The sequence below is a fragment of the Thalassophryne amazonica genome, chromosome 14, assembly GCF_902500255.1.
Source record: "Thalassophryne amazonica chromosome 14, fThaAma1.1, whole genome shotgun sequence".
In the NCBI taxonomy this organism is placed as follows: Eukaryota; Metazoa; Chordata; class Actinopteri; order Batrachoidiformes; family Batrachoididae; genus Thalassophryne; species Thalassophryne amazonica.
The window spans coordinates 55,596,710-55,740,888 of record NC_047116.1 but is presented as its reverse complement, the minus strand read 5'-3'; the positions used below and the strand labels follow the sequence as shown (position 1 = coordinate 55,740,888).

Here is a 144,179-nt window from a genome sequence, read left to right as displayed (position 1 = left end):
AGTGATCTCGGGAGAGTCATTGAAGATGTGTCCAGGTTGCACCACTAGGTGGTATTGCAGGTCTTAAAAAAAAAAAAACATACATTGTGATTTCCGGATTTTTTTTTTTTTTTAGATTATGTCTCTCACAGTGGACATGCACCTACAATGAAAATTTCAGACCCCTCCATGATTTCTAAGTGGGAGAACTTGCAAAACCACAGGGTGTGCAAATACTTATTTTCCTCACTGTAAATAAAATAATCTTCACGGACGATTCTTCGCATGCACACGTGAAAAAAAAAAAACTGAGGAGAGAGTAGCAGCAGCAGCAGCGGCGGCAAACTCTGCCCAGAGAGGAAGAGTCTGACACAACAGAGGCGGAGTTTAAGGTTGATATAAGACTGACTTTTGGTTGTGCAAGTAACTTTTTTTAGTGCAAGTAATTTTTTTGTTACTAGCACCAGTGCAATAGGTTAAAAAATGTATTTACATGCTCCCCATCCAACCTGATGGAGGTGAGAGGTGCTGCAAAGAGGAATGGACTAAACTGCCCACAGATAGGTGCACCAAACTTGTAGCATCATATTTAAGAAGACTTGAGGCTGTAATTGCTGGCAAAGGTGCATCAACAAAGTATTGAGCAAAGGGTGTGAAAGGGTGCACATGTCATTTCTTAGTTTATTGTAATCAAAACTTGCAAAAATAAACTTTCTTGTCCTTATAAGATGTTGCAAGTAGAATTCTGAGGGGAAAAAAATTTATTATTCAATTTTGGAATAAGGCTGTAACATAAAATGTGAAAAAAAAGTGAAGCTCTGTGAATACTTTCCAGATGCACTGTACATGCCATGTAGGGATGGCTATAGGATAAACCCTAACCCAATCACTATGGAATAATTAACAGGCCTGTGTATGGACATAATTATGTGTGGGTTTTATCAATACGCTATGCATGGACAGCATAGCAAATTATATCAATATGGCTAATATGTTTAGCCACAATGTTTATTTTTTTCTGAAATGTATAAATAGTTTTGGAATTGGGTGTACATGATGGAACTACTTCACCATCCAGACCATAGCACGGGAGCTACTATTCACCAGGGAACTGTAAGCGGAACAGAAACAGAACTGGTAACTGGCGGATGGATGACCATCAGTGGAATAGGTTATTTTTGATTATATTTACCCAAAACAAGTATTGATGAGATGATCAGGTCTCACCATTAAAATAATAAAGTTAATTTATCCACTATATAAAGCTTTAGGTCAGCAGTAGAATCCCCAAACTCTTGGACAGAACAGTGACGGAATGGCAGAACGGGAGCTTGCATAGTGCCATCTAGTGTTAGTGAGGGTAAATTTTCAAATATGGTGAGCTACTATTCTGACGATTTTAAAAAAAGATAAGTTTGTGCTTTGAACATGAAAGGGGGACTTTATGCTTTGTATGAAAGCATTTTATTACATATCTTGAGATTGGTTATCAATATATGGAGCTTGGAAGGTAGGGGGCCATAAGGTGCTGTTCTGTCAATCATTCCATCAATAGCCTTTTCATTTTTCATTTATCTTGATGTCTTTTAGTAGAATGCAATGGGCCCCAAACCTGGGGTCTAAAGTTGCACCCTAGGCTCTATAGTTATCCTAACCAGATCTGGCATTGTATCCAAGGGCTCTCTTCAAGATGGTGATCATTCCCTTAATTGCAGACAGCTGCACCTCATGTGCACTTGGGTGACCGGGGATTGCCTCAAGGTATTTCTTCAGGTTCTTCTTCATCAGGCCTGTTGCTCCCATCACAACTGGGATGATATCGATGTCTTTCAATGACCATGTTGTTCAGAGGTCATTTTTCAGGTCTTGGTATTTCGAGATCTTTCCCCTTCAGCTCGCTTCAGACCGTAGTCATTGGGGACTGTCACATCGATGATTTTGGCTGTTTTCTCTTGTTTGTTCCAGATGACAATATCAGGTTTGATTGCACCTCCTTCAATGTGTCTTCCTGCTGGGATCTCTTTTGTCGTAGAAGATCGTTACTTTTCCATTGGCTGAGGACGGTGCTGGTCGTGCTCCCAGACATGTTCTTTGACTTCCATCTCAGTTCCTTGCAGATCTTCCAGTGGAGATATTGACAGATCTTGTTGTGTCGGATGTATAATGCCCATCTGACATGAGGATCTGGCATGCTGAAGTTAGATGGTTTACACTCTCAACAGCTCTATGACAGAATCGGCATTTATCATTCTGTGAGCTCCCTGCCATTTTTTTGAAGCCATTTGTTAGAAGTCCCTGATCTGTGCTCCAATCAGAATTCTTTCTTCATCAAAACCAAGTTTCCATTTTAGCCACTGCATTGATCCAGCCTTTGTGATGTATTCCTTTACGAGTTCTTCTGGAAACGGTCCGGCTCTTTCTGTGCCACTTTCCATTCCCCTTTTTTTTCACTCGATGTTTTCTTTCTCTTTTGTTGTATTGTTTCTTGGTTTGTCTTGCAAGTTTTGTTGCAGCATGAGCCTGTTGCTTTTTTCTCTCCTTGTAGAAGTTCTCCGCCAAAGTTTTTTGCCAGTTTAGTGATTGAGGTCCGTTCAGTTATGGCCTCGTGGTGTTGTGTGACCGTTTTTATGATTTCTTCTTCAGAGCTCTTTAAGTACTGTCCAATACTTATTATCGATGCTCTGTATGCCTGGTTGATTTCAGTGAGACCCATACCGCCTTCTCTGTGAGGGAGATATATTCTGTCCATGCACTGATTTCTGTATGTGATTTTGTGGAGGGTAAGCATTTTCCTGGTTTTTGTGTCCAACTTATTAAGCTCACATTGTGGCCAGTTCACTATGCCAAACCCATAGGTCACCACTGGTATTGCAAACTGGTTATGGCTGTGATCTTATTTTTTGGTGTCAGCTGTGTTTTGCAGATCTTTTTAAGCGGTTTAGGTATTCTTTTTCTTGTTTTTGTTCTCATTTTCTTGTGCTCAATTGTATTACTTTGTTCAATTCCCAAGTATTTGTATGTGGAGTCTGCAGCCAGATCTTCAATGTAGCTCCCTTCATCCAATTGTATGTTTTCGTTTTTTGTCTTTTTACCTTTTGTCATTGTGCATTTTGAGCATTTATCCAATCCAAATTCCATGCCAATGTCTTTTGAGAACTTATGGACAGTTTCCACGAGCTGAGTGAGTCCGTTTTTTTGTGTTGGCATAGATTTTCAAATCGTCCATGAACAACAGATGGTTCACAAGTTTTTGGTTTTCCTTTCCTTTGTCTTTACTTAAGTCCTATCCGATGTCATGCTCCTTCAGGATCTTGCTGAGCGGGTCCATGATTAAGCAGAATAAGAGAGGCGAAAGGCTGTCTCCCTGAAGTATCCCTCTCTGAACTCGTATGTCTGGGATTGTTATTTGTCTCTCTGTGTGATTGAGGGTGATGGTGGTGTTCCACTTGTTCATTTGTGCTCTCAGGAAAGATCTTATTTCCTCATTGATGTTGTAGAGTTCTAAGCACCTCATGATCCAGGAGTGTGGTACACTGTCAAATGCCTTTTTGTAGTCAATCCAAGCCATGCTGAGGTTCCTCTGCCTTGTTTTGCAGTCCTCCAGGATAACTTTGTCAGTAACTGGTCTTTAGCTCCTAATCTTCTTTTGGAACATCCTTTCTGTTCATTTTCCAGGTAGCTACCAGTGTCAAGGTGTTCATAAATGGCATCAGCTATGATTCCTGTCAGCCATTTGTACTTTGTTGTTAGGCAGCAGATGGGTCTGTACTTGTTGGGAAGCTGTGTTTCCTTGGTCTTTTCACACTCTGGGAATGCGCATGCGCAACCAGGTTGGTTCAAAGGTCTGGAGGTGTAAAAATGTAAACAGGCGCTCGGTCGGTCAGTGACAGCATCAGTTAAACAACTGTCTAAACCCATAATAAACCTAATTTTACAGATGTTTATATGAAGAGTGAAAATGTAACTGTTTTACCAAGACATCAGAATATAAATATTATAATAATTACCTTTGAAATTATCCCAAATGCTTTCTCCACCCCAGGAACGCACAAGAAAATTAAGCTGCTGGAGAAAATTCCTCTGTGCTTCCGGAGTGATTAGAGATGGTTTTATGAGCCAGTCTATGAGAGCAAATGATAATCGCAACAAAATAATGATTTTATTTAGCGCAGCATCCAGCAGCACACAGTGAGGCATCCAGCAGGCGCGATGGCCCGGCGAAATGTGCAGCAGTGGTGCGGGTTAAATGCGAGCAAGTGCCATCTAGTCATGCTGCTCTTATTAGCCAGACAGCCAGACTCGAGTTCGGAGATCGGGTTGGGGAATGATTTGCCATTGTCATCTTTTAAAAGGGCAGCATAATCTGTCACCTTGCTCTGTTGTGACACAAATCAGTGCATTTTATCCCACCTGTGTTCATTATTCATTGAACCAAATCACAGGTACATGTGCCTATAAGCCTAATAATGACACAGAACATGCAGAGAAATGGGCCAGGCAGTTACCTCATGATTATTTACCAGAGACACCATTCAACTGCCATTCACCAACCAGATCCATGATTAATTTTATTTTATTATTCACAAATAATTTATTTCACACTGTCAGAAATACGAACGTAGTGCACAAGATTTATAGAGGTCCGCAAAGTGAAACAGTGATCAGCTGATTCTATGTTTACGAATAGACACTGCCTGGGTCGGCAGTGGGCCGAGTCGGGCAAAACCTGAATGTTCAGTTTGTGTGCATCATAAGTTCAGTTTTTCTTCCTTGGACACCAATACCACGTTTTCACAAAAAAATCTTTCAAGGAATCAACACTACAACAGGAAAAATAATCAAAGTCTCTGTCATTGTCACTGCCCACACAGTCAGCCATAATGCCTTGAGACTGCAGCTTACACCTCTTGCCCTTTGACCTCGTGCGTCACACCTGGAACAGAACCAGAGTGTGAAAAGGCTTATTGTTTTATCATTTCCATTCTGCCAACCGTTCCAGTTCTGCAGATTAGTACTTGCTTCTGTGCCCTTCCAGAAGTCTTACAAAGTACCAGAATCCCAATGTGGTCCAGGTCGACTTCCAGAAGATTTAGAAACATGCACAGAAGCAAGACATTTCTTTGTGACTGGAAAATTTTGTATTCTTTTAAAAGCGACAGCGTCTATAGAGGATTTTGGTTATAAACTTTAATACATTTTTAAGACCCCTGGTGACTGATACCCTAACACTACCCCTTTAAGTTTAGCTTGTTAGCAAACCACTAGAACTAGCAGTTAGCTAAGCAGAATGAGTTAGATTTCCAGTCTTAGAAGCAGGTTTTAGTCTCTGCTTATTGCACTCTCATGACAGGCATCCGCGTTAAGACATGTGGCTACTTTTACCACTAAAAGCAGAAGTTTGAGCCGTTCTCAAAGTGTCTAAGTCCCACCACCACTGTGTGCTGGATCAGCTGTGGCTGTTACCTGCTGTCTCACAGATAGCGGCTCCGAGCTACACCATAATCCTCTGCGCTCCTCGGTCCAAGTCGCCGTCTGCGCCTCCTGTAGGAGCCCACGGGAGAAAATGCCCCGCTGTCAAAAACTTTACAGTATATTTAATAGCTTGTGGTGGACACAAACAGACTGCAGAATCAGCTGTCACAACTTCGCTCTACTGCTATGGACAACGGAAGTGCAGAGAAGACCGCCCGTTATTGTGGCCCGTGTAAACCAGGAGGCATGACAAAGGTTCCGCAGGGGAGTTAGTTTGCCGCAGTTACTGCATTATTCAGCGCAACTTGCTTAGTTTGATAGAGTAATATTTGTCCAAAATTGTTGAGCACATAGGTTACTGAGAATATGTCATATTTGCAACAGCAAAGGGCACTGTTGGACATTTATTTATAACAGTGTAGTGATATATGGTCATTTATTTTATTTTATTTTTTGGCCAAGGCCGGAAAAAAAAATGAGTAGAAAGCTGAAAATTGGAATGCAATCGTTTAACCATCCTAAAAAACATACTAAAACTCACCATGTATCCTCCTTGAGCTTTTCCTGGTATGATGTCATGATGCCATCAGTGTCATGGATGTCAAAAACACATTCATCATTTATTTGCAGTGGTATATGTATCTTCACTCTTTGATAGACAAGATTGCTTCAGAATGAAACAGATTATTATAATTGATGATATATTTGATTTCCTGCGATTGCAAAAGTGGTTGGGAGCGATCGTGTGGCTGCAAAAAGTCAGGTCTGTTCTGTACAGTTCTATGTGGCCATTGGCATTAAAATTGCTGCAGCAATTCTGAAAAAAACAGACATTTGTGTACAACCCAAATTCCAATGAAGTTGGGATGTTGTGTAAAATGAAAATAAAAACAGAATACAATAATTTGCAAATCCTCTTCAACCTATGTTCAATTGAATACACCACAAAGACAAGATATTTAATGTTAAAACTGATAAACTTTATTGTTTTTGTGCAAATATTTGTTCATTTTGAAATGGATGCCTGCAACACATATCAAAAAAGTTGGTACGGGGCAACAAAAGACTGGAAAAGTTGATGAATGCTCAAAGAACACCTAATTGGAAACAGGTGAGTGGCATGATTGGGTATACAAGGAGCATCCCCAAAAGACTCAGCCATTCACAAGCAAAGATGGGGTGAGGATCACCACTTTGTGAACAACTGAATGAAAAAATAGTCCAACAGTTGAAGAACAATGTTTCTCAACGTTCAATTGCAAGGAATTTAGGGATTCCATCATCTACAGTTCATAATATAATCAGAAGCTTCAAAGAATCTGGAGAACTTTCTACACGTAAATGGCAAGGCCGAAAACTAACATTGAATGCCAGAGACCTTCGATCCCTCAGGCGGCACTGCATTAAAAACTGACATCATTGTGTAAAGGATCTTACCGCGTGGGCTCAGGAACACTTTAGAAAACCATTGTCAGTTAACACAGTTCGTCGCTACATCTACAAGTGCAAGTTAAAACTCTGCTATGCAAAGCAAAAGCCATACATCAACAACATCCAGAAACACCACCGCCTTCTCTGGGCCCGAGCTCATTTGAAATGGACAGACGCAACGTGTCCTCAGTCCCAAACGCTTATTGAGTGTTGTTAGAAGGAAAGGTGATGTAACACAGTCGTAAACATACCACTGTCCCAGCTTTTTTGAAACGTGTTGCAGGCATCCATCCATCTTGTCTTTGTGGTGTATTCAATTGAATATAGGTTGAAGAGGATTTGCAAATCATTGTATAATGTTTTTATTTACATTTTTTCACAACTTCCCAACTCCATTGGAATTGGGGTTGTATTTTACACTGATGAAGGCCATGACTTTGATAGAAAAGAGAGCAAAGATGAGTTCAATTCCAATTCACTGATACTGAAAAATGAAACATTTGATTTCCAGCTGGGTGACGAGGGTCATTTTGATGAATATGACTGAAAATACACAAAAACAAAAATCCCCTTAATAACCTTTTATGTAGGCACAGTCTGATTTGAACTGTCATATTATATTGTCAACCCAAGTCCTCACGTTTCAAGAATTGCCTAGAACACGTATCCTGGATTGTATATAACGTTTTGTGGTTCTTCAGCATTCCATGATGACAACATATTGTGAAATCATAAATGACGTCATGACATTATGAGCTCATGCTCTTTTGTTTATTTACATTTATGTCAATGTTCCAAAGCACTGTATGGCTGTTAAATAAAAAAGTAATCAAAATATACTCTTGTATACTAAATTATATGTCCAGATGAGGCCATTTCTCACGTAAAAGATAAGCTATGGCATCATAATTTACACACGAGGTGGGGTACACCCTGGACAGGACACCAGTCTGTGGCAGGGCCACATACAGACAAACATAGTCACACCCACACACACAATTCACCAAACATGCATGTCTTTGGATGTGGGGGAAAGCCGGAGCACTCAGAGGGAACCCACACAAACATGGGGACGAATATACAAACTCGATGCAGAAAGGCCACAAGTGGGAATTGATCCCATAACCTTGTTGCTGTGAGACAACAGTGCTGCCCCATAATTATGACTCATTTTTATGAAAACCAAAATAAAAATAAAAAAATGCTTGAAACATTTGATTTATATGTAATTAGTCTGGAATATATATTAATTTTCACTTTCTTAAATATTGTACCTGACAAGAAAATTGAAACTTTTCCCGATATGGTATTTTTTTTTAAACAATAGATCCATTTTTTTATGGTTTGTGTGGTCTTGATATTGATGAATTCTGTCCAAAATTGAGCCATTTTATCCTTAATTAAAATGCAACCTAACCCTTCCCTCATGTCAATCCATACTGTCTCACAAGTATTTAAATTAAACAGTCATGCCATAAAGTTTGTTCTTTTAGGGAGGGAGGTGGGAGGTGATGTCTAGTGGTTAAGCATTTGGCTTGAGACCAGAGGATCCCTGGTTCAAATCCCACCTGACTGAAAATCACTAAGGGCCTTTGGGCAAGGTCCTTAATCCCCTAGTTGCTCCTGGTGTGTAGTGAGTGCCTTGTATGGCAGCACCCTGACATCAGTGTGTTTGTGTGAATGGGTGAATGTGAGGCATAATTGTAAAGCGCTTTGAGCGTCTGATGTAGATGGAAAAGTGCTATACAAATGCTATCCATTTCTTTCAAGGTCCTCCAAGGTCAAAAGTTATGCAACCAGTACAAAGCTGACAGATGACTTCTTATTCGTGTTTAATCATAATCATAAGATTATCTTTATTTATAGTCTCTATAAATGCACTGGAACAGAAACTTTTTGCCTGTTACTTTAACTTTAAACCATTTTTTCACCAAGTCAAATCAATTTTTGACAGCTGATGCTCAGTCATTCCACCAAGTTTCTTCCAAATCCTGTCAAATATTTTGAGTTATGTGTTCTCTTTCACACACACACACACACACACACACACACACACACACACACACACACACACAACACACACACACACACACACCACACACACACACACACACACACACACACACACACACACAGAGACCCTGTGGTACTGCAGCACAGTGTAACAATTGTGTAACAGAGTGTAACAATTATTTTAATCTGCAGAAAACACACACAGATACACTTTCAGTACATGCTCATAAATACCTCCACATGCAAAGGAGCAAAATAATAAATAAATAAATAATTTTAAAAAAGAAAAATACAGTCTATTTCATAGTGCAGTTCATTTTGTTCTTGAGCCAACTCAGCTTGTCTGCAGTACGAGTATTTTGACAAAATTACAATGCACATAACTGTTTGTACACATATGGGTCACATAGAGACTGTCACAGTAACAAGAACATGCACATGGCTGACCTGCCTGGTTCAATGAAAGTAAAAAAACAGCACTCCATTGTTGTCGGAAGGGGTGATTCTACTGAATTTCATCCACATCTGTTTAGGACAGTTGCCGGCTCTGCTCATGCAGGAATGGATTTTAAACCCATTTGACCCTCTGTTCACTTGCACTTCTTTAAAGGCTGTGCTTTTGTTTTTCCATGGATCTAGTTGATAAATTTTTTAAAAAGGTGGAAACATAAAATAAAATAATATGAATAAATTCATATGATTAATGTTTGAATAAATAAGATCACAGTAACACTGCCAACAAGATCAATGTTCAAGATATTTATTCAGCTGGAAAAAATACATAACATACAAGAATTTTTTTTTTTAAGAAAACAATAGAAAACAGGTTCAAGCCCATTCAATAATCACTGTTTGTTTGTGTATTGTTATTTTAAATAAGGTGCAGTTATTTGTTTTGTTTTTTTTGTGGAAATTAAAAAAAAAAACTTTGGGCAAAAAGTAACAGGGCTTTTTTGTTTGTTTGTTTTTCCCCATGTAATCAAGAACAACATGCAAAGGTCAAAATAAATGTTTGATCATGTCATTTGAATAAAATTTCACCTGGATTTGGTTTTTAATTCAAATTTCACAAAATATCCTTCACGGGAGAAGGTTAGGGTCAAATATGGTTGGCTTGATTTTTGTTAAAAAATGGAAACCTGTGAAAGGAATTGGAGTATTGTTTTAATACAAATACAATCAATACAAACAGCGCTTAATGTTCTGTAAAATTCACTTAATTACTAACAGTATGACTTGAGGATGACTTGAGCGTGACTTACTCCCCACCTCTGATGCTTTCTACACAGTGGTGTGTACCTTTTGTGGCCATAGCAGAGTAAGTGGTCTAAGCACCTCACACACACACACCACACACACACACACACACAACACACACACACACACCACACACACACACACACACACCACAACACACACACACACACACACAACACACCACACACACACACACAAAACAAGTCCACTGCACTGTAAGCCATCTGGATGCATGAAGAGCTGTTAGGAGGAAGTTAGAATGAAACCTGGACTAATTTCAGATGTGATTTTTGTTTTGTTTTTTTTGCTGCACTGAGGAAGTACACTGTCCTTTCTTTGGAAGTACACACGTGCACAAGCAGGACGTGCTTAGCTTTAAACAAACATGGCGAAGCTTGTGTTTCCTGATGGATGATGATATACAAATAATGAATGTTTAAGAATTCAATGGTACGAATATTACATGAGATAAAGGTTTGTTCCAGCTTTCACTGAATTAAATATTTGTTCCATTGGAAAAATGTAAGAACATTCAATAGATCCTTGTCATTTTATATTATATTAATTTACAGACATCACATCAGAAATTAATCCAGCTTTGGCGCGTCATTGCTGCTTTGACATCAACAATCCAACACAAACTTTAAATAGGAGTCCAAAAATAATTCTGACGATGAAGTCCACGATGCCGTGCATCAAATCGTCATCCTTCAGCAAAACAAACTCCGCCATATTTGTTTCAAAGCTAAGCACCGTCTGGCTTATGTGAGCGTATGCGTGGTGTGCGCTCAGACAAGCCAAACGGCGCTTATGCGTCCGTGTACTACCAAAAAAAAAAAAAGACTGTGTTCTTCCTCAGTGCAGCAAAAAAAAAAATCATGCCAGACAGCTTACAGCGCAGTGGATTAATTTTGTCTGTGTGTGTGTGTGTGTGTGCATGCGTGTAAATGTGTGTGTGTGGGCGCGTGTGTCTGTGTGTGCGTAGGTGTGTGTGTAGGAGGCGTGTGTAGGTGTGTGCGTAGGTGTGTGTAAAACTGTGTGTGTGTGTGTGTGTGTGCGTGTGTGTGTGTGTGTGTGCGCGCAATGGTACCGAACGTATGGCACCAAATTTGCACTCTAAATGGAACCAAATTGCACTCTAAATGCAATGCAACACAAATGGGATGAATAATCCATGTCACGTGACATACAAAGCACCAATCAAATGACAAGGATCCACTCAGTCATTATATAACTTCTTCTAACACCACACACAACACCACACACACACACACACACACACACACACACACACACACACACACACACACACACACACACACACACACAATCCACTCTGCTGTTAGCTGTCTGCAGGCATGAAGAATGACACAATTTGGACTCATATTTAAAGTTCGTGTTGGACTTTAGCAGCAGTGGAACACAAAAAAGTAAGTCTGTTTCTGTTGTTTATAAATTAATAAAATATCAAATGACAAGGGTCTATTTTGGACAGCCGGTCTGCTCTGTGTCAGCCTGATCCCGTCAGTTCTCAGAAGCTAAGCAGAGCAGGATCTGGTTGGTACTTGGATGGGAGACCTCTTTGGAACACCAGTGGCTGTGTGTGTTTCTCCAGGTAGAACTGGGGTTGTGTCGGGAAGGGCAGGGTAAAACCTGTGCCAATTACCAATGCAGAGCTGGTTGTATCCACTGTGGTGACCCCGAACAAAACCGGGTGCAGCCGAATGGACAACAACAACAAGGGTCTATTTTATGCGTTATATAAAACAAATAATGAACATTTTTGCATTCTTTCAATGGTACAAATATTTAATTCGGTACCACTGAACTCATAAACATTCATTATTTGTATCCTGTTAAACTGAGCAGTTGTGTCATTGACATGACCCAAGTCCCATGCTCTACCGCTGTTTTTGCTCACACTACATATGAGCGCAATCGAGCATATCTCCGTCATGTCCCAGATCACCTCTGCAAGTCTGGTAAGACCCATCTCCAGAGTAGTGGACATGGGTCCAGAGTAGGACTGTCTCGAGGCACAGATCTGGGGAAGGGTACAAAACATTTCTGCTGCTTTGAAGGTCCCATCCGTAAATGGAAGAAGTTCAGATCCACCAGGACTCTTCCTAGAACTGGCTGCCCATCTAAACTGATCTCTCGGGAGAGAAGGGTTTTAGTCAGGGAGGTGACCAAGAACCTAATGGTCACTCCATCAGATCTCCAGCATTCCTCTGTGGAGAGAGGAGAAACTTCCAGAAGGATAGCCATCTCTGCAGAAATCCACCAATCAGGCCTGTATGGTAGAGTGGCCAGACAGAAGCCACTCCTTAGTAAACACCCAACATTTTTTGAAACGTTGTGCTTTGGTTTGAAATATGATGGTGACACCACATAATTATGTGGACTCCCAACTACATTGCAACAATGTTTCTACCTGACTTTGATTAGTGTTGTGTGGTGGTATAGTTCACCTATTCCCGTCCTTTTGTGAGTTAAGTTTAGTGTAGTGCACAAGATACTTGGACAATGTGCTAGGGGTCACCAGTTTGATCCTGCATGGGTGAAGTAAACGTTTTCAACTGCAAGACATCATTCATGCTAAATTGAATGTTTTTTACAACTATAAGAAAGTACACTAATGATGGTATTATCAAATGTGATAGAATTTGTTTGTATGTAGCACTAAGACAATAGAATGGCAGTGGTGGGCATACTTCTGATAATCCGATAACAGATAATTATCGAAGATAATGTTTTCATTATCGGATTATCTTTTTAGATAACTTTAAAAACCATTATCGGACCAATTATCTTCCAATTAATTTTTGTCCGATAACTTTTAGACCGATTAAAGTAAACAAAGCTGAACAGCGACAAGCATTTATAAAATTTAAAATCAGTTCAGCATCTACCTGTTAAAAGTTTTGTAACAGATGGACAGTTATACCCTCTGCTAACAGAAGAGAGCTGCTTCTGTGAAAAGCGTCTCCTCTGTAGACAAAGGAGAAATGGCCAAAAAAAAAAGCTGTTTCCTTTTTAAAACCTCAGAATTAGTGCATTATTCAACATTAAAAGATATATGCTATATTTTAACTTTGTACAAATGACAGAATTGACATTAATGGAGTTATTCTATTGATATTAATGTTATTTATAAATCAAAACCATAAGTCACCATGACTTTATTTTTCAAGACCTCCGCCTGACCGGAGCGTTGTGCTTGATAGAGAGTTGGCTTTATGACTGCTCTCAGAGTGCCTCTCTGCTGGGAGCTCTGTAGTAAACAAGCGCTTCCAGCAGGGGCAGAATGTGCAAAGACAAAAGAGTGGTGTCAGTGTTGGGGTCTGTTGTTACTTTTAATATTACTAGAAGCTAGTGTGGCATTAAAACTTAAATTAGTTTTATTAGTAGTTGTAAATGTACCAGAGACAATATTGGAATTTATCTGTTATCGGTTATCTGTAACTTCTGATACATTTTTGGGTGGTTTATTGTTTTATCTTTATCAAACATAACTTTTCAGTTATCTGATTAACTGTTATCAAAGTTAATTTTTTGGTTGTCTGTGCCCACCACTGTAGAATGGTATGAACCATGTCTGTTGTGTGGGCCACTGAAGAGGAGGTACTGCTGGCCCACTACCAAAGGGCGCCCTGCCTGAAGTGCGGGCTTCAGGCACGAGAGGGCGCTGCCGCCTCACAGGAACAGCCGGGGTGACAGCTGTCACTCATCAACTATGACAGCTGTCACCAATCACCAGGTCATCACCCACACACACAAAGCCGGACGACATCTCCACCTCGTCGCCGAGCTATCATCTACCTCTAAAGTAATACTTCAGCCGTGATTGTGCCGTGCGCACATTATTTTCTCTATTCTGTGATCTTCTTTCAGGAGTCTACTCACTGTTGTTCTGTCGGAGTACGGAGTGGTGACGAAGTGAAGGGCGTTCACTTGTCACACCGAACTACAGAGACAACCGGAGTTGAACTGTGTTGGAGGTGGAGGTGTTGTTCCCACCTGGAAAGAAAAACTTGCTGACTGTTTACTGGGTGTGTTTTCACACACTCATTACCGCTGTTCTTCTGCTTCCTGCCAGCAGTACCAGATCCGACAGTCAGAGACGGTGACCACCTGGGGACTCAGGACTTGGCGGCTCCAGTATCCTTCGGGTTCGGTGGCAGCGGAAATCGTGTGGGATCCGGTTCTACTCGGGACGGATGTCTCCTATCCTCGAGCCTACCCACACATCACCTTGTATATTTGATTGTGATACAAATTCTATGTTTGTCTGTATTCTCGTTGTGCACATTTCACAACAGTAAAGTGTTGTATTTTTGGCTCATCTATTGTCCGTTCATTTACGCCCCCTGTTGTGGGTCCGTGTCACTACACTTTCCCAACAATGTCCCTCTTGGAAAGGAAATGTGGCACAGTGGTAAATGTCAGACTCATATGGTGGGGGTTGGTGGTTCAATTCCCCCCAGGGTTTTATCATTAGAAAATTTTTCCCCATTATATCATTATCTGCATTCTTACAAAACGTAACCACATGTATGCTGATGTACTTCTGAATATTTTACAGTTATGTAAAACTGGAATGGTACAGTGAGGTTATATCTCAATGTTGCACCAACGTTGCCTGACAGTTGTTTAACAATGTTATTTTCAACATTGCTGCCACATTTTTGGAAGTCTACAAACCCACGTTGCACAACGTTGTGCCAACATTGTGACACTGTTAGTTGGGATGGTAGCCCACCTGAAGTTTGATAAAAGGCACCTGAAGGACTCTGAGAACATGAGAAACAAATTTCTTGGGTCTGATGAGACAAAGATTGAACTCTTTGGCGTGAATGCCAGGCGTCATGTTTGCAGGAAACCAGGCACCTTCCCTCCAGTGACGCGTGGTGGTGGCAGCATCATACTGTGGGGATGTTTTTCAGTGGCAGGAACTGGGAGACTAGTCAGGATTGAGGGAAAGATAAATGCAGCAATGTACAGAAACATCCTGGATGAAAACCTGATACAGAGTACCCTTGATCTCAGACTGGGGCGACAGTCATCTTTCAGCAGGACAATGACCCTAAGCACACAGCCAAGATATCAAAGGAGTGGCTTCAGCACAACTCTGTGAATGTCCTTGAGTGACACAGCCAGAGCCCAGACCTGAATCCGACCTGAACATCTCTGGAGAGATCTGAAAATGGCTGTGCAATGATGCTTTCCATCCAACCTACTGGAGCTTGAGAGGTGCTTGCAAAGAGGAATGAGCAAACTGCCCAAAGATAGGTGCACCAAGCTTGTGGCATCATATTCAAGAAGACTTGAGGCTGTAATTGCTGTCAAAGGTGCATCAACAAAGTATTGACCCAAAGGGTGTGAATAGTTACATACATGTGATTTCTAAGTTTATTTTTAATAAATTTTCAAAAATGTATATAAAACCTTTTTTAATGTTGTCATTATGGGGTGTTGTGAGTAGAATTTTGAGGGGAAAAAACCCTTAATTTATTCCATTTTAGAATAAGGCTGTAACATAAAATGTGGAAAAAGTGAATCACTGTGAATACTTTCTGGATGCACTGGATGCACGACGTGTGAAGTCTACACCTCTGAATGCAGTCTGTCTCTACTACACTTTTGGCTATGTCACACAAAAGTACAAATGGCCCCAATGGGTGTGTCTCACAAGAAGGAAAGCCTGATATGGACATATGTGACACATGTCACAAAGACTAAAACATGCCATTTCAGGATACATGTTGCATGTAGAAGTAGTGTTTGTACACACAGTCAGTTTTATGGAACCTTTAGGATGTTTAACCTGAACCCTAACATGGAGATAATTTTGTGCAATATCACTCATTTAAACGAAAGAACTTCAGAAAATTTAAATTTTGGAACATATTTTCTACATTCCTTCACAGCTCTGTGGTGAATAATTTGTGGGACTGTTGGAAAAATCAAACCCTGTTTATGAAAATCACTTCATTTAAGATCCAGCACAGTGCAGCTGTTCTTTGTGAGTGGCTTATGGCTCATATTTTTAACATAAGTGGGTAATCACAAACCACTTCTGCCATTCCAGTCAAGAAAAAAAATCATACACAAATAACAAAATACATTAGATTGAACAGTAGCTCCTGACATTTTTTCCCTTCAAGACTCCATTAGTGTTCCTCTGTTCCCTTTCATTGAGATGCAGGAATTGAATGTATGTTGTCACATCCACCTTTCAAAGCATCAGGCAAAACATTACATGGATTTTTACATAAACAGCAAAGTTTTCCAATTATACTATAAAATATCTGAACATATTTACATAAATTTATCCATTTTCCAATATATTATCATGTGGTCTGAAATGTGCCCTTGACCTCTGACCTTGATCATAACCAGTATCAAACCACTTCTTCCCATCCACCCGCCCAGTTTGATCAGTTACCTCAAAAGCTGAAGTTGCAACTTGGAATGATGTCACACCTGAGCTAAATATGTTCCAGTTTCCACACAACACCTCCAAAATGTTGGGGTACAGAGAAATATGAAAATATGTTGTCCAGCAAACAGAGCTCATGGAAGAGGACAGATGGGGCAGAAGTTAATGTTTTCATTTTCTGCATGGTTTGTGCAGTGGTGTAGCTATCCATTGTTGTTATCAACATGTGACAGGGTAGGCAATATGAGCAGCATCAGCTGATAAAACATATTACGCTGTATGCATAAAAACAGCAACTTATACACAGACAGCACTTGGACCAGCATTGTATGCCCATTTTCTTAAATTGGACACTAAAAAGACAGAAGTCCTAAAAAACTGAAAACTACAGCTTTCACGGATGCAGAATTACTCAAATGATGCTTTTATGACACAACGTCCAAACACTGCACGATGCCTTTTTGCAACCAAATGTTTGAAATTAGTGTTATTTTGTTTTGACAACAGTTGGGTTTGTGGCAGTAATGTCTCAGAATTCATTGTCAAATGGTACAAGATGCGCTCCTGACATCATCAAAACATCAAAATCCAGGATTTGACAACAAAGCACACTTCTTTGATGTATTCTCTTTGACTGTGGGAGATTTTCCAAATTATTTCAGATGATTATTTCTTTGGTTTTGTGTCTTAGAGGAGCTGTGTGGGACTTTTTTTTTTTTTTTTTTTACCTCCCATAGGTTCACAGTGTGAAACAGCATATGAAGAAGCTTCACTTCTGACAACACATGACTAATTGTCTCACTATATTTAGTTAGTGAGGTTCATATCTTATATGATAAAAATGACCAGCTCATATTGATCACATGCTTCCCTCTAGTGGTTAGTAGCTGCATAATAATCTCTCCAAATAATTTCTGAAACGTTGTGCAAAATTAAATATGGACATTTGAATAGCCAAGTCCAATAATTGGATAATCATAACGTTTGGGCAAAGAGAAAGTATTTTCAGTTCCAATATGCTGTTCAAATCCAAATGATAAATAGCAGAATCCAGTGTAATACTTTTGCACAGTCCCGGTCACAATTATTGACACCCCCCACCTGCCCCACCAAATTTAAGTTCAGCATTTAAAAATAGTCAGACATAATGGAAATTAATCAGTTTTGCAGAATCAGAATATTGAATAAAATGTCCAAATTCCTAGAATAACAACAACCAACATGATGCTATGAGTGGCGATGCAACGGACAAAATGTGACAAGGCACAATCACAATTTCCAATCACAGCCACAGAACCCTCAGTAGTTTCCTTGCTATCACTCAGTTTTTGAGAAATGCCTTTTCCAGACACGTTGTGTAAAATGTAAATAAAAACAGAATACAATGATTTGCAAATCTTCTTCAACCTATATTCAATTTAATACACCACAAAGACAAGATATTTAATGTTCAAACTGATAAACTTTATTGTTTTTGTGCAAATATTTGCTCATTTTGAAATGGATGCCTGCAACACGTTTCAAAACAGCTGGGACAGTGGTATGTTTACCCCTGTGTTACATCACCTTTCTCTCTAACAACACTCAATAAGCGTTTGGGAACTGAGGACACTAACTGTTGAAGCTTTGTAGGTGTAATTCTTTCCCATTCTTGCTTGATGTACGACTTCAGTTGTTCAACAGTCCGGGGTCTCCGTTGTCGTATTTTGTGCTTCATAATGCGCCACGCATTTCAATGGGCGACATGTCGAGACTGCAGGCAGGCCAGTCTTGTACCCACACACTTTTACTACGAAGCCACGCTGTTGTAACACGTGCAGAATGTGGCTTGGCATTGTCTTGCTGAAATAAGCAGGGAGGTCCCTGAAAAAGACGTTGCTTGGATGGCAGCATGTGTTGCTCCAAACCTGGATGTACCTTTCAGCATGATGGTGCCATCACAGATGTGTTAGTGCCCATACCATGGGCACTAACCCCATACCATCACAGTTGCTGGCTTTTGAAATTTGCACTGGTAACAATCTGGATGGTATTTTTCCTCTTTTGTCCGGAGGACACAATGTCCATGATTTCCAAAAACAGTTTGAAATGTTGACTCATCAGACCACAGCACACTTTTCCACTTTGCGTCTGTCCATTTCAAATGAGATTGGGCCCAGAGAAGGCAGCGGCATTTCTGGATGTTGTTGATGTATGGCTTTTGCTTTGCATGGTAGCGTTTTAACTTGCACTTGTAGATGTAGCAATGAACTGTGTTAACTGACAATGGTTTTCTGAAGTGTTCCTGAGCCACGCGGGTAAGATCCTTTACACAATGATGTCTGTTTTAATGCAGTGCTGCCTGAGGGATCAAGGTCACGGGCATTCAATGTTGGTTTTCAGCTTTGACGCGTCTAGAAAGTACTCCAGATTCTCTGAATCTTCTGATTATGGACTGTAGATGATGGAATCCCGACCTTCCTTGCAATTGAACATTAAGAAACATTGCTCTTAAATTGTTGGACTATTTTTTCATGCAGTTGTTCACAAAGTGGTGATCCTCACCCCATCTTTGCTTGTGAACAGCTGAGCCTTTTGGGGATGCTCCTTTTATACCCAATCATGACACTCATCTGTTTCCAATTTGGTGTTCTTTCAGCATTCATCAACTTTCCCAGTCTTTTGTTGCCCCGTCCCAACTTTTTTGAAATGTGTTGCAGGCATCCATTTCAAAATGAGCAAATATTTGCACAAAAACAAAAAAAAGTTTATCAGTTTGAACATTAATATCTTGTCTTTGTGGTGTATTCAATTGAATATAGGTTGAAGAGGATTTGCAAATCATAGTATTCTGTTTTTATTTAGATTTCACATAACACCCCAGCTTCAGTGGAATTGGGGTTGTATTTCTGAATGATTTATCTAAATTAAGTCCATATATATTCAGTTATTTGGAACTGTTCACGTATCCATCCAACTGTGTCCTCATGTGATTTTATTTTCTTTCTTTTTTTTAACTGTAAAATCATCAAAGTATGCCAATAATTGTCTCTGTGTCTTGATATTGCATGATATAAAATCAGTTGTTACTTTGTTTTCGTTGTTCAGTCCCCTTGGACATTTTATTCAATGATGTGATTGTACAAAGGTTAAATACATTTATTTCTGATCATATTCTCAATTCTGTTGATAATTGAGAGGTGCCAATAATACTGACCCGGTGTGCACATTTCTTAGTACTTCATTTGTCCAAATCAGAAGTTACATGCAATCCAACCACTAGGTGGCGTGAGTACCGTCACAATCACCATCAGGCACACAGTGTACCAGAGTCTATGCAGATATGTGCAAAATGTATTTATTAAATAGTGAAAGGACTACACAGCAGGCTGATATGGAAAGGAAATTAATTTAATCTCAAGGCCTTCTGGCTGTTCTGCAACACAATAAATCAGTGTCAGCCAGGGCTGGACTGGGGAAATTTTTCAGGCTGGGCATTTTTAACCAAGACCAGGCCACCACCAGGTATCGAAGGGGAAAAAAATTAAGTGTGTTTTTTTTTTTTTTTTTTGGTCCCTTAACCGATCAATGTGCACCAGGAGACACATACATTTTAACACTATAACAAGCATTATGAAAAGTTCTCCCGAAATACAGTTATCACAGGCTTATCAAAAGTATGATCTATTGACAGTAGGTCACATTACTTTTAGACATAATAAGCCGTCATTTCATTCAGCCTTGTTACTTAAATTTAGAAATAGAAATTATATAAAAACATTTGTTATAGAAATACTGTAGGCTATACTATAAATAATATATCATTACTTGTGTGATACAATTCATCATATAAAGCAAGAAATGACTGGATGACTGGACCAAAGACTGGATACAAAGGTTGAACTTTTGAAACTGCAATACACAAAAAGGTCAGAAGATGGAGACAGTTGTCTATCTCACTCAAGGATTTCTTTTATTACCAATTTGTGTTGCTAATCAACTTAGAGAATGACTCAATTTAAAGTAAAATGTTAGGTATGTGAAATTATGCCAGGACTTGGGAAAATACATTTTAGACAGGGACACCATTATACCATGCCACCGCACCTCAGATTGTGCAAAACAGCATACTTCGTATGACCGACGCACGACTGTCACACAAATAAAGAATAAAGAAACAACCTGGCAGCGACAGCATGGTAGCTAGCCATGCACACCATTTGCACAGGTTACATTGCTAGGCTAGGTTACGTGACTGGCAGAGTTAGCATGAACGGAAATAATATCCAACCTTAATTCATATCTGAGTGACCCAGTTAGACAGCACTTTACTTTGGACCAGAAGATCAGATTGTCTCTCTCACACACAGACGTCTGATTTATGAACAAGTTAGGTTGCTGTTCATCAATTAATAGCTGAAGTTAACCTTCACTTACCATCATGGCCGTAGTGGTCCCCGCCTCACTTTACAGTCACCCTTTCTTGACTTCAATGAAAATATATACTTGTTTTATAAAAAGTAAAATAAAGACCTCTTTCTTGACCTCATATTTAACTGTTGACAGCACTGTAACAGTAAAACTTGTAATTTCTAACCTACATTGTTAATAAATGTAACTATTAAATTCTTTCTAACATTTTTTCTAACATTTAAATTTTCTCTAAACATTTTACTTGTTGAAATTATTATTATTTTAAGTAGTATAGTAGTTGTAGTAAAAAAGGCTTCAAAACTGGACCTTTAATCTAGGGGTGTTGTGAGGGGGGGCATCCTTGCCCCACGCCCCCATTCCATCTGGATTCGCCCCTGCTTTGGCGTTTGAGCACAAAGAATGGATAACATTTATTGATGCAGAAAACATGACCAGATTTACAGGTCAGAAAGTTTTATTGCGTTTTCACATCATGCATTCCCCAGAAAGCGAGTTTAGGTGCATTTGAGTGGAAAATAGTGTTAGTTGTTGACGCGTCGCGGAGGATCAGCTGTTTTAACGTGCAGATACGGAGCGACTCAGCTCAGCTCTAAATAAAGGAGGAAAAAAAGCATAAAAATGTCTTTGTAAAGCTCAGTACGAAACGCGGATGAAAAGCTCACAGCTCACTTTACTTCGTAAAAAAAAAAAAAAAAAATCCGCAGGCCAGTAGGCCATCAGGCCACCGGGCAAATGCCCGGTGTGCAATACTATCAGTCCAGTGGTGGTGTCAGCAGAATCGGAACGTGTGTGGGGGAACAATGGATTTTAAGTACATCTCCATAAACACCCAGCCACGTGTCTCCTGTCATTTTGGAGCATTTACTATGTATATAAATATATTGGCAAAATGTCAGCAGGAACATTAACATATTTACTATGTGTTTCACTGAAAGAGATCAAAATGAAGCAGCAGCCCAGCAGTTGTCATTTATTTACTAAAGTTAAATATTTCAGTGCAATATTATAGTTAAACAAACTATTAATATAAAACAGAGAATGAGAAGAGTAGTGGTGGTTTCAGATTGTCTTGGAGATAATTTGGAGAAACACAGCATTTGTCTGTGTTTATCATTTTAAACCATAAGAGACAGACAACATATTGTGAATGTTTGCTACATGTTAAAAAGAATAACTGACAAAGTAAGTGAGAGCAGCTATCAGGTTTCCTGAGGTTTACAGGCCAGCAGGTAGAAGTACTTCACTCCGACGATGACCTCCGTCTCAGCAGAGGCCACCTTCATTTCTGACAGCAGCCTGGAGATGGGAGATTAATCTCAGTCTGTGTTTGGAACAATATGTGAATCAGGAAAAAAAAAAAAAGCTTTTTACTTAAGAATGTTCTTTTTACTTAAGAACATTTTGTTATGTTATAGCCTTATTAAAAAATGGATGAAATCCATTTATTTTCCGCAAAATTCTACACACAATACCCATAATGACAATATTTTTTTGAGATTTTAGCAAATTTATATATATAAAAAAAAGTAAGAAATCACATGTACATAAGTATTCATAGCATTTGCTATGAAGCTCAAAATTGGGCTCAGGTGCATCCTGTTTCCACTGATCAGCCTACAGATGTTTCTACAGCTTAACTGGAGTCCACCTGGAGTAAATTCAATTGATTGGACATGATTTGGAAAGGCACACACCTCTCTACATATAAGGGCCCACAGTTGACAGTGCATGTCAGAGCACAAACCAAGCATGAAGTCAAAGGTGTTGTGAAAAGTGTGATGACACGGACCCACAACAGGGGGCGTAAATGAATGGTCAATGGAAATACGAAGTAACAATTTAATGTTGTGAAACGTGCCCAACGGATACAGATACAATTCAATACTACAGTCAATTATGAAGTTGGTGTCGTGTGGGCAGGCTCGAGGATAGGAGACACCCATCCAGAGAAGAGTCGGGACCCACACGATTTCCACCGCCAACGGATCTGGAACACCCCGGAGCCGCCAAGTCCTGAGTCCCCAGGTGGCCACTGTCTCCAGCTGTCAGATCGGGTACTGCTGACAGGAAACAGAAACAGTTAATAGTGGGCGTGTGTGTGTACACACCCAGTAACACAGTCAGCAGGTAATTCCTTTTGGAGAAAACATCACCTCCTGATCTCACTACTTCCTTGAGTTATACGTGCAGACTCCACTCAACGAGTGTAATCAATCAATCAATCAATCAATTTTTTTATATAGCGCCAAATCACAACAAACAGTTGCCCCAAGGCGCTTTATATTGTAAGGCAAGGCCATACAATAATTATGTAAAACCCCAACGGTCAAAACGACCCCCTGTGAGCAAGCACTTGGCTACAGTGGGAAGGAAAAACTCCCTTTTAACAGGAAGAAACCTCCAGCAGAACCAGGCTCAGGGAGGGGCAGTCTTCTGCTGGGACTGGTTGGGGCTGAGGGAGAGAACCAAGAAAAAGACATGCTGTGGAGGGGAGCAGAGATCAATCACTAATGATTAAATGCAGAGTGGTGCATACAGCGCAAAAAGAGAAAGAAACAGTGCATCATAGGAACCCCCCAGCAGTCTACGTCTATAGCAGCATAACTAAGGGATGGTTCAGGGTCACCTGATCCAGCCCTACCTATAAGCTTTAGCAAAAAGGAATTTTTAAGCCTAATCTTAAAAGTAGAGAGGGTGTCTGTCTCCCTGATCTGAATTGGGAGCTGGTTCCACAGGAGAGGAGCCTGAAAGCTGAAGGCTCTGCCTCCCATTCTACTCTTACAAACCCTAGGAACTACAAGTAAGCCTGCAGTCTGAGAGCGAAGCGCTCTATTGGGGTGATATGGTACTACGAGGTCCCTAAGATAAGATGGGACCTGATTATTCAAAACCTTATAAGTAAGAAGAAGAATTTTAAATTCTATTCTAGAATTAACAGGAAGCCAATGAAGAGAGGCCAATATGGGTGAGATATGCTCTCTCCTTCTAGTCCCCGTCAGTACTCTAGCTGCAGCATTTTGAATTAACTGAAGGCTTTTTAGGGAACTTTTAGGACAACCTGATAATAATGAATTACAATAGTCCAGCCTAGAGGAAATAAATGCACGAATTAGTTTTTCAGCATCACTCTGAGACAAGACCTTTCTGATTTTAGAGATATTGCGTAAATGCAGTCCTACATATTTGTTTAATATGCGCTTTGAATGACATATCCTGATCAAAAATGACTCCAAGATTTCTCACAGTATTACTAGAGGTCAGGGTAATGCCATCCAGAGTAAGGATCTGGTTAGACACCATGTTTCTAAGATTTCTGGGGCCAAGTACAATAACTTCAGTTTTTTATCTGTAAGAGTGTAGAGTGGGAACGCCAACTCTTACCAACTCCCTCCAACTCGGCAGACAGTGGATAGAGCTGCAAACTCAAAAGCACAGTTCAACAGCTACCAGCTCAGATGCAGAATACGTCACAACTTAGCTTAGCTGAATTACACACAACGGCTGAGTGTCTACCTGAACGGTTTGATGATTTCTCGGCAAAGATGTGGTGTCTTCTCCAGGCTTTGATGGGTGAGGTGTGATGAGGTGATAAGTGACAGCTGTCAACTCAAGTTCCTGGTGGTGGCTGCGCCCTCTGGTGCCTGAAGCCCGCCTTCATGCAGGGCGCCCTCTGGCGTTGGGCCAGCAGTACCTCCTCTTCGGGCGACCCACACAACAGGACCCCCCCCTCAACGGGTGCCTCCTGGCGCCCGACCAGGCTTGTCGTAATGTTGTTGGTAGAAATCGGCCAGGAGGGCCGGGTCCAGGATGAAGCTCCGCTTAACCCAGGAGCATTCCTCTGGTCCGTACCCCTCCCAGTCCACCAGATATTGGAATCCCAGGCCCCATCGACGAACGTCCAGGAGCCTGCGGACGGTCCACGCAGGCTCTCCATCGATGATCCGGGCAGGAGGCAGCGCTGGTCTGGGAGTGCAGAGGGTGGAGGTGTGACAAGGCTTAATCTGGGACACGTGGAAGACTGGGTGTATCCGCAGTGAAGTTGGCAGCCTCAGCTTCACTGCGGCTGGACTGAGGACTTTGGTAATCGTGAATGGTCCGATGTATCTGTCCTTCAGTTTTTGTGATTTGACCTGCAGAGGGATGTCCTTAGTTGACAGCCATACCTCCTGCCCGGGCTGGTATGCAGGAACTGGGGTACGCCGGCGGTCTGCATGGTCCTTAGCCCTCGTCCGGGCTTTCAGAAGGGCAGAGCGGGCCGTGTGCCACACCCGACGGCACCTTCTGAGGTGGGCCTGGACCGAGGGGACCTCGACCTCTCCCTCTATGGCTGGGAACAACGGGGGCTGATAACCCAAACATGCCTTGAAGGGGGAGAGGCCAGTCGCCGAGGAGATCTGACTGTTATGGGCGTACTCGATCCAGGCCAGATGTTGACTCCAGGCCGTCGGGTGCGCGGCAGTTACACACCGCAGGGCCTGCTCCAGATCTTGATTCGCCCGCTCTGCCTGTCCATTAGTCTGAGGGTGGTACCCAGACGAGAGGCTCACGGTGGCCCCCAGTTCCCTACAGAAACTCCTCCAGACTTCCAGGGACCACTGGGGACCACAATCCAAGACTATGTTCGTGGGGATACCATGCAGACGCACGACGTGGTGGACCAGGAGGTCTGCAGTCTCCTGGGCCGTTGGGAGCTTCGGGAGGGCCACGAAGTGGGCCGCCTTGGAGAACCGGTCCACTATCGTCAGGATCGTTGTCATTCCCTGGGACGCAGGGAGACCCGTGACGAAGTCCAGGCCTATGTGGGACCAGGGGTGACGAGGCACTGGCAGTGGCTGGAGGAGTCCTTGGGCCTGCCTGTGTTCAGCCTTGCCCCTGGCGCAGGTGGTGCAGGCCTGGACGTACTCCCGGACGTCGGTTTCCAGTGACGCCCACCAGAAGCGCTGCCGGACCACTGCCACGGTTCTTCGCACCCCTGGGTGGCAGGAGAGCTTGGAACCGTGACAGAAGTCCAAGACCACAGCCCTGGCTTCTGGTGGGACGTATAGCCTGTTCTTAGGTCCATCTCCGGGGTCCGGGTATCGTGTCAGGGCCTCCCGGACGGTCTTCTCCACATCCCAGGTGAGGGTTGCGATGACAGTGGACTCGGGGATTATGGTGTCCGGTGGATCCGACAGCTCTGGCTTGACTTCCTCTTCATGCACCCGGGACAGTGCATCGGACCGTTGGTTTTTGGTCCCGGGGCAATACGTGATCTGGAAGTCAAACCGACCAAAGAACAGTGACCAACGGGCTTGCCTGGGCTTCAGACGCTTAGCGGTCCGGATGTATTCCAGGTTCCGATGGTCCGTGAAAACCGTGAAGGGGACCGTGGCTCCCTCCAGAAGGTGTCTCCACTCCTCAAGAGCCTCTTTCACTGCCAGAAGTTCCCGATTGCCGACGTCATAGTTCCTTTCAGCCGGGGTCAACCTGCGGGAGTAGTAGGCACAAGGATGGAGAACCTTATCGGACTCCCCACTCTAGGACAGCACAGCTCCTATCCCTGAGTCAGAGGCATCCACTTCGACTATAAACCGGCGATCGGGGTCAGGCTGCACCAGAACTGGTGCAGTCGAGAACCGACGTTTCAACTCCTTAAATGCGGCTTCGCACCGATCCGACCAGGTGAAAGGGACTTTAGTGGAGGTCAGGGCTGTCAGGGGGCTAACAACCTGACTGTAGCCCCTAATGAACCTCCGATAGAAATGTGCAAAACCGAGGAACTGTTGCAGTTTCCTACGGCTTGTTGGTTGGGGCCAATCTCTCACCGTCGCAACCTTGGCCGGATCAGGGGCGACGGAGTTGGAGGAGATAATGAACCCCAGGAAGGACAAAGAAGTGCGGTGAAACTCACACTTCTCGCCCTTCACAAACAGCCGGTTCTCCAACAACTGCTGCAGGACCTGACGTACATGCTTAACATGGGTCTCAGGATCCGGGGAGAAGATGAGGATATCGTCCAGGTATACGAACACGAACCAATGCAGGAAGTCCCGCAAGACGTCATTAACCAAGGCTTGGAACGTCCCGGTGAGGCCGAACGGCATGACCAGGTACTCAAAATGACCTAACGGGGTGTTAAATGCCGTCTTCCACTCGTCTCCCTTCCGGATCCGAACCAGGTGGTACGCATTCCTGAGATCCAGTTTTGTGAAGATATGGGCTCCATGCAGGGGCGTGAACACTGAATCTAACAGAGGTAACGGGTATCGGTTGCGAACCGTGATCTCGTTCAGCCCTCTGTAATCAATGCATGGACGGAGTCCGCCGTCCTTCTTGCCCACAAAAAAGAAACCAGCCACCATCGGGGATGTGGAGTTCCGGATCAACCCGGCAGCTACGGAGTCCCGGATGTAGGTCTCCATTGATTCGCGTTCCGGACGTAAGAGGTTGTACAACCTGCTGGATGGGTACTCAGCACCCGGTACCAAATCAATGGCACAATCGTACGGACGGTGCGGGGGCAGCGTGAGCGCCAGATCCTTGCTGAAGACGTCAGCAAGATCATGGTACTCAGCTGGCACCGCCGCGAGATTGGGGGGGACTTGAACCTCCTCCCTAGCTATTACACCGGGTGGAACCGAGGATCCTAAACACTCCCAGTGGCATGTTTCGCTCCACTGCATCACAACCCCAGACGGCCAATCAATCCGGGGATTGTGCTTTAACATCCAAGGATAACCCAAAATCACCCGGGAGGTAGACGGTGCTAGAAAAAACACAATCTCCTCCCTGTGATTCCCAGACACGACCAATGTCACTGGCTGTGTCTGGTGTGTGATTAATGGGAGAAGGGTGCCATCTAGTGCCCGTACCGACAAAGGTGACGGTAAGGCCACCAGAGAGAGCCCAACCTCCTTTGCCCATCTGCTATCCAGCAGATTCCCCTCCGACCCCGTGTCCACCAGTGCTGGGGCGTGAATGGTGAGATCCCCACTCAGGATCGCCACTGGGATGTGTGCGGATTTTCAGGGTTTCTCCTCGTGATTGTTATGGCCCACCCTTAGCCCAGTCTCTAAGGGCGGGCGTTGTAGTTTAACCGCTTGGGGCAATTCTTCTGTATGTGCTCACTCGAGCCACAGAAAAAGCATTCCCCGCGGGCCAGCCTCCGTTGTCTATTCTCTGATTTTACTTTAGCCCTGCTTGTGTCCATAGCTTCATCAGCAGGGGGAGCTGTTTCCACACGGAGCTCTCTGGCAGTGGAGCGGGGGGACGGTGGCACCCTTTCGGACCTGGAAGGGAGAAGGACGACTCATGCCCGGCCACGCCCTTCGCCTCGCTCCCGGCGATGTTCCTCCAATCGGTTGTCTAACTGTATAACCAGATCAATAAGCCCATCAAAATCCCGCGGTTCATCCTTCGCCAGCAGATGCTCCTTAAGGACAGACAGAGACAGTCCGTTTACAAAGGCGGCACGGAGTGCAACATTATTCCAGCCGGACCTCGCAGCCGCGATGCGGAAGTCGACTGCATATTCGGTTGCACTCTGACGCCCCTGTCACATCGACAGCAGCACGTTCGAAGCAGTCTCGCCTCTATTGGGGTGATCAAACACTTGTTTGAACTCCCGCACAAACCCAGTATATGTCATTAGGAGCCGTGAATTCTGCTCCCAGAGCGCCGTAGCCTCTCCTCGAAGCAAATTTATAACATAAGCCACACGGCTGGCATCCGATGCGTACATAACAGGACGCTGTGAAAAGACGAGTGAACACTGCATTAAAAAGTCAGCGCACGTCTCGACACAGCCTCCATACGGCTCTGGGGGGCTTATGTATGCTTCAGGGAACGGGGGGGGTTCGTTGAACAACCACTGGAATATCTGTATCTGGCACTCGGGCAGCAGGAGGAGGTGCCGCAGCAGCGCCCTGCGCGTGCGCTTCCACCTGAGCGGTGAGACCCTCCATCCTTCGATTGAGTATGACGTTCTGCTCGGTTACCAAGTCCAACCGAGCAGTGAAGGCAGTTAGCTCACCTAATACGCCTCCTGCTGGCCCCTGTGCACCCTGTGTTTCCATTGGTGGTTCACCTGATGGTTGACGCCCCTCGGGATCCATGATGTTGGCCGAGAAATCCTGTTGTGAAAAGTGTGATGACACGGACCCACAACAGGGGACGTAAATGAATGGTCAATGGAAATACGAAGTAACAATTTAATGTTGTGAAACGTGTCCAACGGATACAGATACAATTCAATACTACAGTCAATTATGAAGTTGGTGTTGTGTGGGCAGGCTCGAGGATAGGAGACGCCCGTCCAGAGAAGAGTCGGGACCCACACGATTTCCACCGCCAACGGATCTGGAACACCCCGGAGCTGCCAAGTCCTGAGTCCCCAGGTGGCCACTGTCTCCAGCTGTCAGATTGGGTACTGCTGGCAGGAAACAGAAACAGTTAATAGTGGGTGTGTGTGTACACACCCAGTAACACAGTCAGCAGGTAATTCCTTTGGAGGAAAACACCACCTCCTGATCTCACTACTTCCTTGAGTTATACGTGCAGACTCCACTCAACGAGTGTAAGAGTGTAGAGTGGGAACGCCAACTCTTACCAACTCCCTCCAACTCGGCAGACAGTGGATAGAGCTGCAAACTCAAAAGCACAGTTCAACAGCTACCAGCTCAGATGCAAAATACATCACAACTTAGCTTAGCTGAATTACACACAACGGCTGAGTGTCTACCTGAACGGTTTGACGATTTCTCTGCAAAGATGTGGTGTCTTCTCCAGGCTTTTATGGGTGAGGTGTGATGAGGTGATAAGTGACACCTGTCAACTCAAGTTCCTGGCGGTGGCTGTGCCCTCTGGTGCCTGAAGCCCGCCTTCAGGCAGGGCGCCCTCTGGCATTGGGCCAGCAGTACCTCCTCTTCGGGTGACCCACACAACAAAAGGGACTGACTGTAGACCTCTGAGACAGGATAGTCATGAGGCACCAGGCTGGAGATGGGTACAGAAACATTTTGGCTGCTTTGAAGGTACCAATGAGCACAGTGGCCTCCATCGTCCATAAATAGAAGAAGTTCGGATCCACCAGGACTCTTCCTAGAGTTTGCCATCTGTCTAAACTGAGCGACTGGGGGATAAGGGCCTTAGGAAAGTGACCAAGAACTCGATGGTCATTCTGTCAGAGCTCCAGCATTCCTCTGTGGAGAGAGGAGAATGTTCCAGAAGGACAACCATCTTTGCAGCAATCTGCCAATCAGGCCACGCGTCATGTTTGGAGGAAACCAGGTACAGCTCATTTCCAAGCCAATATAATCCCTACAGTGAAGCCTGGTGGTGGCAGCATCATGCTGTGTGGATGTTTTTCAGTGGCAGGAACTGCTGCTGAAAAATAGGATTAATATGGAATAGTTTCGACTGTGTTGAATGCTTGGTTTACAGAGTAAATGTCAAACAATGTTGATGTACATTGGATTCAATGACATGTGACATGTGTTACCCTGTAACATGACAACTAAGCATGACACATGGTGCAAACTATTCCTTTTTAAAACCCTATTAACTCAACCAATAATTTGCATCACATTTGACAAAAATTGGAGGAACTTTAACTTTTTACCCCTGTACAAACTGAAACTGACCTCTCTTACCATTCTTGCTCTTTTTACCCCATAACTCCATAACATTCAGTCATAGATAGCCCAAACTATACCTTTTCGGAATCATTGTTATCAGACACATAATGTGGTATAGCTTTCAATATGACTTGAGCATTTTTAAATTTTGACCCCTGTGTAATTCTTCATTGACCCCTACCCGGCCGTCATATTACATTTTCACGTGGCCAGCACTTTTTTGTAGAACATTCATGCCAAATCTGATGCTTGCATAACCATGTGAACAATCAACTAATTTGCTTACCACACTAGAAGAGTGGACCACTTTTTATGATGAGGGCTTACCATTTGATGTGTTATATTTTGATTTCAAAAAAGCCTTTGATTCCGTCCCTCAGGCCAGATTAATTTATAAACTTCAGACCTATGGTATTGTTGGTAAACTTTGTTATTGGGTTGAAGATTTCCTTAGAGACAGGAAACAACGGGTATGTGTTAACAATGCAAAGTCAAGATGGTTGAGTGTAACTAGTGGGGTGCCTCAGGGATCGGTCCTAGGGCCGGTCCTATTTTTACTATTTATTAACGACTTGCCTGGTGCAATATCAATTAAATGTAAACTCTTTGCAGATGACACCAAGGTGTATCATCCAATCTTGTCCCTAGTTGACTCAGAAAATTTGCAAAAAGATATCGACAATTTAATGTTATGGTCAAAACAATGGTTATTAGGTTTCAATGAAGATAAGTGTAAAGTATTACATGTAGGTCATCAAAATCCATGTCATGAGTACTTTATGAATGGTAGTATGTTAAATTCTGTAAGTGAGGAAAAAGATCTAGGGATTTTAATTACCAACAGGTGGTCTTTCTCAAAATACATAGCCAAAGCTGCCGCTAAGGCTAATAGTGTTCAAGGTATGATTAAGAGAGCATTTACATTTATTGACAAAGAGTCATTTTTAGTTTTGTATAAAAGTTATGTAGGGCCTCATCTTGAGTACTGTGTACAAGTATGGTCACTGTATTTTGAGAAAGATAAATTGTTACTGGAAAAGATTCAAAGACGTGCAACCAAATTAGTACCTAACTTTAACTTTTTACCCCTGTACAAACTGAAACTGACCTCTCTTACCATTCTTGCTCTTTTTACCCCATAACTCCATAACATTCAGTCATAGATAGCCCAAACTATACCTTTTCGGAATCATTGTTATCAGACACATAATGTGGTATAGCTTTCAATATGACTTGAGCATTTTTAAATTTTGACCCCTGTGTAATTCTTCATTGACCCCTACCCGGCCGTCATATTACATTTTCACGTGGCCAGCACTTTTTTGTAGAACATTCATGCCAAATCTGATGCTTGCATAACCATGTGAACAATCCTGGCCAAAAAGTCATACTTATCTGCTCCACTAAATATAAACCTACATTATAATGCTTGGATTTCAGCATAAACTGAATTTTGGCAGTTTTGTGAAATTTTAAAGGCTGTAAGCAGCGATAACAGTGACGAAAACAGATTTTGCACAACATAAAGCCTTTGAAGATTCTTTTAGCTTCTAAATGGTTCATTTGAACTGTTTGTAGTATGTGTTACCGCTGAGAGATGGTCTCAGAGAGTGCAGCGGCCTACTGTGGGTCGTCTCCTAGCATGGCCTGATAGCTGGTGAAAGACTCCACAAACCCCATGTAACTGGAAAATGGCATGGGCAACCTCTCACACACACACTCCTTCCTGTAACACACAGTAACAACATGCCCAGCAGGCACCATGAAAGAAAACAAATGGGTGGAACAGTCATACAAGATCACAAATAAAGACCAAACCATTGGACATAAGGTCACTCACCATTCCTTGTCGGGGTAAGGTAGGGATCTGTAGGCCTCCTGGTACAGCAAAATAGAGTCTGGCCCAAGGTGAGGACTGCGGTAAGGTTTCAAGGCCTCATAAAACTGATGAAAAGCAATATGAGTAAGATTGTCTCAAGGCTATTTTCATCAAAGTTTGAATATTGTCCAGAAATCATCCATTCAGCATTTAACTTACTTTGTGTCCCAAGTTATGTTACACTATTATAAAATGGAATACATAGTTGACTACCAAAATAACAATTTAACCATATTTGATTAAAATTGGATTAGCGTGTCTTAAAATATGTCTAGAACAGGGATGGGCAATCATGTGCCATGAAGGGCCGAGACACTGCAGGTTTTCCTTTCTAACAATCATCTCAGCAGGTGATTTCATTAATGATCAGGTGTTTATGTTCAGGGGAGAAACTCATCAGCAATCCACCTGCTGAGGTGACTGGCTGCATGGAAAACCTGCAGTGTCTCGGCCCTCATTGCCCACCCATGGTCTAGAACATCTTTTTATTTATACATGTTGATTACTAGCCAACAACTCATTCCAATTTCAGCACTGGAAACTCCGTAATCTCGAGACAAGAAGACGGTTACTCGCCAATGCAAAACAGCTGAAGCAGTTGACCACTCAATGGCACAAAAGGGTTTTTGTCAACCCAGATCTGACAAAAGCACAAAGAGACCTTGATAAATCAGCCAGAGATGAACTTAAACGCAGAAGGAATCAAGGCGAAACTAATTTAACCATCAGGAATTTTAAAGTAGTTGTTGACAGGAGAAACCACAGAGATGAACAAGGCAACGCATCAACAGCTGCCCAGGGCTCTGCATAGGACCTTGGCATACATCGTGCCACACATGTTGTCTCAGAGACCCACATGCCTCCCAGGCAACTCTTGTTGACTATAACTCTAACTGTGATACCATTGCATCTAGTAATGTGAGGTGCATGGCAACTAATTTTGAGAGTATTATGAGTAAACTTGACGAATTAAAATTCGTATTAATGAACTGCAGCCTGACATTATTTTTGGAACCGAAACTTGGATGAAACCTGATTTTAATAACTGAATTTTAAATGTGCCTGGTTTTAAAGTGTTACGTAAGGATACTCATGAAATCAGAGGTGGTGTTTTATTAATTGTGAGAGATCATATTGATGTTAAACTTTGCAATGAGCTAAATGATATGAATGTTAAAGATACGTTATGGGTTTGGTTGAAAAACAATAATTCTAATGATGATCTGTTAGGAGTTGTGTATAGAAAAGGGGATGCAAATGACAAAGTCCAAGACCACAGCCCTGGCTTCTGGTGGGACGTATAGCCTGTTCTTAGGTCCATCTCCGGGGTCCGGGTATCGTGTCAGGGCCTCCCGGACGGTCTTCTCCACATCCCAGGTGAGGGTTGCGATGACAGTGGACTCGGGGATTATGGTGTCCGGTGGATCCGACAGCTCTGGCTTGACTTCCTCTTCATGCACCCGGGACAGTGCATCGGACCATTGGTTTTTGGTCCCGGGGCAATACGTGATCTGGAAGTCAAACCGACCAAAGAACAGTGACCAACGGGCTTGCCTGGGGTTCAGACGCTTAGCGGTCCGGATGTATTCCAGGTTCCGATGGTCCGTGAAAACCGTGAAGGGGACCGTGGCTCCCTCCAGAAGGTGTCTCCACTCCTCAAGAGCCTCTTTCACTGCCAGAAGTTCCCGATTGCCGACGTCATAGTTCCTTTCAGCCGGGGTCAACCTGCGGGAGTAGTAGGCACAAGGATGGAGAACCTTATCGGACTCCCCACTCTAGGACAGCACAGCTCCTATCCCTGAGTCAGAGGCATCCACTTCGACTATAAACCGGCGATCGGGGTCAGGCTGCACCAGAACTGGTGCAGTCGAGAACCGACGTTTCAACTCCTTAAACGCGGCTTCGCACCGATCCGACAGGTGAAAGGGACTTTAATGGAGGTCAGGGCTGTCAGGGGGCTAACAACCTGACTGTAGCCCCTAATGAACCTCCGATAGAAATGTGCAAAACCGAGGAAACTGTTGCAGTTTCCTACGGCTTGTTGGTTGGGGCCAATCTCTCACCGTCGCAACCTTGGCCGGATCAGGGGCGACGGAGTTGGAGGAGATAATGAACCCCAGGAAGGACAAAGAAGTGCGGTGAAACTCACACTTCTCGCCCTTCACAAACAAGCCGGTTCTCCAACAACTGCTGCAGGACCTGACGTACATGCTTAACATGGGTCTCAGGATCCGGGGAGAAGATGAGGATATCGTCCAGGTATACGAAGACGAACCAATGCAGGAAGTCCCGCAAGACGTCATTAACCAAGGCTTGGAACGTCCCGGTGAGGCCGAACGGCATGACCAGGTACTCAAAATGACCTAACGGGGTGTTAAATGCCGTCTTCCACTCGTCTCCCTTCCGGATCCGAACCAGGTGGTACGCATTCCTGAGATCCAGTTTTGTGAAGATATGGGCTCCATGCAGGGGCGTGAACACTGAATCTAGCAGAGGTAACGGGTATCGGTTGCGAACCGTGATCTCGTTCAGCCCTCTGTAATCAATGCATGGACGGAGTCCACCGTCCTTCTTGCCCACAAAAAAGAAACCAGCCACCATCGGGGATGTGGAGTTCCGGATCAACCCGGCAGCTACGGAGTCCCGGATGTAGGTCTCCATTGATTCGCGTTCCGGACATAAGAGGTTGTACAACCTGCTGGATGGGTACTCAGCACCCGGTACCAAATCAATGGCACAATCGTACGGACGGTGCGGGGGCAGCGTGAGCACCAGATCCTTGCTGAAGACGTCAGCAAGATCATGGTACTCAGCTGGCACCGCCGCGAGATTGGGGGGGACTTGAACCTCCTCCCTAGCTATTACATCGGGTGGAACCGAGGATCCTAAACACTCCCAGTGGCATGTTTCGCTCCACTGCATCACAACCCCAGATGGCCAATCAATCCGGGGATTGTGCTTTAACATCCAAGGATAACCCAAAATCACCCGGGAGGTAGATGGTGTTAGAAAAAACACAATCTCCTCCCTGTGATTCCCAGACATGACCAATGTCACTGGCTGTGTCTGGTGTGTGATTAATGGGAGAAGGGTGCCATCTAGTGCCCGTACCGACAAAGGTGACGGTAAGGCCACCAGAGAGAGCCCAACCTCCTTTGCCCATCTGCTATCCAGCAGATTCCCCTCCGACCCCGTGTCCACCAGTGCTGGGGCGTGAAGGGTGAGATCCCCACTCAGGATCGCCACTGGGATGCGTGCGGATTTTCGGGGTTTCTCCTCGTGATTGTTATGGCCCACCCTTAGCCCAGTCTCTAAGGGCGGGCGTTGTAGTTTAACCGCTTGGGGCAATTCTTCTGTATGTGCTCACTCGAGCCACAGAAAAAGCATTCCCCGCGGGCCAGCCTCCGTTGTCTATTCTCTGATTTTACTTTAGCCCTGCTTGTGTCCATAGCTTCATCAGCAGGGGGAGCTGTTTCCACACGGAGCTCTCTGGCAGTGGAACGGGGGGATGGTGGCACCCTTTCGGACCCGGAAGGGAGAAGGACGACTCATGCCTGGCCACGCCCTTCGCCTCGCTCCCGGCGATGTTCCTCCAATCGGTTGTCTAACTGTATAACCAGATCAATAAGCCCATCAAAATCCCGCGGTTCATCCTTCGCCAGCAGATGCTCCTTAAGGACAGACAGAGACAGTCCGTTTACAAAGGCGGCACGGAGTGCAACATTATTCCAGCCGGACCTCGCAGCCGCGATGCGGAAGTCGACTGCATATTCGGTTGCACTCCGACGCCCCTGTCACATCGACAGCAGCACGTTCGAAGCAGTCTCGCCTCTATTGGGGTGATCAAACACTTGTTTGAACTCCCGCACAAACCCAGTATATGTCATTAGGAGCCGTGAATTCTGCTCCCAGAGCGCCGTAACCTCTCCTCGAAGCAAATTTATAACATAAGCCACACGGCTGGCATCCGACGCGTACATAACAGGACGCTGTGAAAAGACGAGTGAACACTGCATTAAAAAGTCAGCGCACGTCTCGACACAGCCTCCATATGGCTCTGGGGGGCTTATGTATGCTTCAGGGAACGGGGGGGGTTCATTGAACAACCACTGGAATATCTGTATCTGGCACTCGGGCAGCAGGAGGAGGTGCCGCAGCAGCGCCCTGCGCGTGCGCTTCCACCTGAGCGGTGAGACCCTCCATCCTTCGATTGAGTATGACGTTCTGCTCGGTTACCAAGTCCAACCGAGCAGTGAAGGCAGTTAAGATTTGCTGCAGCTCACCTAATACGCCTCCTGCTGGCCCCTGTGCACCCTGTGTTTCCATTGGTGGTTCACCTGATGGTTGACGCCCCTCGGGATCCATGACGTTGGCCGAGAAATCCTGTTGTGAAAAGTGTGATGATACGGACCCACAACAGGGGACGTAAATGAATGGTCAATGGAAATACGAAGTAACAATTTAATGTTGTGAAACGTGCCCAACGGATACAGATACAATTCAATACTACAGTCAATTATGAAGTTGGTGTTGTGTGGGCAGGCTCGAGGATAGGAGACGCCCGTCCAGAGAAGAGTCGGGACCCACATGATTTCCACCGCCAACGGATCTGGAACACCCCGGAGCCGCCAAGTCCTGAGTCCCCAGGTGGCCACTGTCTCCAGCTGTCAGATTGGGTACTGCTGGCAGGAAACAGAAACAGTTAATAGTGGGTGTGTGTGCACACACCCAGTAACACAGTCAGCAGGTAATTCCTTTTGGAGAAAACACCACCTCCTGATCTCACTACTTCCTTGAGTTATACGTGCAGACTCCACTCAACGAGTGTAAGAGTGTAGAGTGGGAACGCCAACTCTTACCAACTCCCTCCAACTCGGCAGACAGTGGATAGAGCTGCAAACTCAAAAGCACAGTTCAACAGCTACCAGCTCAGATGCAAAATACATCACAACTTAGCTTAGCTGAATTACACACAACGGCTGAGTGTCTACCTGAACGGTTTGACGATTTCTCGGCAAAGATGTGATGTCTTCTCCAGGCTTTTATGGGTGAGGTGTGATGAGGTGATAAGTGACACCTGTCAACTCAAGTTCCTGGCGGTGGCTGTGCCCTCTGGTGCCTGAAGCCCGCCTTCAGGCAGGGCGCCCTCTGGCGTTGGGCCAGCAGTACCTCCTCTTCGGGTGACCCACACAACAAAAGGGACTGACTGTAGACTTCTGAGACAGGATAGTCATGAGGCACCAGGCTGGAGATGGGTACAGAAACATTTTGGCTGCTTGAAGGTACCAATGAGCACAGTGGCCTCCATCGTCCATAAATAGAAGAAGTTCGGATCCACCAGGACTCTTCCTAGAGTTGGCCATCTGTCTAAACTGAGCGACTGGGGGATAAGGGCCTTAGGAAAGTGACCAAGAACTCGATGGTCATTCTGTCAGAGCTCCAGCATTCCTCTGTGGAGAGAGGAGAATGTTCCAGAAGCACATCCATCTTTGCAGCAATCTGCCAATCAGGCACGCGTCATGTTTGGAGGGAAACCAGGTACAGCTCATTTCCGAGCCAATATAATCCTACAGTGAAGCCTGGTGGTGGCAGCATCATGCTGTGTGGATGTTTTTCAGTGGCAGGAACTGCTGCTGAAAAATAGGATTAATATGGAATAGTTTCGACTGTGTTGAATGCTTGGTTTACAGAGTAATGTCAAACAATGTTGATGTACATTGGATTCAATGACATGTGACATGTGTTACCCTGTAACATGACAACTAAGCATGACACATGGTGCAAACTATTCCTTTTTAAAACCCTATTAACTCAACCAATAATTTGCATCACATTTGACAAAAATTGGAGGAACTTTAACTTTTTACCCCTGTACAAACTGAAACTGACCTCTCTTACCATTCTTGCTCTTTTTACCCCATAACTCCATAACATTCAGTCATAGATAGCCCAAACTATACCTTTTCGGAATCATTGTTATCAGACACATAATGTGGTATAGCTTTCAATATGACTTGAGCATTTTTAAATTTTGACCCCTGTGTAATTCTTCATTGACCCCTACCCAGCCGTCATATTACATTTTCACGTGGCCAGCACTTTTTTGTAGAACATTCATGCCAAATCTGATGCTTGCATAACCATGTGAACAATCAACTAATTTGCTTACCACACTAGAAGAGTGGACCACTTTTTATGATGAGGGCTTACCATTTGATGTGTTATATTTTGATTTCAAAAAAGCCTTTGATTCCGTCCCTCAGGCCAGATTAATTTATAAACTTCAGACCTATGGTATTGTTGGTAAACTTTGTTATTGGGTTGAAGATTTCCTTAGAGACAGGAAACAACGGGTATGTGTTAACAATGCAAAGTCAAAATGGTTGAGTGTAACTAGTGGGGTGCCTCAGGGATCGGTCCTAGGGCCGGTCCTATTTTTACTATTTATTAACGACTTGCCTGGTGCAATATCAATTAAATGTAAACTCTTTGCAGATGATACCAAGGTGTATCATCCAATCTTGTCCCTAGTTGACTCAGAAAATTTGCAAAAAGATATCGACAATTTAATGTTATGGTCAAAACAATGGTTATTAGGTTTCAATGAAGATAAGTGTAAAGTATTACATGTAGGTCATCAAATCCATGTCATGAGTACTTTATGAATGGTAGTATGTTAAATTCTGTAAGTGAGGAAAAAGATCTAGGGATTTTAATTACCAACAGGTGGTCTTTCTCAAAATACATAGCCAAAGCTGCCGCTAAGGCTAATAGTGTTCAAGGTATGATTAAGAGAGCATTTACATTTATTGACAAAGAGTCATTTTTAGTTTTGTATAAAAGTTATGTAGGGCCTCATCTTGAGTACTGTGTACAAGTATGGTCACTGTATTTTGAGAAAGATAAATTGTTACTGGAAAAGATTCAAAGACGTGCAACCAAATTAGTACCTACTTTAACTTTTTACCCCTGTACAAACTGAAACTGACCTCTCTTACCATTCTTGCTCTTTTTACCCCATAACTCCGTAACATTCAGTCATAGATAGCCCAAACTATACCTTTTCGGAATCATTGTTATCAGACACTAATGTGGTATAGCTTTCAATATGACTTGAGCATTTTTAAATTTTGACCCCTGTGTAATTCTTCATTGACCCCTACCCGGCCGTCATATTACATTTTCACGTGGCCAGCACTTTTTTGTAGAACATTCATGCCAAATCTGATGCTTGCATAACCATGTGAACAATCCTGGCCAAAAAGTCATACTTATCTGCTCCACTAAATATAAACCTACATTATAATGCTTGGATTTCAGCATAAACTGAATTTTGGCAGTTTTGTGAAATTTTTTTAAATGCCTTATTTCAAAATGGATAACATTCATTTTTTCCCCCTCAAAAGTCTACACACAACACCCCATTATGACAATGTGAAAAAGTTTTTAGAATTTTGCAAATTTATTAAAAATTAAAAAAAACCCTAAGCAATCACGTGTATAATTATTTATACTCACTGGATTATCAATATTGAGCTAATTTATACATTTTGAGGTCAGGCACATCTTGTTTCCACTGATCATCCTTGAGATGTTTCTACTTAATTGGAGTCCACCTGGGGTAAATTCAGTTGATTAGACATGATTTGGAAAGACACACCTGTCTACATATAAGGTCCCACAGTTGACAGTGCATGTCAGAGCACAAACCAAGCATGAGCTCAAAGGAATTGTCTGTAGACGTCTGAGACAGGATTGTCATGAGGCACCAGACTGGGGTCAGGTACAGAAACATTTCTGCTGCTTTGAGGGTCCAAATGAGCACAGTGGACTGCATCAAATGTAGGTGGAAGAAGTTCAGATCAACCAGGTCTCTTCCTATAGCTGACCTGAGCAATCAGGGTTCTCCCCTAATTAGTCATGGAAGTGACCGAGAACCTGATGGTCACTCTGTCAGAGCTCCAGCATTCCTCTGTGGAGAGAGGAGAACCTTCCAGAAGGACAAGTATCTCTGCAGCAAATCCAACAATCAGGGCTGTATGGTAGAGTGGCCAGACAGAAGCCACTCCTTCGTAAAAGCCACATGGCAGCCCACCTGGAGTTTGACAAAAGGCACCTGAAGGACTCTCAGACCATGAGAAAGAAAATTCTCTGGTTGGATGAGACAAAGATTGAAGTCTTTGGCATGAATACTGGGTGTCATGTTTGGAGGAAACCAAGCACCATCCCTACAGTGAAGCATGGTGGTGGCAGCATCATACTGTGGGGATGTTTTTCAGTGGCAGGAACTGGGAGACTAGTCAAGATTGAGGGAAAGATTAATGCTCCAGAGCGCTCTTGTCCTCAGACTGGGGTGACAGTTCATCATTCAACAATACAATGACCCTAAGCACACAGCCAAGATATCAAAGGAGTGGCTTCAGGACAACTCTGTGAATATCCTTGAGTGGCCCAGCCAGAGCCCAGACCTGAATCCGATTGAACATCTCTGGAGAGATTTGAAAATGGCTGTGCAGTGATGCTCCCCGTCCAACCTGATGGTGCTTGAGAGGAGCTGCAAAGAGGAATGAGTAAAACTGCCCAAAGATAGGTGCACCAAGCTTGTGGCATCATATTCAATTCAGATGAATGGACTGTAATTGAATTGATTGAAAGACTTGAGGCTGTAATTGCTGCCAAAGGTGCATCAACAAAGTGTTGAGCAAAGGGTGTGAATACTTATGTACATGTGATTTCTTAGTTTTTTTATTAATATTATTTTTAATACAATTGCAAAATAAATAAATAAATAAATAAATAAAAATACTTTTCCATGTTGTCATTATTGGGTGTTGTGAGTGGAATTTGTTTTTGTGGGGGGGGAATTTACTTAATTTTAGAATAAGGCTACAACATAAATTGTGGAAAAATGTGAACCACTGTGAATACTTTCTGAATACACTGTATGGATGGATTGATATTTTATAAATTTGCATTTAACCTAAAAAGAAACTACCTTTCTAAATAGATTTTTTTTTTTTTTTTATCCTAACATATAGGTCACTTTCTCTTCGAATGTCATAACTTTATCCATTGTTAGTTGTACTTTCATGCTTGGTCATGCTTCTTGCCCATTGTTTTGTTCTGAGAATAAATTGAAAAAATATTTTTCTTTGGTTACCAAGCCAAGTCCCCAGAGTAGTGCAGTTTGTTTTAATTGTTCTCAAGAGAATGTGGCGTTAATGACAAGATGACCATGTCCAACTTAATCAGTGTCCTTTGACAGACTTTTTAAAAATAAAGTGTATAACATTGTGTCCTTGGGGCTCTCATTAACTGAGGTGATTGGATTGTCAACAGCAGTAGATTCTAAACCAGCATTTTATCACTTATATATATTTTTTGTGCATTTTTATCATTTTTGTCATTCCTTATATTATGTTGCTTTATATGTTTGGCTCAATTCGTAAGACAAAAATAATGACACAATTTCAGAAACACTGTCTTTTGATATCAACACACCAGAGATGTAATGGCTGTGGAGGGTGAGACAGAGCAGAGGGACTAAAGCCATTATTACACAAGCCTTACATCACGCATGGCCTACGTATACCACAAGTTCAATGATAGGAAAAAAAACATATTACATTAAATATGTGTGATACCTTAGCTCGAGTCAATACAATGTGCAGATAATCATTCATGAGTTGGAGTCAATTTGTTGTTATGAGATTAAAGCATGGAATGTTGTTCAGCATGAAAATTTGAAATTTCATAAGTATGTAGTTTTTCTGAATGGTGTCATTTCTGTGAGAAAATATATAGCATTTGTGGTTGGGCAGCACATATTTGCTGATTTACACACACAAAAATCATATATAAGCAGCTTTGTGTATTTTAGTTAACGTCATTGCAAAATCAATGGATACTCCAGTAGTCAGTGAGGAATCACGATGCGGGGGTCTGCTACTGTCCTTTATCAAGACTAAGATCTGTGCTTTCAGTGACTTCCTGGATTCGGACTTGAGAAGTGAATTTGCATGCAGTGAAAGTATTGCCATCATGGTGACATTCACATCTATGAGTTCTCAGCCTTTGACATCAGGAGGTGCCTGGGAAGAGCTTCTGGAATCATAAGCTCACTGGTCAGACGTATTTGGCATTGCTGATATCTTTCAAGCAGAATGCCCCGGGGAAGACCTAGGACATGCTGAAGGGATTATATTTCAGAAGAGTTACAGGACTTGGCAGAGGATAGGGCATATAGATGTTTCTGAAGAGTCCAGGACAGCTGCCAAGAAACTAGCGAATGACCTGACCAAGTTGGGAATTGTAGTCACAGAAGACAATGATGAGAACCCTGAACATGGATGGACTGTGAGGTTGAAGACCAAGAAAAACTCCACTTCTGCTAAGGACAACCTGAAGAAAAATTATGCATACTGGAAGCATGTTCTTTGGTCAAATGAGATAAAACTTAAACTCTTTGGCCATTGAGATGTCACTTATAACTGGAGCAAGAAGGGAGAGGCGTACAACCTAAAGAACACCATTGTGACAGTGAAACATGGCAGTGGGAGTGTATGTCTGGAACTGGGAATCTCCCCAAGGTGGAAGGAATCATGAAGAAAGAAGGATATGTGAAGAGTTTGTATTAAAAAAACCTTGTATAGTCAGCAACAAAACCCGGTCTGGGTTGTCACTTTGTTCTCAGCTTGTTCTGGACCTGAAGGAGTTCACTGGCTCTTTGGTGAGAGCTGTGAACACTTGTATCTGGGTTGGAAGGAAGTGGAAAGCACAAGCAGAGGTCAGCATGGCAATCAGCAGGCTGAAACATCGTGTGGTTGGTGGCAGAGTTCAGGAGGGTGGGCAGGGCTAGCGGGAGGCAACCCCTTTCTGGTCCAAACCTCCACCAGTTGTTTGGCAGAGAGGCATTTTGCAACCTATGTAATGTGGCTAATGACAACCTCTAGCACATCCTGTCAGGATGTAGTCCAACATTGTTTCAAAGGTGCTACAGGTGGAGACATGACCATGTCCTGAAGAAGCTGGCATAGGTGCTAGACTTGTGTAGGTGGGATGCTAGTAACAGGCCACCTGTTTCGGCCAAACATTCCATCCAGTTTGTCAGGGCTTGAAAGAATAGGAACACCTCCCCACAGAGATGTATGGAAAGAGTCCTCTCACCTCGCAAGGAATGGAGGTTGAAGCTGATATAGGAAGACAACTTCAGTTCTGGAGTGAAGTTGCTTCACATCACTGTGGTCTGACCTTGCGATGTCAGGCCATTGGTGGGGGTTCATCGGCTCCTCAGCATCACGCCTGTTACATGATGTGGTGGCAGAAGCATTGCTTTGAAAGGCGATGAAGTAGCTAGCTGAAGATGCTGAGAGAAGCAGCTTGTGGTTGTGGCTAAGGAGGAGGCATGGTAGTTGGGGCAAAGGGCATTGCTTGCCCACTGTGAGATGTAATGGGGTAAAGGAGGGAAATATCAACTTGATGACCCATACAGGTGGTGCCAAGGTTTTGGCTGGCCTCCAAAAGAGTAGTATAGCGGGGAGTAGTTTAAAGGGACTTTCACACTGGAGGCATCAGCTACGGCAGAGGTGCCACGAATTGGTCTAAAAAGCACGGCAGAAGCGTCGCATCAAAAACTGAGCTAACAGATCTTTACAGATCAGTGGCAGAAACATGTCACAGAACTTCTCTTTTATACACAGCAGTTTTCTGAAGAAAATCCTTGCAAATGCATTTTTTCCACCTCAAAATTAATTTCTGGTTATTGTAAAAAAAAAAAAAAAAGCTTAGAACACTTGTAATTAAAATAGTAAAAAAAAAAAAAAAAAAAAAAAGATTCTTTAGAAACGTTTTTTTTTTTCATCTGCAATTTAAAACCATAACTTACCTGTTATTTCAGATTAGATTATTTCTTTTTTAACATAAGGAACCTTGGACATTTATTTTTAGACAAATAAAAGATTATTTGTATCTCATTTCAACCAGAAAAACAGACACTGTAAATAAATACAAATGTTTATTATAAATGCAACAGGAGATAATTTAACAATGACTGCAGTGAGTTTGTAAAGTAGGATTTCTGCAACATAAACCTCATGATTAAATAATTTTTTTTAATTGAGTCATTTCAACTTGTAATTACGTCAGAATATGTGATTGCCTTTAGTGTTGTGATATGACAGGTGTTGTTGTGTTACTATGCTGGCTGGAAAAAAGTTAGCGCATTCTTGATGAGGTCAACCACAAACATTATCCCTGCACCATCAAACCGGCGTGTTATTGAATCACTGCCGTTCAACATACGGAGAATGTTTCCCCGTCCTCTCTGTCTTTCTGCCATCTTGCCTGTTTAAGACACTCTCAGGCTTCTTAAAAGTCCTCCTCCTTCCTCTTAACAGTTTTGCACCTTAAAGCCTAAGATGCGTTGTGAATAACATTTATCTTACCAAGGGAAAATTCTAAGAAAAGTCAAGGAATTCTAAGAGTTTTCATAGAATGACATCACGAAGAGCTACTTTTAGCCTTAATATCTAAGCTTTTGAGGAATTCTAAGAATTTTCATAGAATGACATCACGAAGAGCTACTTTTAGCCTGGCCCGGTCACACAGCACACGACGATAGCTGAACAGTGGAAAAAAGCCACAAAGTCACAAATCGTCAAGAAAAGGTGGACGAATGACCTTTCACTTTCCCCATCACTGAATAGCTTGCAAATCAAGAGCACAAAAGGAACAAAAGAGGAACAAAATGAACTGAAGCTAACGCTGACCTTGACGCTTTAAACAAAACGCACCTGGAGCCACTGCCAGAGCAGTGTGTGTCTGCATCCTGTTATGTGTTCCAGGACTCGGCGCTGGGAAGGAGCTCTGTAGTGCCTGAGTCCTGGAGAAGCTGAAAAGAGAAGCGCGCGATCCGATCCAATCTGGGGATATGTGCGCACATCGGTGGATCCACCTGCTCTGGTTGCCCGTCCAGAACAAAAGAAGGATCATCTCTTTCAACATCAGAATCCTCACTGTCTGGTTCAGACTCAGTTGACGCGTTGCACACTCCATCTTGCTCCAGTAAAACAAAACAAAACAAAACTGAAGTGCTTGCTCAACATTCATAAGATGCCTCATTTTTACAAAACAAAAACACCACCACACGGACCACACATGCAAAATACTCCACCAAAATAATACACATTCCAAACACACCAAATATTTCTTAAATCTCTCAAATACAAAAACTCTAAAGCCCCTTTCACACCGGTGCAAACGTAGAGTTGTGTTGTGTTGTGTTGAGAGTATGCTCGAAATGCATGCGTATTTGGTGTTTTTCCTGCGTAATTGCGTGTCATTGCATTCATAGATTTGCTTGCAGCTGTGTATGTTTGCTTTTTGCCACTATTTAAAACCAATTCAACTCCTTTCAGTTCACTCATACTGGCTGTGCAGAACACATTGGTGTGCGTGGAAAACACTGCTGCCTCATCACAGCTCCTAATATCAGATCACAAGGTCAGAGTCTATTGTGTGTTCCCCAAAAAAGAAAAAAAAAGGAAAATATTGCCATTTAAACTCACGTACTTAATCATTACGCTTCTTGTTTGACCATGTGAGAGAGAGAAAGAGAGAGAGATGTCTCTGTCTGCTCTTTTTTCGAGACCTGCTGGTTATGTTCTCTGGATTTCAAAAGAAATCCATTTTATAAATTGAAAGAATGTAACCATGTTTTCTGATGTGCATTTTAATGGATGGATCCCTGCCGGCTCATGCACACACGCTGTGGACTGCATGGATCAAACCTGTTCACATGCGAATTTGAAACTTTTCACACTTGATGCTCAAAGTCATACTTCTGTCAACTGCCACCTGGTTTGCACAAACTGAGGTGCAGTTGGCTCCGAGAGATCACTGCAGACGACACAAAATATTATTACATCGTCTTGGCCCTCAGCAGCTCCAGGGCAACAAGGCTGATCTCACTCCTGCAAAGCTCCCCCGCTGTGAAGAAATACGCAGCCATCAAGGATCACCTCCTCAAAACCTTCGAACTGTCAGATGCTGAAAGGGCCAGCAGGCTCTTCTCTCTGCATGGGCTGGAGGACAGCAAGTCCTCAGAGCTCATGAACAGAATGCTGCAGCTCCTGGGAGGACACCAGCTGGACTTTTTGTGAACCAACCCCCTTAGGTGCAAGCAGCGCTGGTCAACACCACGATCACGGACTGCCGTGCGCTGGTGGATGAGGACGAAAAGTTCTTCCTGGCCAGCCAACACCACAGCATGACAGCAGCTGCATTCACCACATCACATGCAGTGGCAGAAGCCCCACACCACAGACCAGCACCGCCTGTGGAGCAGCTGCATTTCTCCTCCACTGCAGCGCTCACAAACCGGCTTCTGCACTGTATGAAAACATTCAGCTGGTTGAACGAAGTCAAACAAAACGCTAACACTACTAAAACTAAACAAACAATAAGTAACAGTCAAGAGCGACAGTAAAATGAAATACAGACAAATTGATTTTTTCGGCGGCATTCGTTCAAATTTTTCAACAGTCTAAAAATCCTGATGAAGCTCCAGCTGCAGGAACAAAGCTGCACTAAGGTTAAATGATGCCAACAAAAGTCCAGATTTATTGTTTCGTTTAGGCTTTGTTGTCCTTCGTGAATGACCGGGCCATTAAGGATGCTTCATGAATACAGGCTCTGGTGGGCTGCCTTGTGCCTTTTACTAAGGAGTGGCTTCCATCTGACCACTCTACCATTCAGGCCTTATTGGTGATTGGTGCAGAGATGGTTGTTCTTTTGGGAGGTTCTCTTCTCTCCACAGATGAATGCTGGAGTACTGACAGAGTGACCATCGGGTTCTTGGTCATCTCCCTGACTAAGGCACTTCTTCTGCGATCACTCAGTTTAGACAGGCGGCCAACTCTAGGAAGAGTCCTGGTGGATCCAAACGTCTTCCACTTACAGATTATGGAGGCCACTGTGCTTATTTGGACCTTCAAAGCAGGAGTTCCTGTATCCTTCCCCAGATTTGTGCCTCGAAACAATCCTGTCTTGGAGGTCTACAGACAATTCCTTTGACTTCATCCTTGGTTTGTGCTCTATCATGCACTGTCAAATGTGGGACCTTATATGTAGACAGGTGTGTGTCTTTCCAAATCATGTCCAATCAATTGAATTTGCCCCAGGTGGACTCCAATTAAGCTGTAAAAACATCTCAAGGATGATCAGTGGAAACAGGATGCATCTGAGCTCAATTTTGAGCTTCATGGCAAAGACTGTACATTGAATTTATTAATTTAAAAAAAAATCTCAAAGAAAACGTTTTTTCATATTGTCATGATTGGTTATTCTGTGTAGAATTTTGAGGGGAAAAAATTTAATTTCATCCATTTTGCAACATGGCTGTAACATAAAATGTGGAAAAAGTGAAGCGCTGTGAATACTTACTGGATGCATGATAGGTTAACTTCCAACAGGGCAATAACATGACTGTATAAAATCAGCATTTCAGAGAGGCAGAGCGTCTCAAATGTCAAGATGGGCAGAGGTTCACCCATTTGTGACAAATTGTGTCTAAAAAATTGTGGAACAATTTCAGAAAAAATGTTTCTCAATGTAAAATTGTGATGACTTTGTAGATCCCACCATGTGGCCGAAGGGCAAAACTGGATGCTTGTGATCTTTGGGGCCTCAGGCAGCACTGCATTAAAAACAGGTCTAATTTTGTACTGGACATCAACATGTCCAGATATCACTGTCTATGAACACAGTTCACAGTGCAATCCACAAATGCAAGTTAGATCTATATCATGCAAAGAAGTAGCCATATGTGAATGCAATCCAGAAACGCTGCTGTCTTCTATGCGCCAAAGCAAGCGCCGCGTTCGGCATAAGCAGACTACGCAGCCTGCGTGGGGCACCAACCATGTTGCACTAGTTTGCAGGGCCTCCAACTGACTGAAAATGTGTTGAAATTATTACATTATTACATTTCAAAATCAATATGAATTATTTATGAATAGGCCCATCGTTTTTGTCTTTAAACATTGTGTAGGCCCCTACCCCATTACTTAACTGGGGCAAATTAACAGTTTTTTTGCCTAATATAAAGCCCCCATCCATCCCCGCCTCGATTCCCTGAAATGGTACAGCCCTGTTTGCGTCTTTCTCTGTTCGCTGTGTCACCTAACCAGGGTTGCCAGATGTGACGATTTCCAGTCCAATAAATGCTCAAAAATGCATGGAGGCACTAAATCCTGCGCAATTTGAACTAATTTTTAAAATGTGTGTGGCAATTCTATACAAAAAACTCGTCCAGTGCCATATTTTTACCCTAAACAAACCAATTGGATGGGAAAACACCCAATCTGGCAACCCTGCGCCTAACTGAAGTAGCACTGCTAGCCCACATTCAATTCTGACACGAGACGACAAGTTGCCACGATGCCACAATTAAACAATGAAGCGACAGCAGGAGTCTGGAGCTGAAAAACTGAGGAAAAAGAAACAAAAAGATGATGCCCGTGCATCCCTTGCTGGTAAGTACGTGTTAAAGGTTTAAATTGTTTTGATTGAATTGAATTATTTTTGTTCATCGGCCATTGTTTGTTTGGAACCTGCAGTTGATTTTATTTTTTTTTAATGTAAAGCTGCCTTTATTTATTTGCATAATTCTATTTGTTCATTGCTTATTGTTTATTTGGAATCTACAGTGTTTTTTATTTAATTTAATTCTAATGCTGCTGTTAAGAAAGTTATTATTTATACATTATGCTGTTCTTTACTGTTAATGGCCTTACTTATTATAACATTGTAAATGTTCTGTTGGGAAGGTGTCGTAGCACAGACCCACAACAGGGGGCGCAAATGAACGGACAGTGAATAAGCCAAAAAGGTAACAATTTAATGTTGCGATAATACACAATGAAACGTACTGTAATCTGCACAGTCAATTTAACACCAGGTGACGTGTGGGCAGGCTCGAAGATAGAAGACCCCCGACGAGAGAGAAGCCGCGTCCCACACGGCTTCCACCACCAACGGTCTGAAGAACACCGGAGCCGCCAAGTCCCGAGTCCCCAGGTGGCCTCTGTCTTCGGCTGTTGACCCTGGTACTGCTGGCAGAAAGCAGAATATGATGAGTGAGTGTGAGTCCGCACACTCAGTAAATTCACAGTTAACGAGGGAGGAAGCCCCTCCACCTCCAAGCACACACTCGTGCAGCTCCTGTTTGAGCACTTATCTGGGTGGGAGGTGTTGCGAAGCCGTCGCTGAACACCTCAAACGCCACCTCCACAGACGAGTCTCACCGACAGGAAAACGGCTGCAAAGAAGAGTTTAGACAGATATACAGTCTTAAGTTCACAGAGAAATTACCTTGGTAATGGTAGTCGATTTCTCGGCGGGGAGGTGGAGTTGCAGTCCGGCTTTTATGGTGGTGATGATGAACGAGTGACAGCTGGTGCAGAGGATGAGTGACAGCTGTCACTTCTTCTGGGTCTAGCGCCCTCTCGTGCTTGGAGCCCGCACTCCAAGCAGGGCGCCCTCTGGTGGTGGTGGGCCAGCAGTACCTCCTCTTCAGTGGCCCACACAACATGTTCATTGCTATATGTGTATTTAATGTGAATTTTAATAAATAGCAATGGTTTGAGTAGAACTTTTGTGTGTGTGTGTGTGTGTGTGTGGGGGGGGGGGGTTCTCTTGTATGGGTGTGGGGGGGCCTCCCTGACCCGTTATGCTTAGGGCCTCCAAAACCTTAGCAGCGGCCCTGGCCAAAGCTTATTTAAAATGGTCTGAGGCAACATGGAAACTGTTCTGTGATCAGATGAAACTTATTTTCCAGAGCTATGGAATGTCTACTCGCTCAGCTGTGCAGCTTGAAGTATTCCCTCCATTTTGGAATAAGGCTGGAACATAAATTGTGGAAACAGTGAAGCGCTGTAAACACTTTCCGGATGCACTGTAGTAAAACTTTTAATATGTAGGTCACTAACTTTTCCTTTTTAAAACTTTAACTTTATCCATTGCCAGTTTAACTTCATACTTGCTTGCATTTCTTTTCCACTGTTTTGGTCTGAGAATAAACTGAAAAATATTATTCTTTGGTTACCAAGGCACGTCCCCAGAGTAATACTGTTTGTTTAATTGCTCTCAGGGGAATGTGGCATTAATGACCTCATGCCAGTGTCCAACTTTAATTACTGTCCTTTGATAGACTTTTTAAAAATAAAGTGTACAGCACTATGTCCTTGGGGCTCTCATTAACTGAGGTAATTGGCTTGTCAAACAGCAATAGATTCTTAACTAGCATTTTTTCACACATACTTTTTTTCCCATATTTTATTAATTTCTTAATATCATGTAAAGCTATGTGTTTGGCTGAATTCACAACTCAAAAACAATGAAAATATTTCCTTAAAACTGTCATTCAACATCACAATAAGCACACCAGAGATGCCATGGGTGTGGAGGGTAATACACAGAGCAGAGGGACTAAAGCAATTATTACACAACCATTACATCATTCATGACCTACAGTATGTGCAGCACAAGTTCATAACTGGAAAAATAAAAGCAAATTTTTTTTTTTTACATATACGTATTATAGTACCAAAACATCATTTTTCTTGTGATACACCTTGCCTTGAGTCAATACAGCATACAGATAATCATTTGGGAGCAGGGGTCAATGTGTTATGAAATTTAGGGTCAAAGCATTGAATGTTTATCTTCATCAAAATTCAAAGTTTGAAAATGTACAGTATTTGTAGATCAAGCAGCACCATTTGCAACTTTACACAAACAACATCCATACTTAAGCACATTTCATTGTGTACTTTGATTAACCTCATAGCAGAATCATTGGATACTTTGATTCCTGCAATAGAAAGGGTGAGCGAGAAATCACAGCGCTGGGGTGGTTTATCAAGATGAAGAATTATGCATTTATTGACTTCCTGGAGTCGGCCTTCAAAAGTATATTTGTATATGGTGAAAGTGTTGATCTTGTAGAGACATTCGCCACAGATAGATATTAGGCCAAGGAAGACCCCATTAAATTTTGGAGGTGATTCGGATCCGGATTCTCGATTCTGGATCAAGATTCACTTTATACAGGTTTTGAAGCATTATACCCCATCACACATATGCCGACTGAGGCCGAATGGCGTCAAAATGACACATCCGTCCACAATCGGGAAGTTTTGATGTGCGGTCTGAAGACCAACAGATGGCAGTCTGTGAGCATCTACATATTTGGCCCCATTCGCTTGTCTGTCCCGAGTGTGTTGGACAGTTCAAAACACTCAGCGCCATTGAAATGGGACACACATCTGACAGCAGCCTATGTGCAGTTTTTGTATCATCTGATTGCACTCTCCATATTCTGACAGCATCAAAACAGCATCTGAAATGATCTGATCACAGTTGATTGAGCTCTGAGATCGATCGGTCACAGCAAAGCCTGCCTACATGTTGTGCCACGGATGTTCACCTCCACTGGACCCCGGCCAGGAACGGCAAAGGAAAGGTTGATATGTAATAACATGTTATGTGCCACTCATTCATCATGTACAGTGGGTGTGAACAGCGCACAATCAAACCAAAAGCACTGTGTGCCACTGCGCCTTTCCGTGGTCTCATGCGTGTCATTGCACAGAGATGAACGCATCTCACCACTGTAACATATGTTATTACCTGATCACCCTCTAAACTCTGTAGGAGGTGTGATGTAACCATGCAAAAAATAAATCCCATGTGATAATCCATCCGACATCACGGTGTACAGAGTTGCGTTGTGCTTTAGAAGTGAGCAAAAACACTGGAAAGGCTGCGTCTGACGCATGGTGTGAAAGCTACAAACTTTCAGCAAAGGTGTCCAGTGGTACACGCACGCAGGCACACACTTAGTGGCTCATGCAGCCATTATGAACACACACACACACACACACACACACACACAGACACACACACACACACACACACACACACATGCACACACACTGCTGAGTGATCATTTCAGCACGTGCGCCCTGCACACTCACATGAGGAACACAGCGCTCCTTTCCACTCCGTCCCATGTTTACCATCCAGACGTTTGGACATTGGGCAGTCTTCAGTGCCTTTTATGGCCATCTGACAGCAGTCTGTGTCATCTACCTGTTGTCTACATGCACTTTGGATGCCATTGTGCAGGTGTGGGTGAGGTTGTCTGGCTGCGTTCTGACACTGCTGACCACACCCCTTTCCCTCCCAACTGAGTCTCATTATGGTAATATTTGTAGTTTCGGCCTGGTTCCTGCACATTCTTGCTATGTGTGATGGGGGCTTTACTTTTAGCAGTATCACGTCAAAACTACTGCATGGATTCTCACAAAAGTTTCACCACAGATACATATTAGACCATGGAAGACTCTGTTAAATTTTGGAAGTGATCCGGAAACAGATTCTAGATACAATTTCACATTATATAGGCTTTGAAGGATTATGTCAAAAGTACGTCAAGGATTCTCACCAAATGTGCACCACAGATACATACAACCTCAATTCCAATGAAGCTGGGATGTTGTGTAAAATGTAAATAAAACAGAATACAATGATTTGCAAATCCTCTTCAACCTATATTCAATTGAATACACCATAAAGACAAGATATTTAATGTTCAAACTGATAAACTTTATTGTTTTAGTGAAAATATTTGCTCATTTTGAAATGGATGCCTGCAACACATTTCAAAAAAGCTGGGACAGTGGTGTGTTTACCACTGTGTTACATCACCTTTCCTTCTAACAACACTTAATAAGCGTTTGGGAACTGAGGACACTAATTTCACTAATTTCAAGCTTTGTAGGTTAAATGTTTTCCCATTCTTGCTTGATGTACAACTTCAGTTGTTCAACAGTCCAAGGTCTCTGTTGTATTTTGCGCTTCATAATGCACCACTGCAGCATAATGCAGCATTGATGGTGCCATCACAGATGTGTAAGTTGCCAATGCCATGTGCACTAACACATCCCCATACCATCACAGATGCTAGTTTTTGAACTTCGTGCTGGTAACAATCTGGATGGTCTTTTTCCTCTTCTGTCTGAGGACACGATGTCCATGATTTCCAAAAACAATTTGAAATGTGGACTCATCAGACCACAGCACACTTTTCCACTTTCCATCTGTCCATTTCAAATGTGCTCGGGCCCAGAAAAGGCGGCGGCATTTCTGGAAGTTGTTGATGTAAAGCTTTTGCTTTGCATGGTAGAGTTTTAACTTGCACTTGTAGATGTAGCGATGAACTCTGTTAACTGACAATGGTTTTCTGAAGTGTTCCTGAGCCCACATGGTAAGATCCTTTACACAATGATGTCAATTTTTAATGCAGTGCCACCTGACGGATCGAAAGTCATGGGCATTCAATGTTGTTTTTCCGCCTTGCTGCTTACGTGTAAAAGTTCTCCAGATTCTCTAAACTTCTGATTATATTATGGACTGTAGATGATGGAATCCCTAAATTCCTTGCAATTGAATCTTGAGAAACATTGTTCTTAAACTGTTGGGCTATTTTTTCATGCAGTTGTTCACAGAGTGGTGATCCTCGCCCCACCTTTGCTTGTGAACGGCTGAACCTTTTGGGGATGCTTCTTTTATACCCAATCATGACACTCATAATTAGTGTCCTCAGTTCTCAAACGCTTATTGAGTATTGTTAGAAGGAACACAGCGGTAAACATACCACTGTCCTGGCTTTTCTGAAACGTGTTGCAGGAATCCATTTCAAAATAAGCAAGTATTTGCAAAAAACAATCAAGATTATCAGTTTAAACATTAAATATCTTGTCTTTGTGGTTTATTCAATTGAATATAGGTTGAAGAGGATTTGCAAATCATTATATTCTGTTTTATTTATATTTCACACAACGTCCAAACTTCATTGGACTTGGGGTTATATTAGAGTAGTGGCATCCAAAGTATTCCAGGAAGGGCTGAGAGGGTGCAGGTTTTCTTTGCAACCACCCACTCCACCAGGTGATTTCACTGATTAATTGATTCCACCTGCTCAAAGTGATGTTAATCAGTGAACTCACCTGGTGGAGTGGGTGGTTGCAATGAAAACCTGCACCCTCTCGGCCCTTTCTGGAATGAGTCTGTGACCTCTGTATTAGGCCTTGAAAGACTCCATTAAATTCTGAAGGTGATACGGATCAGATTCCAGATTCTTGATCAAGTTTCACTTTATAGGGTTTTAAGGATTACGTCAAAACTACTTCACCGATTCTCACCAAATTTGCACCACGGATAGATATTCGGGCATGGAAGACTCCACTGAATTTGGGAAGTGATCTGGATACAGATTGATGGATGGCAATCCAAGTACATTCTGAGTGCCAGTCCCAAGCCTGGATAAATGAAGAGGGTAGAAGGAGGCAGGGCATTAACCGTAAAGTTTGTCAAATCTCAGCCACATGGGGTGTGCAGCCAGTACACTCTGAGTGCTAGTTCAAAGCCCTGATAAATGAGAAGGGTTGTGTGAGGAACGGTATGTAGTGTAAAACAAGGCAACATAACCATGTAGAGTACAATCAATTTTCCATACCGGATCGGTAAAGACCCAGGTTAACAACAACTGCCACCAGTGCCGTTGCTCAATAGGGTGTCATTGGAAATTGGGCTCCTGTGGGGCAAAAAGGAAGAAGCGGAGGAAAATGTGTCCAAAGACAGTGGGAGAAGAGAAAAATTGAAAAGGTGGAAGTGAGAGTAGGGATCTTGAATATTGGCAGTATGAATAATAAAAGGAGAGAGCTGGCTGACATCATAGAGAGGAGAAAGGTCAACACACTGTGTGTGCAAGAGACCAAGTGTAAGGGAAGTAAGGCCAGGAGCATAGGCCATGGGTTCAAGTTGCTGTATCATGGTGTGGATAGGAAGAGAAATGCTGTTGGGGTCATTTTAAAGGAAGAGTATGGTAAGAGTGTGTTGCAGGTTCTACCCGCGTAAAGACCCTGTCACACCTTGACGATTTAGCCAGCATATGCTAACCTTATTAAAAAAATGTTCGCATAAGTCTAATAAGTTAAAGCTAAGTTTTCTTATAAGTTAGGAGCATGTTGAAGCTCGCTGATATACGTCCTAATACATTGAACTCCTTGAAAAATTTTGGGTATGCTGAAGCGTACTCATACGTCCCACACATGCAAGACATAAGTTGTGGATAGGTTTTGTGATTGTTGGCACACATTTCTTGTAATTTAGTCATAAGTCTAAATACAGCCATTAATGCTGGCCACTCATTGGCTGAAACCTGCAGTCCTCATGCGGACAGACTGTTTCATTCACATACAGAGTAAATATTACCTGTTTGCTTCAGTCCAATTGATCATCCCAGTCTGATGGACACATATCCACATAATAAAGCGATCTGATTATGGAAAATGTCTGAAAATACTTTAATTCCTGGTCTTGGCTAGAAATGCAGCGTTTTAAAACAAGTCCCTCTGTTTTTTTCTGCTGCAGGTGCGTTTCTCAGAGGATGCTGGTGTTGCGCTGTCTGATCACACAGAAGTGTGATCTGATGGCTGATGATTTAAACTTTTAAAGCGCCGTTGCTGATGACAGATCACACCATCAGGTCTGATCACACCTGATTGTGGTCGACTAGCACTTTAAAAGTTTAAATCATGACATAGTTTCATTATTAAGGTCTGTGATGACCTGATCAGACCAGAAAGCAGCTTTAAATGTTTAAAGAGTCACAGCACTCCATTCAGTCATGTCAATGTTTACCACAGCCAGTTGACTCATCAGCATTCTGTACACAATGAAAATGGTCCACTAAGATAAAAAAAATAAAAATAAAATAATAAAATAATGTTTAATATGTTAAATTACTCTGTTTCTGACCGCACCACACCGTGTAGTACCGACCCGAACCAAATCGATGATTCACTGCCTCCTGCGGGATTAGCGTGTGAGCCCAGAATGTAAATGTCAACATCCATTGTTCAGTGTTGTTAGATAATATATGTAGCTTCTCTAAAAATATGACTCCTATCAATGTTCCGTTTTGGCACCAGTCATCCTTGACCCAAAATATATAAGCACACAAAATGACAAATGTTAGCTCTCCCCAGTTTGTCTGTGATCAAAATTGCATGCAGGCATGCAAAGCTTTTTGTCTTTTCTGCATTGTCCTGTAAGCAGGTGCTTTAGTTTTGGGCTTTTACACACCCACAAACAGATGGTGGTGGAAGACATCAAAAACAGTACAGATTTCACTCATGGTACCTGCAACATGACATTTAACTCACTCATGGTAACAGCAACATGACACTTAACTAAACTAACTAAACCAATTGAACTCCAAAACATATATCAATAACACTAACAACACTTAAAATAACATGAACCACAACAACATTATTTTGTTGCTCTCCCCAGCTGTTTCTCAGTGATTGAAGCTATACACACACACACACTCATACACACACATAGAGGCCACTATTTTGATGTTGATATGTATATTTGTTTCATAAAGTTTTCTATATATGATATTATGTTGCTATTAACAACAGATGATTTTATTTTGCGTGTAATAAAATTGCAGTTTTACCTTGCGATGGGAACAAATTCCCCATGGTGAGACAGTTGCAATGATGTAACTGTGTGACAAGTTAAAGAGCCACCAATCTGTGAACTCATAACCTGCTGTGGACTTTGCACAGACCAAGATGAGGTGCCTTTCTTTGGCTTAGACATTCAGTTCAAACCTCCATAACACCTGTTGTTTAATGCACCTGTAAAATTTTATTCTGTAACCAATCGCTGGTACATTGTCGGGTTGAATGATAAACAGTAGTTTTCCACTTTATTTCAACCTGACTGTGTTTGTACACATGGGCAGTTATCGCTACCTGACATTTATCTTGTGCTTCCTGTTGTATGCTACTATAATATCAGCTAATCTTGTCATAATAGTGGTAATAGTGAGAGAGAAATCATTACATGAGACAATGTATATTTTTATTCTGTGCCTTTCTATCAACTCTCTGTATGGCTGCTCTGGCTTCTTCCTGAGATTCTTGCAAGACATTTTATCTGACACTCATTTGATCTTACGCTCAGCCTGCTTAACTCAGATTTATGTCATATACACGTATGCCTCATATGAGCTTACCATTTTAAGTGTTATGGCATATGATCGATATGTTGCTGTGTGTCAGCCTTTGCATTACCACAACAAAATGACCTCCAAGGCCATGTCTGCACTAGTTGTGTTAGCTTGGTTCTATCCTAGTTTTTCTGTTTCAACCTGTGTTTATCTAACCTCCACACTGCCGTTGTATAGCAATAAGATACCAAAGGTATTCTGTGCCAACTGGCCAGTTGTAAAGCTGTCATGTGTTCCAACTGTGATCAATAACCTTGTTGGTATGTTGGTTTCCATGATTACAGTCTTTCTTCCCCTTGTTTTTGTCTTGTATACTTATGTAAGGATTTTCCTGGTTTGCAGAAAATGCTCTCCAGAGTTCAAAGGCAAAGTCATACAAAGCTGTCTTCCACACATTATTACATTTGTTAATTATGTACCGTATTTTCCGGACTATAAGTCGCACCGGAGTATAAGTCGCACCAGCCACTTTATCCATTATAAAGAAAAATAAACCATAAATAAGTCACACCGGAGTATAAGTCGCACCAGCCACTTTATCCATTATAAAGAAAAATAAACCATAAATAAGGTCCACTGGACTATAAGTCCCATGGACATACAGGTATGTTAACATGAAAAGTTCAGATGATAATATTGTGACGGCTACCGTTTTTGGATGCATATTTCACCAGTCGCAACTTGTAATCTGCAGAGTATGATTTTCTTTTTGGTGGCATTTTTTCGGGCCTTCTCTGTTGTCTTGTTATGTTATCAGTAACGTTAAAATTTTTATTTTTCTATGGTAGTCAGAAGTCGCAGGAACAGTCACACAAGCCTGGAGTGCCCTCTCGTGAGCTGCATTTTACCTACGGATATGTTTGTATTTTGCGGACCACATTGCGAGCCGAACCATGCAGCGCCTACCTGCGCAGCTCATGGCATCCCAGCGGTGTCGATACAGCTCCTTCCAAGTGCACACGCTAATCCTCCACCGTCGCTCACCCAATGCTCCCATGCAGCTCTCAGCGTCAACTTAAACACTCTGCTCACATTGATATCCAAGGGTTGAAGCTGTTCTGCTCGCCATGCTGGAATAACAGCAAGCACCGTGTTCGTCAGCTTCACACGCTGTGGGTGAGGTGAGGAATACGCATCCAAAGTTCTGTTCTCTGATTGGTTATCGCGACCAGCGTGAACTATAGGATGGCCGTCATACTACAGTGCCCATGATGCGTTGCATTTCCTTTTCCGGTGGCCATTTTAAAACATAGATCGACTCTGTCACGTAAAATTGTTTTGTTACAGTAAATTGAGATCCTACCGGTATATTTTTCATTTATAAGTCGCACCGGAGTATAGGTCGCACCCCCGGCCAAAACATGTAAAAAAGTGCGACTTATAGTCCGGAAAATACGGTAATCACTGTCTTTTGTGATGTTGTCCTCAGTCGTTTTGACGTTGAACAGTTAAATCTTTTTCTGGCTGTCACATTATCACTTGAGTTTGTTGTGATTCCTCCCATTCTGAATCCTCTTGTATATGGCCTGAAGTTACCAGAAATTAGAAAACCTATCTTCAGAATGTTATCATACTAGAAACAAGGTTAATTACTCCTTGTACACAAGTATGTTCAGGATGGATTTTGAGATTTGTTTCAGAGTATCCCTATTTCATGTGCTGCTTAGTCTATGAAAGCTGGAGTCATATTTCAAAGGGTCTGGCTTTGACAAAGTTGTGTTTGAACACTGAAAGGTGATCCTGAGTCCAAACCACCAAATGTCACACAAACACAACTTGAACATCAGAAGCACAGAGCATGTTTAATTGCAACTCATCTTGTCTGTTTGCAAAACACACTTGCAGAGATGCAGAATCAGCTGTGATCATCATTTCACTTGCTGCTAAAAATAAATCACCCACCCACACCAAAGATTTTCTCTGACTTCGATATCTGCATCAGACCACCACCAGTTATTATTATACCACCAGTTATCAGTTATTCTAAATCTCAGTGGTATTTTGAGGCCTCAATCACACAGAAATAATATTGTTCTGACAAGAAGACTCTCGCTGCATGCAGCGAGTTATACTTGGTACAGCCAGCTGCAGTACACAGGTGCATCAACTGCCAGCATACGTGGCCCACTTCTTTAAACCTAATCACCAAATTTTTGAGTAATAGCCCATAATTAAACATATCAAGGATACATTCTGTGACTGATTTTCAACCTGCACCACATCACAGACAGTTCTTTTTTTAATTTAGTTTTTGAATTAAAGCCCAAATGACAATAATACTTCATTTACTGGTATTAATATTCTGTCCAAATATTCAGTAAAATCTTGTTTGGAAATTTTCACAGGAAGCTCACAGGAAACACCAGCTGGACATTACAAACATGGACAGAAATCCACCAAACTGAACAAACCATGCTGTTCTGTGTTTTTCAATTACGTTACAAAAGTGCATGAAAACATGTCAAATCAGATTATTACCAATACCAGATTATTCCCAGTTATCACATTATTGTGGTCATATAAACATAGTCACAGATGTTATGACACATTTATGTACTGAAGACAAGGAAACCCTCCCCCCTCCAAAAAACCCCCAAACAAATACATATACGAGGTCTGTCCATAAAGTATTGTACCTTTTTATTTTTTTTTTTAAACTATATGGATTTGATTCATATGTTTTCACGTCAGACATGCTTGAACCCTTGTGCGCATGCATGAGTTTTTCCACGCCTGTCGGTGACGTCATTCGCCTGTGAGCATGCCTTGTGGAAGGAGTGGTCCTGCCCTGTCATCAGATTTTCATTGTCTGGAAATGGCGGAATGATTTGGGGTTTTTTTCCATCAGAATTTTTTCAGAAGCTGTTAGAGACTGGCACCTGGAAACTTTTTGAAAAATTTATCTGGCTTTCGGTGAAACTTTTACAGGCTTCACAGAGAATAAGGTCTGGTAGTACAGCTTTAAGGACCCCTTTAAGGATGCTCAGCGCGCCGTGCTCCGAGCTGCGACGACACGGCACAAGCCACTGGACCATTTCTGAGCTGATGGCTCTGTGGATACGAGAACCGTCGTGTGCTCTTTCTCTGGTTATCACAAGAGCTGGACATCAGCCATTTTCCGGCAGATTTCACTTTTAACAAGAGATTTTGTCATGGAAAGCCACGCGGAGGCTTCGCGCGTAAAGACCGATTCGCTTTGGAAGCGAGACAAAGGAACACCTCCGTTTCGGCATGTCAGAGGACAAGTTTGGACATGTCCAGCTCTGCACAACTTCACTGATACTTACTGGACTGGTAAGCATTGAAAGCCGAGTAAGACATGTCCAAACTTGTCCTCTGACACGCCGAAACGGAGGTGTTCCTTGTCTCGCTTCCAAAGCGAATCGGTCTTTACGCGCGAAGCCTCCGCGCGGCTTTCCATGACAAAATCTCTTGTTGTAATATCATCACACGTGCGCTTAGGCACTGTCTAGTGGGATCTTGAAAATTTATTTTCTTTTTTTTTTTACAAATCAAAAAAATTACATATTTTACAAAAGCACATTTATAAACACCAGCACGTTACATTGATTCACTTGTGTTGGTTTTTATATAGAATAAATGAATCAACCAATCAGTATGAGCAGAGGCTAGGTTTACCCATAATCCCTTTTGGCATCTGTGTGTTAATGTTCAAATTTTCAGAATTAGTGTATTATTTTAAAATTAACAGATATGTGTTATATATCACTTTGTACTTTTTAAGAGTTTGCATTAATGTAGTTATTCTATCCGGATTAATTTGATTTATAAATCAAAACCATAAGCAGAGCCAGCCCAAGGCATACGCCAACTACACGGTCGCTTAGGGCCTCCACGCCACCAGGGGGCCCCGAGAGCACCGAGACGTTGTGATAAAAAAGTAAATATATACATATATATACATTGAATAATTTAAACGAAATTGTACTACACCCGAAAAAAATAAATTCATTTTGACAAAATACCAATACTAGGTTAATTGATGCCTCCTGTTGGCTGCTGCCACCGTTTGGCAAATTTAGATGCACCACTTGGGTCAGATGGTCGATGACTAATCGTGAGGAATGAAGTGAGTGCAAGTCATGTCTCAGAAAAGAAATTATCCCTCCAGCGGAGAAAAGAAAAAAGAAGTTGGAAGACGACAAAAAACAACAAGACAAACGTAGGTTTGCATGTCCAATATTACAATTTTTGTTGTCATTATTTGCGAAATGCTCCGTTCATTTAGTGTAAAGTGCTTTAGGTGTCTTAAAGTCAGAGGCGATTGCTCTAAGACTGCAAGGGAAGCTCAGCTTCCCCTAAAATGTCAAAAAATAAGTGATCAAATATATACTGTTGTGTGTACATGTCATTGACTAAATATGCGCGACAAAGCACTCAACTTTTGTTCAGAATCAGCTTCTTATCACTGGTAACGAGGCTTTCCTCTCACTCAAACCCGCAGCTTCACAGTGCTTTAAACAGTGTGGACGCTGAGCATCCACAGACTTCAATAGCGACACAAAGCATGCAGCGAAATGATACGAGTCACTGGATAAATGCTGGGCTTTGTCCCACCCATCGGATGCTCAGCGTGTCTGGGGGTCTATGGGCAGTGGGCTGGCCTCGGCTGGCCAGACGCTCAGCTTCTGCATGATGATTGGATGATCTGTCTGAGGCTGAATCCCTTTTTGATTGACAGCGAAATGAGCGAATCAGCGATCTTTTGGTGTAACATCTGTGGGAACGTTTTCATTCTGTTCTGAGTTGAACCCGCGACTTTCCTAATCCTCTTAGCGGCATTTTCTTTGTTAAAACGACTAGCGACAAATCTAGCTATTTCTGGTGTTTTTTTTTTTTTGTAGCTGCTTGTGTTTGGAGACTGACTTCTATCACTCTTTCTGACTTCTATCGCAGTTTCTGTCCCTACCGAGCAGGGGGTGCTGCTGAGCTCCTCCACCGTCACAAAGCACTCACAGGCGGACACACTTCACACTAGCCTCGCGCCAGTCCCAGCTACCGAGCTAGCTAGGTAGCAAGCTGCACATAATGGCAGACAATTTGAATGTTGTGGACTGGATTTTGGCGAAGCCATTTGATAGTCTTCCTTACAAAGAAAAACTTAAACAGCAGGGCAGATCAACTCCTCAGATTAATTTGGTGCAAAAGGTGGGGAAAAGTAGCTCAGCTCTCAATGGTTTGCAGGCCAAAGTTAAAGCAATAGCCCCCAGTGCAGTGTTTGTGCATTGCTATGCACACACATTGCTGTTATGTTGTGGATTTATATGTTCATTTTGGAGATTATTTAAGTATTGTATTTATTATTTAAATATTTAATTTTGATTACAACTTTATTTTTCTGTAAGATAATGTGTGTTATGTGTCGGACGCAGTCGGAGTACCGACCAGCGTTTGACAATAGGACCCAGCATAAAGGAAACAGAGCATGGTTCAAAGGATAACAGAATTTAATAACATAACAGTGAGTGCTTATTAATAACAAGTGCGCGGTCTGGCGAGGTGGAAGAACGGTGCGCTCCCAGCAGCACAAACGGTCCGGAGCCAGAACAGTTCGGACCCAAGGACCCCACCGACACCCCCCAGGTGGCCGCGACCAACTGAGTCTGTGAAAGAAGAAACCATCATGTGAGTCCACCACTCCACACACAGAGAGACCACTCAAAGGTGTACATAAACAGCAAACACTTCCTGGCTTAATCACCAATCAGCTTCCCACCCTGCAGGCATGGAACACCCAGTTCAATTCTCCACTGCAGTGGAAGCTGATTAAACGACTAACATAACAGCTCAATATAATAAGGTGTGAAGGACACCACATTTACTGACTGTACTCATGTTAGTCACAAAACCTAAAATACCTCAGGAAGTGTGCTGACGAGCATGAGACCTCACCCCCTCCTCTTTCACAGACCATGGCATCAAACCTGGTACGGTCTCTGCGTCCATGATGATGAGATGGTTCTCCAAACGTCAATCTCACCCGTCTGGTCACAAGGTCGAGTCTCTGGCAAATACACACTGTGTACTCCAGACTTAAATGCAACCATGCCCCAATCCATAAAGATGCACCACAGCTGTGAGTCCTGACGAGCTGCACATGACCAGCCTCAGGTGATCAGGGTGAGGTCCTAATAACTCAGCCACACAGCCACTCAGTCCTGAACGCATGCCACCTGGAAGGAAAAACAAAAGACAGAAAACAGAGGACAGAAACAAAAGCCAGCCAGGCACCCCAGCCACAACAATGTGAATGTCATTTGATTATATTTTGTATTTGGATATTGAACATTTTGCACACCATTGCACATCTGAAAGAAATTAAACTATTTAACGTGTTTACTATAAATGCAGTCTCCAGCCTGCTGATGTTACTTTCAAATAGTTAAATTAATGAGCCATACTTATACATCACTCTGTATGTAGAAGTTAATTAAAACATATTTATGAGTTTGTTACCCCTTTAAGGTTAAAAACAAGAATGACACCTGTATGATGTAAGATAATTACAAATAATGCTAATGATTGTGGGTACGTTACACACATAACAGTGTAGCCTAAGGAATAATGGGGCATCTGGTGCTGAGGTGATGGTAGGGGGGCCCCCAAATGAAATTCTGCTTAAGGCCCCATAAAGGCTTGGGCCGGCCCTAACCATAAGTCAAACCTCCACCCATGGCTGGACCACTGTATGCTGTCAGGTAAATGACGCTTCCGTACAACAGTGGGCAGGAGCACAAAGACAGAAGTGGTGGCTCACTGGATGTGTTTGGGTTTCTGATTGCCTTTGGTTCTAAGTATTAAAAGCTTGGTGGTGTTTAAACTCAAAATCGGTTTGGTAGTAGCTGAGCCCATACGGGAGACACAATTTAAAGTCATGAAGTTTTTAGGCAGTTTATCGGTTTAGCATTATAAAAGATAACTTTTCAGTTTGCTTTCTGGTTAGCTGTATGTTCAAATGCAGCAAAAACAAGAAGAAAAAACAAAACAAAACAGTCCATCCTCTGATTACATCATAAGTTCCCCATGATTGGTCTATTTCATTCCAAAACCTCTCTTGATGTTGTCAGAAACAGGGCTGAGATTGAGGAACAGAAGCCACTTTGCCACACACTGATGCACAACACAGACTGTTCACTTCTCTGTGACACTTTACAGGTTGTATGAATTGTTCCATTTGGCCCCACTGATTTATGTTTAATTTTAGGTTTTGAAAGTTGTTTTACTTTACAGGTTATTGTGACAAGAAACTTCAAGCTGATGTGGAATGTTTCAGTCATAACAATTTTCACACTTTCAGGGTTAAATTTCACATTTGAAGAGAAAATTGCCCTCTTCTTGTTTTCTTTGTTGTGGTATTTATTGATTCTGTTGTTAAATGGCAGTATTATTATTGCCATTATTATGGATAAGAACCTTCATGAGCCCATGTATATCATCTTGTGTAATTTTTGCATTAATACACTGTATGGTACTGTTGGATTTTATCCTAAATTCCTTTTGGACCTTCTGTCTTCTCATGTCATTTCATATGCTGGATGTATGTTACAGGGTTTTGTAATACATTCAGCAATAATAGCTGACTTTTCCATCCTCACCCTGATGGCGTACGACAGATATGTGGCTATATGTCGACCTCTGCAGTACCATTCCTTCATGACAAAACAGAGAGTCTCTGTCTTTGTGTTTTTCTCCTGGCTGATACCACTTTGTTGTATGCTTATGAACACTATGACATTACTGGGATCACAGTTGTGTGGTTCTCACATAAATAGAATATACTGTGTTAACTGGATGATTGTTTCTCTTGCTTGTTCACCTCCGAAAGCAAATATTGCTGTAGGATATTTTAATATCCTGTTTTATTTGGGTCATGTCGGGTTTATTTTGTGGTCTTATGTTTACCTGATAAGAACATGTTTATCATCCAAAAACAGCTGGAGCAGGTTTATGCAGACATGTTTGCCACATTTAATGTGTCTCTTCATTTTTTTATTTTCTTTGCTTTTGGATTTATTCTACATGAGGTTTGGTTCGAGTGATTTGTCTCAAGATCTCTCTAACTTAATGGCAATTGAATTGCTGTTTATTCCACCAGTTGTTTACCCACTCATATATGGACTCAAACTCACCAAAATCCGCAATAAATTTGTGAATTATTTCTATGCTGGAAAGAAACTGCAAAAAAGGGTGAATTCACAATGGTGAGTTTTAAAGTGAAAACAAAGGTTTTGAGATAAAAAAAAAAAATACAACTTAGTGAAAAGATGCTGAACGTGATAAAGCTCTCAGAATGCTGTTTGTGAATAGGTTTCAAATTTGACCTTTGTCTTCTTGTTTAACACCAATCTGAATTAACCCGCAATCATGAACCATGTGAGTACTGAAAAGTACTTTTACAATATTTTCATATGTTATATCACTTGCAGTTTTCCATTGATTTAGACTAAACTATATTTGAAATTATTCCTTTAATTAATCTACTTTGAATTTTAATTGTTTTATGTCTGATAACTAAGTAAGACACACTGGAGCTGCTGTTTTGTGTAAGGATTGGATAGAAATGAAGGGTTCAGATGCAAAACAAATTTCTGAGACCAACATGCACTTGGTTGCTGAGGTAAATATCACTGTGCAAACTATTAAGGAATTTGAAGAAAAAAAAAAAACATTCATTTAATTTATGGAAAGCTCAGCATTTTTGCCTGAGGCCAAAATGTGGCCATGGGGTATTGCAAAGACTTTGTGTCTGTCTGTCTGTCCATTTATCTGTGCTCAACATAAATCCAATCCTGTTCAAATTCACAGGGAACATTCTTGGGACATAAACCTTGGACAGGTTCACAGATGGCTAACCTTGACCTATTTTAAGAGGTCAAAAGGTTTCTATTTATCTCTTCTGTTTCCGATTTTAATGCTCATATGGCTGAGGGTATTTTAGCATTGTTATCTTCTAATGTGTTTTCCTTTTTCATCTACATTTTAACATGCATTTGTCTTCTTTTAAAGAAATGGAAATATTGGGTTTTGTATCTGAATGCTTCAAGTCAGTTCACAATCTTGACACTGAGAAAAATCCTGATTTCTGAGTTAAGACATGTTGTCCAATGACTTTATTTACATCACTTATGCAAAAATACAATCCGTATAATACTCTATGGTAAATCTGTATGGAGTAGAGAATTCTCAAAAACTGAGTGACTGTGCAAGAAGGAGACAAGTGAGGGAAGCCACCAAGACACCCAGACAACACAGAAGAAGTTATAGTCTTCTGTGGCTGTGAATGGAGAAATTGTGCAGATAGTCAAGTTTCTTATGTATTTTCATTCACATGTTTTGGAACTTTACTAAAGGGTGTTGGGAGAAGCAAAACCTCCCCTTTAACCAGAAAAATAAAAATGTATACAACCCCCAATTCCAATGAAGTTGGAAACACAATACAATGATTTGCAAATCCTCTTGAACCTATATTCAATTGAATACACCACAAAGACAAGATATTTGATGTTCAAACTGATAAACTTTATTGTTTTTGTGCAAATATTTGCTCATTTTGAAATGGATGCCTGCAACATGTTTCAAAAAACCTGGGACAGTGGTATGTTTACTACTGTGTTACATCACCTTTCCTTCTAACAACACTCAATAAGTGTTTAGGAACTGAGGACAGTAAATGTTGAAACTTTGTAGGTGGAATTCTTTCCCATTCTTGCTTGATGTATGACTTTAGTTGTTCAACAATCCAGGGTCTCCATTGTCGTATTTTGCGCTTCATAATGCACCACACATTTTCAATGGGCGACAAGTCTGGACTGCAGGCAGGCCAGTCTAGTACTATGAAGCCATGCTGTTGTAACACGTGCAGAATGTAGCTTGCCATTGTCTTGCTGAAATAAGCAGGTAGAGTTTTAACTTGCACTTGTTGATGTAGTGACAAACTGTGTTAACTGACAATGGTTTTCTGGAGTGTTCCTGAACCCACGCAGTAAGATCCTTTACACAATGATGTTGGTTGTTAATGTAGTGCCGTCTTATAATTATGGACTGTAGATGATGGAATCCCTAAATTCCTTGCAATTGAACGTTGAGAAACATTGTACTTAAACTGTTGGACTATTTTTTAACGCAGTTGTTCAGAAAGTGGTGATCTTTGCCCCATCTTTGCTTGTGAACGGCTGAGACTTTTGGGAATGCTCCTTTCATACACAATCATGACACTCACAATTAGTGTCCTCAGTTCCCAAATGCTTATTGAGTGTTGTTAGAAGGAAAGGTGATGTAACACAGTGGAAAACATACCACTGTCCCAGCTTTTTTGAAACGTGTTGCGGGCATCCATTTCTGTTTTTATTTTCATTTTACACAATGACCCAACTTCACTGGAATTGGGTTTATATATATATATATATATATATATATATATATATATATATATATATAATATGACTAGAGTTTTTGTTTGTTTTGAAGTCCCATTCAGTTTAATGTATAACTTACAATTGGATGTCCATGTTGACTGTATTTTCTTGTTTTCTCAGTAGCCGTGCCTGTCTTGTAATGTCTGCATGTTTTTGGATTAGGTGTTCATTTACATAGACATTGGTCCCTTTCAGCTTTCTTCCCTGTGTAAGCAGTTCTTCTTTTCTGTTAATGAAGTGGATAAAGGCTCTTTCACACATAACACAATTGAGACTGAATGGTGCACAAAGAAGGATTTGAATGGCACTTGTGAAATTTCAGAGCCACCTCAAACACCTCGTACAGCAGTCGCCACAACCATTTGGCCACAGCACATACACTCTACATTCGCATGTCACTTGGAAACCCATTCGAACGGCAGGCAAGATTAGGTCATGCTGCCATCTGATCATGCTGTATGCTGTTGCATGTTGTAGGCATGTTTATGCTGGTTCGACAAATTGTGCTGCGGCTGAGGGCCTTTGCAAAATCATTGGCCACATCGAACCCTGGCCGAATGCCTCGATCTAGGCAGTCTTCAATTTCAATTAAATGTATTTCATTTATATAGAACCAAATCACAACAAAGTTTCCTCAAGGCACTTCACACAAGTAAGGTCTAACCTTACCAACCACCCACTCTGTGGTGGGTGGCTGGAGCACACCAGCAGCCTCATGACAGTGAATGCCAAGCAAGAGGCCATTTGACCAACTCTGTCCAGATACCAGGTGCCACCCATGAACATCCAATACCACTCGCAGGGCACTTAGAAATGGTGGGGCCATTTGCATTGCCAGCATGAAAGTAGAAAGCAGGCAACCACTTTCGAGCTGGCTGTGTGATTGGCCCCGCATTTTCTAAGTGCGTGAGTCTGCTGCCCCCTCTCCGCAACACAAATGATGTGCGAGTGTGCAGTGTGCGTCCCCCAACACAAATGGGTGGGAGTGTGTGGCGTGCCCCCCCACCACAAGCCTATTGTCAAGGTGCGACTGAAGTTGCAAAGGCTCGAATGGTGGCTGCAGTGCAGTGTGATCACTGTCAGTGCAGCTCATGCAGCTGAATGGCTTTCATGTCCATGATGGAACAGCTGACAGTGGAACACCATAGCATATCCATCATGTCCCGCTGGAGGTGTATTCACCGAACAGCAGCAATCCCACACCACCACAACACAGATAAAAATAAAAACCCAGCCTGGCTACATGTCACAGCACTGCCATGCCATCCGACTGGACAGGCACATCACGTGACATGCGATCGCAACATCCACACAGTCCATCATGTGACAGTCCGAGTGACAGCCTCACAGAAAGATAAGTGTGGGCAGCTCAAATGCCCCACAGCCTGGAGCCGTGAGCCCATTTATGTGAGCACATTGCTGCACCCGACCAGTGGGCGTGTCGCTTGTTGATGATGTGATGTATTGACATGATCACACGTGCACACTCCCAAAACAATTATACGTTTGTCAGGGTACCGTGGTTGACATGTAATCATGGGTTGGATGTCATTTGAAATCAAGCAGGGAGAGAGCTGATCATGGCCCACGGCCAGTGAATGCATTCCTCGGCTGTTTGCACTGCTCCAGCTGACCGTTGCATCATCGCTACACATATTGGGGAACACATATTGTGCCATGCAGGACATCACCTCTCAACATGCTACTGCAAGGCGCATGTATCAGCGGGCTCTCCTCACATGGTTATAAATAAAAACACATATCACCTTTGCAAAGCAGTCACTTGTGTCTCAGTGCACACTGGACACCATCAGCCAGGCTGCCCCATGTGAACATATCTGTCTGATCATGTGAACCACCGGCAACCCAAGTGTCACATCCACCATGTGAGTGATAGTCCACATGATGTGGTGTCCTGCGTCGCGCCACACACTGGACACCTGGACACCCTGGAGCTGGTTGATGTGTTCATGATATGAGTGCATTGCTTCATTCGTGTCAGTACAGCACTTCCTTGTTTACGTCCATGGCTTTTTTTTTTTTTTTACAGTGAGAACAGAATCATTACCAGTAGCATGATTGTCTTACATTTATAGTCCATTCATTGCTCTTATAATGTTCTGTGCTGTCATTATTTTGTCGTTACACATTTTCATTGATTTATGTCCATTTTTAAATGTGTATTTCTTTAACACCCCCCCCCCCCCCCATTTTAAGCTGCATCTTCTCCATAAAAAAAATGGAGATATTGTATTTTACATCAGAATCCTTCATTTTTCTTTGGGTCATCTAAAAAAGATCTTTTCATTGCTCCTGATTATCCAGTGAGAAATTATAAATGTGTGCACTGAAGATTTTATGATTTTAATGACAGTACGGGCACCAAAACCTCACAACCACCTTGTGATTTTTGGTGACTTCCTAGAGGGTCTTGGACTTCAGGTTGGGAACCAAGGCCCTGAAAAACAAACAAGTCATATCATAACATACACATGAGAATGATGAGAATGAACAAAAAAAAAAGTGAAAATCAGTGGGGGCCTGGGGGCCGCCGTCGCTGGTGGGGACCCACAGGTTTTGAGCATTTTAGAGGCATTTTGGGGCCACTAGAGAGGCCTAATTTCATGAATTTCCATTTTATATTTTTGTATGTTGGGGTATGTGGAAACCTGACAGTAATAAAAGAATCTGTCTATGTAGATCTTCTTTCAGTGATACCCGCCTAGTGCTGTAGCATATGTACTTATTATACATGCTATAGCATTGGCCAGATATCACTGAACTTGCCAAGTGTTCAAGTGTCTTTCCTTAACCTGCAATGAGCTCTGAAATATACTGAAACTTCATGTAAGTATGTGTACATCATTTAATGAGATTAAAACCTGTCAAAACAACAATATTTGTGGTATAAAACAGTGACTTTATTAATAATTACATGTAAAATGTATGCTTACAAATGATTGTCCCATAATAAATTCCTAAATCACACCCTCAGAGTTTACACTCCAACTACTCATGTCAGTCACCAGCAAAACCCCAGAGGCCCATACAGCATGCTATCATTAAAAAGCACACATCCTGTGCACCTGTTATACCGCAGTGTATGAAATTCACTAAACATTTTTGAATAGTTTATCTATTAAAGAGTAAAAACTGAAGGAAATCAATTGTAAAGCTTGAAAGAAGTTTCTGGAGGAACGATTTTAGCCATAAGGTTAAGTAAGAGGGGGAAGTGTTGGCTTTTTAAATACTCAAAGAAACTTGACTCATCCGGAGCATTTAGTCCTGCTATAATGGACTGATGAAAAAGGTGGCAGCAGTGCAACAATTAGCATGCCGGCTGCCGTGATACTGTATGCCACAAAAGAAGAAGAGTTCATTTGTTTTTGTTTTCACCACATGGTCACGTTTTGAGAAAAAGCGTGTTTCATATCAAAATACAAGTTTTTTTTAGAGGTTTTATATGACGAAATAAACAGAATGTGGAAACAAATTTTGACAAAAATCCGTATACAGAGGTTTTGCAGCGCATAATTTCACTTCAGCACGTGCACAGTATAAATAACTGTGCCACACATAAACATTTCAGTGATTGTAAACACATTTAATTGCATGAAGAGTTATGGCCCCTTCACACATAGTGCAAAGTTTGGACAGCATTTGGATGAAAATGGCAAAACAGTTCGAAATGACTGCGACACGAAAACAACGCGCCGATGGGCAGGCATGCACGAACCCGGTGCGAGAGTTCATGCACGCGCTGGTGTCTTTCGGGCAGTGTTGTATAGTAACCAGTGCTTAATTTGTAAAGTGGGAGGTCCCGGAGCACAGAGGATGGGTGGCTCCGGTGCAGAAAAAAAAAAGAAGGGCAGGGGGGGGAGCTTGCGAACAACGCTGTGCGCCACACCGAAAATAAACTGGGCATGTATTGTAGGCCTAATAACACTAGTCACACCAAATCCGGAGAGAGTACAAATTCCTGTTTAATGATGTACAGTGGTCCCTCGTTTATCGCGGGAGTTATGTTCTCCGCATTCAAACCGGGCACGACGCGAGCGACTGCAGCCACAGGTTGCCATGTAATCCCTATGTAAGGAAGCATTTTGGCGCCAAACCGCGCAGCGCGACGCGAGTGAAGTGACGCGAGTGAAGCAATTTGAGCATTTTGCGCGTTTGTGGTGCGATATTGCGTCGCGTCACGTCGTGTTGCCTCCTCCCCAATTGAAAAATCTGAACTTTTTGGTCTTGTCGCGCCGCGATGACCAATCAGGGACTGAATATGTAGTGACGTGGAGATGTCTGGAGTTTGACTGAAGATGTGAACATGTCCTGTCTCTGGTAGCAGCCTGTGAGCAGGACTTATGTCTCTTTTGTCCTTTATTTCACAATCATGACAGAGTTTTTGGAGCAAGCAGCAGCCCCACAGCAGCAGGAGCGGAGTTTCTTTTTCTTTTTTACGTGCGCACGCGAGGGAATCATCCATGGAGATTATTTTACTTATTAACTACACAGATGTATAATAAAGCAAATGCTGACTGGTTTCTAAAGACAATTATGACAGAGTTTTTTTGGGAAAGAGCGAGGTGCAGCAAGCAGCAGAGTTTCTTTTTTTTTTTAATTGTTTACATGTGCATGCGTGAACGGGACAGTTGGTCCTCAAACAGGGTCCCGCAGAGGCGGAAGGAACGCTGAAAGCGGCCGTCATCCAGACGCAGCTCCTGCAGCAAATAATGATACTCTCTGTATTGGGAGCTTTTCACAACAACTCGCTCCGTGTGATCAAGGTCCATCATGTTAACTTGACACCGAGCGGAATGGAAGCTCCTCCTATTTGATGACACACTGGGGCGAATTTTCGCAGCGAAAGTCCACCCAAGCAGAGCGACAGACCGGGCGAAGGAGGTGCGTCCGTCGCCACGTGACCCCCGCGAATTTGTAGCGTCTGATGGCGCCCGGTGTGAACGCGGCATAACCCACGATAAATGAAATCTGCGAAGTAGCGCTATTTTTTACACTTATTATAGATGTTTTAAGGCTGTAAAACCCCTCACTACACACTTTTCTCAAACAGGCATTAACTTTTTCTCACTTTTCCTCTCTTGTGTAAACACTCTCTTTTCTTCTGTGCGAGAACATTATAAACAGACACACGCAGAACACAATGCACGGCTCTCCCTTCACTCACTGCCTCCGGGGGTACGGATGTGGGACCCGCAAAGAATCCAATCCTCTCTCGGTGGCCACGGAGCTCTGCGGCTATGGTCAACATCCGGATCAAAACAGCAAGAGTAGCCTCTGGACCTGTTGCCAGATTTGGCACAATTCCGCACAGCATACAGGGGGTGTGATTGGCAGTGAGAGCAATTGCGATGATCTTTTTTTTTTTTTTTTAGATTTTGTTAGTCAAGAGAGGTGGTGGATCACGGATCCAGTATAAATAGCTGACGGAGCCAACGTCAGAGGCTTGCTCCCCCTCAAATTAAGCCCTGATAGTAACGAAGTAAAATACTGCATGACAGTACTTAAGTACATTTTGGGAGACTTTATACTTTACTTGAGTTTTTTAAATTCAGCTTACTTTCACTTTTACTTCACTACATTTCCGACTTTAATTGCATACTTCTACTCCGATACATTTTCTATGCGCCATGCTGTTACTCGTTACAAAAAATGGAAACCTGTGAAAGGAATTGGAGTATTGTTTTAATACAAATACAATCAATACAAACAGCGCTTAATGTTCTGTAAAATTCACTTAATTACTAACAGTATGACTTGAGGATGACTTGAGCGTGACTTACTCCCACCTCTGATGCTTTCTACACAGTGGTGTGTACCTTTTGTGGCCATAGCAGAGTAAGTGGTCTAAGCACCTCACACACACACACACACACACACACACACACACACACACACACACACACACACACACACACACACACACACACACACACACACACACACACACACACACACACACACACACACACACACACACACAGGAAAAAAGTCATGTTTTCAGCCAAAGACACCACTGATTACTAGTGACTGCAACGAAGTCAGGTCGATTTGTCATGAGGCATGTCCGGTAGGCTTTTTTGCAGTTGCGCACTTGTTTATCAGGAAAACGATCATTTCTCTACATTGATTTCAGACCTGCAGTGGGTCTGTAATCAACTTTTCTGCAGCGCGGCTTTGCTTTGAGCGTTAGAATAGAATAGAATAGAATAGAATAATTCTTTATTGTCCACCGATGTGGAAAATTGTCTTCGGCTTACCAGCCCAAAAAGACAACACTAAAATACAAACATAGTCAAACAAACACACGAATAAAACAAAGATAAAATACATAAAATACATAGAAGTAAAGGAAGAAGTAGAATAAGACCTAGTAAAGTAAATAAAAGGTAAAATAAGATCTAATAAAATTAAATAAAACAGAAGTAAAGCAGTTCAAGTTTTATTTGTGGAGTGGTCACTTTTTTGAGTTCATTATGGCGACAGCATTTGGTATAAAAGATTTTTTAAAAGAACCTTTGGCCTGCGGAGCTCTGTAGCGCCTCCCAGACTTCAAGAGCTGTCTGCCAGGACTCTCTGAGCTTTCCTCCTCATCCTGTCAGTGTAAATGTGGGCCAGAGTCTTCTGGGGTTTTCTTACAATGTTCCCCGCCATTTTTACATTTCTATTTAATTTGTCCTTACATTTACAACTCAAGTGACCAAACCAAACACAAAGATGAAATGTTAATATACTCTCAATATGTGCAAAATACACAAGCTCTAACACGGATTAACACCAAGACAACTCGATTGAGTCGCTGTAAGCATTTCTTAAAGATAAAATCAGTATTTTCAGAGAAGCTCAAGTGACTGTCGAGAACTGTACCAAGATATTTAAAAGTTTCCACCGTTTCAACAAGCTAGCCATCGATTTTTGAAAAAAATCCTGGCTGCGGACATGCATGCCTCTGCGGATGATCACGGGTGTGTTCGGATGACGGCCGACTCATACAGGCATGTTACACGGATATTGCAGATGTTTGGCGAATATGGGCCAATTTTGTGTGCAATCCATGCGCAAATCCTTCTAAACGCCAGTGGGACAGGGCCCTAAGACAGATTTTCAATTGTTTGGACACCCAGGGTTTGTTATTTGGGAATATTTTCACAGTTTTAGTCTCCGACACATTATCCTCACAGAACTTAATGTAAGATGTGATGGCGTCAGTGAGTTCATCTCCATCCAGACAGGATTCAAAGAAAATGTCCCAGTTTGTTTCATCAAAACAGTCTCTGAGTTGCTCTTTTCTTTCCTCGGACCACACCTGTACCTGCTTATTAACTGTTTTAATTCTTTTGACCACAGCTTTGTATTTAGGCAAAAGGTGAATCACATTGTGGCCAGATTTTCCAAGAGGTGGTCTGCATATCACTTTATAAGCCTCTGGGATGTTGCCATAGCAACGGTCAAGTGTCCGATGTAGACATGTGGGACAGTCTACATACTGCGGTAGAGTGGGCAAGTGGTCAGACAGATTGCAGGAGTTAAAGTCCCCCAGAACGAAAACGGGGCTGGTCAGCAGAGCGGGTGAATGCATTATTATAGTTCTCTGTGATTCTCTCTCCTGCTGCATCATCATTTGGACTGGGCACATATACGAGAATGACAGTGATCTGTCTAAACTCCCGCGGAAGATAAAAGGGTTGAAAAGATACAGTCAGTAGCTCATAGTCTGGTGTGCATACTTGCTCTCATATGCTGTATTGTGTGGCCCCAGCTGTTAACCACAACAAACACAGACCCCCTCCGATGAATTTGTGCGCAGTGCGCGTGTCCTGTCCGCTCTGACAGCGGTGTAGCCTGACAGGCTTGGTGTATCGTGATGATCTTTAAGCCATGTTCCATCAACACACAAGATTACTCTGTCTAAATTCACTGTCATGCTCGGCTCTTAGCACAAGTTCATCGAGTTTGTTGCTTACCGGGCGGACGTTAGACAGAGTGATGACAGGCAGCGGGAATCTGCTGTGGCGTCTCCAGAGTCGGTGCCTCACGCCTCCCCTTCAGCCACGCTTTTTCCTCTTCCCCAGACATTTAAGAGGCTGTCAGATTTCCTGACAGTCTGCAGGTAGACAGACTGAAGGAACCCCACCAGGTGAGCGAAGTGACAAAAGATGTTCTCTGGTATAGGTAAGGAAGTTTTGCCAGCTTGTGAGGCAGCTCCCGTGCGCAAACGCTGATAGGCAGAAAATGATCCACAGCAGAACGATTTTCATTGTGACGATAAAGTGCAAAGTGCAGTGAAGTTCTGACAGGTCACATCCACATTAAACCAATGAACTGCTAAAAATATACGTTAAAACAAGTTTAAAAATGCTGACAAACAAACAGTGAAACAAACAGTGAGTGCAGGGTCAGCAGCAGGCCGCGTCCCCGGAAATAAACTGTCTAGAACCTTGAACCAATTGAAGCAGTGATTCGCAGATCGAAGCAGTGCTTCAATCTACGATTCATGGATTTCATTGTCGCTTTATCCTAATTTTTTCCCGCTAAAACCCTGAAGAGGCATATGTCTGTGAGTAATATTTAATATTTTTATGTTAAAACCAACCTGTTATGGTCTTCTGAAACAGTTGATAGATGTTTTTATTAACTTAAACACGGGACCGATGCTAACACGTTAGCGTGTCTATGGTGTTTTCAATGTTAAGTTAGCATGTGTTGATTTGTTTTCTGTATAATTAATGGCTCAGCGTTCATTGTCTTAAAAGAGTCAAATTGTAATTTTTAAATTTATTTTTATTCATATATTAATAGTAGCAACAACAATAATAGTCTACATAATAGACAGTAATAGTCAATAACAATCTATATACATAAATGGCTACTTTGTCTTTCTGTCTGTCCGGAATAGGCTCTAAAACTACAAAAGGTGACCTCCCCAAAGTTACATATTTGAACCACCATGACATGGGCTACAACCTGGTACTATTTTCAAACAAAAAAAAAATAATATTAAAACAACAATATTAACAATAATCTATACATACAGTTGAACCATATGTACCTCAGTGGCAGTTGTACTCCAGCACAAATCTCTCAGCTTTATAGCTGGCCGCTGGCCCTATGCATATATGCAGGAGCTCAGTAGCCTGCCTACTGCTATAAACAGAGCCCAGACTCCTAGGCTATCTGCTGCTGGCTGCGGCTAGCACACATACGTGGGTGTGCATGCCAAGCTTGGTTGTATAACCAAGGCATATTCAAATATCCCCCTTGATATGAATGCATCCTTTCTCTGCACATGCTGCACGTGGGTGCTACAATCCTGTTTGACTCTCCTTGAAAAGATTTGAACAACTCTACAAACTTTAGTGTTTTCAGACCTGTTTATAGCAAAAACAAATGTGAATATTCTGTCATTTACTAACTAATCATATGCTGAACATTTGATTGTAAGAATATAAATACACAATTCAATACAAAGTAACTTTCTTCCATGTGCTTTGTTATCCGTCTACCAATATTACACCCATGATATTTGACACCATGTGTGAATGAGTAGATATGCCACCCTACTTAAAAATAGTCCTTAAATCTGGTTTAATCATTATGGCAATATGTACCCTCAATTGAGATTTTTCTGTACCTAATGGCCAATACTGCGTTATGTTTATCAACTTCAAAATAAATACAGGGTAAACTCTTCATAATGCTGTCCCCAGGAACAAGGATTTAGACCTGCAGATAAGGTGCCAGCTCAGATGGGTTCTCCCCATGCCAGGCATTGGTGGCTGAGAGGGGGTGGGGGTAGCTGGGGGGGGGGCAATCCACATGAATTTTGATAGTTAGATGTACGAAGCGCTAGAGACAGGGGCGACATTACACGGTTTACACACGATTCCTGCTTCATGTGCACCAAGTTTGCACTTTGTCCAAACTTCGCACTATGTGTGAAGGGGCCCTTATTGGAAACCACACCTGAGCACTGGATGTTCAGTTGCTGACCGGTGTCAGTAGCTCAACACTCCCCCTTACCGGTACAAGTGCTACAGGCTGCTTTGGGGCTCACTCTGCTCCTTTTCCGCACTCTTCTGGACGCAGATTAATCCATTTAATACTAACTTTGATGACATGTTTCTTCGTCTTGCAGTTTTCTTCCAATGTTTTGTTGATGAAATCCAACCATACCGTGCAGAGGGCTTTAGCGGGGAGCTCAACTGCGGGGCGAATTCACCAAGCCTTGCCTTTGTCCTGTCAACGTCCACCTCCCGGTCCAAACATGTCCACTTAAACCTATTTTTTACACCACTATCAGTGTCTTTAATGCGGTCTTCGTCCTCTCTAGCAGTAATTTTGGCCATGTTGCAGACGCAGCTCAACAGACCAAAACTTGCAGAAAATCAAAATGTCCACATCCGGGTACTTTCAGTACAGAGATTCTGATTGGCTGAAAGTTTGTTGTTGTAGAAAAGTAAGCAATGACATCCCACGTTTCAGCTTGCAGTTCAGCAATACAGTTTTGTGCATATGAGGAAAGATTTAACAAGCACCGGCTGGCCCCGCTGCACCTCACCCCAATTTTTCTCAATGGATTCACACTAATCTCAGAAATGGCCCAGAAATCCAGAAAGCTCAGAATACGTAGACCCACTGAACATTCTCCTCCCTGTACAGTTGGCAAATACAAAAAAAAAAAAAAAAAACAGTTCATCCTCTGATTACATCACAAGTTCCCTGTGATTGGTGTATTTCAGTCCCAAAGCGCTCTTGTCAAGAAGAGGATTGCGATGGAGGATCAGACACCACTTTGCCACACACTGATGCACAACACAGACTGTTCACTTCTCTGTGACACTTTACAGGTTGTATGAATTGTTCCATTTGGCCCCCACGATTTATGTTTAATTTTAGGTTTTGAAAGTTGTTTTACTTTACAGGTTATTGTGACAAGAAACTTCAAGCTGATGTGGAATGTTTCAGTCATAACAATTTTCACACTTTCAGGGTTAAATTTCACATTTGATAAGAAAATTGTCCTCTTCTCGTTTTCTTTGTTGTGGTATTTATTGATTGTGTTGTTAAATGGCAGTATTATTATTGCCATCATTATGGATAAAAACCTCCATGAGCCCATGTATATCATCTTGTGTAATTTTTGCATTAATACACTGTATGGTACTGTTGGATTTTATCCCAAATTCCTTTTGGACCTTTTGTCTTCTCATGTAATTTCATATGCTGGATGTATGTTACAAAGTTTTGTAATACATTCAGCAATAATGGCTGACTTTTCCATCCTCACCCTGATGGCGTACGACAGATATGTGGCTATATGTCGACCTCTGCAGTACCATTCCTTCATGACAAAACAGAGAGTCTCTGTCTTTGTGTTTTTCTCCTGGCTGATACCAATTTATTGCAAGTTTATGGGCACTGTGATGTTATTGGGATCACAGTTGTGTGGTTCTCACATAAATAGAATATACTGTGTTAACTGGATGATTGTTTCTCTTGCTTGCTCACCACCTAAAGCAAATACCTTTGTGGCATATTTTAATATCCTGTTTTATTTTGGTCATGTCGGGTTTATTTTGTGGTCTTATGTTTACCTGATAAGAACATGTTTATCATCCAAAAACAGCCAGAGGAGGTTTCTGCAGACATGTTTGCCACATTTAATCTGTCTCTTCATTTTTATGTTTTCTTTGCTTTTAGATTTATTTTACATGAGGTTTGGTTCGAGTGATTTGTCTCAAGATCTCTCTAACTTAATGGCAGTGGAATTGCTGTTTGTTCCACCAGTAGTTTACCCACTCATATATGGACTCAAACTCACCAAAATACGTAACAAATTTGTGAATTATTTCTATGTTGGAAAGAAAATGCAAAAAGAGAAATTTCTCAACAATGGTGAGTTTTAAAGAGAAAACAAAGGTTTGGAGAAAAAAACCTTTACAACTTTTTTGAAAAGATGCTGAATGTGATTAAGATCTCACAATAGATGAATACATTTCATATTTGACCTTTGACTTCTTGTTTAATACTCGACCCAATCCACTAACTGAATTATTCCATAATTATGATCCATGGAGTCTTGAAAAGCACTTTTACTATATTTTCAGGTTTTATATTGCTTGCAGTTTTCCATTGATTTATACAAGAGGTCTCAACTAATTCCCAAAAAGGCCAAGAGGGTGCAGGTTTTCTTTGCAACCACCCACTCCAGCAGGTGATTTCATTGATTAACATCACTTTGAGGAGATGGAATCAGTTAATCAGTGAAATCACTTGGTGGAGTAGGTGGTTGCAAAGAAAACCTGCACCCTCTTGGCCCATTCGGGAATCAGTTTGAGGCCTCTGATTTATACTAAACTACATTTGAAATGATTTCTTTATATTTATGTACTTATATTTTGCTTGTTATATGTCTGATAATTGGGTAAGATAGACTGCAGCTGCTATTTTGTGCAAAGATTGGATAGAAATAAAGGGTTCAGATGCAAAACCCAATCTGTATAAAACCACAATTTTTGTTAGCTGAGACCAACATGCACCTGTCTGCTGAGGTAACTATCACTGTGCACTGTCCAAAGAAATTTGAAAATACCATTTTCATTTGATTTATGGAAAGCTCAGCATTTTCTAATGTGTTTTCCTTTTTCATCCCCATTTTAAACTGCATTTTTTTTTTTTCATTTAAATTAATGGACATACTGGGTTTGCATGTGAATATTTCAAGTCCATTCACAATCTTGACAGTGTGATAAAAAGCCTGATTTCTGAGTTATGACATGTTGTCCAATGACGTTATTTCCATAACTTTTGAAGAAATATAATTAGTATAATACGCTATGGTCAATCTGTGTGGAGTAGACAGTTCTCAAAAACTGAGTGACTGTATAAGTAGGAGATGAGTGAGGAAAGCCACAAAGACACCTAGTCAACCCAGAAGAAGTTATAGGCTTCTGTGGCTGTGACTGGAGTAATTGTGTACAGTCCAAGTTTAGAATTTTCCATCATCACTCTAGCTTCATAGTGGAGTGGAGCAGATAAGGATTTTTTTTTGTTGTTTTTTGTTTTTCTAAACTTTCAAGTCTTCTTTTGAAGAAAATCCTGCTCTAAGCCCCTTCATCAATAAGCTGTATAACTGGTGATGCAAAATGCAAAACTTGCAGTGTGCACAGTTTCTCCAATCACACCCACAGAAGTCGATAACTTCTTCTGGTTTGTCTGGGAGCGTTTCGTCACTTGTTTCCTTCTTGCACAGTCAGTTTTTGAGAACTGCCTCCTTCAGACAGCGTTACCATACAGTACTATACTGTTTGTAGTTCTTAACGACTAATACACATTACGGGCCTCATCACACTTAGCATGAATGAGCAGGAATCAAACTGAATCAGCCAGAATGTGAAAAAAAAGCCAAACTTCGAGGCACAGATGGAAGGGACAGACATTCGGACAGCCATTATGAATGCCGTTCGACTACTTAGAATGTAGGCAGATCCTACTCTACTGATCGTGCACAGTCTGTGTGCATGCCATGAATGCAGCCCAAATGTGATCTGAACACAGTATGAATACTTAGACTGCTGTCAGATTGCAGTATGAATAACTGCCGTATGGGTGCGGTTCAAGTGCCACCCAAGGTTTGGGTGGAAGGCAAGAAAAGGGAGGGGAGGAGGGACCATGCGCTGTCCACTGCTGTGAAGACATCCAACCAATGAAGTGAAATCATGATAAACCAGGTACATCTGATATAAAGGCATCACTGAAGTGCATGTAAACTGAGCGATCAGAGCAGTGCGGTCATCAGATCACACACGTGCCCATGTGTAATAACCACGGCAAATGCCAGTAATAGGCATCAGTCCATCATGCAGGTCACTGATTCCAAAATCAGATGGTCCTGGAACACATTTCAGCTCATAAATAGGATTTCCTTCGATAGCCAGAAAGCAGCGACCCCAGATCTTAGAGCGCATGCACGGATGGTCGCACACAACTCCCTCTCTCTCTCTCCCCCTGTCAGTCGCTTACTGTCTCTCTTCCTCTCTCTCACTCTCATTGATCGGATGTTATCTCACCTCACAGCACAGTGCAGCGATCAGCTGTTTTCCCACCTCACGGAGCTGCTGACCAATCGAACATTATTCCACCTGATGGTGCTGTGGATGAATCATGTTATTCCATCCCTCATTGCTGTGGCTCAAACAGCTGTTACTCCACCTGATAGAGCTGTGGATCAATCACCTGATATTACATTTCTCAGAGCTGTGGACCGTTCAGATGATACATGGCTCACGCAGGGAGCTGTGCATCCCGCTATAGGGCTGGACAAGTGAGTTGTGATCTGGCAACATAAAAATAAACGGAACTGAACTGAATTGATGGGTGACAGCTGACTTCCAGAGCAGATCTTCTACTCCCAGCTGAGTCAACTAAAATGGTCCAAAGGAGGGCAGAAGAAATGCTACAAGGACCTCCTGAAGTACAACCTCAAGAGCGGCACCATTGACTGGAAGATGTGGGAAGAACAAGGGACTGAGCCAGCTGGGGAGCGGAAGTCTGAGAAAAATGTGGATGAATAACACAGAAGAGAAAAAGGAATGACAAGGCACAACATCCTCGCCAGTAGATGCATCACACAGCACAGAAACTGTTCATGTCATCGCCAGCCTACACATATACACACACACAAACACGCAAACGCACGCTGTACCCAAGCAGGCTTGCACTTATGCATGTGGACACAGTCACCACATGAACAGAAATTGATTATTTCTGTTGTGGCTGGCGTGCCTGGCTGGCTTTTGTGTGTCTTCTGTTTCTGTCTTTTGGTTTTCCTCCCAGGTGATGCGCATTTGGGACTGAGTGGCTGTGTAGCTGAGTTTATCAGGACCTCACCCTGATCACCTGAGGCTGATCACCTGCGGCTCGTCAGGACTCACAGCTGTGGTGCATCTACATGGATTGGAACATGGTGGCATTTAAGACTGGAGTACACAGTGTGTATTTGCCAGAGACTCGACCTTGTGACCAGACGGGTGAGATCGTCGTCTCAAGAGCCATCTCATCATCAGTGGATGCAGAGAACGTCCAGGTTTGATGCATGGTCTGTGAAAGAGGAGGGGGTGAGGTCTCACGCTCGTCAGCACACTTCCTGAGGTACGTTAGATTTTGTGACTAACATTTATACAGTCAGTAAATGTGGTGTCCCTCACACCTTATTGTATTGAGCTGTTATGTTGGTCGTTTTAATTAGCTTCCACTGCAGTGAGTTTGTGAACAGGATGTTCCATGCCTGCAGGGTGGGAAGCTGATTAGTAATTAAGCCAGGAAGTGTTTGCTGTTTGTACACCTGTGAGCGTTCTCTCTGTGTGTTGAGTGTGGACTCACAAGATGATTTCTTCATTCACAGACTCGGTTTGTCGCGGCCACCTGGGGGGTGTCGGCGGGGTCCTGGGGTCCGAACTGGTTCTGGCTCCGGACCGTTAGCGCTGCTGGGAGCGCACCGCAATCCACCACGCCAGACCGCGCACTTTTATATTTATCACATCACTGTTATGTTTATTAAACTCTGTTATCCTTTGTACCGTGCTCTGCTTATTTTATACTGGGTCCTTCAAACGCTGGTCGGTTCTCCGGGCTGCGTCCGACACATAACAATTGCTTAATTTTTGTAGCCTTCTTTTTTGTATTTGGCAAAATGTAACATCTATATGAGTTCTTCTTCTTCTTTGTCTTTCAGCTGTTCCCGGGGTCGCCACAGCAGATAAATCGTTTCCATCTCACCCTGTCCTCTGTATCTTCCTCTGTCACACCAACCACCTGCATGTCCTCTCTCAGCACATCCATGAACCTCCTCTTTGGTCTCCCTCTTCTCCTCCTGCCTGGTGTCTCCATCCTCAGCATCCTTCTCCCTATATACCCTGGGTCCCTCCTCTGCACACTGTCCAAACATCTCAATCTCGCCTCTCTGACTTTGTCTCCAAACTTCCACCTGAGCTTTCCCTCTGATATGTTCATTCCTAATCTTGTCCATTCTTGTCACTCCCAAGAGAATCTCAACATCTTCAGTTCTGCCACCTCCAGCTCTGCCTCCTGTCTTTGTTGTTAGTGCCACCGTCTCTAAACCATACAACATAGCGGGTCTCACTACTGTTTTGTAAACTTTCCCCTTCACCCTTGCTGATATTCTTCGGTCACAAATCACTCCTGCCACTTTCTCTCCACCCACTCACACCCTGCCTCCACTCTCTTCTTCACCTCTCTACCACACTCTCCATTACTTTGAACAGTTGACCCAAATATTTAAACTCATCTACTTTCACCCACTGCTACTCCTTGTAACTGCACTATTCCACTGGGCTCCCTCTCATTCACACACATGTACTCAGTCTTGCTTCTACTGACTTTCATTCCCCTTCTCTCCAAAGCATATCTCCACTTCTCCAGACTAGACTCAACTTGCTCTCTACTCTCACTACAGATCACAATGTCATCTGCAAACATCATAGTCCATGGGGACTCCTGTCTGATCTCATCCATCAACCTGTCCATCACCACTGCAAACAAGAAAGGACTCAGAGCTGATCCTTGGTGTAATCCCACCTCCACCTTGAATGAGTCTGTCATTCCGACTGCGCATCTCACCGCTGTCACACTATTCTTGTACATGTCCTGCACTACCCTAACATACTTCTCTGCCACTCCAGACTTCCTCATACAATACCACAACTCTTCTCTTGGCACCCTATCATAAGCTTTTTCTAAGTCCACAAACACACAATGTAACTCTTTCTGTCCTTCTCTGTACTTTTCCAACAGTATTCTCAGAGCAAACATTGCATCTGTAGTGCTCTTTCTCGGCATGAAACCATATTGCTGCTCACAGATCTTCACCTGTTTTCTAAGCCTAGCTTCTACTACTCTTTCCCATAACTTCATGCTGTGGCTGATCAGCTTTATGCCTCTGTAGTTACTGCAGCTCTGCACATCACCCTTGTTCTTGAAAATAGGAACCAGCACACTTCGTCTCCACTCCTCAGGCATGCTCTCACTTTCCAAGATTTTATTAAACAATCTGGTTAGAAACTCTACTGCCATCTCTCCTAGACATTTCCATGCCTCCACTGGAATGTCATCTGGACCGACTGCCTTTCCACTCTTCATCCTCTTCATAGCAGCCCTCACTTCTTCCTTGCTAATCTCTTGTACTTCCTGATTTACTCTCACCACATCATCCAGCCTTTTCTCTCGCTCATTTTCTTTATTCATCAACTCTTCAAAATATTCCCTCCTCCTTCTCAGCACACACTCCTCACTTGTCAGCACATTACCATGTGCATCTTTTACCACCCTAACCTGCTGCACATCCTTTCCAGCTCTGTCCCTTTGTCTGGCCAATCGGTACAAGTCCTTTTCTCCTTCTTTACTATTCAACTTCTTGTACAGCTCGCAATATGCCTTTTCCTTTGCTTTTGCCACTTCTCTTTTCACCTTACGCCACATCTCCTTGTACTCCTGTCTACTTTCTTCATCTCTCCGACTATCCCAAAACTTCTTCGCCAACCTCTTTCTCCTTATGCTTTCCTGGACCTCTTCATTCCACCACCAAGTCTCCTTGTCTTCCTTCCATTGTCCAGATGTCATACCCAGTACTGTCCTAGCTGTCTCCCTCACCACATCTGCAGTACTTTTCCAGTTGTCCAAAATTGCTTCCCCTCCAACCAGTGCTTCTCTCACCTGCTCGCTAAATTTCACACAACAGTCTTCCTCCTTCAGCTTCCACCATCTGATCCTTTGTTGAGCTCTCACTCTCTTCTTCTTCTTTACCTCTAAAGTCATCCTACAAACAACCATCCTGTGCTGTCTAGTGACACTCTCTCCTGCTACCACCTTACAGTCTGTGATTTCTTTTAGCTTGCATCTCCTATAAAGAATGTAGTCCACCTGTGTGCACCTTCCTCCACTCTTATATGTTACCCTGTGCTCCTCCCTTTTCTTAAAGTAGGTATTCACCACAGCCATTTCCATCCTTTTTGCAAAATCAACTACCATCTGTCCTTCTCCATTCCTATCCTTGATACCATATCTAGCCATTACTTCCTCATCACCTCTGTTCCCTTCACCAACATGCCCATTGAAGTCTGCTCCTATCACCACTCTTTCATGCTTGGGCACACTCTCCACCACCTCATCTAACACACTCCAGAAATCTTCTTTCTCCTTCATCTCACAACCAACCTGTGGGGCATATGCACTGATGATATTCATCATCACCCCTTCAATTTCCAACTTCACACTCATCACCCTGTCAGACACTCGCTTAACCTCCAACACACTTTTAACATACTCTTCCTTTAAAATGACCCCAACACCATTTCTCATCCTGTCCTCACCATGGTACAACAACTTGTACCCACCGCCGATGCTCCTGCTCTTACTTCCCTTCCACTTGGTCTCTTGCACACACAATGGGCCTCATGTATCAACGTTGTGTACGGCGATATTTGAGCGTATATGGGGTGTACGCCAAAATGGCTGCGCTACTTGGCATTTATCACTGTGGTCGTTGGCGTACGCTGCGCTGAAAATATACACCAGGTCGAGAGGTGACGTAAATTATACACCAAAATGAACCAGCACTGGAATCCACATAAAAATGAAGATGATCAACATGATAAACAGTGCCATTATACAAATCAATGCATATGTTACATAAATAACACTTTCCTGATTATACTACATAATAATCAATACAAATCCCGCTGTTGCGGGATTGTTATGGAGCACAATCCGTGGCCACAGCGCTGACAGGAAGGAAAGCGCTGCTCACCTTTTTCTCCAGACTTCGAGCCTGGAGCCAGAGCAGCGCTGAGCTTAACTTCATGTGGTGTGATCGTTTTAGACAATGAAATTGATAATAACAACTGTAGTTTCGTCATTCCCTTAATTCGCCCGTACTGCAGCCAGGTTTTGTCATCTCCAGTCGGTTGTCACAATAAAATAAATACAGAAATACATTTAAAAAAATAAAGAAATCTGACAGATTAGGCGTGTCTTATTAATTGAGCGAACAAATATCCACGTCAAGAATTATTGACGTGAAAAGAGAATACAGTGGTCCCTCGCTATAACGCCATTCACCTGTCATGGCCTCAGAGTCTCGCGGACTATTTAGTCCAATTTTGCATGCCTTTTTTTTTTTACAGTGAATCTTGTTGCCCAGAAGAGAAAAGAGCGCCAACAACTTTGTCACACGGACACACACCTGCTGCAGCGAGATGTGAGTGGGAAAATGCGCAGCGCCAGGACGCAGAGGAGCGATCTGTGAAATACTGGTCAGTCACTATTAATAATTTCTTATGTGTCTGACCTCGTACGTTGATCATTAAAATTAATTTGTTAGTTCTAAATGCCATCATAATTATTTATAGGAAAACGTTCTATTTTTATTTCTCAAACAAATGTTTGGGCCTGAAAACAGTTTGGTATTATTTTCCTACTAAGGTTTGAACTGTGAGAGTGAGAGTGTTTACACATGAGAGAAAAGTGAGAAAATGTTCATGCCTGATTGAGAAAGTGTATAAACTGTGTAGTGAGGGGTTTTACAGCTTTGAAACGTCTATAATAATTGTAAAAAATAACGCTGACTACGTCGCGGTTTCGCATATTTCGGGCTATTTTTTAGAATGTAACTCCAGCGATTAATGAGGGACCACTGTAACACTTTATTGATTATATACTACAAAACAATTGATACGACGGCCGCTTTTGACGCTCTATTGGCACGCGTCATGATTGGTGGCGTTCTTTTTCATTGCCGTCTTTCCGGCTTCTATGTCGTAAAATGAGGGTGTGTCTGAAGCGGAGTCTGAATATTTATGGGCGTGTTTATTATAATTACGATCGTTTCCACCCGCCACATTTATCAAGATCACGTCAGGCGTACGCCAGAAATGGGCAGGTGCACACTGCTTGATACATGTCACGGCGACTTTGGTGTATTTCAAGTTTACGCCGTAAATTTACGCCACAAGTGCACAACATTGATACATGAGGCCCAATATGTCCACCTTTCTCCTCTCCATCATATCAGCCAGCTCTCTCCCTTTACCAGTCATACTACCAACATTCAAAGTCCCCACTCTCATTTCCACCCTTCTAGTTTTCTTCTTCTCCCGCTGTTTGTGGCAACGTTTTCCTCCTCTTCTTCGTCGTCTTCGCCCAGCAGTAGCCCAATTTCCACCGGCACCCTGTTGGGCAATAGCACAGGTGGCGGACGTTGTTAACCCGGGCCGCGACCGATCCGGTATGGGAATTCGATTCTGAGTCTGCATAGTTCGGTTGGCTTGTTTTACGCCGGATGCCCTTCCTGACGCAACCCTCCTCATTTATCCGAGCTTGGGACCAGCACTCAGAATGTACTGGCTGCACACCCCATGTGGCTGAGTTAACATCTATATGAGTTATGAATAAAAAATTATGAATGATAGTTTTTCATCATTTGAAGGGTTCAGATCAGGGATGCTGGAAGTCAGTGAGAACTGGGGGTTCTGAGAGAGAATCTAGGCTATATAATGACACCATATTTAATACTGCACAGCTAGACAGGGTGGTGGCAATGTGATGGATGCACTTGGTCTCAGTTCAAAAGGTTCGTGGTTCAAATCCCATTTCTCCATGTAATGTGGAGTTGCATGAGTAAGGGCATCTGGTGTAAAGTGTGGAAATTCAACATGCAGATTCACCTCAGATCTGCTGCTGAGACACTGAGTGCAAACAAATCAAATCAAATCAACTTTATTTATATAGCGCCAAATCACAACAAACAGCTGCCCCAAGGCGCTTTATATTGTATTGTAGGGCAAGGCCATACAATAATTACAGAAAAACCCCAACAGTCAAAACGACTCCCTGTGAGCAAGCACTTGGCGACAGTGGGAAGGAAAAAAACAAGGAAGCAGCTAAAGGCATTTACTTGCTATTTAATGCTGTGCAGCACCGAAACCTTTTTGTAACGTTAGTGTAATATATCTTAGCCTGGTAAATCTTTGCAAATAAATTTGCTTCATATATTTGATCATTCTCAAGCTAATTCTGAGTTTGAGAATTAGCCTGGCTGAACCTGAGCACAGTTTAATTCTTAATTCATAATCAGGAATATTCTTAATTCATCATTTGGATTTGGTTGTTCAAATGAAGCTGTAAAAAGTGTTTTTCACTGCTCAAACCACAACACGGCAGGCTTATCAGCCTGAAGGACAAATTGCCCTGCTGTTTTCTTCCAGAGGAATGTCTTTGGCCTTGGTGAACATTTGGCTGTTTCTTATCTCAACTCACAAAGACAATAAACTGTTTCACGGGACTGAAGCATGCTCCACTCCCTCTCCCCACCCCCCCTCCTACCCCCCATCACATACCCTCCACTCCGGCTTCTGCTCACGTCATCCCTTCCCTTCTGCAGGGGTGGTGTGGTTTTTCGCTGTGGCAGGTCCCCCCCAAGCTGATGGTGGCGCGACCCAGGGTTGCTGTGAGACTTTCACCCACTTGCATCAATTCGGATAACGGACTTCTTCAAATTTAGTGCACATAAATAATGTCAAATGTGTATGTGTTGTCTTTAATTCTGATGGGTGCCATTATTATGGTAAACAAGTAATAATTGTGGCGTAATTGCTGTCTGAGGTAATTGTAGTGTAAACATAATTTCTCCACTGTGAGATCAATAAAGTATATCTCATCTCATTTTGATCTTCATGGCAAAGACTGTGAATGCTTATGTACATGTGATTTCTTAGTTTCTTATTTTTAATAAAATTGCAAAAAAAAATAAAATAAATAAATCACATTGTCATTATGGCGTGTTGTGTGTAGTACATTGAGGTGACAAAAAGGAATTCCAAAAGTGAAGCGCTGTGAATACATTCTGGATGCACTATACGAGGTCTGTTAGAAAAATATCCGACCTTTTTATTTTTTTCAAAAACCATATGGATTTGAATCACGTGTGATTGCATCAGCCAAGCTTGAACCTTCGTGCGCATGCGTGAGTTTTTTCACGCCTGTCGGTTGCATCATTCGCTTGTGAGCAGGCTTTGTGTGAGCAGTGGTCCACCCTCTCGTCATTTTTTTATTGCGAATAAAGCTGCATGGCGCAAAGCAACACCGTGATGAAGCCTCACAGGACATGTTGGGGCATGTCCAGCTCATGCTCAATTTCTCGGATAATCACACGACTGAAAAGCAACCGACAGCCGTCTGAAATCCACCTGAAAGCCGTCCTGTGAGACCAACATGGAGGTGGTTTTGTGCCGCGTAATGAACGGCTCCGTGGCGCGTCCCTCCGCTTTTCTTTCCATGAAAAAAACTCCTGTAACAGTGGAATATGCCAAAAAAGTGCTGATATTCCCGCCTTCTGCCTTTTTGTGAAAGTCGGACGACGTCCCGGATCAACAAAGCCTTCACGTTGGAAATGATCTGGTTGTTTCAGTGGGGTTTGAGCCTGTCGATCGGCGCTCGGAGCGCGGCGCGCTCTCAGCAGTTGTGGGCAGTCTTTAAATTGTCTGGATCACTCCTTAATCTGTGTAATCCCCATAAAATCATCCCTGAAAGCCATATTAATTTTCCGAACGGTGTCCACCTGGAGGTTTCTCACAGTTTCTGGAAAAAAATTGATGCAGCAAAGCTCCAAATCGTTCAGACATTTATATGCAATAAAAAAATGACGAGAGGGGTGGACCAGTGCTCACACAAAGCCTGCTCACAGGCGAATGACGCAACCGACAGGCGTGAAAAAACTCACGCATGTGCACAAAGGTTCAAGCTTGGCTGATGCAATCACACATGATTCAAATCCATATGGTTTTTGAAAAAAATAAAAAGTTCGGATACTTTTCTAACAGACCTCGTATATGTGTCCCTGCAATGGATTGGCAGCCTGTCCGGGATATACTCTGCCTTACGCCCTATGGCTGCTGGAATAGGCTTCAGCACTCCGTTACCCTTAACTGGAGAAAGCAGGCATAGAAAATGGATAATTATTATTTTGTTAATATAGTGCTTTAACACTGACAAAGTACTTCACAGAACAATCGTGCCAGTAGCACATGCTTGTCTCAAAGATTAAGCCATGCAAGTAGAAGTACACATGGCTGGAAGTTAAAATCGTTCATTAAAGTTATGGTTCCTTTGGTTGTCTGTGCTGTGTCGTGGACATGGTCCAATAAAGAAAAAAATAATGGACAATTTTCAAGATCCGCCGCCATCTTGCAATTGAGACTTCTGGTTAGTGAGCCTCTAGCTCCTGTGTTTGGCATCATTAGAAACACCTGCTCAGCTGTCACATTTCCATGGAGGGAAATGGCCACTGGAGGCGAAAGTAATTTTGTTGTCATTGTTGTTGTTAACCCACAAGGAATGAGAAGGAGTGCTGCTGTGGTGTGAATATCAATCTAAAGCCCAGGTCCCACGGCACAAACAAATCTGGACTTACGTTGACTTTCAGAGACATCATTTAACCATCATTCAGCTTCATTGTTATGACACTGCACGGAGCCGCTAACCAATCGGGTGTTATGACACCGCACGGAGCAGCTAACCGATCGGATGTTATGACACCACACGGAGCAGCTAACCGATCGGGTGTTATGACACCGCAGGAGCAGCTAACCGATCGGGTGTTATGACACCGCACGGAGCAGCTAACCGATCGGGTGTTATGACACCGCAGGAGCAGCTAACCGATCAGGTGTTATGACACCGCACGAGCAGCTAACCGATCGGGTGTTATGACACTGCACGGAGCAGCTAACCGATCGGGTGTTATGACACCGCAGGAGCAGCTAACCGATCGGGTGTTATGACACCGCACGGAGCAGCTAACCGATCGGGTGTTATGACACCGCACGGAGCTGCTAACCGATCGGGTGTTATGACACCGCATGGAGCAGCTAACCGATCGGGTGTTATGACACTGCATGGAGCTGCTAACCGATCGGGTGTTATGACACCGCACGGAGCAGCTAACCGATCGGGTGTTACGACACCGCATGGAGCAGCTAACCGATCGGGTGTTATGACACCGCATGGAGCTGCTAACCGATCGGATGTTATGACACCGCACGGAGCAGCTAACCGATCAGATGTTATGACACCGCACGAGCAGCTAACCAATCGGGTGTTATGACACCGCATGGAGCTGCTAACCGATCGGTTGTTATGACACTGCACAGAGCCGCTAACCAATTGGATGTTATGACTAGGGTTGCCAACTCTCTGAAAAATAAATAAGGGACACCTCACTGGCAGGGCTGACCGGCCCATGGAAATATAAACTGGAATGGACATGCGCGCCTCTATCTATTAGCGTCACTCAGGACAGGAAGGCGCCATTACTAAGGGTGGAAATGTGCAGCTCATCAATAATAAACTGACCGCTTTTTTTGCACTAGCGTCACTATTTCTTAATGGATTTTAATAAATGTAGGCTTGTTTCAAAGCCCTTTGAAAGCTCTTTCCAATGCACCTGTGCATGTGTGGGTTAAAAAAAAAAACCTTTTATGTAAAATGCAGAAATTTGGGGAAATTACGACAAACTGTGCTGCTTTTCTCGCTCTATTGTCGCTATTTGTTAACAGATTTTAATAAAAGTAGGCTTGTTTTAAAGCCCTTTCATTGCTCTTTCTAATGAACCCATACATGTCTAGGTAGAAAAAAATGTTTTATGTAAAGTGTGGAAATTTGTGGAAAATATTCCATTCTGTTCATTTACTGTGATTTTTTTTTCCTGTCATCATAATTCTCAATGGATTTTTATAAATGATGCTTGTAAGTTGTATTCATGCTAATTAAAAGGTCTAACGAACCCATACATGTCTGGATAAAAAAATCCTTATGTATTAAAATATAAATCTGAAGTATGTCATAGGTATTAAAGGCACTGCGCTGCGGTGGTTTGAATCATATTTGTCTAATAGATTACAGTTTGTTCATGTAAATGGGGAATCTTCTTCACAGACTAAAGTTAATTATGGAGTTCCACAAGGTTCTGTGCTAGGACCAATTTTATTCACTTTATACATGCTTCCCTTAGGCAGTATTATTAGACGGTATTGCTTAAATTTTCATTGTTACGCAGATGATACCCAGCTTTATCTATCCATGAAGCCAGAGGATACACACCAATTAGCTAAACTGCAGGATTGTCTTACAGACATAAAGACATGGATGACCTCTAATTTCCTGCTTTTAAACTCAGATAAAACTGAAGTTATTGTACTTGGCCCCACAAATCTTAGAAGCATGGTGTCTAACCAGATCGTTACTCTGGATGGCATTTCCCTGATCTCTAGTAATACTGTGACAAATCTTGGAGTCATTTTTGATCAGGATATGTCATTCAAAGCGCATATTAAACAAATATGTAGGACTGCCTTTTTGCATTTACGCAATATCTCTAAAATCAGAAAGGTCTTGTCTCAGAGTGATGCTGAAAAACTAATTCATGCACTTATTTCCTCTAGGCTGGACTATTGTAATTCATTATTATCAGGTTGTCCTAAAAGTTCCCTAAAAAGCCTTCAGTTGTTTCAGAATGCTGCAGCTAGAGTACTGACGGGGACTAGCAGGAGAGAGCATATCTCACCCGTGTTGGCCTCTCTTCATTGGCTTCCTGTTAATTCTAGAATAGAATTTAAAATTCTTCTTCTTACTTATAAGGTTTTGAATAATCAGGTCCCATCTTATCTTAGGGACCTCGTAGTACCATATTACCCCATTAGAGCGCTTCGCTCTCAGACTGCGGGCTTACTTGTAGTTCCTAGGGTTTGTAAGAGTAGAATGGGAGGCAGAGCCTTCAGCTTTCAGGCTCCTCTCCTGTGGAACCAGCTCCCAATTCAGATCAGGGAGACAGATACCCTCTCTACTTTTAAGATTAGGCTTAAAACTTTCCTTTTCGCTAAGGCTTATAGTTAGGGCTGGATCGGGTGACCCTGGACCATCCCTTGGTTATGCTGCTTTAGACGTAGACTGTGGGGGGGTTCCCATGATGCACTGTTTCTTTCTCTTTTTGCTCCGTATGCATCACTCTGCATTTAATCATTAGTGATCGATCTCTGCCCCCCTTCACGGCATGTCTTTTTCCTGGTTCTTTCCCTCAGCCCCAACCAGTCTCAGCAGAAGACTGCCCCTCCCTGAGCCTGGTTCTGCTGGAGGTTTCTTCCTGTTAAAAGGGAGTTTTTCCTTCCCACTGTGGCCAAGTGCTTGCTCATATTGGGTCGTTTTGACCGTTGGGGTTTTTCATAATTATTGTATGGCCTTGCCTTACAATATGGAGCACCTTGGGGCAACTGTTTGTTGTGATTTGGCGCTATATAAGAAAAAAGTTGATTGATTGATTGATTGAAGTATGCCTTGCCATTGTGCTCATTTACCTCGCTGCTTTTCCACTGTAATATTACTGCTAGACTTTTAATGACAACAACATATATATGATTTTTACTAACATTTTATTACAAGTAGATATAAAGCCATTCAGAATTTATGACTTTTGACCCTCAGTCAGGGTAAAAAGTACCTCCTCCATCCCCTCTAACCACACTGTTCAAATTTAAATGCCTCCTGTGACCACCATGTACATATCATATTAAACAACAACTGCAAGTATATATACATAAATATATTTAAACATTTTTGTTTCCGCATGTGAACGCAGCTTAATGAAAAGAACTTATGGCGTTGAGTTATAGTCTCAGTATACTGACATTAAATTGCGGCATAACGACTTTAAAATAGACATTTGTTTTACATAATTACATTAAGGCTCTTGTACAGTTAATTTTAGTATTGGAGAATTTGTTTTTGTGGTTCGTGCAGTTGATGATGAGGACTGGCTGCCTTTTTTCCTCCTCATATCGCTTCTGTTAACAGGATCAAGGTCTCTCTCCACCCTCAGTAATGGCCACCGTGCGGCACACCGCTAGTCACGTGACGTCCATATTCCAGGTCTCTATTTCCATGGACCGGCCAACTGACCATTGCCTTCACCCTTCCCAGCGTGTGTGAAATGATTTTTAACCATTTGACTATTGACTGACCCTGAATTTAAGTAGATGCACACATGCATTTGTTATGATATGAACATGCGGAAAACAAATTATTATTTAGCAATTTATTTTTAGTGCAAAATAAATTTTCACTTACAATTTCAATATGAGCATCCCTGTCCTGCTTCAAAGTATAAAAAAAATATCTTTAAAAATAAATCTTTCTCTGTCGTGTATTGTTATAAAAGTGTATAAATAAACAAAAAAATATCATCCAAAACAATGTAACAGTGAAAGTCTGAAGAAAGTAAACAATACTTACAATACTTATAGCTGTTGTCGCGCACCTTTTCCCATTTTGCCCATGTATTTTTGCTTTCTTTTTTGTTTGTTTTTCGAGGAGGAGTAACGACGTTACAGACATTGCTGTTCGTAGGCGTGTCTGCAGTGCCAGTGTCGGTGTCTGTCGGTATCAGTCATGCTGCTATGGTCATCTGACGACCCGTCCGTCGGCTCATGATTCTCGTCCGGGATCTTCTTGCGAGCAGATGTCCCTCGACCAATGAGATAAGAGTGATTCTGGTTTCGTTAACTCGTGTCTGTCAGCTCATTGGTGAAGAGCAGGAGAGAGGCTGGGGATCAAATTTACCGTACGTTTCCATATAAAGCGCCAGTCATTCCACTGACATTTTACAGACTTTTTGATTCTCACAGAAAGACGGGACAAACTGCGTCCCGTTTCAGGTCAATACGGAATGCACCACTTTTATTTCCAAATAAGGGACGATTCGGTTTTTTCAAGGGACGGTTGGCAACCCTAGTTATGACACCACACCGCAAAGTTCAGCGACCAAAACACCAACATTCTGGGCACAATGAACATGTTTTCACTATATTTGATTTCTTTGTGCGACTGACATCGTGTTTACGTTTTTTTTTTCATGATCCCATGAAGAAATGAGTCAAATTTTCGTGATGGGGTCTTTTTTTAACCCTACTCCTACCCCTGACCCTAGCCTTAACCATAACCTAATCTTACTCTTTCCCCCACCCTAACCATAACCACTCCCAACCCAACCCACCCCCCCCCCCCCATTCAACTTTTAATTTCGTGCAGCCATCACAGAATGAATTAGAATGAATTTGTGCTGGCGTGATCAAAATGAGGCACTTTTCGTCACAATATCACGAACCAATAGTATATATTTCGTGCTGCTGAATCACGACTTGCCGTGAGACGAGGTTGCGTTGTTCAAGCATTCAAAAGGTTATTTCTATCGCCACACAACTCCAACCACACAGGAGAAAGTTTTTTTGACAGTTCTTGTTATTGAAAGAAACCACGTCTCTCTAAATGGATATTGTGACATCATCACGCATGCGCGTAGGCACTATCTAATGGGATGTTAAAAATCCTCCATTATGAGAGTAGTTTGAGAGTCAGGCTTCACAGAACAAAGCACAAAAAACAACACAACACCACTATTTAAAAATGATTAGATTTAAAACAAATAATAAACATACATTAAAAACGGAAATAAAACATTAATAAAATAATACCCACCAACAATTGTAGGCCCCAGCGAAATAAGTATTTTCCGGCATGATTTAAACATTTTGAACTGGACTTTATTCACATTCAGAGGTTTTCTCCTCATCAGATCCACTCTATAGGGATACCAACAAGACAAAACAAGAAATAACTTAACAATTTCTGAAATGATAATCAGTTCATATGCCCCGTGTTTGTGCATCAGCTAGGCTTCACAGCCAATAAATATTTAATTACAACTATGCTACGTACTATTAAAATAAAAGAAAATATTTTATAAATTGAATTGAATTGAACTGAATTCATTAGACACCCATGCAACAAAATTCCACTCATATACAACAACAAAACTCAAACAAAGTAGTCAAAGAAAAGACTATTTCAACAGTTCTTTTAGTCAGACAGGAAAGATTGTTTTACCTGCTTTACATGTTTCGGCAGTAGGGGGTGTAAGTCCCCCCTGCTGTCTGGCCAAATCAAGTAGCAGCAGCCTATAAGACACGTCACTTCCCCATCTTGTGATGCTTCTGAGGAAGGCTACAGGAAGTAGCCGAAAACATGTAAAGCAGGTAAAACAATCTTTCCTGTCTGACTAAAAGAACTGTTGAAATAGCTCCCAATACCGCCTACATATTTCAGTAGAAAAGGATCAAGTATAACACCTTCATACAACACAACTCAACCACTTTCATCTAATACATATCTGGAGAATACCATTTCTTTGTATGATTATTTGAACTGATTGATATCTGGACATCGCTTGAGTTTCTCAGGTAGATTACTCCATTTTTTAGGACCACAAATGGAGACACAGAAGCATTTCCTGGTTGTCCTAGTACCAGCAATTTTAAAAAAGATACAAACCCCTTAAATTATACATTTCTTCTCTTTGTGTAAATATTTTTGAATTCGAAATGGTAATTGCTTATTTTTTGCTTTATACATCAATTGAACAGTCTTGAATGAAATCATATGATAAAGTTTTAATATCTTCGATTTAATGAACAATGGATTGGTATGATCCCGATACCCTGCATTGTGAATTATTCTTAATGCTCTTTTTTGAAGGATGAATAATGGTTGCACTGTAGTTTTATAGTTATTGCCCGAGACTTCAGCACAGTACGTCAAGTAAGGTTCAAACAATGCACAATACAGAGTGTGTAGTGTTTTTCCATCAAGAATGCGCTTTCCCTTATTTAATACTGCAATACTTTTGGATGTTTTCTTTTGAATATGTTGAATATGAGCTTTCCAGTTAATTCTATCATCAATAATCACACCTAACAACTTATTCTCTTTGACACATGCTGTTTACCCCATCCATCCATTTTCTTCCACTTTATCCGGAGTCGGGTCGCTATGTTTACCCCAAGTATATTTAATTGTGTATGTACATCCTTTTTATAATTTCCAATAACATCATTTTAGTTTAGACCAATTTAGTGACAATTTGTTAATATCAAACCAACTCTTCAACTTTATCATTTCAGTTATTAAATCAAATAATAATTGTTGCAAATCCTCTCCTGAAAAAAAAAACAGCAACAACAAAAAAAAAACAAGTTTTTCAAAAACTATATGGATTTCATTCATATGTTTTTACGTCAGACATGCTTGAACCCTCGTGCGCATGCGTGAGTTTTTCCACGCCTGTCGGTGACGTCATTTGCCTGTGAGCACTCCTTGTGGGAGGAGTCGTCCAGCCCCTCGTCGGAATTCCTTTGTCTGAGAAGTTGCTGAGAGACTGGCGCTTTGTTTGATCAAAATTTTTTCTAAGCCTGTGAGACACATCGAAGTGTTCATGGTTCGAAAAATTAAGCTGGTTTTCAGTGAAACTTTTAACAGCTGATGAGAGATTTTGAGGTGATTCTGTCGCTTTAAGGACTTTTCACGGTGCGAGACGTCGCTCAGCGCTCTCAGCCGCCGTCGTCAGCCTGTTTCAAGCTTAAAACCTCCACATTTCAGGCTCTATTGATCCAGGACGTCGTGAGAGAACAGAGACGTTTCAGAAGAAGTCGGTTTCAGCATTTTATCTGGATATTCCACTGTTAAAGGAGATTTTTTTAATGAAAGACGTGCGGACGGGTCCGCGCGTCGGGACGCAGCCGACGCGGCGCGGCGGCACAGGAAAAACACCTCCGTGTTGATAACCATTTGTTAAAATCCAGTTGGCTTTTGATGGCTTTCAGTGGAGTGAGTATATGAGAAATTGTTTATCAGCTGGAGATGTTCCAACTTGTCCTCAAGGCTTCCAACAGAGGTGTTTTCCTGTGACGGAGCGTCGCGGCAGCTGCGAGCCGACGCTGCAATCCGCCCGCACGTCTTTCATTAAAAAAATCTCCGTTAACAGTGGAATATCCGGATAAAATGCTGAAACCGACTTCTTCTGAAACTTCTCTGTTCTCTCACGACGTCCTGGATCAACAGAGCCTGAAATGTGGAGGTTTTCAGCTTGAACAGGCTGATGATGCTGCCTGAGAGCGCTGCACGACGTCTCGCACCGTGAAAAGTCCTTAAAGCGACAGAATCACCTCAAAATCTCTCATCAGCTGTTAAAATTTTCCACTGAAGACCAGCTTAATTTTTCGAACCGTGTCCACTTCGATGTGTCTCACAGGTTTAGAAAAAAATTTGATCAAACAAAGCGCCAGTCTCTCAGCAACTTCTCAGACAAAGGAATTCCGACGAGGGGCTGGACGACTCCTCCCACAAGGAGTGCTCACAGGCGAATGATGTCACCGACAGGCATGGAAAAACTCACGCATGCGCACGAGGGTTCAAGCATGTCTGACGTAAAAACATATGAATGAAATCCATATAGTTTTTGAAAAAATAAAAAGGACCTATACTTTACGGACAGACCTCGTACAGGCCTGTAGTTAGTAAAAAGATGTTTGTCACCAGATTTGAATAGAAATATCACTTTTGCCACTTTCATGCCATTTGGGACAATACCAGTTTGAAATGATTTATTAAATATATAAGTTAATGGTTTAGCAATTTCTGTAATTATTTGCTTTACTGAGACCATATGTACATCATTATGATCCGTTGACTTTTTGCTTTTACATGTGCTGACTACCATAATAATTTCCCTATCATCAACTGGGCCAAGAAACTTTGTGTAAGGATTTCTTTCACTTAATTGCTGGTTTACCCATGTAGTGTGTGGAATGTCAGCTGCCAAATCTGGCCCAACATTAGCAAAAAATGTATCAAAACTTGGTTCATGTCATATTAGTCTTTGTTACTATAAGCAGTGATGCCGGTAACGCGTTACTCTAATCTGACCACTTTTTTTAGTAACGAGTAATCTAACGCGTTAATCTTTCCAAATCAGTAATCAGATTAAAGTTACTTCTCCAAGTCACTGTGCGTTACTATTATTTTTTCATTGTGGGTCGATAGCAGCATTAAACTTGGTCTGTGGGCAGGAGGTCGGGGTTCGACTGAACTACACACTTAAGCGAGCTGTGAACTTTTCATCCGCGGTTTTCTGCAGCAGCTACGACTCGTCCTCACGTCTTAAAGCACGGTGACAACAGCACACCTGCACTGAACTTTACCAAGACATTTTTATGCTTTATTTTTCTCCTTTATTTAGAATTCTGAGCTGAGCCGCTCCGTATCGTCTCGTTAAAAACAGCTGATCCTCCGCGACGCGTCAACAACTAACACTATTTTCCACTCAAATGCACCTAAACTCTCTTTCTGAGGACCACATGATGTGAAAACGCAATAAAACTTTCTTACCTGTAAATCTGGTCATGTTTTCTGCATAAATAAATGTTATCCATTCTTTGTGCTCAACCACCAAGCAGGGGCGAATCCAGATGGAATGGGGGCGTGGGGCAGGGATGTGCCCCCCTCCCCCACAACACCCCTAGATTAAAGGTCCAGTTTTGAAGCCTTTTTTTGCTACAACTACTAATACTACTTATAATAATAATAATTTCGACAAGTAAAATGTTTAGAGAGAATTTAAATGTTAGAAAAATGTTAGAAAGAATTTAATAGTTACATTTATAAACAATGTAGGCTAGAAATTGTGTTTTACTGTTACAGTGCTGTCAACAGTTAAATATGAGGTCAAGAAAGAGGTCTTTATTTTACTTTTTATAAAACAAGTATTTATTTTCATTGAAGTCAACAAAGGGTGACTATAAAGTGAGTTTTGGCCAAACAAGTATCATTGTCATGTTGAGGTGGCAGAGGGTTGTTGTCGACAGCTGGGGAAAGTAACTAAAAAAGTAACTAGTAATCTAACTTAGTTACTTTTACAACTGCATAATCAGTAAAGTAACTAAGTTACTTTTTCAAGGAGTAATCAGTAATCAGTAATTGGATTACTTTATCAAAGTAACTGTGGCAACACTGACTATAAGTAAAGTATGTTGGGTAGTTCTTTACTTTGGGTTTATTTGATAAAATACTATTTAATATTTTCCATGTTTCCTTTATGTTATTTTTATTATTATTTAGTATTTTTCCAAAGTATGATTTTTTTACAGTTCCACATAATGGTTGTTAATTTATTTTTATAGTGCTTATATTTAATCTTTGTTGATTTACTTCTGATAAACTCTATATATAACCACAGTAGACATATAACATATTTTTCATCTTACACGCCTTTTGCAGCCCTTTATTATTTGCACTGCAATGTATAATTGGACAATTTGTGTTGAATATATCAAGAAATATGTTTTCAAATTTGACACATAAATGGAATTCTATTCCTGCAAATGTAAATCATTTTTTAAGGCAATAATAGCTTCAGCTTCAATAATAGCTTCAGATTGCAGACGTTTTCGATATTGTATTTTCTCATTACATGTTTTATTTAAATTACACACACACACACACACACACACACACACACACACACACACACACACACACACACACACACACACACACACACACACACAATCATCATCAAACGCTTAGTCCAATCAAGGGTCATGGGGGGCTGGAGCCTATCGCAGCAGTCATAGAGGGCGAGGTGCAGTACACCCAGGACAGGATGCCAGTCCATCGCAGGGCCACAAACAGACAACAAACACATTCACACCCACTCACACACCTATGGACAATTTAAAGATTCCAATCCACCTAAAACACATGTCTCTGGATGTGGGGGGAAACCGGAGTATCCGGAGGAAACCCACACAAACATGGGGAGAACATGCAAACTCCACACAGAAAGGCCACAGGCGGGAATTGAACCCATGATGTTCTTGCTGTGAGGCAACAGTGCTAACCACTAAGTCACTGTGCTGCCATAAATTTAAATCAGTTACTATAAAAATTGATAAGTGGTCACTAATATCATTGATCAATAAACCACTTAATGTTTTGGTATCAGTAACATTTGTAAGTATATTATCAATGAGAGTAGCTGACTGAGAAGTTATTCTTGAAGGCCTAGTAATTTTTGGAAATAAATTTAAGCTGTACAAGGTATTAATGAAATCCTCTGTCCCTTTATGTGGATATGGAGTTAAAAGATCATTTTATAACTATTTATATCTTCACAGACAAATACTCGTTTATTACACATCAGTGAAAAATATTTCTCAATCCAATTTTGAAATTCTTCAATATTTGATCCCGGAGCTCTATAAATACAGCTAATAATCATATTTTTGCCTTTGCCCAGACATATTTCAATTGTAATACATTCCAGATTTTCTACGGCCATTGTCACTTGATCTTTAATTTTATATTTAAGCCTTTTATCAACATACAATGCTACTCTGCCTCCTCTACTATGTCTGTTCAAATAATTAAATTCATTCATTATAGCAATTATACTAAAAGGTTGCCAGAATTGTTTTAAATATTCTTTAATAATCCCCAAATTCTTGTTCAAACTCCTACTGTTAAAATGGATTATTGAGAACTTCCCATCACTTTCTGCACAATTCCTGCGCAGAAGTAAATTCAAAAGAATCATTTGTCATCATAACATAGAAAAGAAAATTTCACGACCAAAGAAAACAGTTAATTTCAGACTCACTACCTCCTGTAAACATATGCACCCACGCTCTTTTAACAACACAGATATAACCATTACTAAACCCAAACAAATACCTGTCACTTAAATCTTTCCAGTTCTGAAAGCTCTTATCACTATAACTTTAGCTTCTTCCGGCGATCCATTTGGCTGAATCATCACTTTACAATTTCTTGTCCAAGTTGCCTGAATTTTCTGTTTCTTCCGGAGGATTCTCGCTTCTCTTGCTATGTCAGCATTTTTCTTCGTCAGGTGGTCATTAATGTACACATCGGTTCCTCTCAGCTTTTTGGCCTGCCTCAACAAATCATTCTTATTTTTTTTGTTTGCAAACCTAATAATAATGCTTGGTTTGGCCTTGTTGACCTTCATTGGATATGAATGACAATCTGCAATGTCACTGTTATTAATATGAATGTCCTTTGACGAAAAAAAATGATGATCTGCTGCTCCATGGACTGTATTTTTTCCTGCGTTTCATCCATATTATTTGATCTGTTAGCTACTACCCTGGTGTATGATTGATGTCTAGTATTCAGTCCCGTTACAATAACATCATCCATTCTGGTGTATTGCTCCAACTCATCCACTCTTTTTTCAAAAAATCTAATTTTATTGTCCTTTTCTTGAATCAGTTTTCTCAATTCACAAACCTCCTTCAACAGACCCAGCAATTTGTTCTGTTTTCTGACCACACCACTCACTTCTTCCGACATAAAATTCAATGACTTTTTTATCTTCTCTAGTTCCTCTCCGCTTATTATCTTTTAGGTGGCACATCTTCTATAATATATTCCAGTTCTAAGTTATAACTATACTAGTATATACTAAGGTATATCTAGTTATCTAAAAAAGGAAGAGTAGAATAGAACAGTAGAATAGAGTAGAGACACTTAGGTGCCTGGTCTTGAGAACCAGGGATGGTAGGTTGAAAAGCTTTTTTATCCCATGGGAGCTCTCCCTACCCACCCAAGCGGCTCAAGAAAATGGACAAATCATAATAATATATCATAAGACATATCATAAGAAAATAGACATCATGTATATAAGTGATATTTAAGTAATAAGGGTAATAAACAATATATACAAGAAAAATGGTTTATATATAATATTATAGAAGTTTGCTTCTAAAACCTAAATATTAATATAGGAGAAGATTGTAGTGTTTGTATACTTAGTTTACAGAAGATATGATGTAATATGTATTGGTATCTATCTAAAGTAAACCCTGCTAGCATACTATAGGAAGATAAAATACATCATTTTTATGCTATCAAATGGAAATCTCAAACTAGGTGCTATATGTTGATATCTATTAAAGAACCCATAAAATGAACAATCATTAAAGATCTGCACCATGTAAAATAAAATTGTAAATAATGAAAATAAGCTAACTATAGTTAGAAAAGCTACCGTTAAATTAGCTGTTAAAAAGCCAACCATACCTAGCTAGCTAACAAGATAAACAAAACCGGTAACTAGCGTATAAAGTAAAATAGAGTAGTTGAACCCTACAATAATGGTATTAACAAATACATACGAGGTCTGTTAGAAAAGTATCCAATCTTTTTATTTTTTTCAAAAACCTGATGGATTTGAATCACGTGTGCTTGCATGAGCCAACCTTGAACCTACGTGCGCATGCGTGATTTTTTTCACGCCTGTCGGTTGCGTCATTTGCTTGTAAGCAGCCTTTGTGTGAGGATGGGTGGAGTCTCTCGTCATTTTTTCTTTGCAAGGAAATGGCAGAACGACTGGAGCAGCACAACTGCATCAAATTTTGCCACAAACTGGGCAATAGCCAGGTGGAAACCATTCGGATTATTCAGATGGCTTTCGGTGACGACCCTATGGGCATCACACAGATTAAGGAGCGGTACAACCGGTTTAAAGACGGCCGCACAACGGTGGAGGGCGCTCCGTGCTCCGATCGGCATCAACACGCTGAAATGACCGGATCATTTCCAAAGTGAACGCTGTGGTGATGTGGGACCGTCGTGTGATTATCCAAAAAATTGCGGAAGAGGTGGACATCAGCACTTTTTCGGCACATTCCACTGTGAAAGAAGATTGTGCCATGAGAAGAGTGGCGGTGAAATTCATCGGCACGAAGCTGATGGCGCAGCAACAGCGCCTCCGTGTTGAAGTCTCACAGGACATGTTGTAACATGCCCAGCTCGTCAACCATTCGGAAGATTCAGACTGCTTTCGGTGGCTTTTCAGTCGTGTGACTTTCCGAGAAATTGTGGACAAGCTGGACATTTCAGGGCATGTTACAACATGTCCTGTGAGGCTTCATCATGGAGGCACTGTTGCTGTGCCATCAGCTTCGTGCTGATGAATTTTGCCGCCAATCTTTTCATGGCAAAATCTTCTTTCACAGTGGAATGTGCCGAAAAAGTGCTGATGTCCACCTCTTCTGCAATTTCTTGGATAATCACACGACGGTCCCACATCACCACAGCGTTCGCTTTGGAGTCACGCTGCTCCAGTCGTTCTGCCATTTCCTTGCAAAGAAAACATGACGAGAGACTACACCCATCCTCACACAAAGGCTGCTTACAAGCAAATGACACAATCGACAGGCGTGAAAAAAATCACGCATGCGCACGAAGGTTCAAGGTTGGCTCATGCAAGCACACGTGATTCAAATCCATCAGGTTTTTGAAAAAAATAAAAAGGTAGGATACTTTTCTAACAGACCTCGTATAACAACAATTGTAGACAAAAGTGTGTATTAACGTAGGTTTCCAAACAGAACCGACTATATTGTTAGCTACGATAAAAGGTGCTACAGCTGGCTAGATAAGCTAACATTAGCTGTAGGTATAACTAATTGTACCCCACTCCTCCAATTTATATCATAAATATAATAATATTAAAAAAAGAAGAACAAGAAAAAGTTAAAGGGTGCTGAAATGTATATGGAGACATGAAATAAGTACCTTAGTGAAAGGATATAAAGATGGAATCGCTCCAGGCTAAAGGGAACTCGAGCCTCGTGGCTGCAGCGACATGAAAGACAGTAGACAGTTTGTACAATCACAGGGCTAGATCACTTAGTGATCACGTACTTAGATCACCTACTGATGGTAGGCTAGGCTAAGATAGCCTAGCTTAGCCTGTGCTGTCCCAGCTTCCCCACAGGAACTACAAGCCGGCTGTCAATGCTGGTGACATCCTCCGACACTGCAGCAAGTCGCGGTCTTGGCTTGCAGCTTCTGGCAACTCGCGGGTTTGGCTTGCATCTCCGGCAAGCCACGGGCTCGGCTCGTGGCCTCTGGCAAGTCACAGGCTTGGCTTGTGGTCTTCGATGGGCCTCGGGCTCAGCTTGCAGTCTTCGCTGGGCCTCAGGCTGTTGTCAACTTCCGACAGCGAACTTCTTTCTGGTCGGCCCCTGGCTCCGCCATAGGGCTGCACTGGTCCTCTGACTCCACCTGGGCTGGGTTGGGCTTTCGATTGGGCAACGAGTTGAGGGGCCGCGTGTGAGGTGGTCTCCTACGCCGCTGCAGACCGGGATGTATCCGCAAATCTGCCATGAGGCCGAACTGGGCCTCTGACACTTGTGGAACTGCCATGGGCGAAATGTTACTGTTATGCCGCCGCTGCGAGGCAGCAACTGAACCTCCGACGCTGTCGCGGCTACTGCAGGCTGGGTTGCTGGGTTGCCGGCCACTGAGGGACCACAGGCCGAGATGTGCCTGTGACTCCGACACAGACCTGGACGGTGGACCCAGCACTGCTGCCAGCAACAACTCGCTCGCTGCTCCACTCACTGCTCGCTGCTCCACTCACTGCTCGCTGCTCCACTCACTCAAATTGATTTCTTCAGTAAGCTTATGTCTCTTGCAACTGTAGCTCCTCACCAACAGGGTGTGCTGCAGCACCCTCAGCACCCCTACTTCCAGTGCCTGTGGTTCAGATGTAAAATCCAGTATCACCAAAACTACACATTTTTAGTTGAGCCACCATGCAATTGGCTGCATAGGTACTAAGTATCTTGCTACAAAAAGTACAAAATTTGAACATACAATTTAAATTTTATTCATGAAAGCTGTGCATTTTCAAATGTGTATTCCTTTAAATCTGCATTTTAAACTGCATTTTCTCAATAAAAAAAAAAAAAAAAAAGAGATATTGGGTTTTACATCCGAACCCTTCATTTTTTATTTTTTTTTGGTCATCTAAAAAAGATCTTTTAATTGCTCATGATTAACATGCACACTTATGATTTTAATGACAGATCAGTCAAGAAAACCTCACAACCAACTTGTGATCTTTGGTGACTTCCTAGAGGGTCTCGGACCTTTTACTGAAAGGCCAAGTCATATTATAACATACATTATCACATATTACAACAAAAATCTGCCCTATACTCATAAACCAGCCCTCATGAGATACACTTAAAATAGGGCTGATGAATCAGACACTTTTCCTATCAATTTTACTGCCCTGGAAACTGGCAATAAAATCAGGGCGATACAAATCTTAAATCAGGGCGTTACAAAAAAGACATTGAAAATACCAGGCATTGTATCGTCCCGCTTTTTATCCAATCAGGAGGCCCCATTTCTCTGTCCCACCAATGACACACTCACATTTTGTGTTCCCTGGTGACAAGTGCAGGATCCTGATACAGGATCCAGATCATTTCATTCAACCAAGATGTCTGATCAAGGTGAGAGAGTTTTAGCCTTTCTAGCAGGGAGAATTCTACAACTTGACTCTCATACTGAAGTTGTGAGACTTCAAGAAATTAGTGAAGAGGCAACCTGGTGTCACAGCAATTCATGATTCAGCAGCACAAAATATACATTAATCTGCTGGTTCGTGATATTGTGATGTAAAGTGCCTCATTTTCGTCACAGCAGCACAAATTCATTCTAATTCATTCCGTGATGGCTGCACACAATTAAAAGTGAAGCCGGGGGGTGGAGTGGGGTTTATGGTTAAGGTGGGGGGAAAGAGTAAGATTAGGTTATGGTTAAGGTTAGGATTGGGGGTAGGGGTAGGGTTAGGAATAGTGAGCGAAATAAAAAAACGGTCATAAAAATTTGACTCACGGGAGCACGAAAAAAAAAAACACGAGACTGGGCTGGAAGAGGACACTCATGACTTTATAGAGAGACATAAGAGCGTTCCATAATTTACATATCTACATGATTTACCTGCGTTATTGGTTCTTCATGTGTATGATTATTGTTCTTTATTTTTGTTGTAAGATATGATAAATATCTTATTACATGTCTCTTTATGTATCACGCCCTGTAACACGCCCTGTATCATGCCCCGATGTATCTGTATGAGCCCGAGTCCGACGGACATAAACAGACATGTGATAAGGTATACGTACGTTCAAATGCAGAAAAAAGAACAAGAAGAAAAAAAAAACAGTCCATCCCCTGATTCTGTCATAAGTTCCCTGTGATTGGTCTAATTCAGTCCCAAAGCTCTCTTGCTGTTGTTACAAAGAGGATTGTGATCGAGGATCAAGACACCACTTTGCCACACACTGATGCACAACACAGACTGTTCACTTCTTTGTCACACTTTATAGGTTTTATGAATTGTTCCATTTGGCCCCACTGATTTATGTTTAATTTTAGGTTTTGAAAGTTGTTTTACTTTACAGGTTATTGTGACAAGAAACTTCAAGCTGATGTGGAATGTTTCAGTCATAACAATTTTCACACTTTCAGGGTTAAATTTCACATTTGATAAGAAAATTGTCCTCTTCTTGTTTTCTTTGTTGTGGTATTTATTGATTCTGTTGTTAAATGGCAGCATTATTATTGCCATCATTATGGATAAGAACCTCCATGAGCCCATGTATATCATCTTGTGTAATTTTTGCATTAATACACTGTATGGCACTGTTGGATTTTATCCTAAATTCCTTTTGGACCTTCTGTCTTCTCATGTCATTTCATATGCTGGATGTATGTTACAAAGTTTTGTAATACATTCAGCAATAATGGCTGACTTTTCCATCCTCACCCTGATGGCGTACGACAGATATGTGGCTATATGTCGACCTCTGCAGTACCATTCCTTCATGACAAAACAGAGAGTCTCTGTCTTTGTGTTTTTCTCCTGGCTGATACCAATTTATTGCAAGTTTATGGGAACGGTGATGTTATTGGGATCACAGTTGTGTGGTTCTCACATAAATAGAATATACTGTGTTAACTGGATGATTGTTTCTCTTGCTTGTTCACCTCCAAAAGCAAATATTGCTGTAGGATATTTTAATATCACATTTTATGTTGGCCATTTCAGTTTTATTTTGTGGTCTTATGTTTACCTGATAAGAACATGTTTATCATCCAAAAACAGCCGGAGGAGGTTTATGCAGACATGCTTGCCACATTTAATATGTCTCACTATGTTTGCATTTTCTCTGTTTTTAGATGTATTTTACATGAGGTTTGGTTCAAGCGATTTGTCTCAAGATCTCTCGAACTTAATGACAATGGAAATTCTGTTTGTTCCACCAGTTGTTTACCCACTCATATATGGACTCAAACTCACCAAAATACGCAATAAATTTGTGAATTATTTCTCTATTGGAAAGAAAATGCATAAAGAGAAATTTCATAAAAATGGTGAGTTTTAAAAGAGAAAACAAAGGTTTTGAGAAAAAAAATCTTTACAACTTAATGAAAAGATGCTGAAAGTGATAATGATCTCTAATGATCTCAGAATGCTGTTTGTGGATGAATAGGTTTCAAATGTGACCCTTGTCTTCTTGTTTAATACTCTACCAATCCACTAATGGAATTATTCCGTAATCATGAACCATGCAAGTCTTGAAAAGTAATTTTACTGTATTTTTAGGTGTTATATCATTTGCGGTGATTTTTATACTAAACTATATTTGAAAGTTCCTTTATATTAATGTACTTTGAATTTTGCTTGTTATATCTATGATAATTAGGTCAGAAAGGCTGCAGCTGCTATTTTGTGCAAGGATTTGATAGAAATGAAGGGTTCACATCTAAAACCCAGTCTGTCCAAAACCACAAATTTTTAGTTGAGACCAACATGCACCTGGCTGCCGAGGTAACTATCCCTGTGCAAACTATTAAGAAATTTGAAAATAACATTTTCATTTGAGTTATGGAAAGCTTACCATTTTCTAATGTGTTTTCCTTTTTCATCCCCATTTCAACTGCATTTTTCTTCATTTAAATAAATGGAAATACTGAGTTTGCATCTGAGTGTTTCAAGTCAATTCACAATCTTGACACTGTGAGAAAAATACTGATTTCTGAGTTATGACATGTTGTCCAATGATTTTATTTACATCATTTATGAAGAAATACAATTAATATAATACTCTATGATAAATCTGTGTGGAGTAGACAGTTATCAAAAACTGAGTGACTGTTCAAGGACACGAGTGAGGAAAGCCACCAAGACACCCAGACAACCTAGAAAAAGTTATTCACTCTATTAAGGTTTCAAATCCCGCAAAATCTCATAAAACTTTGAAGAATTTGTCACTCTGAGAGATGTTATTAGCATTGAGAACTACATTGAGATGCTCTGACAAGGCTGCACTTTAACCACTGCACACGGACAACAGCATTAACATCATGTTAGGAAAATTACCTAAAAACACTGACAAAGACAACAAATGAGATACAAGGGGAAACAGGTTTCACTTACTAATATCTTAAAGCTTTAAAGGTACATGTCATACAGAGTGTAAGTCTGAAGACAAAATACAAGTACATTCAGTGTACATGCCACTTATATACAGTCACATAGTGTTACAAAGTCCATTAAATGAAATCATTTAATAGTATAAGACAGTCAGTCTCAAAAGTCCGTTCCTTGGTCGTTCATCATGCAGTGATGAAACATTGTCTCGCCTCATCATATAGCATAAGACAATCAGACAAATAGTCATTTCCTTCATGCTCATCATGCACTGATGAACGCCTCATCTATCTTATCTTATATATTTCACAGAGCTTTAACTTTAACTAGCTTTAACTAGCTTTTTTTTTTTGTTTTATGTTAACATGTGAGAATCTCATGTTGTTTCTCTGTTATTTACAATGGGAATTGCTGTCAGCCGCGACTGCTTCCTGTTCATGCCGTTCTGGGGGAAGTGAAGTTTGCTCTTTAACGTCCTGCTTATTGTCCTTTACAACACTGTTTGTCCTGTTTGTTCCAGAGTAATATATATAATATGCCTGAAATTCAGTTTGCATTTATGAAGATCCAAGCAGATTAAAAGTATCAGACATGGAATATTTCAAATATTTTTGTTTCAGCAAGTTTTCAGGGTCTCATGCATGCAGTCTCTTGCAGACTAAAACTCTAAATCTTTAATATTCTTACAATTTTGTAAGCTGGCTCATGTGATTAAAAATGAGCACTCTAATTGGCTGATGGCTGGGCCCACACTCAACTTATGTTTTATGTTTTGGCGTGACCATTATTAGAGTTTGGACAATCCCTAAGTCTGGCTGATGACAAAAATGGCATACCCTCATTTAAAAAATAAATAAAATTTGCTAAATGTGCCAGCAAAGTTCTAACCCTCAGCACAGCCTGTAGCACAGTAATCACTAAGAAAAAATTAAAATGGTTTGCTGAAATATCAAAGTGGATATTCTTCCGTAATTGGAAGAGGACTTACTTTGGCTGTTTGTCCAGAACACACTGATGGGAGCACGAGAGTGTGTCTTGGTGGGGGGGTGTCTAGGGTGACGCTGGGGTCTGGGGGAGTAAGGGGAAAGGTTAGAAATAGCAAAATAATGATAATAATAATTATAAAAAACAATCATGAAAATATTAAAAACCCAGTGGCCTGCTAAAGGGGGGTCATGTGATGATATCATCATGCTCACAGCATGTTACAGACAAATAATAAAAGTAAGTCATCTTCCTGTCATGGACGAACATCCACTGCCCCCCCTGAAATGTTGTCAGCCCGCAGCAGTGTTATCATGAAAACAGTAAGTTTAATCACATTTTTGGCAACAGCATTACCAGAGATATAATTGTATCTCTGCAGTTTGCAAGATACAACAGAGCTTTCAACATATAAACTTAATTTTGTCGGCTGGTGAGCTATGTGGAAGGAACAGACATAGTGAATAGGGCACCGCAGTCTCGTTTGGGGGTAAAATATGATGCATATGACGTAACTTCTCTACTTCTGAGGGACAAAAGCCACTGTATTTTCAATGGGTTTTTGGGAAAATTACATGCAAACAAAGTGAAAATGCAAAGAAAAAGTGATGATGTGGTGGAAAGTGGACATGTGTTGCAGTTTGTTTATGACCCAGAGCTCAAATGTGTTGAGGCGGTTTTGCAGGCGAGAGAATGGAGCTACACTGGTTAGCTGTGTAGGCTAACACTTACCGACACGACTTCTCCCATTTGCCTCGTCTTTACTTCTACACTGGAAACCGAAAAAAAAAAAAAACCCTTTTCGCTACTGCTTCGGTGAATGCATCCGAAACAAAACAGTACACCATTTGTCCGTGTGAACTCATGCTGTGTGTATATTGTAAAACACCGCGGAGGTCCCAGTAAGTGGTCAAATTCCGTGATATCACACAGGGTTCAAATGAGACTGCGGTTCCCTATTACTGACCTTGACTAGATTGATGTGCTGGTTTTGAAATTTCCACTATTGGATGCAGACAAAGTCGGCAGAGCACAATATGTTGTTCCGCATCATTTTATCAAGACAAACAGTAATGTATTGCTGTGAAGTCGATGTAGGATTTTTGTCACCAGCTGCTTTTGTGAGTGTGGAGGGAGCAGAGCCTCTGCTGTGTTCAGGCTCACCTCAGAAAATCACTGTGCTCAGCCGCGTGTAAAAAAAATACTAAATTACAAGAAATCATGGCCAGATAAAAGTAGCAACAGGCGGGTAACCCAATATAACAGTAGAAGTGTATTTTTTATATGACAAGAATAAGGTAAGAGTAAAAAGTAAATGTAACTCAAGTATATGTAACAGAGTAAATGTAGTGCTTTATTGGGCTATCTTTATTGGTATCCCAGTGTAAATGATTATATATATATATATATATATATATATAAAATACACTTATTGACATTAATTGATGAGACTATAATGTCTGCAATCTGTACATGTTTAATCAAGCTCCACATTGTCAAGTTTTCACATGGACCACAGTGTAAATAAGCCTTTATGCTTTGTGTGACATTGATATATTCACCTTACTGCGTTTATATTGATTTTACAAAATGAACTCAATCAATTATGTAAATGCTGATGATTTCTGTCTTACTCTAAATACTATTTTATCTGAGAGAAAAAAAAGTGTGGCTTGAGATCCACCCAACGAGGCTGTCCATGTTGCCAGACTGGGAACTGATCAACTCCGCACCCAACAGTTTGATGAAAACCCACAGTGCCAGTTACATGGTCAGCTGGTGGTCTCGGGTGACAGCTGTCATCTGCGTCATCCTGTCAGCCACTGTCTGACAGAATGCCGTCTGTGAGGCCTCATGGTTGATCCCAATTATCCTGGACGTCTTGATGATCCAAGGATTCAGATGCTTCTCTACCAATGTGCACAGTTCTGAAACTACAAAGCTTTTATGTCAATTTAAATCATGTACTATCATACAAACCCCCTGGGCTTGCTGGTGATTTTCCACAGTTTTGGCAGCTTGATAGAAACTGAAGGCAGGTTTCATATTTTCTTTGATTTGTGTTCACTGAAATACGAGGTCTGTTAGAAAAGTATCCGACCTTTTTATTTTTTTGCAAAAACCATATGGATTTGAATCACGTGTGATTGCATCAGCCAAGCTTGAACGCCATTAGCGGCTCCGTGGCAAATTCCTCCGCTCCTGTTTTCATGACAAAATCTCCTTTAACAGTGGAATATGCAGGAAAAGTGCTGATGTCCACCTTTTCTGCCATTTCTCTGGTAGTCAGACGACGTCCCGGATCAACACAGCATTTAGTTTGGAAATGATCTGGTCGTTTCAGACTGTCGATCGCCGCTCGGAGCGCCTCCGCCATTGTGTGCCGCCTTTAAACCGGCTGTAACACTCTTTAATCTGTGTGATGCCCATAAAATCATCCCTGAAAGCCATCTGAATTTTCCGAATGGTGTCCACTTAGCTGTCTCTCACAGTTTCTGGAAAAATTTGATGCAGTGCTGCTCCAGCCGTTCAGACATTTTCCTCACAATGAAAATCCGTCGAGGGGGGAGGACCAGTGCTCACTCAAAGCCTGCTCACAGGCGAATGACGCAACCGACAGGCGTGAAAAAACTCACGCATGCGCACGAAGGTTCAAGCTTGGCTGATGCAATCACACATGATTCAAATCCATATGGTTTTTGCAAAAAATAAAAAGGTCGGATACTTTTCTAACAGACCTCGTAAATGATGCATATTTCATCGTGTTGACTGTGTGATACCTCAGTGATATTGAAATAATATTTAACTGAAAATAAAATGTGAATTGTTCTTAACAATGACTTTTGTTGTTCAGCAAAAGTGGACAGTTCTTCTGGAACAATATCAGGATCTTCAAGGGTGATGCCATCCAGTATTTCCTTAAAATTCTGGGGAAATGAGGCCTGCAACCTTCTGATATCGCACACATCTCTGCATGTTGCTGCTGGACTGACTAAAACTCCCACCCCTGAATGAAAATCTATATTTTTTTCAGGCCAGAATGTTTTTTTTTTTTCCAAAATAGAGTTTATACATATTTGAGCGGTCACACTCACATTTTTGAGGTGAAAAGGTGCAGACATGACTCAGGAAAATATTTTTTTCAAATACGGTTGTAACTTTGTGGAACAGCCTCCCTCATCATGTGGTAAATGTTAAGTGGTAAATGGTAAGTGTTATTACTTTAAAGAAATATTATGATTATTTTTATAGTGTTTATTATTGTGATTGATGATTTTATTATGGTGTTTGACTTTTACTGTGCTATTTACAAGTTTTATACTGTTATGTTTGAGTTTTACTATGATGCTTTTTTAAATGCCGAATGATTGTACTTTTATTGTATTTTTTATACACATTTTATGAATAATTGAGTATTGACTGTGATTTTCTGCCTGTTGCTGACAGTCTGCAGGCTCTTATCAATGATATTAGCATGTTTTGTCCTGAATACAATTTAAACTCAACAAGAACTTCATTCCAGCTACACATTGAACATACTTCGAGGGGATAACTTGCTGAACCCACTGCAGAAAATGCAAGAAAACACACAGAAACTGATCTTTACAAGCGCATCTGATGTTATTGCTGGCAGACGACCAGAAGTAAATTACCCCAACTCTCACGGCAGAGTGGCTGATATATCAGCGTTGCAAGCTCACAAACAGAACTCAGTGGAACTCAGTTAAGACAAATCCCCGAAACGATACTGTGGACATGTGGAACTCGCACTTCTCCGCTTTTACGTAAAGGTAATTTTGTAACAACGTCTGCAAAATGGCACAAACGTGCCTAGTATGCTAGTCAAAGTTGGGGGGAAAGATCACAAATGAATCAAACTGGCCATGAGTGACTCCTGAATATACTCATTCATAAAGGTGCATTCAGGTGCAGAAAGAAAAAAACAGCTTTCCTCGGGGTGGGGGGTGGGGGGGAGGCTCACCCCCGGGAGGAGCTCGATAGCACACTCATATTCACGTTGTGGCGGCAAAGACTTGGCTTTAGATTTACTGAATACAGGTGCAAGATCATGGTAACAGGAAGTTACCCCAGCGAGATCCGGGTTCAAAACTGGCAGAGACTGTTCAGGTTTAAGCAGACAGTTATTTATGCACGTGAGTCCCCATGAATTAATCTGTTTTTTGCCCAGTCAAAGTTCAGACAATGTCGTTGCAGCCAGAGGTACCCTAATATTGCCGGGTGAGTCATATTGTCAAATACGTGAAAACATATGGATTCCGAATGGTTCTCTGCAATGATCATACAAATGGACTGAGTGCAGTAAGTTATTAGACCTAATTTGAGGCAATCGACAGTGTTCACCACCAGAGTGCACGAGAGCCAAAACAGTTTAAGACGGAGGGTACTTGTGAGAGAAGACAATAATAAATTTGACAGTAGATGCTCCATCTGAGTGGTCACAGAAGCCATGAAGGAGTCCTGGCATTTAGCAAGCTCACTAATCCCAGAGCTAAGCATGGTTAGCCAGTCTTCTGAGCTAGCTGCTGACTATGATGCCATACAGCCCACTGAAAGGTGTCAGAGTTTGCTGTGTCCATTGTTAGCCAGATTGATTTATCAGACTCGATGGTCAGGATTGGCTGGACACAAATGCAGGACTCAAGCAGCTCTGGAGTTTAAAATGGTTTACTGAATGACTTAGCTGGGGATGGTACATGTGAAGGCAGTCCAAAAGAAGCAACAGAACAAAAATCATCAGGCTAATAGTGTGGTCAGGTAAACAGACAGGTGATCAAAAACACGATGAGGCAGGCAGATAGAGAAAACACAAGTACAAAGCTGGAAGCAAAGCACAAGGTGCATCCTTCTGGCGAGGAGCTAGTGCAACCAGTGACAAATGGTCTTCCATTCATTGCCCTCCTTGACCCAGACCTGATGGTAAGCATTACGTAGGTCCAATTTGTTGAATATAGCTGCCTAGTGCAGGGAGTTGAATGCCAAATCTAGGAGGGGGAGTGGGTAATGGTTGCAGACCGTCATGGCATTCATCAGCTGGAAATCAATACATAGCTGCAGTGTACCGTCCTTAGCCTGGAACCTATGGGTGAGCATTGGATTAAGGCAACACCAGGCACTCCCAGCATCTATTCTCCACTGTTTCTCCTGGGGGGTCAGTTTGGCCCTGCTGAGCTGCATAGGTGTATCAGCAGGGGGTGCTGTTTTGCTGGGGGGGGGGGTGTGTTCACAGTGGAGTTCGAGGAAGAAGGACTTGGCACGAGTCTCGAAGGGATCTGAGGGGAGGTGAGGTGTTCGGCCCTCCAGCCTTTCTCCCGCCGCCTCTCCCTCAACTGGTTGTCAATACGGATGGCAAGCGAAATTAAATGATCAAGGGTTCAAGGTTGGCTCATGCAAGCACGCTTGAAAAAAATCAGGTTTTTGAAAAAAAAAAATAAGGTCCAATACTTTTATAACAGACCTTGTACGTGCACTTCAACTAGTTGGTTGTAGTCGCCTAGTTGGTTGTAGTCGCCTCACACACCACTGAGTTGTACGCCAAAGCTGCATTTGACTGTAAGGCAATATACACATTGGATGATGCTGGTTTACAAGACACTTATTGGACTGGTTCCTACTTCAGAGATTTGACAGCCGTTATGCTTTTTACTTGAACGACATGTTATGTTTCCGTGTACGTCGTGTCCGCACTGAAACAGGAAAGAAAGCTTTCAGTTTTGCTGCTTCCTCTGATTTGAATGTCCTCCAATCTGAACTGAAAATGTCTGGGTTAACTTCTTTGAATGCCTTCTGCTCTGTTTTAAGAGACTGCAAATGGAATTATTTTCCTGCGCATCGTTACAACTCACAATGACCAGGATGATTGTATTTTATTTGTTATTATCATTCTACTGACAATGTTAACCTATGTCTATTATGTGTGCTGCTGCCTTTCTTGGCCAGGTCACCCTTGTAAAATAAGTCTTGATCTCAATGGGCTTTTATCTGGTTAGATAAAGGTTGTTATTATTATATAAATACATTAAATTAACTTTAAAAAAATATGTAATTAACAGGCTCTAAAGGCATCTAAGGCTGTAAAAACATTCCAAGCATTCCAACTCATTATAGAAACTTTCCACAATTTATTACCACCCTTGAAAAACGTCAGTTACCTATTTTATAAAGACTACCCAATCCAGAGCCCGTGGATCCCCACAGGCAACATACTAGTTACTACTTTATCTTTTGATCAGAGCTTTAAAAATAATATAAATTATCCAATTAACCAATCTTAGGATTTACATTAATACTACTATGTGCGTTAAGCACAACAGTGTTGTGTGGGCCGCTGAAGAGCAGGTACTGCTGGCCCACCACCACCAGACGGCGCCCTGCTTGAAGTGCGGGCTTCAAGCACGAGAGGGTGTCATAGCAACTGGGAGTGACAGCTGTTACTCGTCATCAGCATCAGCTGTCACTCATCCACATCATCACCACCACCTTAAAGGCCGGACTGCAACTCCATCTCCCCGCCGAGAAATCAACTACCAATCAGGTAATTTTCTCTGCTGACTCAAAACATTGAGTAATAATCTGAACTTCTTTGCACCCGTTTTCCTGTGGTGTGTCCTTATCTGTGGGATTGGCATTTGGTGTGATCAGCGACAGCTTCGCTTCACACCCCAACCAGATAAGTGGTTAGACAGGAGCTGCACGAGTGTGTGATTGGAGGTGGAGGTTTTCCCTCCTTACTGAATACAGACTGTGGGATTACTGAGTGTGCGACCTCACACTCAACAGGACTGTCTCTGTTCTCTGCCAGCAGTACCGGGTCTGACTGCTGAAGACAGCGGCCACCTGGGGCGCAGGGCTTGGCGGCTCCGGTGTTCTTCAGCTCCGTTGGCAGTGGAAGCTGTGTGGATCCGGCTCTTCTCTCGCCAGGCGTCTTCTATCGTCGAACCTGCCCACACGTCACCTGGTGTACGATTGACAGTCACTATATTGTTATTGTCTGTACGTCGTTGTGTGATTCACAACATTAAATTGTTACTTTTGGCTTATCCATTGTCCGTTCATTTACGCCCCCTGTTGTGGGTCCGTGTCACGACACTTTCACAACACAACAGTATATAAGTTAATACAAAAGTTGTCATTATTGTCATAGTAGTTTCCTGTCAGCTGATACTGTGTTATTTGCCATTTTGTGACTGGCAGGACTGGACTTTGAAGATGTTGTGACCAATGAGAGGAGTAGACACCTCAGCCACTGTCCCTCAATCAATTTTATTTATATAGCGCCAAATCACAACAAACAGTTGCCCCAAGGCGCTTTATATTGTAAGGCAAGGCCTTCACAATCTCAAAATTCAATTTGATGAGTGAACAAGTGTTCACCATTTCGAGCCCACAAGACCACATTTGTGCACATGAAGCTAGTATGCGCCTTTGCATAGATTCTTTTTCTCTCATTGACTGTACAGTGAGCACTCGCTAAAGGAACATGCTTGCCTATGGAACTAGAATCTGTCTTCACACACACACACACACACACACACACACACACACACACACACACACACACACACACACACACCATAAAAAATTGTTTTTGGTTAAATTTAACACAGACATAACTTTAGCTAGCGTTTCCCCCCCTTTTCTCTTTGGTTCATCTTAGGCCCCTTTTACACCAAGGCCAACATAGAGTTGTGTAATGCTGTGTACTCACTATGTCGAGTTATGCAGTTCTACACAGAGTTTAAGCAGCCCGATATGGCAATACGCTGAGTAACAAAAAAGGGTCCATGAAATAGATGCAAAAAATGTAACATTTAATTTTTTTCATGGACTGTCAGTGTCACTAGTTTTGTTTTCTGTTCATCACTTATTCACTGTTTAACCAATAGCTTGTTTTGCCATTTTTATTGTATTCACTTTTCTGTACCAGTCAATAATAGTTCCATTCTAGTTTTAGTTTTAATCATTAGTTTTCTTGTTTTCCCCTTTTTGACTTGTCACATAAGCTCTTAGGTTTGCCCCTTTTGTTTTGCTCGCATTAATTATTTCACCATATCATGTTTCTGTTAGTTTTTCTGTCACTCACTTCTCTTGCTTTGCACTGCTTTGTTTTGCCCTCCCACCATGTCTTGCCTTTCTTCCCTCTTCTTTGTTCACTTAACCACACCTCTTTCCAGAACCTTCCATACACCTGTTTCACATCAACCTGATTAGTTTGCTCCTCATTAAAACCCTCACAGTTCCACAGCTCACTGCCTGATTGTTGACTCTGTTCACTTTCTCGCCTCTTGTTCTCGTCCTGTTTGTGCTTGTGTATTTTTGACCTTGTTTGTGTACTCTGACCTCCGTCTTGCCATTACCCTGAACCCATGACTCTGCCTCTGTTTTGCCTGTATTACTCCTCGATGCCACTTGTATGAACTTTGCCCATTTATGGACTACAACCCAGCCTGCACCATGTCTGATACCTCTGCCTATACCTGACTACCTGTGTACCGAATCTACTGCCTGGTTACATGATAAAGCCATTTATTCATCAAAACCAACCATGTCTGAGAGTCTGCATTGGTCTCCCTCCGATTCCTGTGTCAAGCCACCACCAGTCCTGAGACAAACTTGCTGAACAGTAAACAAATATTCTATGAATGTTTGATTGATGCTCACAAAAGTTAGCTTCCGTGTGCGCTGTATACCCTGAAAACCAGAGGTACTTGGCTTGTGTCCGGAGGTGGATCTGCGGCTTGCCCGTACTGGGGATCATGTGGCCAGCTCTGTTGGATTGATTCCTGTAAGAGGGTACGCTCCCGTCCCTCCATATCCAATGATGGGTAGGCGCATGGTGCTGAAGGATCTGCTCCTGCATCCTTCGGTATCTTGTCTTCTTCATCCTTCTGGGGCACTGCCATAGTGCCAGAGTTTGCCCAGGCATCTGGATTGTATGCTCTGAGGGGATCCAGGTATCTCCTTGCCTTCCACCCTTGGGCATGGGCTACATGTAGGAGTCTTCCCTGTGTGGGATGGAGTGTGCAGGTGTTACAAAATATAAGGGAATTCCCATCCCATTGGCAGGTGCACTCGGCTGGGTCCATCTTCATCCCTCTCAGATCTGAGAGGGATGGAGCTGAGTCACAAGGATGAGTCTAGGTAGCCGTGTCACACAACACCATCCACATATGTACACATCCAAGACCTTAACAGGTTTAAACCACATATTCCTGAACTCATTCTTCGCCCCCTCTGGCTTGAGGGGTCTCTCATTCCCTGGTCCTTCCCACTGGACCGTTAATGATGAGGTCTTTAGACAGACCACACATGAATTTTTGACTTTTCTCCACTCGATCACTTCTCTTTCTCTCGACAGGAATCCTCTTTTGGCATAATCCAATATTCTCAGACCTCTACCTGTCCAGAGTTCTTAGGTTGTTCTTCTTAAGGCAGCCACCCCATAGACAGTGGAGTAGAGTGGTAGGTTCTGTGTGTTTTTGGCCATTCTTAGTTCCTGGTTTCTTCTAGTTAGGGATTGGCTTGAGCTGCTCCACTCCTTGGATTCCTTTCTTCTTCAGTTCTACTGTTACTGTGCAGTATTTTCACCACTACGAGGTCTGTTAGAAAAGTATCGGACCTTTTTATTTTTTGCAAAAACCAAATGGATTTCAATCACGTGTGATTGCATCAGCACTTTGTGCGCATGCGTGAGTTTTTTCAAGCCTGTTGGTTGCGTCATTCGCCTGTGAGCAGGCTTTGTATGAGCAGTGGTCCACCCCTCTCCTCGGATTTTTATTGCGAATAAAATGTCTGAATGATTTGGAGCTTTGCTGCATCAAATTTTTCCAGAAACTGTGAGAGACCGCCAGGTGGACACCATTCGGAAAATTCAGATGGCTTTCAGCGATGATTTTATGGGGATTACACAGATTAAGGAGTGCTCCAGCCGGTTTAAAGACCGCCCACAGCATCTGAGAGCGCCGATCAACAGGCTGAAACCCCGCTCAAACAACCAGATAATTTCCAACGTGAAGCTTTGTTGATCCGGGACGTCGTCTGACTTCCACAAAAAAGGCAGAAGGCATGGACATAAGCACTTTTTCGGCACATTCTGTTGGGAAAGTGTAGGTACACGGACCCACAACAGGGGGCGCAAATGAACGGACAATGGAGTAGGTCAAATAACAACACTTTACTGTTGTGAATGTGCACAACAAATACAACAGATTACAACAATAGACAAGAGTCAATTCTCAAAGGTGTCGTGTGGGCAGGCTGGAAGATAGGAGACGCCTGTCCAAAGCAGAACCGGAACCACATGATTTCCTCCGCCACCAGACCCCGGGAATACTGGAGCCGCCAAGTCCCGAACTCCCAGGTGGCCACTGCCTCCGTGTGTCGGACCTGGTACTGCTGGCGAGGAACAAAAAGCAATTAAATGAGGGCGCGTTTGCACCCAGGAATCCGTACGGCAGGAAAGCTACCTCCACCTCTCGTTGGAAAAGTAGTCCACAATACAACGCACAAAATCACAAAGGATACTGTCAAACAGTCAGCTGAGGTACGTTACCTTCCAGGTAGAACGATATCTCGGCAAAGAGGTGGAGATGACGTCTTGCTGTTATACCGATGCTGATCAGATGAGTGGTGACAGCTGTCATAGGTGATGAGTGTCAGCTGTCACCCCGGCTGCTCCTGTGAGGTGGCAGCGCCCTCTGGTGGTGGTGGGCCAGCAGTACCTCCTCTTCAGCAGCCCACACAACAGGACCCCCCCCTCAACGGGCACCTCCTGGCGCCCGACCAGGCTTGTCCGGGTGGCGGCGGTAGAATTCGGCCAGGAGGGCCGGGTCCAGGATGAAGCTCCTCTTCACCCAGGAGCGTTCTTCAGGTCCGTACCCCTCCCAGTCCACCAAATACTGGAAGCCCCGGCCCATCCTGCGGACATCCAAGGGCCGGCGCACAGTCCAAGCTGGCTCGCCATCGATGATCCGGGCAGGAGGTGGTGCCGGACCCGGAGTACAGAGGGGTGAGGTGTGATGGGGCTTGATCCGGGACACGTGGAAAACAGGATGGATCCGCAGTGAGGCCGGAAGCTGAAGCCTCACTGCGGCGGGACTGAGTACCTTGATGATCTTAAATGGACCGATATACCGGTCCTGCAGTTTAGGGGAGTCCACTTGAAGGGGAATGTCCTTAGTAGACAACCACACTGCCTGCCCTGGCCGGTACGTAGGGGCCGGGGTTCGCCGACGGTCTGCATGGGCCTTCGTCCTCATCTGGGCCCTCAGCAAGGCAGAACGGGCGGCACGCCACACCCGACGGCACTTCCGTAGGTGGGCCTGGACCGAGGGCACACCGACCTCTCCCTCAACCACCGGAAACAAAGGAGGTTGGTACCCCAGACATACCTCAAAAGGGGAGAGGCCGGTGGCTGATGACACCTGGCTGTTATGGGCATACTCGATCCAGGCCAGATGGGTACTCCAGGCCGCCGGGTGCGCAGCTGTCACGCAACGCAGGGCCTGCTCCACCTCCTGATTGGCCCGTTCTGCTTGCCCGTTGGTCTGGGGATGATACCCGGATGAGAGACTCACCGTGGCCGCCAGTTCCCGGCAGACGCTCCTCCAGACTTGCGAGGAGAACTGGGGACCGCGATCGGAGACGATGTCTGTTGGGATCCCATGCAGCCGGACGACGTGGTGGACCAGGAGGTCCTCTGTCTCCTGGGCCGTCGGGAGCTTCGGGAGGGCCACGAAGTGGGCCGCCTTGGAGAATCGGTCCACTATCGTGAGGATGGTGGTGTTGCCCTGGGACGGCGGGAGGCCCGTGACAAAATCCAGGCCGATGTGGGACAGGGGCGATGGGGCACGGGCAGCGGCTGGAGCAGTCCCGAAGCCCTGCGATGATCAGCCTTGCCCCTGGCGCAGGTGGTGCAGGCCTGGATATAATCCCGGACGTCGGCCTCTAGGGACGCCCACCAGAAGCGCTGCCGGACAACTGCCATGGTTCTTTGCACCCCTGGATGACAGGAGAGCTTAGAGCCGTGACAGAAGTCCAGGACTGCAGCCCTAGCTTCTGGTGGGACGTAGAGTCTGTTCTTCGGCCCAGTTCCGGGGTCCGGGCTTCGTGCCAGGGCCTCCCGGACGGTTCTCTCTGCGTCCCAGGTAAGGGTGGCCACGATAGTGGACTCCGGGATGATGGGTTCCGGTGGATCTGACAACTCCGCTTTGACTTCTTCTTCATGTACCCGGGACAAGGCATCCGATCTCTGGTTTTTGGTCCCAGGACGGTAGGTGATCCGGAAGTCAAAACGGCCGAAGAACAGTGACCAGCGGGCTTGCCTGGGGTTCAGCCGCTTGGCGGTCCTGATATACTCCAGGTTCCGGTGGTCAGTGAAAACCGTGAATGGCACGGACGTTCCCTCCAACAGATGTCTCCACTCTTCAAGAGCCTCTTTCACCGCAAGGAGTTCTCGATTGCCGACGTCATAGTTCCGTTCGGCCGGGGTCAACCTGCGGGAAAAATAGGCACACGGGTGAAGGACCTTATCGGTCTTCCCGCTCTGGGAAAGCACAGCTCCTATCCCTGAGTCCGAGGCGTCCACTTCAACCACTAACTGGCGACTAGGATCGGGCTGCACCAGAACGGGTGCAGACGAGAAGCGCCGTTTCAACTCCTTGAATGCGGCATCGCAACGATCCGACCAGGTGAAGGGGACTTTTGGTGAGGTCAGGGCTGTCAGGGGGCTAACTACCTGACTGTAGCCCTTAATGAACCTCCTGTAGAAAATAGCAAAGCCGAGGAACTGTTGCAGCTTCCTATGGCTGGTGGGTTGGGGCCAGTCTCTCACCGCCGCGACCTTGGCCGGATTAGGAGCGACGGAGTTAGGGGAGAGGATAAACCCCAGGAAGGACAAAGAAGTGCGGTGAAACTCGCACTTCTCGCCCTTCACAAACAGCCGGTTCTCTAATAACCGCTGCAGGACCTGACGTACATGCCGGACATGGGTCTCAGGATCCGGAGAAAAGATGAGTATATCGTCCAGATATACGAAGACGAATCGGTGCAGGAAATCCCGCAAGACATCATTAACCAATGCTTGGAACGTCGCGGGGGCGTTTGTAAGACCGAACGGCATGACCAGGTACTCAAAGTGACCTAACGGGGTGTTAAATGCCATCTTCCACTCGTCTCCCTTCCGGATCCGAACCAGGTGATACGCATTCCTGAGATCGAGCTTGGTGAACATTTGGGCTCCATGCAGGGGCGTGAACACTGAATCCAACAAGGGCAATGGGTATCGGTTACGAACCGTGATTTCGTTCAGCCCCCTGTAATCAATGCATGGACGTAGTCCGCCATCCTTTTTTCCCACAAAAAAGAAACCTGCACCCATCGGGGAAGTGGAATTCCGGATCAACCCGGCAGCTAAAGAGTCCCGGATGTAGGTCTCCATTGATTCGCGCTCAGGTCGTGAGAGGTTGTACAGCCTGCTGGACGGGAACTCAACGCCTGGAACCAAATCAATGGCACAATCGTACGGACGGTGGGGGGGAAGGGTGAGTGCCAGATCCTTACTGAACACATCCACAAGGTCATGGTACTCCACCGGCACCGTCCCTAGATTGGGCGGGACTCTGACCTCCTCCTTAGCCTGGGAACCGGGAGGAACTGAGGAACCTAAGCATACCCAGTGGCAGGTCTCACTCCACTGCACCACTACCCCGGACGGCCAATCGATCCGGGGATTGTGTTTTAACATCCAGGGGAACCCTAAAATCACACGGGAGGTAGCAGGAGTCACAAAAAACTCGATCTCCTCCCGGTGATTTCCTGACACCACCAGAGTTACTGGTGGTGTCTTATGTGTGATTGGAGGGAGTAGGGAGCCGTCTAGTGCCCGCACCTGCACAGGTGAGGTAAGCGCCACCAGAGGGAGCCCTATCTCCCTGGCCCATCTGCTGTCTAACAGATTCCCTTCAGAGCCCGTGTCCACCAGTGCTGGGGCCTTCAGGGTTAAATCCTCATAAAGGATTGTAACTGGGAGTCGTGTGGCAATGTGGGTGTGTCCCACGTGAATGTCTCGGCCCACCCCTAGCCCAGTTTCTAGGGGCGGGCGTTGGTGTTTAACTGCTCGGGCAGTCTCTTACCTGATGCTCTATCGAGCCACAAACAAAGCACGCTCCGCGGGCCAGCCTCCTCAGTCTATCTGGTGCCCTAAATGTGGCCCTGCTCGTGTCCATAGCTTCGTCAGCAGGGGGAGCTGTAACCACACGGAGCATAGGGGCCGTGGAGCGTGGGGAGGGCGGAACGTGGTCGGAACCGGAAGGGAGAGGGACAGCGCGTGCCCGGCCACGCCCTTCGTCTCGTTCCCGACGGCGTTCTTCTAACCGATTGTCTAATCGTATAACGAGATCAATAAGCCCATCTAAATCCCGCGGTTTGTCCTTAGCCACCAGGTGCTCCTTTAGGACCAACGACAGTCCGTTTACAAAGGCGGCGCGGAGGGCAGTGCTATTCCAGCCGGACCTCGCAGCCGCGATGCGGAAGTCGACTGCATAGGCAGCTGCGCTCCGACGCCCCTGTCTCATTGACAGCAGCACGGCTGAAGCGGTCTCTCCTCTATTTGGGTGATCGAACACTGTTCTGAACTCCCTCACAAACCCATCATATGTCTGAAGGAGCCGTGAATTCTGCTCCCAGAGCGCTGTAGCCCAAGTGCGTGCCTCACCGCGAAGCAGGTTTATTACATAAGCTATCTTGCTGGCATCAGTCGCGTACATGACAGGACGTTGTGCGAAGACGAGCGAACACTGCATAAGGAAGTCCGCACACGTCTCCACACAACCTCCGTACGGCTCTGGAGGGCTTATGTATGCTTCCGGGGAAGGTGGGAGGGGTCGTTGAACGACCTGTGGAACGTCACTGTTACGCACAGGGTCGACAGGAGGGAGAGCCGCAGCAGCGCCCTGAGGGCGCGCTTCCACTTGCGCGGCGAGAGCCTCCACCCTGCGGTTAAGGAGGACGTTCTGCTCGGTAATTAAATCCAACCGAGCCGTGAAAGCGGTGAGGATCCGCTGCAACTCACCGATCATTCCTCCTGCGGACGCCTGTGCGCCCTGTTCTTCCATTGGCCTTTCAACAGCCGGTTGACGCCCCTCGGGATCCATGACGGTGGCCGAGATATCCTGTTGGGAAAGTGTAGGTACACGGACCCACAACAGGGGGCGCAAATGAACGGACAATGGAGTAGGTCAAATAACAACACTTTACTGTTGTGAATGTGCACAACAAATACAACAGATTACAACAATAGACAAGAGTCAATTCTCAAAGGTGTCGTGTGGGCAGGCTCGAAGATAGGAGATGCCTGTCCAAAGCAGAACCGGAACCACACGATTTCCTCCGCCACCAGACCCTGGGAATACTGGAGCCGCCAAGTCCCGAACTCCCAGGTGGCCACTGCCTCCGCGTGTCGGACCTGGTACTGCTGGCGAGGAACAAAAAGCAATTAAATGAGGGCGCGTTTGCACCCAGGAATCCGTACGGCAGGAAAGCTACCTCCACCTCTCGTTGGAAAAGTAGTCCACAATACAACGCACAAAATCACAAAGGATACTGTCAAACAGTCAGCTGAGGTACGTTACCTTCCAGGTAGAACGATATCTCGGCAAAGAGGTGGAGATGACGTCTTGCTGTTATACCGATGCTGATCAGATGAGTGGTGACAGCTGTCATAGGTGATGAGTGTCAGCTGTCACCCCGGCTGCTCCTGTGAGGCGGCAGCGCCCTCTGGTGCCCTCTGGTGGTGGTGGGCCAGCAGTACCTCCTCTTCAGCGGCCCACACAACACATTCCACTGTTACAGGAGTATTTTTCCTGGAAAGAGGAGCGGAGGAATGCTCCACTGTGCCGCTCATGGTGCGGCACAAAACCACCTCCATGTTGGTCTCACAGGACGGCTTTCAGATGGCTTTCGGTGGCTTTTCAGTCGTGTGACTATCCGAGAAATTGTGGATGACCTGGACATGCCAGAACATGTCCTGTGAGGCTTCATCACGGCGTTGCTTTGCACCATGCGGCTCTGCCGCGACGCGCGAAATTCCTCCACTCCTCTTTCCATGACGAAAACTCCTGTGACAGTGGAATGTGCCGTTCATTTCCAAACTGGACACTGTGTTGATCCATGACGTCGTCTGACTAACACAGAAATTGCGGAAGACGTGGACATCAGCACTTTTTCGGCACATTGAGACAGGCGTACGGAGGAATTCCATACGGAGGAATTCCGCACGTCGGGAAGTTTCCAATCAATAAAAACCCAATGAGAGGGGTGGACCACTGCTCACACAAAGCCTGCTCACAGGTGAATGACGCAACCGACAGGCGTGAAAAAACTCACGCATGCGCACAGAGGTTCAAGCTTAGCTGATGCAATCACACGTGATTGAAATCCATATGTTTTTTTGTAAAAAATAAAGAGGTCCGATACTTTTCTAACAGACCTCGTAGGTCTGAGGTGTCATACTTGGCTTTGACTGCAGTGTTGGTGAGATGGTCTCAAGCTTTTATCCACACTTTCTGTCCAACATGAAAATGGGGTTTTGATTCAGGATTGAGAATTTTCTTCTCACTTCCCCGCCCCACTTCATGAGTCATGAATGGCCGTTTATTCAGTTCTTCAGAAGGGGGTGGTCTTCCATCACGATGTTGGGTATTCAGAGCTTTCCCAGTTTCCAGAGCATTTACGCTCCATTCCTTCGTGTTGGGATATTTCCAGTCCAATTTTTAACCAACCCAATGGTCCATTACACCACCCCATTTGCTTGAGGTGTATATGGGGGTGAGTAGATTCTCATCACCCCGTTCTTCTGGCACCATTGGTCCACTTGGCAGCTGCGAAAATGAGTACCATTGTCTGTTCATAGCTCCTTTGGTACTCCTAAATGATGGCATGCCTGTTCCAGCATGCTAACCACACTGTTGTCATTGGCCTTTCTCACCGGTTTGATGACCACATAACTTGACATAGAATCCACTAACACCAAAAGGTATTTCTCACCTTTCTTTCCGGTCACCCCTAAGGGCCCTATGTCCATGCATATTGATCCCCATGGAATGGTGCTCTTTATGGTGAGACCATCCACCCTCTGTCCTCTTCGGCCTGCATTGTATTGACCACATACCATCGCAGCCTTTAAGGACATGACAGACTTGGTCTCCTTGAATCCAAAGTAGCTGCTTCTCCAGCTCCTTCCGTGTGCGGATGGTGCCCGCATGGCCAAGCGCTTCATATACGGCCTGCACCACTTCCTCCATGGACTCTTTTGGGACTACCCTTCCTTTAGGGTTTTTTTTGCCCACTTCTTGATCCCAACAAAGACGACTTTCCTCAGCTGCACATAGCGGCCCGCTTCATCATTCTGACGCCAATGTGTTCCATCTCGCCCATCAGCCTTCTGGTGTAACACCTCCAGGTCCATGGTTAGCCTCAACGCGGCTATTTTCTTCCATAAATCCCAATGAGCCACAGGTTTCCCCTTAGCCCCTTTGAACCTATTCTCTTCCCAAATGGATAGATCTTCTTTAAGGGCTTGTGCGCAGTAATAACTGCCTGTTACCACTCGAGCCCTTTTTATCTTATATTTACCAAGTTCCAAGAGTCCTTCCATTATTGCTGTAACTTCTCCAGCCTGTGCACTGCCTGGAGTTCAGCCCTCCCACCGATGCTGTCCTTTCTCTTGATACTTGAGGATGCATCCCCAATATGCCACATTGTCTTTACCCTTTCGTGATCCATCTATGAACAGGGTCCAGTCATACGGCTCCTTCTCGGGTTGCTCTTTCATCTGTGGTTCTTTCCTAGCTGGCTGTTTTGGGCCGATCTCAAGCTTAGGGTCTAGCAATATGTCTTCCCATCTGCAGATTGAGCTTCAGTCCTGCTTCCATGAGCTTCTCAATCACATTCTGCAGCCACATCAGGTGTTCGTCCTCCTCATCATCAGCGACGAAGACATTGTCAATGTAGACTGTTACTCCTTAATCCTTCAGGACGTCTGGCGAATTTTGGTATCCTTGTGGGCACTGTTGCCATACATAGCTCTTGTCTTTATGTGTAAATGCAGTTTTTCCCTGTGACTGCATGGCGAACTGTAGTGAAAAGAATCCATTTGCTAGGTCAATGCATGAGTTGTACTTCTTGATTTGGAGCATTTTCAGGACACCTTGGGGATTAATCAGGCTAGCCCTATTGGCGATAGTTCGTTGGTTGAGGGCCTTAAAGTTAATCACTGGTCTCCAGCCCCCTCGTGCTGATTCCGGCTTATTGACCACTTGAATAGGTTTGTTGGTAATCGTGCTTAGTTTCAAATGATTCCTAAGGCTTTGAGCTCCTTCACTATCTTGTCCATTTCTTCAGCTGCTCCTGGGTTCAACAGGTATTGTCGCACTGGTGGATGTATTCCTCCTTCGAATGTGGACATATTTAGTTCCTAAATCCCCACAGTCATTCTTAAACCGTGCCACATTAGCTTTAGCTATGTATTATCTCCCTTAGCTTCTCCTTTACTAGCATGGAAAAATCACTGTCTTGGATCTTTTGTTCCATGGCTGCTGGTATGTCCACTTCCTTATACCATCCAGATGAAGTTGGTGCATCTGGGGTGGTTTCCATCCATATGGATCTTGCTTGCAACTTATCCAGGTGATGTCTCACTGATTGTCGTACTCTTTAGTCCGAATGTATTTCTCTCAAATCTTTTGTTGTTATTAAATTATAGAGACCTTTGTGTACTTTCTTTCTTCTTTCTTCATAGAATTGGTACTCTAGCTCCCAACTCTTCACCGCCGCATCCATCTGTGGGACTGTTGTTTTGTCTATTGGCATCCTCACAAACGTGACCTCCCCTCTTCTGCCTGTAGTCACCTACCTCAGAGCTCTTACATAGCATTGGGACAGGATCAACTGTTTCAGCCCATGCCACACTTGGACTAAGGTCTGGCCATTGTCCAACCCTGCTCTCACTCTAGCAATGTCAGAATCCTCATCGTTAGGGTCTTCCAACACCATCCTAGCATAGAGATTCCGTGCTGATTCCCCCATGATGACGGGTTGGCTGGTTACATGGCCCAACCACATGGATTTTCCCTCTTCGTGGTTAGAAGCTTTATGGATGAGGGGCCACACCTCTTTTAGTTAGTCTTTTATGTCCTCATTTTGACTTTTCTCTCGCACAAGCATTTTTAATTTTCTTGAACTCCCTGAAGTCTCTTCCTTCTGCCTGGATTGACCCCTCGGTAGATTCTGTCTTAGGGGTATGGGACAGAAGTCCCGGGCCTGTCTGGGGGTCAAGTTGAGGATTGGGTTGTGGCCACGCTGTCTTGCCATCTTCCTCCAGGTTTTCCTCACAAGTGTCCTTCAGATCCTGCACCACGAGGGGGCGTTTGGTGGCGACGCCCCCTCATGTCATCAACCCCGCCCTCTAGGATGTGAGAGTTATCAAAAAATAAAAAGAAAAAAAAAAGAAAAAGAAATACTGGAAAATATAGCAAAATATTAGTTATTCAATAATATCACATATGTAACAAATAAACCAAATTAATTAACTAAAGTAATTAATTTTAAAACAAATGGATATGGCATGTGTCTGTGTTCAAGCGATTTGATAGGCTGAGGGTTGTGCTTGTCAGTGCGGCAGAGGGCAAGGATCCTGACTCCAGCGATTATGGCAAGGTGGACAAATTAAAGCATGCTCAATTTATTCAAGGAGTGTCAGAGCTGGAGTTCCTGGGATTCATCAAGTCCACCAAGCAAAAGACAGATCATGCAGCACGACTCACTTGGTGTTAATGCTGCATTTACACATAACGACGAAAAGTCACAAATGCCATGAAGTATACATTCTTGGCCACTGATCACGAATGTGATGATTCGGGGCAGAGGCGTCAGGTGTCCTCACGAACTGCTGCAACCTGTTACCACACGTTACGATTAATGGCACATGTTGCTGGAGAATTATCAGGAACCATTACACACGGTCAAGAATAGTGTTCCGTGTTGTTGCATGCTATTGCGCGTAACAGTGCATCGTTAAGTTCTGTCACGTTGTGAATGAGGTGAATTGTCTCCACACACACACCAATATTCAACCAAACGAATTCAGATCGCTCCAGTTTTTCAGAAGAACTTTGTGACTGCATGCGTAGTTGGGCTCTGTTCCATGGAGTGGCGCACATGCCCAATTTCGCTGTGTTTGCGCTTGTGATGGAAGGCTGTATGTGGGGTTAATCTACTGTCTCGTGTCGTTTCTCAGATCAGTTGTTGGTTTGGTTGTGTGGTATGCAGGAGATCACTTGACCGAGGGTCTATACGTTCAAATAATAATTAAAAAAATACTGTCATCACTCTTTACTCTTACTCAGTCAGTCTCTTACAGTGGTGTAGCCTAAATACATGAGCTTTCCAGGAGCGCACCCAATTCATTACGCACACTCAGAGGCACGTCCCCTCTGGTGCGCACTTATTTTGTGGGGGGGGGGGCGACCCCGCCCCCTAAGATAAACTCATCGCCCCCTCAATATTTTTTTCTGGCACCGGCCTTTGTCTCCTTCATCATTTGTCCTGACCAGCATTAGAGTGGCTGTCTTCATCTTTCTTAACATCACATTGTGGGCAACTCCCAAGGACGCCACTCGGAAATGAGTTATCAAGTCCTTACAGGCTGTCAAAGTAGGGGAGAAGGGCCACATAAGGATGTTATCCCACTCTCCTATGGTTGCAGTTACTTCGAGGGTGTAGCGGAAAGCAGTGATCAAACAACCAACATCTTAAGCTTGCATAAAGCAGAGGCCATGGAGTTTCTTCAAAGAAAAAAAAAAGATAGACTCCATACAGCAAGGCCTGGTATATCTCCAGGTGTCAAAGAGGAGACGCTCCAAGCCAGGCAGAACTTGGATCTGTGTCAAACTACCACCACTAATCAGGATTTAAGACTCCCCAAAGTGCATTCCTCACGGAGCTGTGAATTCTTAACAGTACCCCAAGCCAGATGTATCAGCTCCCCTTTTACCATAAAAAACCTCCACAAAAAGACATTTTGTTCACCAAAAGTCCTAAAAAGAGGTTTTTCATACTAGACTCAAAAGAAAACAACTCACTGAAGGATTATTATCAGTCCACTGATTATTGCACTGATTATTAAGTTTTTTTTTGGTTGAAATCGATTCAGTATTACGCTTTTCACATTTCTGCCAGGTAAATACAAAATCCAGCTATGGAACAAGAGTGACCCCTGGTGGACGATTTGGGGAAGGCATGTGACCGACTCCTGCCCTTCATTGTATTGTTGTAACAAAAAAACGGAGAAAGGAAAATCACATGTGACTCTTTTCACTTCATGCATGATACCTTATGCATAACATGCATACCTTACTGAATTTTCATGAAAGTATTATATTTGATGTGTTATACTCTGTTCATTGGGTAATGTTTACTTATATGTGTATGCGGTATATAATTCCAGGTAAACCAGTTACAAGGTTTATTCTACAGAACTTGTTTGGGTTTTGAAGCGGGAATTTTGGAGCCACGCTGATTTATATATCTAAAACTAGACAAAGGAAACTCCAGAAACTACATTACCCAGAATTCATGGGGGTGTAGCTTATTAAACATTTAAAAGAGCTCGCGCCCGGGAATTTGTCTCTTTTCCTATGGTCCCAAAAAACAGTTTTATTTGTTATCTATCATCCACCTGGTCGTTACTGTGAGTTTCTCTGTGAATTTTCAGCCCTTTTGTCTGACTTAGTGCTTAGCTCAGATAATTATAGTGGGCGATTTTAACATCCACATAGATGCTGAGAATGACAGCCTCAACACTGCATTTAATCTATTATTAGACTCAACTGGCTTCGCTCAAAATGTAAATGACTCCACCTACCACTTTAATCATACTTTAGACCTTGTTTTGACTTATGGTATGGAAATTGAAGACTTAACAGTATTCCCTGAAAACCCCCTTCTGTCTGATTATTTCTTAATAACATTTACATTTATTTTAATGGACTACCCAGCAGTGGGGAATAAGTTTCATTACAGTAGAAGTCTTTCGGAAAGTGCTGTAACTAGGTTTAAGGATATGATTCCTTCTTTGTTATGTTCTCCAATGCCATATACCAACACAGTGCAGAGTAGCTACCTAAACTCTGTGAGTGAGATAGATTATCTCGTCAATAGTTTTACATCCTCATTGAGCACAACTTTGAATGCTGTAGCTCCTCTGAAAAAGAGAGGCTTAAATCAGAAGTGCCTGACTCCGTGGTATAATTCACAAACTCACAGCTTAAAGCAGATAACCCGTAAGTTGGAGAGGAAATGGCGTCTCACTAATTTAGAAGATCTTCACTTAGCCTGGAAAAAGAGTCTGTTGCTCTATAAAAAAAGCCCTCCGTAAAGCTAGGACAGCTTACTACTCATCACTAATTGAAGAAAATAAGAACAACCCCAGGTTTCTTTTCAGCACTGTAGCCAGGCTGACAAAGAGTCAGAGCTCTATTGAGCCGAGTATTCCTTTAACTTTAACTAGTAATGACTTCATGACTTTCTTTGCTAATAAAATTTTAACTATTAGAGAAAAAATTACTCATAACCATCCCAAAGACATATTGTTATCTGGCTGCTTTCAATAATGCTGGTATTTGGTTAGATTCTTTCTCTCCGATTGTTTTGTCTGAGTTATTTTCATTAGTTACTTCCTCCAAACCATCAACATGTCTATTAGACCCCATTCCTACCAGGCTGCTCAAGGAAGCCCTACCATTAATTAATGCTTCAATCTTAAATATGATCAATCTATCTTTATTAGTTGGCTATGTACCACAGGCTTTTAAGTTGGCAGTAATTAAATCATTACTTAAAAAGCCATCACTTGACCCAGCTATCTTAGCTAAATATAGGCCAATCTCCAACCTTCTTTTTCTCTCAAAAATTCTTGAAAGGGTAGTTGTAAAACAGCTAACTGATCATCTGCAGAGGAATGGTCTATTTGAAGAGTTTCAGTCAGGTTTCAGAATTCATCATAGTACAGAAACAGCATTAGTGAAGGTTACAAATGATCTTCTTATGGCCTCAGACAGTGGACTCATCTCTGTGCTTGTCCTGTTAGACCTCAGTGCTGCTTTTGATACTGTTGACCATAAAATGTTATTACAGAGATTAGAGCATGCCATAGGTATTAAAGGCACTGTGCTGTAGTGGTTTGAATCATATTTATCTACTAGATTACAATTTGTTCATGTAAATGGGGAGTCTTCTTCACAGACTAAGGTTAATTATGGAGTTCCACAAGGTTCTGTGCTAGGACCAATTTTATTCACTTTATACATACTTCCCTTAGGCAGTATTATTAGAAAGCATTGCTTAAATTTTCATTGTTACGCAGATGATACCCAGCTTTATCTATCCATGAAGCCAGAGGACACACACCAATTAGTTACACTGCAGGAATGTCTTACAGACATAAAGACATGGATGACGTCTAATTTCCTGCTTTTAAATTCAGATAAAACTGAAGTTACTGTACTTGGCCCCACAAATCTTAGAAACATGGTGTCTAACCAGATCCTTACTCTGGATGGCATTACCCTGACCTCTAGTAATACTGTGAGAAATCTTGGACTGAGTGTTTCTTTCTCTTTTTGCTCTGTATGCACCACTCTGCATTTAATCATTAGTGATTGATCTCTGCTGTCTTCCACAGCATGTCTTTTTCCTGATTCTCTCCCCTCAGCCCCAACCAGTCCCAGCAGAAGACTACCCCTCCCTGAGCCTGGTTCTGCTGGAGGTTTCTTCCTGTTAAAAGGGAGTTTTTCCTTCCCACTGTCGGCAAGTGCTTGCTCACAGGGGGCCGTTTTGACCGTTGGAGTTTTTCTGTAATTATTGTATGGCTTTTGCCTTGCAATATAAAGCGCCTTGGGGCAACTGTTGTGATTTGGTGTTATATAAATAAAATTGATTTGATTTGATTTTTCCTCTCGCTCTTTTCCTTTCTTCACTTTTCTGCATCATGTGCTGTGCGCTTCTTGAGTCTAAAGACGCGGCCTAGCCATCAACAGAAAATTTATGACTCTTTGTTAAAAGCCACTTGCTACTTAAAACTCCTTTCTTGTTTTGCAATTACTTTTTCCGACAGATAACTTTTGCAACTTTTGTCAAATTAAATGCGCAGGCGCATTTAACTTCCTTTTTCAATTTTTCAAATGAAACCTTTTGTCTTCCTTCAACTCAAAATTCCTTTCACGAACATTTTTCTTCTAAAGTCAACTATTTTTGCATTGACTTTTGATTTGACCCAGCTTCCAAAAGACGACAACGAAAGAAGAATTTTGATTTTTGATAGAGAATAAAGACGCTCATGTTATGTGTCGGACGCAGCTCGGAGAACCGACCAGCGTTTGAAAGACCCAGTATGAAATAAGCAGAGCACGGTACAAAGGCTAACTGAATTTAATACATAACAGTGATACATAAAAAACAAAGTGCGGTCTGGCGTGGTGCGCTCCCAGCAGCGCTAACGGTCCGGAGCCAGAAGCTGTTCGGACTCAAGGACCCCGCTGACACCCCCCAGGTGGCCGCAACAAACCGAGTCTGTGAAAGAAGGAACCATTATGTGAGTCCACACTCTACACACAGAGAGAACACTTAAAGGTGTACAAACAGCAAACACTTCCTGGCTTGATTACTAATCAACTTCCCAACCTGCAGGCATGGAACATCCAGTTCACAAAACTCCACTGCAGTGGAAGTCGATACATGACTAACATACAGCTCAATATAATAAAGGTGTGAGGGACACCACATTTACTGACTGTATAAATGTTAGTCACAAAATCTAACGTACCTCAGGAAGTGTGCTGACGAGCGTGAGACCTCACCCCCTCCTCTTTCACAGACTGTGCATCAAACCTGGACGTTCTCTGCATCCATTGATGATGAGATGGCTCCCGAGACGACGATCTCACCCGTCTGGTCACAAGGTCGAGTCTCTGGCAAATACACACTGTGCACTCCAGTCTTAAATGCCACCATGTTCCAATCCATGCAGATGCACCACAGCTGTGAGTCCTGATGAGCCGCAGGTGATCAGCCTCAGGTGATCAGGGTGAGGTCCTGATAAACTCAGCAACACAGCCACTCAGTTCCAAATGCAAACCACCTGGAAGGAGAAGCAAAGGACAGAAACAAAAAGGCAGCCAGGCCCCCCCAGCCATATAACAGCTCAAACCTTTATTCTGATGAGCCAGACTCCAGAGCGCTGCAGAGAAAAACATCCAGGTCAGCTGAGACGTTCAACCATCTCAGCTTGAACCGGCACCACAAAATCACAGCACAATAACAGAAATCATCCCTGCAACTGACGAAACCGAGCGGGTCGGATCAGCAGACCCTCTTTGTCAAGGTCCCTGAAGAAGCTATGTGGCAGACGGAGTGTCGACTGAACCAGACAGCGTCCAGCATCGGACCTCACGGAGACGCGCTGCACTGCGCAAAGTAAAACCGGGCTATGTTGTCAGATAAACAGAGTGGCTCTATTTAACTCTATTCAAAATAATTAATCTTCTCTCAAGTTAATAAATACCAAAGTAAATTATCTGTTCAATTAGGATGAATCTTACTCCTAAAACTCCCGCTACGAAACCAAATTATCTGAACGTCATATAATCATTGCTCATTGAATGTCATCATCATTAAATTGCTCTCTGTGATATGTCCTGTTATTTAACTCCTGCCAGAGTTAAATAAATATCTTAAACGTGTGAAGTTGTCTGTGATTTTTTTGTATGGTTTTACAGAGGGTGTTGGATCTGACCTGCGGAGCTTACCCCTTAGAAATTGAGACTGATTTTAATATTTCCTATCAACTGACCCTAAAATCAATGATATTATAATCTTGTTATAGATCATTAAGGCAGTGATAGGTGGTGTCCCTTATTTGAGGTAAAATTAATCACAAGTGATAATTTTCAATATTCCAAACACATTATTATATTCATCCTGTGGCTTCGTTCCTACAAGGGTGTTTTTCTCTTCCTGTCTTCCAATCCATTCCTCTGGGATGTCGTTTTCAGCTTGTCCAACTTCTGGGGCATAAGGTTATCTTGGGTCTCTGCCGGGTTGTACCTGGTGTCCCTTGCTATCCTTTCAGAGGCTGCACGCACAGTGAATACCTCTACTTCTCTCTTTCCCCCACAATACCATCCTGTTCACAGTTCTCTGTGAGGGACCTGTCTTTCCCCCATTACAGCCAGCTGCTCATCCTCTGCTGCATCCGACGGATTCATGTCTTCATCTGCATCACTGTCTTGGCTGTCCTCAATGTCGGACTCATGAACAGGATTTGACTCTCGTGCTCGGGGCTCCCAGGGTCGTGCTGTCCCTCAGGGAGACTCAGCTGTCCCAATGTTTTCAATGGCTCGGGGCTCGAGCAGGGGCTACTCTTTTCCACTGCCCACCTGGGAGGGCCTCGCAACTTCTCTTTCTCATTGTGATGGGGTTCTATCTTGGAGGACTGTCTGAGTTCCACTTAAAATCATGCTGGAGCTTGCTGGGGGATTATAGACACAACAGTCTTTGACCCTTGCTGAAGAAAAATTGGAAGAACTGGAGGCTTCCCCAGATCAGCCCGATGAATCGGATACCGCATCTGATCCTGCAGCTAAAGACCAAAAATTACTCCTGAAAGAAACTCTTCAGGAACGTGACAATGAAATTAAGGAGTTGCAAAGCGAACTTAGCTCTGCATGTCTGGAACAAGGAGAAGCTCATGATGTACTCCAACAGGCGTATGGTGAGCTTAAAACATTGAAGAGTCACGCTGGAAAGCATGAAGACATTTTGGAGTCTGAAAAGCTTAAGAATCGTGAGGTGCTGAGATGTCTGACAGATACACAAACTCTTTTAGATGATACTCGAGAACAAAATGAGCGCCTCAATGCTGAAGTGCAATCATTACAGCGCAAACTCCAAATAAACTCCCAACCGCCGGGAGACCCTGAACAAAAAGTCATGTGGGAAAATGGAACGCAAACGTTCACCACCACAGACTGCAAGGAATTGTGCTCTGAACCTCTGTCAGGACCTACGTCACATCCTCAGGAGTTCCAACCTCTTTATCATGGGTATCGAGAGACGCTGCCTCTCCTTCCCCCTTAGATGCGTCCTACCACAGTCCTTAATGACAGAGAACTGGACAAGATTGCACTGCTCATTAACCGTTTTGAGCCAACTCCAGTAGGCTCCCCCGACACGTGCATATTTAAACGACATACGCTATTACCTCAGGGATTTCACCCATGCTACCGGTGAACATTACATCTACCTCATCAAACAGACTTCCAGCCGCGAGGTCAGCTGGTTCGTTGAGTGTCAACCCGCGGAGGTACGACAAGACTTTGCTAAACTTAGCTTAGCATTAGAAAAGAATATTCAGATCATTCCATTCGGACAGGCCTAGCCGCCGCTATGGCCATCAAACAAGGCAGGCGTGAACTGCCCCAACATATTACAACAGGCTCCTCTGTACCTATTTCGGCACCCGAAATTAACCAGGTATGGAAGAGGACCTTAATTTTAAAACCTTGTTCCTTGAGAACCTCCACCCTAACACGAGTCATCACCTGGGAATCCTGGGAGATCCCAATGAGGCTCCCATACAGTACCTGCGTGACCTTGCTACGAAAGGTTTCACTAAACAAATTAAGAGAGAGGGTAATTCCGAGGACAAAATGATCCTCGACCTTGAAGCACCTAGACCTACCCTCGAGCTTGAAGGCACCTCCGGGGGGTCATTTAAACCCCATACTGGCTCTGCCACTACCTTCCCTCGACAGACGAAACCATCTGTCAGAAGCCAACCCAAGGACCGGGGTGGACCACTAGCAAAACTGCAGTGGTTCCCACAAAACCAAACTGACTTCAGAACCAAAGAGGGCTCCGAAACTGGTGAAAATCGGGGTAATAAATTCAAACCCAGACAGTGGGAGAAGCCCAACACATGGGAAGATCACCCCGATGACAGACGTGAGCACCCAGGTGACCGATCCCAAGGATGGCAGGGTTCCAGACACCCACATCAGGGACCACCTGGATGCAACAATAAGAGCACTTAGAACCAAGACTCCAGAGAAAGAGACCGGTCCAAGCACTCAGGTAAATATGTGGACTCAAGCCTCCACCAAGAAATCCGGAAGATCATGAAAGGCCTCCTCCAGGAATTTGAGGACGAAAAGGCCAAAATGAAAGCTAATGTGCTGTGTGTAAACCGCATAGCTCCAGCTACCCACCCGGTGTCTTCGCAAACTCCACCGGAGGCATCCGAGGAAGACCTATACCGGAGTGTAGACAACCCGCTAGTGTCACCATCCCAGGACCCATGTCCTGAGACGCTGTAGTTTTCAGATGGGCACCAAGAACCAAGAGAGACCACGTCTGGTCCACCCAGTGCCATCTTGGTAGTCCAGGTTGATCAGGACAAGAGATCACGTGCTGATCCAGCGTCCGTTATACCTGGACAACCACCTGTATGGAAATTCTTAGGCAACCTCTCTGAGAAGGGGACTGCAAAGAAATTTTATCTGTCCTTAATCCTGGAAAACTCACTAAGACATGAGGCTCTTCTGGACACTGCTGCCGATGTCACCTTGATGTCTACCTCACTGTTTAAACAACTACAGGTAGCAGCACAGCAGGCCAACAGAAACCTCAAATTATCGCCATGTTCATTGGAGATCCAGCCCTACACAAACAACCCGACAACTTTGTCCTCAATGGCTCTGGTCAACATCACTGTCAGACCTATGAGTCTGGTACACCCTGTGTACATATCAGCATTCGACACCATTCCCTTCATCTTAGGGAAAGATTTTCTCAACCGATTTGAACCACTCATCGATTTCAAACGGTTAAAACTGTGGGCACAGGTCCATCACCCACACCCACCTGAGGTGACTCAACTGGCAAAGCCCCAATGTTATGCCATTGAGATCCCAGATGATACAGAACCCCTATGCGACACGGTCACGGCAGACATTCTGTCGGCTGTTGACCCGCGGAATGCTTCATGGCCCCCAGATGCACTGCTGGCCGAGAAGGATACTTTCCTCTGTAAGCTGTCAGAGGACACTAATGTGAGTGAGTATGCCTCTGGTAGTAGATGGTCTCCATTTGGAAAACACACACACTGCTGACGTAGCTCTGGCTCTTTGGGCCAGTAGATCAGCTATTAGTCAAAGTCTGTTTGACTCATTGAGCAAATCCAATCCAGACATTTTATATGTGGAAAAATCTTTCCGTTTCCCAAAGGACCCTCTACCCCAGACCGTACTCAAGGCAACTGGAATCTGCACACTCAGAACGTGCTGGAACGACGACAATTGAGCCACTCATTCTTAGTCATTCCAACCTTACCACGCTCTGTCTACATAAGAGGTGAACTCCTTGTCCAATTGGAGGTACAGGTTGATAGAGTCAATCAAGTCCTCTGGTCTTTGACCAGAGCACGCGATGACCCCGCTTACTCTGATCTGGAGTATCAAAGGTCTGGACAATTGATCTCTGACGCATGTCAGGTAGTGAATGATGGTCACATCACGATACCTGCCCACCTGAAAAATGCACCACTCCACCTCGTGATACATCCAGGACAACAGCTCCGACACTCACAGGCTGTCTTCCAGCCATCCCAGCTCTTCACCAAACTGGGACTATCTCTTGAAGCCACTCCACTTTTGAGCCTAGGAAGTCGGACAACTCGCTTGATGGTGCATAACGACACTGGCAAAGACATTCTGATTCCCAAAACCACCCCACTGGGTTGGTTAATCAGCACTGAATTCCAGGACTTTGAGCTGAACATCCCAGTTCTTGGCCAAGTCCCTCCATCGCTTCTTCCCTGTTCACAACAGGGGCTTGTCTTTTCCAAACCCTCAGGAGCAATCGCTGTATTTCCAGCGAACATCTCTGAGGAAGACACTGTCAGCAGAATAGATCTTGATGACCCTGACCACATGGTCCTCCAGACCCTTACGGTCCTCACGGTCAACTCTCAAAACAAAACAAATGCTGGAAATGACACTGAAACAGCTCTGAACCTTATCCCGGGCTCTGATTCTACCCTCTCTACTTTTAAGATTAGGCTTAAAACTTTCCTTTTTGCTAAAGCTTATAGTTAGGGCTGGATCAGGTGACCCTGAACCATCCCTTAGTTATGCTGCTATAGACGTAGACTGCTGGGGGGTTCCCATGATGCACTGTTTCTTTCTCTTTTTGCTCTGTATGCACCACTCTGCATTTAATCATTAGTGATCGATCTCTGCTCCCCTCCACAGCATGTCTTTTTCCTGGTTCTCTCCCTCAGCCCCAACCAGTCCCAGCAAAAGACTGCCCCTCCCTGAGCCTGGTTCTGCTGGAGGTTTCTTCCTGTTAAAAGGGAGTTTTTCCTTCCCACTGTAGCCAAGTGCTTGCTCACAGGGGGTCGTTTTGACCGTTGGGGTTTTACATAATTATTGTATGGCCTTGCCTTACAATATAAAGCGCCTTGGGGCAACTGTTTGTTGTGATTTGGCGCTATCTAAAAAAAATTGATTGATTGATTGATTGATTGATTCTGAATTTGCATCTCAGATAGCACAAGTCGTAGCAGCAGCAGATACCTTAAAGAATGATAAGGAACAAGGACGTCTAAGAGACCTACTCTATAAATACCGAGCATCCTTTGCCAATGATTCGTTGGATTGTGAACTCACCCACATCCACTCTGTGCACATCCCAACTCCTCCAAATGCACCGCCCACCTTCGTGCGACAGTACAAAATTCCTCTGGCATCCTATGAACCTGTTTAGGAAATCATAGATGACCTATTGGAAAAAATAAGACCGTGCAACAGCACCTATTCAGCCCCTGTATGGCCGGTAATCAAACCAAATGGTAAATGGAGACTTACCATCAATTACCGCAAACTCAACCAACAGGTGTCGCTATCTTGATGGCCGATGACTTGGTTAGAGCAGGAACTTCCTATAGTAAAAGACGCAAAATACTTTTCCATGCTTGATGTGGCCTCCGGTTTCTGGACTTTCCCTGTCCATGAAGACGATCAACACAAACTGGCATTCACCTTCGCCAACTGCCAGTACACTTTCACCAGGTGCCCATTTGGCTATGCCAACTCACCTGCCGAATTCAACATCTTCTTGAACAAGGCGTGCCCCGATGCAAACGAGCAAGGTACCCTTATCTATGTTGATGACGTCCTAATGCGAAACCCAACATTAGACACACATTTGGATAAGATAGACCACATCCTGAGCCAACTCACGAATGCTGGTGCAAAAATCTCACTTTCAAAGTGTCAATGGTGTTTGACCAAGGTCAACTATGTGGGCCTCTTTGTCAGACCAGACAGAGTGCAACCACAAGTTGGATGAGTCCAATGCATCACCAACATCAAAACGCCTACAAACCTAACAGAACTGCACAGTTTTCCAGGAGTGTGCAATTACTCCCGCCAATTCATTGAAAACTATGTAGATTTGGTGAAACCACTGACAGACCTGCTCAAAAATGATACGCCGATCCTATGGGGTGAACCCCAAGAACAGGCCATGCAGGTTCTGAAAGACAAACTCTGCTCAGCCCAATGCCTAGCATACCCTGATTGTAGCAAAGAATTCCACCTTGATTGGAGAATTCCACCTCTAGGTGGAATTCCACCTAGAGGTGGAATTCTCCAATCAATGCCTAAGTGCGGGACTGTACCAGATGTACGACAAAGATAGGCGAGTGGTCGCATATGCGAGCAAAACGGTACAACCACCGGAACTTAAATTCAGTGACTGCGAAAAAGCCCTACTAGCAACAGTCTGGGCTGTGAAACATTTCCCCAACTATCTGGGCAGACAAAAAGTCATTGTAGAAACCAATCATCAACCAGTGACATTCCTTAACAGTCAAAGACTGCGAGAAGGTGTATTGACAAACTCACGGCTTGCCTTGTGGTTGATGGCACTGCAAAGTTTTGACGTGGAGGTGCGGTACGCTCAAGACCGCAAAACTCCCTTAGGCACAGGGTTAGCTGCTTGCCAGCGCTGCACCAAAGACACACCGGCTGCAAACCTGTTTAACGAAGACGTGTCACCACCCGACCCTCCTAATCACCACTACATCACTGCATATGTGGACGACTGCTCATTTCACCATGAAACAGTCACCGGGGCAGGAGTGGGGGTCACGTGGATTGACAACACACCACATGAGCCACAAAAGTTCCAGCTGGGACCACAGTCCTCTCAGTATGCTGAAATTGCGGCCATACTCATAACATGCCAGTTAGCTGTGGCGCAAAATGTCAAAACATTTGTGCTGCACAGATTCGAACTATGCACGCCTTAGCTTTTTGTGCCATCTACCCTGCTGGAAACGCAATGGTTTCATGACCTCCAACAAGAAATTGGTCAAACACAAAGAACTGGTTGCGGCTTGCGATCACCTCATAACTACGCACGACCTCCAGATATACTGGAAAAATGTCAGAGTTCACTCCCGCACACCAGGCCAAGACAAAGAATTTAATGACTTGGTTGACACACTAGCCAAGCAAGGCGCTCTGGATGGCATGCTGTGGCCATTCGATGAGACAATTTTGCCCCACCTACCCACCCATGCTGTATCTTTGGTGACTCGTGCCAGGACTGCTGCCGCAGACCCTGCCACGGCCCCCGTCCCCACAACAGCCTCGGTCGCTTCAGCTTTCTCTGACACCGATCTGG

The 144,179-nt window shown here is 43.1% G+C and overlaps 5 protein-coding genes and 1 long non-coding RNA gene across 6 annotated transcripts in view; 4 read left to right on the top strand and 2 right to left on the bottom strand.

Annotated features, from left to right (window-relative positions):
* The window catches only part of ube2f (ubiquitin-conjugating enzyme E2F (putative)), a 160,069-nt gene extending 154,414 nt beyond the window's left edge, over window positions 1–5,655 (bottom strand). Inside the window, exon 1 of the mRNA XM_034186427.1 lies at window positions 5,443–5,655. The gene's annotated coding sequence lies outside the window, so the exon portion shown is untranslated. The remainder of the gene's footprint in view (window positions 1–5,442) is intronic.
* A 51,669-nt stretch (window positions 5,656–57,324) lies between these two features.
* Window positions 57,325–59,227, top strand: LOC117524283 (olfactory receptor 1468-like). Its single transcript, XM_034186053.1, has 2 exons — window positions 57,325–58,070; window positions 59,035–59,227. Exons 1-2 carry the CDS (start codon window positions 57,325–57,327, stop codon window positions 59,225–59,227), a joined length of 939 nt encoding a protein of 312 aa, XP_034041944.1.
* A 5,701-nt stretch (window positions 59,228–64,928) lies between these two features.
* On the top strand, window positions 64,929–65,876 carry LOC117524282 (olfactory receptor 49-like). The gene has a single exon (XM_034186052.1). It carries the CDS (start codon window positions 64,929–64,931, stop codon window positions 65,874–65,876), a length of 948 nt encoding a protein of 315 aa, XP_034041943.1.
* A 13,177-nt stretch (window positions 65,877–79,053) lies between these two features.
* On the top strand, window positions 79,054–82,677 carry LOC117524281 (olfactory receptor 49-like). The gene is made up of 2 exons (XM_034186051.1): window positions 79,054–79,999; window positions 82,499–82,677. The coding sequence occupies exons 1-2, from the start codon at window positions 79,054–79,056 to the stop codon at window positions 82,675–82,677; spliced, it is 1,125 nt and encodes a 374-aa protein (XP_034041942.1).
* A 204-nt stretch (window positions 82,678–82,881) lies between these two features.
* LOC117524099 lies at window positions 82,882–91,231 on the bottom strand. The gene is made up of 3 exons (XR_004564710.1): window positions 91,184–91,231; window positions 89,073–89,075; window positions 82,882–82,892 (listed from the first exon to the last, which is right to left on the bottom strand). It is a non-coding gene; the product is annotated as an uncharacterized LOC117524099 (long non-coding RNA).
* A 17,138-nt stretch (window positions 91,232–108,369) lies between these two features.
* LOC117524280 (olfactory receptor 49-like) lies at window positions 108,370–109,326 on the top strand. Its single transcript, XM_034186049.1, has one exon. The coding sequence runs from the start codon at window positions 108,370–108,372 to the stop codon at window positions 109,324–109,326; it is 957 nt and encodes a 318-aa protein (XP_034041940.1).
* Window positions 109,327–144,179: the final 34,853 nt, after the last annotated feature.

Excerpts from the sequence above, each read along its gene's own strand:
- LOC117524283 (XM_034186053.1), top strand. The coding sequence starts at position 57,325 with ATGATAAACAGTAGTTTTCCACTTTATTTCAACCTGACTGTGTTTGTA. Across the intron at positions 58,071-59,034 it reads ACATTTGTTAATTATGTACC|TCCGGAAAATACGGTAATCA; the intron begins GTATTTTCCGGA and ends TGCGACTTATAG.
- LOC117524282 (XM_034186052.1), top strand. The coding sequence starts at position 64,929 with ATGTGGAATGTTTCAGTCATAACAATTTTCACACTTTCAGGGTTAAAT.
- LOC117524281 (XM_034186051.1), top strand. The coding sequence starts at position 79,054 with ATGTGGAATGTTTCAGTCATAACAATTTTCACACTTTCAGGGTTAAAT. Across the intron at positions 80,000-82,498 it reads AGAGAAATTTCTCAACAATG|AGCAGATCTTCTACTCCCAG; the intron begins GTGAGTTTTAAA and ends GCTGACTTCCAG.
- LOC117524280 (XM_034186049.1), top strand. The coding sequence starts at position 108,370 with ATGTGGAATGTTTCAGTCATAACAATTTTCACACTTTCAGGGTTAAAT.